At 40.9% G+C, this 144179-nt stretch overlaps 2 protein-coding genes across 4 annotated transcripts; both read right to left on the bottom strand.

Annotated features, from left to right (window-relative positions):
• Window positions 1-31170: 31170 nt before the first annotated feature.
• Window positions 31171-59691, bottom strand: trpv4l.2.L (transient receptor potential cation channel, subfamily V, member 4 like, gene 2 L homeolog). Of its 3 annotated transcripts, XM_041566620.1 has the most exons (18): window positions 59493-59691; window positions 57253-57331; window positions 52025-52251; window positions 50450-50613; window positions 50046-50198; window positions 48098-48238; window positions 47009-47307; window positions 44643-44726; window positions 42966-43127; window positions 41461-41619; window positions 40555-40647; window positions 39249-39322; window positions 38866-39031; window positions 37739-37805; window positions 35602-35918; window positions 35354-35481; window positions 34079-34161; window positions 31171-32171 (listed from the first exon to the last, which is right to left on the bottom strand). In XM_041566620.1, exons 3-18 carry the CDS (start codon window positions 52234-52236, stop codon window positions 32026-32028), a joined length of 2448 nt encoding a protein of 815 aa, XP_041422554.1. In that variant the 5' UTR covers window positions 52237-52251; window positions 57253-57331; window positions 59493-59691; the 3' UTR covers window positions 31171-32025. The 3 variants fall into 3 exon arrangements, with proteins under 3 accessions (XP_041422554.1, XP_018123715.1, XP_041422555.1); XM_018268226.2 differs by lacking the exon at window positions 57253-57331; XM_041566621.1 differs by lacking the exons at window positions 57253-57331; window positions 59493-59691 and adding an exon at window positions 56955-57234.
• An 11218-nt stretch (window positions 59692-70909) lies between these two features.
• Window positions 70910-140875, bottom strand: trpv4l.1.L (transient receptor potential cation channel, subfamily V, member 4 like, gene 1 L homeolog). Its single transcript, XM_018268227.2, has 18 exons — window positions 140711-140875; window positions 111866-112086; window positions 110895-111119; window positions 109998-110216; window positions 104279-104436; window positions 100651-100800; window positions 99344-99484; window positions 96369-96667; window positions 94728-94907; window positions 93430-93588; window positions 92193-92285; window positions 90331-90404; window positions 89932-90097; window positions 88568-88634; window positions 79220-79533; window positions 78973-79100; window positions 76878-76960; window positions 70910-72194 (listed from the first exon to the last, which is right to left on the bottom strand). Exons 2-18 carry the CDS (start codon window positions 112069-112071, stop codon window positions 72094-72096), a joined length of 2763 nt encoding a protein of 920 aa, XP_018123716.2. The 5' UTR covers window positions 112072-112086; window positions 140711-140875; the 3' UTR covers window positions 70910-72093.
• Window positions 140876-144179: the final 3304 nt, after the last annotated feature.

Below are 144179 nucleotides of genomic sequence, written 5' to 3'. Positions count from 1 at the left end.
TTATTCCTCTGCAAATGCCGCCCAACCGCAGGGTAATATCTGTCTCTACGTGGCCCACATTGTATGTATGGGAGTGGGCAGCCTGGTCTAGAGCTGTACCAAATTGAAATCTGACCCTGTATATATACACCCTGTCTGCCATCGGATCTGCAACTGTCAGTTGAGTAAAACTGTCGATCATGGTAAGATACTGACATTGGCACCTGGAGCTGGATCATCCACAGAAGGATAATTCATCAAAAGAATTAAATGTATCATACATAGAAGCATGCGAATATCATACCTCCCAATATTTGGGAAATTTACAGAGGGGCAAAAAAATCTGCCGCATTTCGATATTTTTGATACCACATCCAAAATTTGGCAAGTTATGGAATGTTTGAACACATTTGTGGGGGTTTTAGGGCAATGTTTTCTGTGTTATTCCAGTTTTGCCAATGAAGGTAAATTGCACTTTAAGCAGTGCAATAAGTCTCTGCTTCCCAAAGAGACCTGCGTATTTTATTAGTTACAACTGCATCTAAGTGCAGGTACTGAGTAATCTGGGGACTCTGCCAAAAGCCTCTTATTTAATTAAGTTTCAGAAACATTGCATCTCATCTGGGTCATTTAAATAAGAATCCGGGACTGCAGACTAAGCTGTCAAATTCGACTGTCCTGTGAAAATCAGTTGGGAGGTATGTAATATACTGTAAGGCTATAATTAAATGGAGGCACCGGTTGCTCCAGAGATTAGCTTTACCAATACACTAATTATGTGACTCTTAATGTTCAGGTGCAAATGTTGGAGACAGGGTGTTGTTGAGCTGTACTGTATAATTCAATAAATGGTTGCTAGTGGTTTTTGAACATAAAAGAATAGTTCAGTGTAAAAATAAAAACTGGGTAAATAGATAGTCTGTGCAAAATAAAAAAATGTTTCTAATATAGTTAGTTGGCCATAAGTGTAATGTATAAAGGCTGGAGTGACTGGATGTGTAACATAATAGCCAGAACACTACTTCCTGTTTTGCAGCGCTCTTACTTTCCACTGATTGGTTACCAGCCAGTAGCCAATCAGTGACTTGAAGGGGGCCACATGGGTCATATCTGTTGCTTTTGAATCTGAGCTGAATGCTGAGGATCAATTGCAAACTCACTGAACAGTTATGTCCCATGTGGCCCCCTTATAGTCACTGACTAACTCAGAGTTAGAGAGCTGCAAAGCAGGAAGTTATGTTCTGTTATGTTAGACATCCAGTTACTCCAGCCAGGGCTGCCATCAGGGGGGCACAGGGGGTACTGCAGCCTAAAGGGGGGCCAGGCTGTGCTGCACTTTTCAAAATAGCCGTGCCCCCTTGACAGCGCCGAAGCTGTGCCGCCTCTCCTGAAGTCCCAAACAGCCGAAATACGGAAGTGCTGAATAGCCGAAGTCCTGAAGCGGCAAAAAGACCCGAAGTCAGGAAAACAGCCTAAATTGAAGTCCTGAAGTCACTAAATGAGGCAAAGTTGAAGTCCTGAAGCCACGAGTTCAATTCTACTGAACACCAATGTGTGTTGTTTTATTTTTTTTATCCCCTGGCCACCAATGTATTGTTTTAATAATTTAAAGGCCCCTGCCACCAAAGTTTTTTTAAAAAAATATTCTCTGGGGCCCCATTTTTTTTAACTTGTAAGGGGCTCTGGCACCAATGTTTTCTTTAAAAAAACTTTTATGGGGGGCTCTAGCGCCAAGGTTTTGTTTTTTAACTTATAGGGGGGCCCTGGTCACCAATTATTTTTTTGACTTGTCGAGGGGCCCTGACCACCAATTTGAAAAAAAAACTTTTACAGGGGCCCTGGCGCCACAGTTTTTTTTTTAACTTATAAGGGGGCCTGACCATCAATAGCGTTTGATTACTTGTGTGTGGGGGTGTGTGTGTGGGGGGGTTACCTTGTTTAGTGCTGATGTCCGCGAGGTTGTACGGGGCCCCGTGATTTCTAATGGCGGCCCTGACTCCAGCCTTTATACATTACATTTCTGGCAAACTATATTAGAAACATATTTTATTTTGCACAAACCATCTATTTATCCCGTTTTTATTTTTACACTGAACTGTTCATTTAACAGTAAAGGTTTTATTACTTGGAATTCCATAAGAGTATTTGAGAAATTGAAGCAAGAATCATAGGATACAATTTGTCATCATGTTCTCATGAATATAGCCTCCAGCACTCAGTATTTTGCCCCTCAGGGTCAGACATTGAACAGATTTCATCACAGATGTGTCACCTCCAGCATTTTGGAGTCTGGGGGGTGGGCTGTTAAGTCAAGGAGGTGCAGGAAGAGTTTGGCCCAACCCACCTGTGGCCGAATTCCTTGTGAGTGTGTCGGGCCAAACCCAACCAACACATGGGTATCAGGCCGACCCATCACACATCACTAGTCTAGACTTTAGACTAGAGCCCACTTAGCTGGCCAAAACTTTAGGGGACTGCCTGAATAAAAGGGTAACTAAACCAGTCCCCTAACTCCAAACTAATATTAATAATATTTTGCAATAGTCTTAAGAACTTCCTAACACACCATCGACATATATTACGAATATTTTGTTGATATAAAAATCAGAAGTGAACTAAAAAAAATGAAAAGATGAGGTATGTGGAACTTTAGAAACACTTTGTGCTTTTGAACGGCAGTAATAAAAAAAATGCTATTAATCTCAGTTTTTGAAGGTCTAAGGATGTAACGATCCCATCTCCTCACAGACATAAGTATAAACTGCCCATTGTTTAACCTTACGCCTGGTACAAAGAATTCCTAGAAACCTGTGAAGTGAAACAATGAGTGAAATGTTTGTTCTCAGTCCGTGTGCTCTAGATCAATTGGCTAAACACGGAGAAACAGGCACCCGATTATGGTCTGTTATCAACAAAACAATGTTACTCTAAATGTTGGCTCTACACAGTGGGAAGGGAGAACCTATTTTTCAGGGACTATTGTTTCTCTGGGATAGGAGCAGTGGGAGTAATCACAGTAATCTCACATGGCAAGTGAGGTCCCCAAACACTTGAATCTCATATGTAGAATGGACCACATGTCCTTGTAACTGTAAGTACTGCCATTGATATATAAAGTAAATGTATGCTAGAGCTAGGCCCTCTCACTGACTAAATGGAGCTACATCTCCACTTGTCATCTAACCTGAAATGTTTGCTTTTAGCCTTCAGTAATCTTCTCTTCTCAACCTTCTGCAGCAAACTTTACCACCAACAATTTTGGAACCTCATATGACACCATTATGTATCACAACAACTCAACTGTCTCCCCTCTATTTTTCTCCTCAATCTCCACATCCACATTCTCCAAAACCCCTCTTGGAACTGAGGAGGAGATTATTGCTCTCTTCTATGTCTCTTGATTCACCCTGTCCATTTGTTCCTTTCCTCTTTCACAAAAAACACACTATCATCCTGACATTTCTTGTCTTACATGCCCCATCACAAATGGTAGCCAATTAAAGCCATGTTTCTTAACCTTCTTCTCATGGGACTCATGAATTGTAAGAATAAGCTTTGAGAGTAGATACTGATGTAGAACTAGATAAGAGCCTTGTCTTAATGACTATTTCATATAGGAGGGATCTCAACACCAGATTAAAGATTCCCTTAAAGACTTAAAGAAATGTATGATGTGGATGAAATGTTTAATGAATTTAGGGCTTTCTCCCTAGAAATGAAATATATATGAATATAGACTTAATGGAAACGTGTGTCGTATAAGCTATTCTTCTATGGAATAGTGCAGGGAACAAGAGAACATCAACTGAGGAATGGAGGTTTTTACCAAAGGATTATAGAATTCCTTACCAAAGAGATGGTATTGAATTAATCATTAATACAGTTTAAAATTACCTGGATGCTTTTCAAGCATAAAGGGCATATCTAATTATAATTTGTTAAACAATTAGTAGTAAGTGATCTGGTTGATCTAGCGCAGGAAGCCCAAACTTTTTTTTTTACCTGTGAGCCACATTCAAATGTTGAAGAAAGTAGGAGAGCAACATAAACATGTAAACAGTTCCTGGGGGTACCAATTATGGGCTCAGATTGACTATTGATATCCCCTATGTGGACTGGCAGCCTACAGGAAGCTCTGTGTTGGCCATAAATATGGTTTTTATGCAACCCAAACTTGAATCCATGCCTGGAATTCAAAAATAAGCACCTGCTTTGAGGCCACTTGGAGCAACATCCAAGAGGTTGGGGAGCAACATGTTGCTCACTAGCTACTGGTTGGGGATCTCTGATCTAAAGAATAATATGATCCATTTAGAGGTCTGATGTATTTGACCTGATTTGGTTTTTTTATGGACAGTGTGTAGATGTTTAGGAAAGTGTGAACTCAAGGGAGTTCATCCTTCGTCCAGATGTTCCTTCCTTAACACACTTTTACATAAACAATTGTTCATTCCCTTCCCCATGTTGTTTATCAGCCACTACTCTCTTGTTCATGCTCTTCAATTTCACTGTAGCTTCTGCTCTGAAACCCTCCAAAAATGTCTCTCCTATCAAAACTACTTCTCCAGGCTCAGTAAAAGGATCATTCATCCACACACAACTCCTCACAAGACAGAACTATCAATTTTGTCCACGTTAGTCACATTCCTGCAGAATATTGTATACTAAAATCATATCTACAGTTTTAATGATTAAGCTATATCATTCTGCCCTAGAGCAGGAGCCCCCTACCTTTTTTACCTGTGAGCAACATTCAGATGTAAAAGGAGTTGGGCAGAAACTCAAGCATGAAAAATGTTCCTGGGGTGCCAAATAAGGGCTGTGATCGGCTATTTCACAGCCAATATGTGAATTACCAGCATATAGGAGGGTCCGTTTGGCAGTACACCTGGTTTTTCTGCAACCAAAATTTACCTCCAAGCCTGGAATTTAAAAATAAGCACCTGCTTCGAGACCACTGAGAGCAATGTCCAAGGGGTTAGTGAGCAACATGTTGCTCGCAAGCTACTGGTTGGGGACCACTGCCCTAGAGAGTCAGAGGTCCATATCTTGTCCCAAAACCCCCCTTACTTTCTTCCTAAGACCTTCTGTAAGACATTAGCATGGTTTAGAAGAACTTCACTATAGATTGGCTTCATTTGACTAGTGGGTGAGGTCATGACCCGGCATTAACAGTGGATAGAGTCATTAATGGCAGGGAGGTGGAGTAGATAAAAAAGAGACAACTCCCACAGTAACTGAAAGCAGTGATTTGTATAAATACATAAACAAACAATTACAAATACACTTTGATCACAGTCTGTACAGAGAAAACATGAAATAATGCTTAGCATACATGTCCCCCCAGGCACCGATTAAGGAAAGAGAATGTATAAACTAGTGTGCCTCTGACATACCTTTCATTGGTTACAAATTAAATAGCTGAAATAGCAGGAAATGCTTTTTATTTGCAAGAGCGCTCGTTTCTTTGCTAAAATGAAAGGAATTACTGGCCGCATTGCGGAAAAGTCATTTTCTGCCAGCAGATAACTCACCCATGATGGATTTATTCTGGTACTGGGACGCAGTGCACTGTACTGTTTGTATATATATAGGTCTTGTGCTTAGTGGAAGGTAGGGAGAAAGAAATAGATGTCACATAAGGTGGGTGGGACACTGCAAGAAGTTTAAAGGTGAAGAGGAAAGAGTAAAATTTTTCAGTGTTCTTGTCTTAGTGCAGAATGGATCTACTCCTAAACTGCATAGGTGAGATTCACTTGCAGTTGGCTTTAGTTTGGGTAATACCCATGCTTTAGGCACACTAGACCAGAGCCACCATCAGGTCTTATCAGGGACATGGGCCCAAAGGGTGGGCCAAATTCATGCAGCTTCATGCAGCTGGACTCTGGCAGGGAGCATCACATCATGGGCAATGGAGCATCACCAGATTGGTTTGGGGGTGGTCTATTAAGACAATTACTTTGCAAAATTGGAGTCATTGTATCTAGTATAACCCATGCTCTTTGAGGCGGTGGGATCTGCTCAGGGTAAGACAGACCTACCAGGGTATTGGGGCCAGTCTTAGTTTGGTACCTGAGCCTCAATGTGAGTGTCACGTAGTAGCTGCCCTGATGTCACTGACTTGGGCCTGGGATGCATCCTTCACGTTGTGTGGGCTTACATGAGTATTTGGGCGCCATTGAGTTCAAGATCTCTGGTGGGCCCCAGATGCCCTAGTCTGACACTGACCCTGCCAACTAAATAGTCTCAGGATCATGAGTTCGGACAGCAACCCAATGCAAGGAGTATTGGTTGCTGCACCAAGCACTTATTCCACATGTCTATGGCTCAGGGGTGCAATTATAAAGGAAGCTTAAAATTAATTTGTTGTGGGGCCCAGCAACATCTAGTTACACCACTGCCAGACCTACAAACAGCAAAAGTTGCTTGTGAAGGGATCTAATGGCATAATCCTTAATAAATGAGCCCTATTTCCACTGAGAAAAGAAAGGGGCAATAGGATTCTGGGGCTGCTGTCAGTTGTAGTTTAGAAGAGGGTCACAGGCTAGTTTTCTGCATTGCCGGCCACATGTATTGATACTGATCCCCCGTTGTTTTCTCTAGTCAGAATGGGGCTTTCAGAACGAGCAACATGCTTTCTTGTTAGATTCAGCATTCCAGTGGGGCTGATGTCATCAAATATTTCCTCCGTTTACTAAGCTGTTTCCCCTGGCGCTTTACTCATACTTCCCCTTTCATACACGTTTCATGCCAGGGATAACAAATCCCTTCAAGGAGTTTTTTGTTTCTTTGACTTTTCCACAAATTTCAGTAGGACAGGAAAAAGAAATGTCACTTTAGGGAAGCAGACGGGAGTTAGATTATCCAACAGGCTTGGGTTCTGCAGGATTTCAGATGAACATCTTCCTGGTAATGTCACTTCTCTGCTCCTCGTGCCACAATGCAGACACTGTTATAAAGACATATGTATAAGGTATGGGCCCAATGATGGACCATGCCAACTAATGTTCTCCAGAGAACCTCACATCTAGGGACCTCTATCATATCAAGATGCAGTCAGTCTCAAATATGTTAGGAGCCACATAGACTTATGGTGGAAATAAGGAGGGCTGATAGGAATTTATATTTGGATAGGGCCCATCAGGAGATCCTCTGGTCCTCTGACAGACCAACCCTGCATGCACCAAATTCAATATTTAATTTGCTCAAATTTGAATATGCAAATTAACTGAAGTGGCCAGACATTGCAGCCACCAACCCTGATGTACAACTCTGCCTTTTTCAGTTTAGGTATGAAGGAGAAGGACCATTTTAGGATGCCAGTTTGGTGTGGTTGAGTTGAAGGGTAGAGTCTTATAATTTAAGCAAGGATTTGCCTCTCCTTTTGCTCACAAAACAGAAGCCCTGACATACTTTATGGCTGAGATCCTAGCTGCGTTTCAGAACTCTGCAGAGCTGGACAGATCTGACAAAGAAAATCCCAAATCTTGTCAAGAGAAAAACCCCAAACCTGCTGTTTTACAAGAGATGGACAATAATGAAGACATGTTTGAGATTGTTCAAGTGACTTGAAGACTTGAAGCCTGTGTCATGGCATATACATCAGATTTATGTTACCATAGACCAGTGATCCCCAACCAGTGGCTCGTGAGCAACACATTGGTCACCAACCCCTTGGCTGTTGCTCCCAGTGGCTTCAAAGCAGCGGCTTATTTTTAAATTCCTGGTTTGGAGGCAAGTTTTGCTTGTATAAAATCCAGGAGTACTGCCAAACCGAGTCTCCTGTAGGCTGTGAGTCCACATAGGGGCTACCAAATAACCAATTATTTGGCACCCCTGGAACATTTTGCATGCTTGTGTTGCTCCCCAACTTCTTTAACATTTGAATGAGGTTTATGGTTAGAAAAAGGTTGGTGACCCCAGCTGTAGACCATCGGCCCACTCTCCAAACTATTTTCCTTATCCATCTTAGCCTATTTGTTCCCAATTAGAAGCAAGAGGGCCTGTCAGAACTTTTGCTGGTATTCAGGTGGGCCAGTCTGACACTGCAGGGCACCATATTAACAAACATTAATTAGAGCCCTTCTCACCATTAACTATGGGAATAAGATGTTTTTTCATAAACATGAATTGAAACTACAGTCCCACAATAATGAATGCATTTTGACAGCTGCAGTTATGATTGATACAGCTACTCCATTGTGGTGTCAATATACAATGCCACGCTCTATGGACAACCACACCTCTCATTGTTGAAATTCCCATTGAGTTGCACAATGTGCCCTGGGAAAGCACTGCAAGTGATAACTACCAACGTGTACTTGCCTTTGGCGAATGTAACGGGGAGTAGGAACAAAAACTGGTCATTATGTTCTAGCCTTATGTTGAATATGATAATCATTGTATCACGTACTTGGTCCCTCACAAACTGTGCTTGTTTTCTCATTCTGCACGTCATGAAAAGAATGTATATTTACTTTCACTTGGCGTCCTTATTCCTACGTATGAGCCAGCACAGCTAAATAAATGGCTGTATTGTAATGAAATGACTGTATTATTTAGTGCAGGTCAGATATAATTCAGCTTTTCACCAAAATGTTCTTTTTATTTGAAAAAAATTATTTTAATCAAAAAAAATCACCAAGAATTTACCAAGAATTAATTCGGATATCTTAAAAGAGGGAAACAAGGGGACTTACTACTTTCCCTTTGACAATAAAAATACTAATCATCATCATCATCATAACAGGGAGGATATTACCCCAACTCTGCTGCCTCTGGTGGTTCTATATACATATACTCACTAGTTTCTGTGCAAGACATTAGGTTCCCTCTTTCCAACCACTGGCTCTGCAGCCACTGAAATCTAGTGCCACCTTCCCTGGCATCTACCTTGTCTTCCAAATCTGATTTTTTTGCTATTTTTTTGCTTGTTAGCCCATGGCTTCCATGCTTTGCCATTTATCTGGTTCTGTATTGAGCAGGTTCATAACTTTTGCATCCATGGTGCTCAACCTTAGATTGCTCAAAGTAAGCATCAGCTCCATGCCCCCAGCAGCAGAAAGCCAACGGACCTATGAGGGAAATGTTTCAGTGCTTCATGGCATGGAATGGGGTTAGTTATCATTGGGTTCTAAGGCTTGCCATCTGACCAGTATTTAGAAATAATAAAAATGATGCTTGATACCAATGTTTGAAATAGGAAAGGAAGATAAATAGATATAAAGGCTAGTATTTTTCTCCATAAAAGGTGTCAACCCTATGGATGTTCCACTATGGTCTTCAGGTGTATTTATATACAGAAGTCCATAGAGTCCCTTTCAAAGAAAAGGAATGAGAAAAGGTATGGTCTTTCTCCCCCCAAAGATAATGTTCTTTTTTCACTTAGTTAGGACTGACGCATGGACACTGCCTTGACGGGTTGAGTCAGCTTTATGCATACTTTGTACAAACTTTGTAAATAAAAGTATCTCTTTTTACTAAATGTTACCATTAAGTTGTGCCACAATTAGTTTGTATTATGGCATGGTATGCACAACCGACGTTACTATCCCCATTGGGATCTTTCTCAAGGTACATATACACATCAAATCACCACTTAAATAACCTCCACCCACATTGTTTGTAACGTGCCAGTGACATCACCAAAGTGATTAACTCTTGTATGGCTGGCCTCTAACCAGCATATTTAGAGTAATTTTTCCCATATATCAAATACATTAGGTTATTAAGAAGTATAAATACAATGCTAAAATCTTGGCATAATACAAAAAGTTTTTTTTGCAACGACCCTTGGTGCTGTTTTTAATTTTTTGTACATGTTTTGGTTTTACGTGCAAAGGGCAGCTACGAGGTAGCTATATGGAAGCTGGTGCTGTCTAGTACATATTTTATATATATATATATATTTATATACCTGCAACTTACTAGCTGCTTTCAAAGTAAAACTCCCAAACTTGGCTGCCCTTTTATTAGACACCAGTGGGATCACCTGACTATAGCTGGGAAGGGTGGGAGCTACAACATGGAGCTGGTCACTGCTCCTGTATAACTATAACAAACAAGGGAAATTTGTGCTCACCACTATTTTCCTTTGTTTGTTATAGTTATACAGGAGCAGTGACCAGCTCCATGTTGTAGCTCCCACACTTCTCAGCTATAGTCAGGTGATCTCACTGGTGTCTAATAAAAGGGCAGCCAAGTTTGGGAGTTTTACTTTGAAAGCAGCTAGTAAGTTGCAGGTAAAACTTAGTCCCTTTGTAAAATGTATAATGAAGCAATAGAATTCTTAATGAATCAGATGAAAATTAAGCGTAGGACTGGCCAGATATGGGATGACTGTGACGTAGTTGGCCAGCTTAAATATATTGCAATATATGGACAAACAATCCCTGTGTTGTTTAAAGGGTAAGGCAATTTTTAGTAGCAGTATGCACAAAATGTCTCTGTCTTAAATATATTGATAATGGGTTGAGTGCAGAGGAATCTTGTATTTGACTATATGTATTTTGTGGTCACAGCCTCATTGCACCCCCGCCTAATGGTTTTAAAAAATAGTGGTGAGCACAACTTTCCCTTGTTTGTAGTAAAGAATGTCTTAGTCTTAGCAGCTTTTCATTTGACCTTCATTTTTTTTGTATAATTTTTAAATAATGTTTTCTTCTTATGAGTCTTTCCAACTTTCAAATGGGGGTCACTGACCCAAGCATCCAAAAACGAGTGCGTCAGGAGGCTACAATTTTACTACTTTTGTTACTTTTTTTTTTTTACTTACCTTACTATTCCGGCCCTCTACTTTTCATATTCCCGTCTCTTGTACAAATCACTGCTTGGCTGCTAGGGTATTCTGGACCCTAGCAACCAGATGGACCCTAGCAACCAGATAGCTGATGAAACTCCAAACTGAAGAGCTGCAGAACAAAAAGCTAAATGATTTAAAAAAAACCTCAAAAATAAAAAACAGTTAAAAATTGTCTTATAATATGTATGCCTCATCTCTTTAACATATTTAACAGCCCAGGCGCTGCTGTAGTCACAGAATAAATGTTTGTTCCAATTAAATTTTAATGTTGTAACAGTATATATATATATATGTTTATAATAAAATGAACATATTTCATCCGGTGCTCAGTGCAGAGTATGGCATCCAAGGGGCACACCTTATGTATTTCTACTGCTCATGTTTAACACAGGTGTAAATTGTCCCTGCTTGGTCTGTTGCCATGGAAACACAATAATGCTGTAATGTTTTTAATTTTGCATCCTGTTCTGGCAGATAACTGACCCCGTGGGCTGGACATTTTCCTAATTATATTGCTTTCTGCTGCTCTGTAATCCAAACCACTGATAAAGTGAGCACATTTAAAAGCAAATTCTTTCTACATGAGGACGATTTTCCCCTTGTCTACCGCCGAGTCCAACTCCCTGTAGTCTCCGACTGACGATAACATCATAAAAGGGGAATTTCCAGTAGTCATAGAAATTCAAGAGAGAATTCCAAACAGATTTAGTTGTGTTTCCAACCCAGGGAGTCTGCTCTAATGTCTGTAAAAATATTACAACCCCGACAAGTCAGCTTTGCGCCTCCTGGCAGGTAGGGATGTAGCGAACTGTTCGCCGGCGAACTAGTTCGCGCGAACTTCGACTGTTCGCCAATAGGCGTTCGTGTCAAAATTGTTCGACCATTCAACCATTCGATCGCTAAAATCGAACGATTTTCGTTCGATTCGAACGAAAATCGTTCGATCGAACGAATAAAATCCTTCGATCGTTCGAATCGAACGATTTTCGGATGTTCGAAGTTCGCGAACAGTTCGCGAACTGTTCGCATTTTTTGCCGGGGTTCGCGAACGGCGTTCGCGAACACATACTCGGCGGTTCGCTACATCCCTACTGGCAGGCTCGCTTATTAAACAAACTTCCGGAAAGTGGGATGGCGGATGGAAAAAACATTGGATGTACCTGTGGGAATGAACTTGTATTGTTATGCTTAAAGGAAAACTATACCCCCCAAACAATGTAGGTCTCTATTAAAAGATACTGAGTAAAACAGCTCATGTGTAAAACCCTGCTTCATGTAAATGAACCATTATCATAATAATATAATTTTTTAGTAGTATGTGCTATTGGGTAATCATAAATAGAAAATTGCCATTTTAAAAAATAAGGGCCGCCCCCTGAGATCGTAAGATTCACTGTGCACACATACAAACCACATGTAAGGTCACATGAGCCAATTAACAGACAGAGTTCTGCCTTTTGCTTCCTCACTTCTTCCTGTTACAGTTAGTGTTGTAGTATTTCTGGTCAGGTGATCTCTGAGGCTGCACAGATAGAGTCACGAAATGGTGGTTCAAGGCAAGAGATGTAAAAGGGCAAGATTTATGTAAATATATATTCCAGTTTGGTAAGATTCTTTAATATGTCATTCAATTTGATATAAACTATCTGTTGCTTAAGTGTTCATTTTGGGGGTATAGTTTTCCTTTAAATGATAAAACAACTGTATTTTCCATGGTTCTAAAACCACATGCGGGACATCAGCAGCATTTGGAGGAAACCACTGAGGAGAAGAAAGAATTTGCATAAATTTATAAATGGAAACATATGGAGGAACAATGGGAATGTTTATGTAAGAAATAATATTTAATACTGTTTGACCACACATACTCATATTCCACCAGCTAATGTCATAACTCATATATGGGACAAATTCACTAACAATCGTAGTTTCGCCAGGCGCAACTTCGCCGCGCTTCGCCGCACTTCGCCACACTTCGCCAGGCGTAGTTTCGCCAGCGCTTCGCAAATTCACTAAAATCCGAAGTTGCGCACAGGGGTAGCGTAAGGTTGCGAAGTTGCGCTAGCGTTGATTTGCTAAGTAAAGCGAAGTTACGCTAGCGAAGGCTAATTTGCATACGGCGCGAAATTCAAATTTCAATGGAGGAATACGTATCAGCACTACAAATGGCTAGAAAAGCTTCAAAACATCAAATAAAATTTTTATTTTGCCCTACACATGTGCCCACTGTCTAGGTAAGTTGCCATGAGTCAGGAAATGTAGGGGGGAAGGAGGGGAGCCCCAAAAATTTTTTCGATCTTTTTAAGCCTATCACCCATAATGTAGAAAACACGCCAGCGTTTTTTGGGACTTAGAAAAAATTTTGACCTTTTTTGAAGCAATCCCTATCTACTCTATTGCGCTTCGCCAGGTCTGAGGTGGCGAAGGAAGTCTAGCGTAAAAGGTAGCGTTCAGTACACTGCGCGCGTTAGTGAATTTGCGTAGTTACGTCGCTAGCGAAACTTCGCCAGGCGTAAGGGTACGAAGTAACACTAGCGAAACTACACCAGCGTTCGTTAGTAAATTTGCGCAGTAACGAAAATGACAAACGCTAGCGAAGTAACGCTTAGTGAATTTGCCCCATAGTGCTCAATTAGAAGGGTCATATACAATGTGCTGAGTAGGGTGCAACATACAAAAAATAGGCACAAGTTGTCACAGTTCTTGCAAATTTGCACTCTAACTGCACTTTGCACTTTGCTCCAAGGGCGGAGATCTTAGCAAGAAATAAAAGATTTCATCTTTGAAAACTAAATTAACCTGCTAGCTGGTTGCTATGGGTACTAGACCTGTAGCTAGGGTTGTTTTTTCAATTGGGTGAATCCAGGCAGGGGGTGGAGCTGATGATGTAGTGGGTGGGGCAGATAACATAGTGGGAGGGCTGGTTACATCAAGAGGCGGGCTTCCGATTTCAGGGTGGGGCTGATGACGTCAAGGCGGGACTGATGACGTGGAGATCAATATCTTGTCCAGATTTCCTAATTTGGAAATCCGGACAGGCAGTTTTCACTTGGACAGCCCTTCCAGAAACTTGGCTGTACATAATACAAATACACCTGATCAGGGCAAGGAGCTCTTAAAACAATGGAGTTTTCATGCAAGGCAGAATATCAAGCAGAGTCAGAAACAATAGGGAAAAAGGGTATGGTTCAGTGGCATTTTCTTCGGCAAACTGGCAGTTATGAAGTCACAATGGTTACTTTTATGGCATCTTGCCTGACTACGCTTGACGAGATGTCTTCTATGAAACTTTTCCTATTGGTGTGCCTAAAACAAAATGTTCCCAGTAAAATATGTACTAATATGTACTTTAAATAGACATCTGTTGTCCACTTCTAATTTACAGAGCAGACGCTTTGATGTTGCATGCCAAGAGAGACTATAAACAAAACCCTCTTCGTACAAAACTCCTGGCATATGGTAAAGCAGAGGAGTGATTTGGCAACAATATTTCATCAGTGATCACCAGGTAACAGGTGTGAGATCATTTTTATTTTCTTATATATGTACTGTATATTGCACAGATATACAGTATACACATCGCTGTACATGCTTCATTATTTCCATCAATCCTTGCACCAGTGGAGCACAGGGCTGGAACTAGGGATAGACAGAAGAAACCCATGCTGCAGGTGTAAATGCAGGGAGGGTGTAATTTGAGGGGGATTAAGCTTCTGGGAGTGTTGCAGGGGGGCTGGCAGTTATAGGTATCAGGTAAAGCTTCTGGTGTAAACTATTCCATTTTATATGAATATGAAAAGCAAGACTAAGCCTTGATACTGAAGTCCACCAGAACTAGGCAAGTAGCATTGGTACACAAGACTAAGCCTTGATCCTGAAGTCCACTAGAGCTAGGCCACATAGTATTGACACCCAAAGATCTGGTGGAACATATAATGTAATTTCCCTTCCCTCCAACATAAATGTACAGATCAGGTTCAGATTTGCTGGATTTTACTGAATGCGATATTTAACTGAATCCAAAAACATCCCAAAAAAGGGTTTGGTGGATCTCCTACTAGTCAGTTTGTCCATGAGTAGTTCACCACGGAAGTCCTACTGGAGCACAAGGCCGTCTGTAAGGAATGTGGGATCATGGATGTGTGCAAAGTCCAAAAAGTAGATGCCTAACCCTAAACAAGAGAGACCTAGATTTGTGAAATCTCCCCTGTGAAGATGAAGAAAATAAAAAAGTCAAATTATTAGTCCAATGGGAGGTTGTGGGCATTTATTGTCTCCATTTATTCCCATTTCTGTTTCTTCACAGATCTTCACAGTATCAGGGTGATCGATTGGACAATGGAGTTTAAACTGGTTGCACCTTCTGATTCAACCTTCTTAAACCTTTGATGTTTGGGTAATGAATGGTGACAGCCAATAAGTAACAAACCCTAATGTGTCTCCTGCCTATTCCCAAGATATTAAACATGCATACATGAACTACATCTCACAAGCAAGTCTGCCCATGTTAACCCTGCTTAGATTTTGGCTTATTAAATCTCATCCCAGATTGTGGGGCCCTAGGTTGGGCTAGATTGGTGAATAGGGGACAGATAGGGTAACAGTTGAGAGTAAATGTTTATTTACTATGATGGATATTCTGCAGCTATGGTTTTGACCATGGTTTGATGTATCTGTAACCTTGTTATGAGCTATGGGGATGCACAACCAAATGTTTGACTGAAAAGGGGGCTTCATCCCCAAAAAGGTGTAGTGATTGCAGCGTGTGGTTCTAGATAGCCACATGGAGCAAATATGACTTGCTCTTTGGCTCAAACTAAATCCTGAAGCAAAGGCACTTGAAAATGACACTTGTCACACACTTGTCAAGGGGATTGGATGCCCCCCTCCCGCCCCTTTTGAATAGTTTTTTGCACTTTGCTCTCTGCCCTGCACGCAGTAACTAACCCCTCAATTGGTTGCTCTGGTTTAATAGACCTGGACAAGCTTTATACCTTTACAAACCATTCCCGAGTCTGTCTTGTCTCTCTTGGTGGCAGTTTATTCATGAATGTGCACTAGCTCAATGCCACGCGAGCTTTAGAATGTATTTATTTTGTATTTGGGCTTCAGTTGTTCTTTGAGGAACTTCTATCACTGTATGATGTAATTGGCACGTCAATGGGATCTAATCAAGGGACAGTGGGATCTATACTAAGGACCCCTAATAAACCATTAGAAGTATGAAAGACAAATCTTGCTGTTTAGTTACCCTTCGGTTTCATGACTGACTCTTTATTCTCATGGACACTAGTTCTCTGCATGAAAAGGAAACATGGCCAGAGTAAAGCTGAATCCTCCCCATTTCTGAGGATTCCATGTTTTTGTATTCTAAAGTGTGATTGTAAAATTCTAAATTCCTGTGATTTTGATAAGAAATGGCCTCACAGATACGTGCCATGTGCGTATTTTGCAGGAGGAAAATTTCACAGTCGAGTGCCAACACATATTTCAGTGCAGCCCCGAAGAAAGAAAAAAAAAATTATCCTGAATGTCCCTTTGTTTGAGTTCCTTCATGTTACTCCCTTATCAACACACTGTCATCGACATTACCCCAAATTACGTCTGAACGGTGTGCCCGAAAGCCAACACATCTATATTATAACAAAAGTATAAATGTATTTGCTATTGGAGATCTTCACAGTATCAGGGTGATTGATTGGACAATGGGGTGTAAACTGGTTGCACCTTCTGATTCAACCTTGTCAAACCTTTGCTGTTTGTACGTTGGTTCATGAATGGTGAGAGCCAATAAGTGATAAACCCATATGCGTCTCCTGCTTATTCTCAAGATATTAAACAAGCTACATCTCACAAGCAAGTCTGCCCATGTGAACACTGCTTGGATTTTGGCTTATTAAATCTCATCCCAGATTGTGGAGCCCTTGGTTGGGCTAGAGTGGTGGAAAGTGGACAGAGAGGGTAACAGTTGAGATTAAATGTTTATTTACTATGATGGATATTCTGCAGCTATAGAAGAGGGACTGTTTTGACCATGGTTTGATGTATCTTTAACCTTGTTATGAGCTATGGGGATGCACAACCAAATGTTTGACGGAAAGAAGGGCTTCATCCCCAAAAACATCTGAAGACATCTGCAATAAGATATGCCTGGGTTAAATTGTGTGTGTGTGTGGCATTAGGGTAACAACTGATGCCAATATGATAGTGGTTCCCAGATTAAGTGGCGCTAGGTTGGGCTAGAATGATGAAAAGTGAGTAGATAGGGTAACAGTTGAGCGTAAATGTTTAGTTGGATATACCTGCCGCTATGGAAGAGTGACTGTTTTGACTATGGTTTCATATATCTGTAACCTTATTGTGAGCTATGGTGAGCCACAATCAAATGTTTGACCAAAAAGGGGGGCTTCATACCCAAAAAGGTCTGAAGACATCTGCAGTTGGATATGCCTAGGTTACATTGTTCTAAAAGAGCAAAAGGGTGAAGCTAAGAGGCAATTAAGGAAGGTTATGGTCACAAAAGGTATGAGAGGCAATGGCAACCTCAAAATTTCAAGGTGAGCCAGTAACAACTTCAAAAGGGGGTGGTTTTTAATATACACTGACATCTATTTATTTTCTGTAAACAAATCATAAAAGTATAGTGACACTTAAAACCTGAACTTCAGCCTCTACAACTATGGACAGTATGGTGGCCCAAATGATTCACTCTGCTAGCCAGGGCACTAAAAGGAATTTGGATGTTTTCCCTCTTCACTCCCTCTTCTGTCTATGCAACATGAATTGGCAAACATGGTGCATTGACAGACAAGATTTCCAATCCTGCCAGATTTCCAAATCAATCAATGTCCATAGTATACAGATATAAGTCACAATTGGAGGAGCACTGTACAGTCACCAATAAACTAGGTTTTCAAATGATACAATTAGTATGTTCACTTTAAGAATGGAGATATGCCAATGAGCAGTATAGTTGTAGTAGACAGGATAGTGTATGATTGATCTGAAGGTGTATTTGTTTTGAAGTTGCAGATTTTACATTGAGCATGTACATTGCTAAAATGAGACATCCTGGGTATCAAATATGTAACTGCTTTCCTGCCAAGGCCATGTTCTCCATGAGTTCCTTCTGGGGCCGTTACCGGTTTTGGTTTTGCACCTAAGTACATAAAGGATGTCTGCATGATTTAGGCAGAGCTAATTCTGGCCAATTTGTCTAAATATCTTGACCAGTCTTTGGCCCAGTTGGTGTGTCATTTTCACAAACCCAGCAGCCAGAAAAAATACACAGCACTAAGGAATTCTTCCAGGCACAAGGCTGTACAGTACCCCGCATGTAGAAGAGAACCCAGCTAGGAAATACTGATTACTTAAATAAACATTGATGAATAGGGCCAGGCATCTAAAAATATACATTTACATCCCTGGTATGTGGACCTTTTAGTGAACCAAGGGCTAAATGTGAACTAAGCAGATGACTTCCCCACATTAGAGGAATTCCCGTCAAAAAGGATCATGTAACATGCGTTTAGGTTAGCAAGAGGAACATAGAGTTCCTTACATCATGCCAGACTGTATAAATAGGGCTACTTTTATATAGGAAATCATTGATGTTTCTGAGTTGTGTCAGAGGAGCGATGTACCACCTTCAACTCAGGCTGCCCGCACCTACAACAGAAGCTTTTATTTTCAGATGTTATTTTTTTTTTTTTAGGACCACTATACACCTAGTATTCTTCTGCAGTTTTATGCTGTCATCCCAGCTGCTTCTGCTAATGACCTATGCATTCTTGAGAATTCCATCTTCAGCTGCTTCTGAACTATGTTCCCAACTATGCACCATCAAGTTCAGGACAGCACTCTAAGGAATTATGAAGCTCATTAAAGCTTCAGCTTGTTAATGGGTCAATGTGGACCCGAGACAGTGCTGTGGTGGTCTGTGCCAATAATACAAATAAAGCAATTGTATTTAGAAAATTAAATTCTGTATTTTGTTGATGACACATTTGTGATGTTGAATGGTGAGGACTTCAGTGAATCTTTTGTCAAATATTGCAACATATCTGGGTGGGGACTTTCTTTTGCCTATTTCTTCCCATTCTGGACAAGTTATTAGTCAACGTGCTTGTTTTATTGGGCATTAAATGGATTTATCATAGGCCTGTGCAGTTAATTGAGTAGGTAAGAAGGCCTAAAGCCTGAGGAACACTATGAGCTGAGATGTTGGGAATAGTGATGGGCAAACCTGTGCCGTTTTGCTTCCCAGAAAAAATTGCAAATTTATTGAAAAATTAGCCAATGGGCATCAAAATAATTTTGACGTGTGAAAATTTGGATGCGAGCAACAATTTTTATATGCGTGATTATTTTGTCCAAATGCATTAAAGTCAATGGAATCATTTTGACACAACAATTTTATTGTCATGCCGGATTTTTCGGGGCAGTTTCGTGAATTTATTCGCTGGCGGCAAAACACGGAAATTCATGCGAATTCATGCCTGGCAAATTTATTTGCCCATCACTAGTTGGGAATGATCATAGAACCTCCTATTTGACTACTGTTTTTTTTCCAGATACTAGGATAATTCAGGGCTTTATTGGGTGACACTGGGGTGTTTTGAGACATGTTGGCCCTCTTAATCAATATTTGTGTTCAAAAGATGAAAGAGTATGGGATCTATTGTAGCCCCTAGTTTAAATTGCTAGATATTGTTCTGGGTCAAACATTTTATGCTAATGGTGGGACCAGCTTTATAATTAATTTGGCTGCATGTTTTTGGGGTCTTTACATTGGGTGAGTACAGCATATTACGCATTCTTCTTTTCCTCCACAGTCCTACTTCTAAGCTCTGCACCAGTTTTGTGGTCTGGCCTCAACATCATTGGGGCCACTCTTTATAAAGGAACCTCCACCTCCTCACTTTTTTTCTTGGTGGGGTCTTTATTTGGATCCTCCCTATTGCTATGCAATGTTTACAAGCCATCATTGTCCAACTTGCTCCACCCTTGTGCAACCACAGCCAAGTAACCATGCCATTACCCTATTAGAATCCAGAAAAGAAAGGAAGATGCAGAGACATCACGGAGAGGCAAGTCAGAGTAGGTAATTTTAGTACCTCCTCACTACCATACCTGCCAATTTGAGTGACTTTGTGAACATGTACTTATAAATAGGGCCAATTTTCTCAGGCGAGTATTTTTAACATGACCCCTGCCTTTTACAGGGCACCAAATACATGCACTGCGCAAAAACCACACTCTAATGCTAATATTTATTTGATTGCAGATAAAGCATAATTACGTGATGTTTTGAGCACTGGACAAGTGTTAGATTGTGACCAATGTTTACTGTGAGGCACAGAAGAGCTTTCTTGGAACGGTCAGTACCATTAGGCTTCTCCCAAAGAGTGATAATTGATGTTTTTCCCATTGGCTAGACCTGGCGAAATCTTTTTCCTTTTAGTAACCTTTGGATTCACTCCCAGTACCTCATCATGGCAGGAAAATGTGTCGCAGTGACAGACAGTAAATGGTGAAACACAAAATATCATGTAAAATCTAACAATGAATAGCTTTTAAAGGGCATGTAAAGTCTAAAATAGAATAAGGCTAGAAATGTTGTATTTTGTATACTAAATATATACATGAACTTACTGCACCACAAGCCTATGTCTAGCAGCTGGTTTATATAAACTATAGTAGTGCTTCTGAGGCAAATAAGCAGCTTTTACAGTTTTTACTAGTGCAAGGCAACAGTATATTGTTTTGTAATTACTTTAAAATACTTCAGTTTTTGGTGTTACTCTTTCATTAATGTGTTCACAATCCATTTCTGCATTGATTTTACTGGCATGTCAGGGTTAATATGTTTATTGCTTATTTTTGCAGTGATCATGTTGGCATGTTTTGGGTTAATGTGTTCATAATCCATTTCTGCACTGATTTCGTTGGCAGATCTGGGTTAATATGTTCATTGCCAATTTCTGCAGTGATCTTGCTGACTTTTTTGGAGTTAATGTGCTCGTAATCAATTTCTGTAATGACCTTACAGGCATTTCCATGGTAAATATGCTCATTGGCCATTTTGGCAGTGATCTTGCCAGCATGTCTGGGGTTAATGTGTTTATAATAAACAATTATGATAAGCCATGTCCAACAAATTAGATTTTTTAGTTTTTATGATGAGGTAAGTAAGAAGTGGGGTTGTAGTAGATGAGATCTATTTGGATTTTGCTAAAGTGTTTGATACAGTGAGTTACAAACAGCTGCTTTGTAAACTAAGGTCTGTTGGTCTTAGTAAACTATGTATAAATATATAAGGGGATCATATAATATTCTCTCTAATGCTTTATTTACCAGTAGGTCTTTCCAGCTGACACAAGGTCACCCATTCCAATTAGAAGAAATGTTCCATCTGAATATTCAGAGAGGGGTTTTTTGACAGTGAGAAAAGCTGCGAAATTGTGGAATTCTCTCCCTGAATCAGGCTGGATGTTTTTAGCAGTTGAGAAAATACAGAGATACATATCTCCCAACATTCAAACAATGGAAAGAGGGACAAAAAGTTGTGCCATGCATGGTGATTTCTTGACCATGCCCATTTTATGGCCACACCCCCTAATTAACACATACCTGGGAGTTTTAGTGCAATGTTTTATGTGTTATTACAGTGTGTAATGTGCGAAAGTGAATTGCCCTTTAAGCTGCTAGTCTCAGTCCTCCCAAGAGACCTGCTTATCTTAAATAGTTACAATTGTACCTTTGCTTACCTTAAATTGTTACACAAGTAACCAAGTGCAGCTGCTGAGTATTCTGGGCTCTCTGCCAAAAAAAAGCCTTTTATTTTAATTAAGTTTCAGAAACGTTGTATCTTTTTCTAGCTTCAGTGCAGGAGATCAAAGAGAAAGTTGGGACATTTCAGTAATAAACTTGGGATTGCAGGCTGAGCTGAGAATAGTGACTGTCCTGCAGAAACGGGGCAGTTGGGAGGTATGGATATTGAAAATATTGATAATTAAAATAGTAAAAAGATGATCAAGGCAGTGTTGGACTGGCCCACCGGGTACCAGGAAAAGTCCCTGTGGGCCCAGGTGTCAGTGGGACTCTTGCTTCTAAGCATTTGGCCTATTTCATGGTAATAAAGAGGCTTAATAATGGAAGAATATAGTATAGTATGTAGAGAAAAGAGATTAGGAGAATAAAGATGTTGAGTGAAGAGAGGAGGTATAATAGTTTAGGAAGTGGGCCCTCAGCCTACGGTTTTCTGGTGGGTCCCTGGCATCCCAGTCCGACACTGGATCTAGGGACTGGTCCAATCGTCATCTTAGAGTCAGGAAGGAATTTTTCCCCCTCTGAGGCAAAATAGAGAGGCTTCAAATGTTTTTTTTTACTTGCTCTGGACCACTAGCAGTTAGGAAGGTTTTATAAAGACAAAAAAGATTAAACTTACTATGTTACTATATAAAGGCACCGCTATCAGAGCTGGCCCAAAAAACTTTGCCCTTCTAAAAGTAGGAGCTGCCTCTACAAATTAATGTCTTTTTATTTGCCTGCTGGGGGCACATCGGCTGGGGAAAACTGCCATCTACTTTATATCAGGAGATAATTATACAATAAGTGCATTAATGAACAAATTCTCTCCTCTTCAGATGATGAAAAGATTTCCAAGAACCAGCAAGGAAAGGGTTTATGGTCCAGACATCTCAGCATGTCATTTTACTTTGCACTCCAGTGCCATTTGAATTTGGTGCCATTTCTGACCTACGTGTTAGTCTCTGCACACTGTTAAATGACGGAGGCTGGAAGGCTGAACAGTACAATATGTTGTTGGAGAGAAGCGAGCCATTCACAGGCCGTGCCGCCGGAGAATACGCATTTCCTTTTTTCGCTGTTGGTCGAGAGCTGAGGTGTTTGCATGGAAAGGTCAACTCACACCATGAGAAATGCAACGGAGGAACTTTAATGTAAATAGCAAATTTCACTGTACAGGGCACCCAAGGCTTGTCCTGGGCTGATATGGTGTAAGAGCAGGAGGGGCAGGCGGCAGTTAGTTCCATTGCTGCTGATCCTTGTAGTCCAAATGAATACGTCCTCATTCATCTCAGCCCAGTGGAATTCCTGCAATGTTAATAATCCAGGGAGCACAGATTGAGCTTCTGTGATACAGCGGAATTGGGCAGTGGAGCTGGTTCTCTCTGGATCTCACACTGCTGATATTTAATGGACAAGCTAAAGGCTTTAACTCTCTTCCATTAACCTCATACAGTCTTCTCTTCTACTCTTGTTAAAGGGGGATCTGTCCGCCAAAAGTGTTTATTTTTCTGCATAATGGATGAAAATGTCATTCAATTAACATTCCAGGGTATAGCAGTTGAATCAATGACATCACTAAGCATTGATTATTTGTAGTGTTTGCTTATTATCAATTGATAATGATTTTTTATTTCTTTTCCACCGATACTCTCATCTTTGATTCTGTTAGATCTCAGGCATCTCTGTATTCTTGACCTCCAAGGAACGTTAGTGATATGCAAAAAAAATTTTATTTCTTAAAAAAATGTTTCAGTATAAAAATAAAAACAGGGTAAATAGATAGGCTGTGCAAATTAGAAAAAAAATTCTAATATCGTTAGTTAGGCAAACAAGTAATGTATAAAGGCTGGCGTGACTGGATGTCTAACATAATAGCCAGAACACTACTTCCTGCTTTGCAGCTCTCTTGGTTTCCACTGATTGGTTACCAGGCAGTAACCAATCAGTGACTTGAGGGGGGAGCACATGGGTCATAACTGTTGCTTGGGAATCTGAGCTGAATGCTGAGGATCAATTGCAAACTCACTGAACAGTTATGTCCCATATGGCCCCCCCTTATAGTCACTGACTAACTCAGAGATAGAGAGCTGAAAAGCAGGACGTGTTCTGGCTAGTGATCGGCGAATTTATTCGGCAGGCGCGAATTCGTGGCGAATTTGCGCGATTCACCGCCAGTGAATGAATTCGCGAAACGGGCGCGATAATTCAAAAAAATTTGTCGCTGGCGTCAAAAAAATTTGCCATTGGCGTAAAAAAAATGGACAACGGCGTCAAAAACGAGACGTCGGTGCCGTTTTGCGAATTTTTCGCAAATTCGCCCATCACTATTTCTGGCTATTATGTTACACATCCAGTTACTCCAGCCTTTATAGATTACATTTTTGGCTAACTAACTATATTAGAAACATTTCTTATTTTGCACAGCCTATCTATTTAGCCAGTTTTTATTTTTACAGTACCTTTGATCTACCCCAGCACAAGAGGTGATGTTTGGGGCCTCATCACACACACATCCCTTCTTCGTTCATCAAACGCAAATCCCACAATCCCTCAGCTGGCTGCCTCAGTACCACAGAAGAGGTTTGTGACTAGCACACCCTAAAGTTGCCATCTTCTGCCTACACCAGTGATCCCCAACCAGTGGCTCATGAGCAACATGTTGCTCACCAACCCTTTGGATGTTGCTCCCAGTGACCTTAATCCAGGTGCTTATTTTTGAATTCCAGGCTTGGAGAAGTTTTTGTTGCAAATAAAATAGGTGCACTGCCAAACAGAGTCTCCTGTAGGCTGCCTGTCCACATAGGGCTAACAAATGGCAAATCACAGCCCTTATTTGGCACCAACAGGAACTTTTTCCATGTGTGTGTTGCTCCCCAAATCTTTTAGTATTTGAATGTGGCTCATGAGTAAAAAAGGTTTGGGGACCCCTGCTCCAAACCTTTGGGCTACTCAGGTCACTTTTCAATCTTTCCAGACATTCAGCTTCCTTAGTAGAGAAGGGCACAATGAAACTTTTAGGAAGTGCAATGGACCTAAACATTCCCAACACCTGGTAGTGCTAATACCATTGACTCCTATAGGTGAAATAAAAGCAGATTAACCCTTCCAAAATGTTCCCCTGTCTCTGACCTTTTGTATAATCAGGGGCGCTCCGCCAATGAGGCGAGTTGAGGCACTCGCCTCAGGCGGCAGCGCCCCCTCTGTTTGTCAGGGGCGGCAAAAATGCCGCTCCTGGTAACTAAGAGCCGGATTTCCGTTTTTCAACCCGGAAATTTGGCTCTTCTAGTGCAGAGAGTGCAATTGCGCTCTCTGCACTAGCGACGTGGACCCCCCCCCCGACCCCCGTCCGGCGCTCAAGGTATGTGCCGTGGGGGGCGGCAAAAACAAAAGCCTCCTCGGTCGGCAAATTGGGCAGGATCGCCCCTGTGTATAATGCATGTACTGTATCAAAAGCTAACAAATCCTACTTCTGCAATCTGCAATGGAAATGAAAGCAGAGGAACCAATAATCCTTCCAATATATTACTTTTATGTCTTTCTCTATTTAAAGGGGTTGTTCACCTTTGAGTTAATGTTTAGTATCTTCTGAGACAATTTGCAATAGGTTTTAATTTTTTATTATTGTAGTGTTTGAATTATTTAGCTTTTTATTCAGTAGCTATACAGTTGCTATGGTCCAAATTACCCTCGCAACCATACATTGATTTGAATAAGTGACTGGAATATAAATAGGAGAGGCTTCAATAGAAAGATGAGTAATAAAAAGTAGCAATAACCGTGTAGCCTTACAGAGCACTTGTTTTTTTTTAATTAAAAAATAAAGCTGGAAAGGCAGGCAGAAGAAAAAGGCAGATTCTAAAACTGTAAAAAAATAAATAACGAAGGCCAATTAGAAATTTGCTTAGAATGGGTCAATCTATAACATACTAACTTAAAGGTGAACCACCCCTTTAGGGCAGAGACACACACTGCAATTCGGGGAGATTGGTCGCCTGGCGGAAAATCTCCTCTTCTTCGGGAGATTTGTCACCGGGCGACTAATCTCCCCGAATGCTAATGCCATTACTAACACCACACAGCAAGTGACATTATACTGGAAAAATTGCATCCAGCGCAACTTTTGAGCACTATTTTCACGGTGGCTAAAATGCAGAGCAACTTGTTATTCTGCCAAATCTTTCACAAAGGATTTGGCCCCATCCTAAAATAGTGGATTTGGAGCATCCCTAGTACCAGGGCATTAAAGTGGGTATGTTTGATGTAATACTCTATTCTCTTATGTCAGAATGTCCTACTTTGCACTTGCTTCCATTCTTTTGTCCTTAATCAGTCCTCTTGTGCCCTCTTCAGGTAAATCCAGGAAATACACCGTGGCGCACAGTGGCTGGATTTGTTAGGAGGAGTTAAAACCAGGTTCAAACACCATGAGAAAAACTGCCCAATGCAAACAAAGAAGTCAGAATGACTATGAATCAAGGGATCCTTCTACCTGGTGAGAAGGTTTTTCTGTTACTACCAAACAAGGAACAAACAGTTACAGTATTCGTATATAGGTGCAACCCTAATTTGGTTACTGTCTCTTTAAATCACAATTAACCCATGGCAATCCAAGGGCCCTGAGTCCCTTTTGCATATGAAAAGTACTGAGAACTGGGAATTACAGCGCAGTGACTCCACCTAGTGAACACTGAAGAGCACACATCAGGGAACTACCACTAGGAAAAATAAACGCAAATTAAACAGATATAAACTTTATATAAAACAGTAGTGAAAGAACTTGGGCAATCTGATACACAATGCACTCCTGCACTGGGTACAAATCAGCAACATCCGATGGCACACAGGACTACAGGAATTCTTCCAAAAATTCTTTATTTACGGATTGCAAATGTTTGCAATCCGTAAATAAAGAATTTTTGGAAGAATTCCTGTAGTCCTGTGTGCCATCGGATGTTGCTGATTTGTATCCTGTTGTGAGGTGGCCGAGCCTCTACCCTTGTGCACCAGGCGTCTCTTATCTTCCACAGGGTGTGCGTGGTCCTGCACTGCTTCTAACCTCCTGCACTGGGGACACGTGGGACCTACCTATATTACTATTAGGTACCTGACTGTTTCTCCAACACAGTCCTTTTTGTTATCAACAGTGTCGGACTGGGGCACCTGGGGCCCACCAGAGAACCTGATCTGAAGGGCCCCTCCATATACTGACGAAACCCCACAAGGGATAAAAAGGGAAATGCATACCAAAGTGAACATTTTTAATTGTATACTATTAAATAAGATTTGTGGGAATGTGATTCTGGACCTTAGATTGTAAGCTCCAATGGGACAAGGTGTGATGGGCATGTGATAGGGCCTTCTGATGGTAAGCTTCACTGGGGAAGGGACCAGTAGGAATGTGATAGGATAGGGGCCTTACATTGTAAGTTCACTGAGGCAATAACTGATGTGATGTGAATAAGATAGGGAGTAAGCTCAATGGGCAGGGACTGATCAAAATGTGATAACACCTGGTATGCAAAGTCCATACAACTGAAGATTGAAAGACAGCCCATGTGCAAATAAAGTAGTAAAATTATATTATAAACAAATCTTGTAAACGCCATTTGCTTTATGAATTGCATTACATTTAATCAGCTGGTAATTCATTAATTGATTAAAAATGTGTTATCTACATTAATCAAGTAAAAAATCATTGAGCATTTCATTTATTTTATAATTTTTATAATTTTTTTATAATTTTTATTTCATGTTCAGATTAAAAAAAAAGGTCATTGTCGGTTATGGGTATAATTAAGGCCAACAAAGTTCATACTCCTTGCCCTGCCCCCGCAACCCCCAAGGGTTATTAAGGCCGACATACATAGTCCAAGTCCCCCCAACACCCTGCCTTAAATCATTTGCTCACCAGGCAGCACTGTAGTATAAATTGATATGCTCCAATAAAACTGGACTGGCAGAGGGGAGAAGAGGGACTGAATAGGCACTCGTCACATTCGGACATCATCAGCCCAACCACTTGCCCAGACGTGAAAGTGAATGCAGCCACAGCCAGTATCCACTGCATCAGCAGTACCGATCGCTCTCTGACGTATGGCGCCTCTCTCTTCCCCCCCACGTGAACGCTGTGACGGTGATGTAATCAACAGGTGCGCACTGTCGCACAGGGGAAAGGGAAACATGCGCGCGGCCACATCGAACAGGCAGGCCCAGCAGACCGAGTCAGAGAGCGGAGCAGCCTTGCCACCAGTTTGGTACTAGCCAGGCAACCCCCATATAGTAGCGGCAGCGTTGCGGGACCCATTACGATTAGTTTGGAAGCGCAAATACAGTGCGCAAACCGGAGCCCTGACAATAAATAGATCAGAGAGTGGACTCAGATGGGGCCCACAAGGACTGGGGCCCACCGGGATATTTCCCGGTTTCCCGGCGGGCCAGTCCGACCCTGGTTATCAAAGTCCCAATCCTCTGGAATGGGTTAATAACCACACAGTTCAGTTCAATTGGATTGTACCTTCTGCAAAACTCTTATACCCCAGGTAGCACTACCTCTCCCTTTGGAACTTAGCAGCAGATCCCACGTAGCAGGTAAATGACCTGTCTTCAAGCTGGGGCCCCACGCAGTCACATTTAAGATTACAGGCAGCTCAACAGCAGGATCAATCTCACCAGTGGCACCTTTCTCCACCTGAGTCTCCAGCTTGGTAGGGAACATGATGGGCTCTCTCTGTACTTCCACAGATTCAACAGCTTGGACAGTTTCACAAGAACTGGTTCTGGTTGGATCTTTCAGCATACAACCCCTGTTAAATTCTGTCTGAGACCCTGTGCAAATGGCTTCAAAGTCAGGCACTCCCAGCCAATCGGATGGTTCTCCAGCCTGTAACTGGACTGGATGATGTTACAGACAGAAAAACAGGAGAAGGATTTCTCTGATCCCCTACATAGGCATTTGCTAAGTTCTTGTTGGAGCACTGTTGACATCACCGGGTGAGCTAGTGCCAAGTTCAGAATGAATATGCACCCCAGGTTCCACTCCCAATTATAATTCTTACTAGTCTAAGTTCCTGGGTGCACTATAATTCTTGGTTTTTGACTCTCTGCCTGTTCACAGCTGCTCTGTTTCCTGCGAACCCCAACCAGAGCCCACATTTTGACTCTGAACATTGTTTAATCCTTCTGTTAACTCCCCTTTAGTTTGGAACTAGGTTCCTGCCTCTTCTTTGGTGTCAGCTTCCTCCTACCTCTGACATTCCACAAGGCCCTATGAACCTGCCACCAAAAATGTATCCAAAGGGAATGTGACAAAAGTTAAAGGCAGATACCTCTCTAGACCATGAATACATATAAAAGACCACTTTTGCTACCAGGAAGCTATCTTTTCTCCTCTGTTGTGTATTTAAAGGATACGTAAACCGTAAAAATAAGTGAATATAAAATTAATGAGGGTGCTCTTCTAAGCACTTTTGCAATGTACATTCATTTTTTTTAATTCCAAGATATTAAAGGGTACATGTACTGTAAACATCAATTAATTTTGTTACAACAAACAACAAATTTTGTTACCTGCTGGTCAGTTTTTGACCAGTCTGACCACCAAGTAGTCAAGAAAGTTGTCAGAAAAAAGAATGAGGCTGCTCTGATGTTTTTCTGGTTAGGAAAAATTTGGGAAAGGTTTCTAATTAGCACCCTCGTCAATGTTATACTCACTTATTTTTAAGGTTTACTTATCTTTTAAAGTGCCCTTGCAGCATAGGATACATGGGCCAGACTTCCAGGGAAGAGACTAGGATTCAGGAACATAAAATAAATATTTGAAACTTCAAGGAAGACACCCACACTGACAAACATGTCTCCAGTCTAGACACTTTATTGAATTTAAACATAATCCTATTCAATTGCGGTGGTGTGTCCTGATAGGAGAGGTGATAATAGACTCAAAAGACTACATGGATCAAGAAATGAAATACATCAACTACTGATGTCTTAAACGACACTTGGAGCCTTAAACCGTATCTTTAATTCTAATTATTAATTTTTTACTTTTGCAAACCCTGAATTATGAATATATAACTAGGGATGCACCAAATCCATTATTTTGGATTTGGCTGAACCTCGGAATCCTTCATTAAAGACTCGGCCGAATACTGAACCGAATCCTAATTTGCATATGCAAATTAGGGGTGGGATGGGGAAATTTTTTTTACTTCCTTGTTTTGTGAGAAAAAGTCACACAATTTCCCTCACCGCCCCTAATTTTCATATGCAAGTTGAGCTGGGGAAGGGGGGGGAGATCTTGTTGGCTATAGAGGAAGCAGACCCCGTAGTCCCCCCCTTTTCCTCAGGCCCCCCTGTGACTCTAGGGTCTGCTTCTAGAGTTGCCACCTTTCGTAATGGTGGAGACCGGGCAGGGGGGCGGGGCCGCGATATCACGGGGTGGGACCGTGATGTTGATGGGCGTGTTGGTGACATCAGGGGGCGGGGCTATGACACATAATAGGTGGTAACCCTATCTACTTTCACTATAGTTACACCACTGGTGGACTAATTGGACAACTTGATTATTAAGAGGTGGAGTTGGTTTGTTTAAAAGGTTATTGTGTTTCTGTTGTTGTTACACTTCAAAAAGGGCACCAAGGGGCCCAAACATGTTGTGTCTGACAGTCTCAAATAAACACTAGTCACAGTAGTTAATCTGTTTTTGATTAAATATATGTATTTGTAAGTGGTAGGGTGTATTTAAGTTAGAGCAGGCAGATGCAGAGGCACTAAGCGGCAACAGCTATAAAAGGCTTTAAGGGACATATAAAGGCAAAAAAAATAAAATTCAGCCAAACGAAAATTAGATTTGGAAAACTAGAAAAAAAAACCTTCTCTTAAAGGGCATGTAAAGGCAAAAAAATAAAATCCCATTTTTACTTTCTTTAATGAAAAAGAAACCTATCTCCAATATACTTTAATTACAAAATTCATACCATTTTTTATAAGAAACCTGAAATTCTCCCTTCATTTATTACTGTCGATAGAAATTGTCAGACGGTCCCTAACTGCTGAGCAGGGAAACAATCATACTTATGAACAGCAGGGGGAGCCCCTGCCTTACTTCCCAGCCATGCAGAACTCAAGCAGCTTTGTTTATGACGATCCCTAAGCAGCCCAGACCACACTGAGCATGTGCACAGTCTTAGTCTTGCAAAGATGTTTAACAAAGTTACAAGATGGTGACCCCCTGTAGCCAACTTTGAAAACATATATTATTTGTTTGATTAGGCTTGTGGTGCAGTAAGTTCATGTTTATATTTAGTATACAAAATACAGCATTTCTAGCCTTATTCTATTTTAGACTTTACATGCCCTTTAAAGAGGTTGTTCACCTTTGAGTTAACTCGTATTATGATGTAGATCAGTGATCCCCAACCAGTAGCTCATGAGCAACATGTTGCTCTCCAACCCCTTGGATGTTGTACAGGATGTTGTTCAGTATTAAAAATTCCTTATCCCTTAAACTTACTGCACAATGAACCTTTTACAGGTAAAATCAGTCAAGAACATTACAGACAAAAAAGGCAATACAAATGTAGTTTTAAAAACAATTCAATGAAAATGACTCAATAAATAGATCATTCTTTCACAGTAAAACCTTTGCTCAGGAGAAGTGTGAGCACTGATCAAAGAACTTTTTAGTGCAAAAAACCCTATTAAAGTAAACATTAAAACAATAAAATATAATTAAACGTATACTGTCTGTGTGCAAAAAGTTTGCTCATGGCTGTCCGAAAAACAAAAACCACTGTGAAAAGGTAAAAAGAAAGTAACATTTAGATACTTTTTTTGATTTAAATATATGTATTTTTAGGTGGTCAGATGTTTTTTTTAAGAAAGTAACATTTAGATACTTTTTTTGATTTAAATATATGTATTTTTAGGTGGTCAGATGTTTTTTTTTTTTTAGAGCAGCCAAATCCAAAGGCACTGAGCAGCAGGGGGACCTCACTGGCGAAGGCTCCAATGAATACAATATGCACAGGAGGTGTGAGGCCAATTCTAGGTGGTTAGCGTTAAAGAGGGAATGGTGGTGGCCATCTTTGTTACTTGGGCATTGTTGCCATTGGCAAATGAGATAATTGGATCCAAGGAATCAATATCAATCCAGCTCTTCTCTTTGCCTAAAGGGGTCTTGCATCAAGCACAGGAATTTTATCTGTAAAGTGCCTCTGAACATAGAATCTATGATCTGTTGCACTTGGGTACCTTCATAGAATCTATGATCTGTGGAATTTAAAGAGTTGAGCTATGTAACTTTTTTTTACATTGGTCAGGTTTCCCTGTGTGAAAGAACTCTGATAACACAAATGGTATTGAGAAAAGTTTTTTTAAAAACACCACAATGCTAAAGTCAAGCAGTTAGTAGTGGGGTGCAATACTCTGTGCATTTATTTAGCTTTGTATTTGATAATCCGTCCAGCTCTGAGCATTTTCATTCTTTGGTTATGAGCCTGGGCTTGAGGATTTTTTTCAGGAAGCAACATGGAGTCTGCTGAAGGTTGGACAGATTTAAGCTCCTCCACAGATGGTGGATCTATAAAAAATACAAAAAAAAGAAAAATCAGTTAATATCAATCTACCACCAATTCCTCTTTCAGTTCTTCCTGTCTCATTATTCCTCGTACTATCGTACTATATTTTCCGCACCTACTTCTCTTTTATTTTCTATGGTAGCTTGTTTTTTTAGCTTTTTTTTTTCTGTGATGAAAGTAGTATGTTAAAGCCTAACAAGGAACACTGTACTCTATTTCTACTCAACTACACGTAGCAACTACCTACCTCCTTATAGGACATTAATCATAGTTTATAGAGTTTGTTTGTAGATTTATGGATCCAACACGAGTAGGGAAGTGTTACTTACCCTTTTCTTAAACACATAACTCTGTGACTTTAAGGGGCTTATTTATCAGAAGAGTTTTTTTTAATACCTCAAATGAACTTGAATGTACTCACAACTTGAATGTTATCTTTTTTAAGAAAAAACTTGAATGGCAAAAATCTGATTCTGTGAGTTCGAGTCCCGCAACCTGAAAACTTGAATTAATTCCAATCATTTGAGTTTTTGGGCAAAACCCTCCAAAAAAAAACCTCAATCATCAAACAGACTGTTAATATCTTCAAATGATTGAAGGGACCTCTGCCACTGACTCCTTCATAACCCCGACAGGTTTTTAGGTGGTGTATTTTTGGATTCAAGCTATTTCCAGGTTGGGGGGTATAATAAAAAAAACGTAATCAATTCAAGCTTCTTTTTTTTTGTTAACCCGAAAATGGAAGTTTTGACCACAAAAAGACAACTCGAAAACTTGAATTTTTGTGGAAAAAATAACAAGCCTTAATTAATCTGCCCCTAAATCTGGGACAACCAAAAACATGGCTGCTGCATGTACTGCAGTGAGACTGTTATCAGCCACAGCCTGGCCAATCAGCAAGAGGGATTTGCTTCTGATTTCTGAAGGAGGTTTTGGAACCAAAATTAAAATGAAGAGAAGAAAGGAAGCCTGGACTGCAGAGAACTACTGAAAACCAGCCTGAGATTCCTCCTTCTCTCCTGTGAGTGTTCCTGCTGATCTGTTTGAGTAGGGAGCTAGGGGTGTCAACTGTAGAACATTTACCCATATAGGGAACCCCATAGTCAAAGAGCAATGTGAAGAATCACCTACGCTGCTTCAAATAAAAGTTTGTTTTTTCTATTTGCATTTGTATCATCACCTCAAGATATCAAACATTGACCAGATTTCCATTCCTCTGTAGGATATTGAGCCAGTAAGTAGACATCTAAATCCCATTTGGACCTTTTTTGAAATGTATTAAAAGTTGAGTTAAAGGGCATGTAAAGGCAAAAAAATAAAATCCAATTTTTACTGTCTTTAATGAAAAAGAAACCTCCAATATACTTTAATTTAAAAATGTGTACCGTTTTTATAATAAACCTGACTGTATGCAGTGAAATTCTCCCTTCATTTACTGCTGTGGATAGGAATTGTCAGATGGTCCCTAACTGCTGAGCAGGGAAACAATCATACTTATGAACAGCAGGGGGAGCCCCCGCCTTACTTCCCTGCCATGCAGAACTCAAGCAGCTTTGTTTATGATGATCCCTAAGCAGCCCAGACCACACTGAGCATGTGCACAGTCTTAGTCTTGCAAAGATGTTTAACAAAGTTACAAGATGGTGACCCCCTGTAGCCAACTTTGAAAGCATAAATCATTTGTTTGATTAGGCTTGTGGTGCAGTAAGTTCATGTTTATATTTAGTATACCAAATACAGCATTTTTAGCCTTATTCTATTTTAGACTTTACATGCCCTTTAAGAGCCCTTACTTAATATTATAGTCACGTGTAGATTAGTTGCAGCTGATTATTGCTTTGATGCAATGTTTCTCACAATATCCCAAATATATCTGTAGTTATAGAAGTGTCCAATGTGAATCTCTTACCTCTCTGTAAGTTGTTCCTTCCAGGATCCTCATTAATAATGGCAATATCCTGTTTCCAGTGGGACCAGTTTACCTCATCAACCCTTAAATAAGGAAGTCAACATATCAGACAAGAACTAATTGATCTTGCTTTCAAACAGCCAGGAGAATTGTTTCTAAAATATATTAGCTTGTTAGGTCAGCAACAGTATCCCATGCTTACGACTAAATTCACGAATCTCCTGCGAAAATTCAGCAACAAAATTTGCCGACATCATTTTGGATGCGCATCCGAAAAATCGTTTGCGTCAAAATCACTGCGCGTCAACATTATTCAGATGCCCATTGACTTTACCGTTTGTGTCAAAATTGACATGAGCGACTTTTTGGACGCGCATCCAAAATTCACGTGGGTGTCAATTTTCGCATTTTTTGGGAAATTGGGAAATTATCGATTTTTCCACCGAAACGGAAGATATTCGCCCATCACTAATTATTAATGATAACTATTTTTCTGTGTTATTAATTCAAATAATAAAAAAAAACATTTATTTACTGTAAAGTACTGTAAATGGATTCATAACACCAATATTTTCAGGGGTCCTCGGAATAGTTGTCCCACAATACATAGAATCACCAAAACAAGTTGTATGTAGAGGCCCTAAAATACAAATAGCATGGACTAATTTAGCATTGGTGATTCAAATTTGAGTTGACCAAAACCTGAATATTTAGGAATTATTAAGTGCAAAAAAATCAAAAACTCAAATATAAAACTGGCGAGTTACTGTAGAAGTCAATGGGAGGTGTATTTTCCAAACCCAAGCTATTTTAAAATTTGTGTTTCTTAATTTCTGAACATTGCAGGCTCATTGGAAAAGAAGAGTAGAATGTGTTTTAGTATAACTGAAATTCTAAACAATTTTTTGAGACTTTTGATTTTTGAGTTTGTCATAAATAAACAAGCCATTGAGATTTCCAAGTTTTCTTGAAAAAGGACTTGAAAATTCAAAATGTAAAAATTTGATAGAATGGATAAATATTTGAATACTTTGCCGGCACAAAGGCAGAATTTGTATGTATAGCAGATACATAAAAAGGGAACAAGCACAAAGAACCAAGAAAAATCTGTAAAATATATTCTTATAACATATGCTTAGTGATGTCACTTGTTTCGTATGATTTATTGAATCCATGCCCTGTATAAAAGCACGTGATCTGTATTTTGAAGATGTGGTTGAATGAACACACACTTGCCATACAGAATATTTCTCAGGTACAGTTTGTGTGCCTTACCTAAAACACCAGCGTTCATCTTGGTCCCCATTCAGTTTCTTCCCAACGATTACCATTTCCCCAGAGCGGAAGGCTTTCTTCATGAATCCTGGAAGATATCTCTCTATATCTAGGATTGTGGTAGCCCACTGATATAACAAAAAAATATTTGGCTTCCAAATAGAAAAATGTCTTTAATATCACATATTTAGTAGTATCTGAAGTGGTCCCTATGGGAGTGACAGAGATCTATATATCAGTTTATTTACCTGCAGTTGCCAGATCTGTTTGCTTTCCTTGGACACATCACCAACGGTCTCCCCCATTAAAGCGATTAACATGTTAAGGAGGAGAATGAAGGTGATGATGAGGTACGTCACCAACAGAATGATGAAGACGGCAGGGTACTTGGCATGGCTGATCATCTCGAGGTCTCCCATCCCAATGGCCAGTGTAAAGAGGTCTAGCATTAATTTGCTGAATGTGCTGCTGTGTTGACAGGAAGGATTTTCTGGAACAGTACAATTTTCTTGTCCATCATTGCATATCTCCTCATTGGTGCATGGATTCAGCAAGGATACCAAAGCTGAGGGGATAAAGGAAGACTATTTAATTCAGAATACATTCAAATCCTTGCACTTTTTGTAGGATCTACATTCTGATGAAAACTTTCATGTTTAAAAGACACATGTCTATCAAGTTCAACCTATTTTAACGTGCCTAACTGCTAGTTGATCCAGAGGAAGGCAAAAAAATTTCTTTCCTGACTCCAAGATGCCAATCAGACTAGTCCCTGGATCATCTTGATAACTTGATAAATGATACATTCTATGCATGCCTAACTTTGGCAAATACCCTTGCACATAAAACAGCTCATACCAAACATACTGCTTCATCAAAATAAACAATTTTCATAAAAATACACTTTTTCTAGTAGTATGTGCCACAAGATAATCTTAAATAGAACTGCATTTTAATATTATGGGATGCCTCCGGCTCAAATGATTCACTGAGTTCACACACACGCCAGGAGATTTAATAAATAGCCCCTTATGACTGTAAGTAGGGTTGATATCGGTGTTTTGCTGACCTGGCCGGTAAAAATGTTGCTTGATCCCAATGTTATTAATAGGAAAAAACAGCAAGAATATAGGAAGACCGGTATTTTTTTCCAGAAAAGGTGGCAACCCTAACTGTAAGCCAGAAAGCCTAATTTTCAGATAATAAACTAACAAAAGAATGTAGCCAAGTCGAAAGTTTTCTGTCTCTTCACAACTGTTTTTACCAACGAAAAAAAATTATTTATCTTAAAATTAACAGTACTGTGTTTTGAAACTTAACATATATTTATGTCTTACTGAACATTACTTAAAGGACATGTAGGGGCACATTTACCTAGGGTCGAATATCGAGGATTAATTAACCCTCGATATTCGACCGTCAAAGTAAAATCCTTCAACTTTGAATATCGAAGTTGAAGGATTTTGCACTATTCCTACAATCGAACGATCGAAGGAATAAACGATTAAATCCTTCTAATCGAACGATTCGAAGGATTTTAATCCATCGATGAAAGGATTTTCGATCAGGAAATTGTCAGGAATCCTATGGGGACCTTAGGCCTCGGTAGGTTTTAGGTGGCGAACTAGGGGGTCGAAGAAAGCGACAGTACTTCGACTATCGAATGGTCGAATAGTCAAACAATTTTTAGTTCGATTCGTTCAATTCGAAGGTCGTAGTCGAAGGTCGAAGAAGCCCATTCGATGGTCGAAGTAGCCATATTCGACCATTCGAAATTCGAACTATTTTTCCTCTATTCCTTCACTCGAAGTAAATGGGCCCCGTAAGGTAATATTCACTGCTTAACAGGGCTGGACTGGTCTGGTGGGAAACCAGGAAAAAACCCTGGCCATCGTGGCCCAGATCGGCTCCCACCTGCCAGACCTGTCTGCTGATTTCTCCCCTCCACGTCCGATAGAAGAAAATTGCAGGTACGCACCGGTCAGAGCAAGGTGGAGACGGGTTGCGGGTGGCTGCCGAAGGGTGAAGGTGCCTGAAGTTGGCAGAGGGGAGTCGGGAGCCTGGAGAGGGTGGGTGCAAGCCACTGATAAGGCAGCCCCGGTGGGCCCTAAACCCCCTCCCCCCCAGTCTGACGCTGCTGTATAATATGCATTGTCTTAGGCACCGCTTAGTGAATAATAAACTTAAACTGATGGCAGAAACTGTTGTTTATGACAGAGCTTTGTACACTGCTGCTTTGGTACTAACAGGAAATATGGTTTGTAACATCTATGCATTTATCAATGGGAATTATATGAAAAATGCTAGACTTTACTACAGGAGTTTACTGGGTACCCCAGAAATGTTGCTTGTGGGATGATAGTCACTAGATGGAGCTGCCCTTACCTGATGCGAATCCGACCATAAAGAGCAAGTATACCAGCAGAAAACGAAACAAATCTTTAAACAGGATCTGAAATGTACAACAGGCCACATCAGACAGGATTGTATGTTGTTAAATCAGTGGCGTTTGGGACATAAGGAACAGTTAGAATGCAGCCTCTTTTTAACTGAAAAAAACCCCACTGTATAATGATAGAGCTTTAGCAATAATAAAACTGAGAACATATTTTGTAAGAACGAGGGTAGGTGCGCTATTTAGAATGTCAGCATAGCGCACCTACCCCCGTTCTTACGATTTATCTGTATGTGGATACGTGCTTTTGATTGGTGCAGCTTGAATCCTCAGTTACCCAGCAAGCGTGGACTTTTACCCTTCCACTCTATTAGTTCTTTTAGAACATACCAGAAAGCATTTACATTTAATGGTCCACATTGCTTCTCCCTATGTACAGTTTCAATTATGGATCCGCACACACCAATTTTCTGCAGTTTTCTTTTATTTGTGTTCACCACCAATTGGTGGTGAACACAAATAAAAGAAAACTGCAGAAAATTGGTGTGTGCGGATCCATAATTGAAACTGCTGCCATTGGAAGGCCACGTCAGGCCGAAGGATAACCAGCACCACTAAAGCAGAAAAAGTGAGTAAAATTCCAGGTGTGCGGTGTAACCATTACAATACTATTGACTTTCTCCCTATGTACAGCACATGGTCCTGCTGATGTCAGTGGGCAGCATAATGCAGGTAAACTATACCCCTGAATATAACTGGCCTCTATACGTATAAAACATCCCATATTGTAAACACTGTTTCAGACAATTTCATTAAAAATACATTTTCAAATAGTATGTGCCATTATATACTCTACTTTGTAGACTTTGTGCTTATCTGGAGCCCATCAATGTAATTTTAAATGTTCAATATCCTGTGTCATACACATACAGTGCAAAACTCTGCACTACCTTTTAGGATAGGTACAATATCTGTTAAGTCACATGCTGCAGATAGTGACGGGCGTATAAATTTGGCAGGTGCAAATTTGCTGTGAATTTCCGTATTTCGCAGCTTGTGTCCTGCTATAGACATGAGTCCCCCCTTCTTCACTTATAACAGGGAATGGGGCTCTGACCTTCTGAAGCATAATGCTGTACATCCCAGTGAGCTTCAAGCCTCTTGTAAAATATAAAGCATTTATCCACCCCAGGACCAGGGCAATCACCATAACGGCCAGGTAAGCTTCAACACCAGCAAGGTACAGAGCCGCTGTGATAATGACCAGCACAGAGTAGATGAAGCTGGGGACAAGAAGTAAAAATAACGTTTAAATGCAGAAATATAACGTTTATTTTGCAGTATTTCCAAATAATTTACCCATCCTCAGTAACATCTAGCTGGGGACATGGATATTGGGATGGGGCAACATAGTTTCATCAGAAAAGTCAGTTTAGTGTGAGTTGCACCTACTGAACAGAACCAACACATTCTTCTTTTGATTAAATACTGGGTACTTACTAAAGCAGCTGGAACCATCCGTCAGTAACTAGAGAATTTACTCCTGAGTACTTCTTCATAAATATGTCTTTCATCTGGACAAATAATATCAGAAGACTTCAATGACATACAGATTTGAATACTGTTTCTGAATGTTTCATGCATTCTAGAAGAAATGTTGAGTTCCTGATTTTGAACAAAATAATATCGAAATGCAACAGCTCATGTTGTATTACTTTAACATGTATTATAACTAGGGATGGGTGAATTTGGGGCGTTTCGCGGAAAAATGCGTGAATTTCCATCAAAATTTGCGAAACGCGGAGGTTTTGCGAATTTATTCGCCGGAGGTGAATCGCAGGAATTCGTCATGAATCACGGGAATTCGCCGCGAATTCGTGCCTGGCGAATAAATTCGCCCATCACTATTTATAACACAGCACTGCAAGAGAGTCATTAACTAGAAAGGAAATCATACTGAAGACTGTACCTTCAACTTTGGTAAAATCAACCATCAAACATGGTGTTTGAACTAATGTTTATTACAACAGAGTATTTGTAATGACATCAATGTTTCAGAAACTTCTACCTCAATGTACTGTGTATAGCTTTGGGATTTAAAATTCTATGAGAATAAATCAGAATGCCTATTTCATGTAGTGGAAGTTCATTAAAGGATAAGTAAACCTTAAAAACAAGTTAATGTAAAATGATGAGGGTGCTATTCTAAGCACTTTTGCAATTCACACGCATTATTTTTTTATTCCAAGATATTAAAGGCTACATCTACTGTTAACATCAATGAATTTGTTACAACATCCCCACCTGCTGGTCATTTTCTGACCAGTCTGACCACCAAGTAGTCAAGGAAGTTATCAGGAGAAAGAAAGAGGCTGCTCTGATGTTTTTCTGGTTAGGAAAAAAAATAGAAACCTTTCTCAAACCTTTCCTAACCAGAAGAACATCAGAGCAGCCTCTTTCTTTCTCCTGACAACTTCCTTGACTATTTGTTGGTCAGACTGGTCAGAAAATGACCAGCAGGTGGCGTGCTGTAACATAATTTACAGTACATGTACATGTGCCCGAATTGGACGCCGAACGGGGGAGGGGGTCGGTGTCCAATTTGGGCACGCCACATTAATTGTCCCCTAGGCTCAGTGGCCCAGTTCAAGACTGTCCGCGGCTCGGTACTGGCCCGAGGCCCAGCGGTTGGGGACCCCTGCAGTAAGACACTGAATATAAGAGAACAGAAAACAAAGTGCAAATAGTGTTTCATACATGAAAAGAACAGGGGATGGTCAGTGATTGAGCATCTGACTGAACTTACGTTCGTAATGAAGAAGACTATCCCAGTCAGCAGAATAATGATCTCTCCTACAAGCCTCAAGTGATCCGTCGTGGCTGTGTAAGGGTAAGGGGGCTGTAAGAACAAGAAAGAGCTGATTGCAATTTTATTTAGAAAGTTGTTTCATTCCAGGGTCATAAAAATGACTTTCATATTAAAATAAAGACATCTTCTTCATGATTCTACTGAGGCTAATGGCACACAAAGTGTTTTCACAAAGCTTTTTTTTTTTTTTTTTGCTCAAGTGATTTAGAAGTTAAAGCAATTTTTTTACTCGTCACAAAAAATCTTGAGGCCAGGATATGTAGCAGCTGTGATGCATTGGGCTCCATAATACTTGTAGTAGTCATTTAGTCACTCATATAGGGTTGCCACCTTCCAGCGGCTTTCTGGGCAGGTTGGTGGGCAGTGACATCAGGGAGTGAGACACTGACATCATGGGGTTGGAACTGGTGATGCTGGGGTGAAAACGTGATGTCATGGGGCAGCACTATGATGTGCCAAATGCCCTGTCAATTAGGGGGGAGTCCTGTCTGGATTTCCTTTCCTACAAGAACTGGGCTGTCTGGGTCAAAGCTAGACAGGTGACAACCCTAGGCCCAAAGGGTCTTGTTTAAACTGACAATTGACTCGGACAAGAACTTTCAGGTGAATATAAATGTAGCCAATGGGAATGTTGATATGGGCCAATTTGGTGCCCCCCTGGAGCTACACAAAAATTGCTGTCACCAAAGGGTTTGAAATGAGCTTGAAGTTTCAACAGTCCACAAATGAATCCAATGCCAGTCCTTGAATATTATTACATTCTTTTAATTTTCCAGTGGCCCCTTATTTTTTTCTACTCCGAACCAGTTGAGTGGAAAACCAGTGAATGAAACCAGCACTTACCTTGCCTTCCATGGGTCGGTAATATGAAATTAATGTGAAGACGATCATGTTAATGAGGTAGGCAATAAAACTGAGGTAGAAAAAAACAGCTCCAAACTTTTTCCACTTGTCTTCTAATAGTTTATTTATGGGCTCCACTGCCAGCATCTCATGGCGGTTCTGCAACGGAAGCATGAACACGAGAGAGTTGGGACATTACTATGAAGCAACCTGCTCTTGGGTTTTGTTACAGAATGTGAATTTCAACATTCACAGTTATAAACATCACATTTTTTTTTCAGCAACAAACTAGAAAGCATTTGTGAAATTATCTTTTTAAATAGCAAGGGATGGTTAAAGGGATGGTTAAATGACAATATAAACATCTCAATCAATATTGGCAATTAAGGCAGGGGCGCTCCGCCAATGAGGCGAGTTGAGGCACTCGCCTCAGGCGGCAGCGCCCCCCCTGGTTGCCAGGGGCAGCAAAAATGCCGCTCCTGGTAACAAAGAGCCGAATTTCTGGTTTTAAACCTGGAAATTCTCTTCTAGTGCAGAGAGCACAATTGCGCTCTCTGCACTAGCGACTTGGACCCCCCCATGACCCCTATCTGGCGCTGAAGCTGAGTGCCGTGGGGAGGTGGGGGGCGGCAAAACTGAAGGCCGCCTTGGGTGGCAAATTGGGTAGGATCGCCCCTGAATTAAGGCTTAAGGAAGCAGTGGCCTACCATATACAGTGCAGTTTCTGGCAAGAGCCTAATTAAAGGGGAACTATCATGAACATGAAAATATAATATACGCTTTATCATACTGACATAAGAAATGTGCTAAATACAATGAATTAAATACTCTGCATTGTTTCTGAAATAATGCAGTTTATGTTCACTATCCCTCTCTCAGCATCTGTTTCTCTGGGATGGTCAATACTGTCCTAAGGCCTAAGGGCCAAAACATCAGATCAGACTCATGTCGGTTCATAATGAGCAGCGGAAGACTCTTGATAGTTATCTTCAAATACAGTTGCTATACCAAGCTTTACTAAGCAATTTATTCGCTTCTTTTGTTATGAGGGGAAACCCTTCTTCAATTATATTGACAAAGATAGACTTTTCCCCCTGAAATAGTATGTTGTGGCTATTATTTTACGCAGTCTCGTTAGTTTTATACTGTGAAGAGGACACTGTCATATGTCCAGACACTGGGCACCACTGTCTATTGTGTTACATGAAAGAAATCTATTGTCGAATCCAACAAAAACACAGAGTTGGAGAATCTTCATAGAGTCTCTGAATTCAAAGCAAGTGCAATGTCTGTGTGCAGCATTTGGAAGTGTCCCCGCAGGTAATCCAGTATTATACAAATTGGCTTTTGTGTTCAGTACTTGTGCTGCAGGTCTCTGGGGACACCCTTTTTTACTTGGCAGCTAAATTCCTTTTTGAAATGGCAATCTGTTATCCTTTCCTTACCACATCCTTGCTGATAAATATGCCTTTAAATCTAATTTAAAAAAATACATGCGTTCTGACCTTAGCTGTACTCTTATAAACCAAGATTTCCAATACAGAATCCAACATAGACAAGTCATAAAGTGAAGAATAAACAGGGCCATAATTCCAATCCCGGAACTTCCGTGAGAGATGCCGAGCTTCTTCATCTTTCATTTCAAGTTGGAGGATATGCTGGAATATCTAAGAAACAGAGACAACACCAATTATTTTCCTGCAGAGATATGAGTTTCTGAAGAAAGGAGTATAGAGGATATTAGAAAGCAAAGTCTAAGCCAAAGCTACAGTATAGCATTCAAAGTTGGTATTTACCAAATGGATCTCTATTAAAATCATATTGTCCCACACAAAGAAGTAAAAAAAAAATGGTTGGCTGTTCCAAAATAGTTGCCCTCGGCTACACCTGTTCACAGAGGTGACTTGCATGCACACAGACATTTTCTGCATATTCTGTCTTGGACAAATAGGGGTTTTTATATTCTTAGCCTAGAAAAAAAGGTCCAGCTGAGGGTGTTGTACTGAGCAAAGGTAGAACATTTCAGAAAATATAGTCTGTGTTCCTACTGGCCTCTAATTTTTATGATGGACAGATCTATCAATTACTATTAAAAACTAAGTTTTAAATAGGCCTTTCCCATATGCCATACCTCTAGTCTCCAATTAAACCCTTCAATTCCTTATCCTTCTATGATGGGACCCCTGTAAGTGGTGCATCATATGCTTTTTTTTATAATTCATCTCATTTGGGATAGATGAACAATTCTCCACATGTTTGGTCCTTGCAAGTTAGATAATCAGATTAACAATATATAACCGTCTCATTTTATCATTTGTTGTGGCTGGTTAGTTAGCAGGAGTACATTATACATGCAATAATCTAGCGCTGGTAATCTGGTAACATCTAGAGAGTTTCAGTTCAGACAACTCTGACACATACATGTAACCCTTTCTTGGCCCAAAACTGTGCTTTAGCTAATTTTAAAGTAGAGTACATTTACTCCGGGCCATCACAATGTTGTATAATGTTGTTGACCTACACCAAAGGTACTGCAAAATCAGGAATATTGGAAACCAGTGGATTAAATAAAGGTGTAATTGACAAACAGAAATTATACTCAAGCAGTACACTGTAGCAATTGAGGAAAACAAGTTGTTGAGACAATCATTAGAGCAAATATACACTGGCTCCACTGTGGATTTGAGACTTGATGGTTTAAGATCACCTTCTAGAGATCTCGTGGAGTAGATACTAGCCTGAGTCCATTTCCATTTGTGGTCCCTTTACTGACAATCAATGTAACACTACCAATCTATAAATTCTTGTTGGAGCTCAGGGCTGCACTTTCTAACTTACCTATCTGCTAGTTCAGGTTTTACTTTTGACACTCTCAAAATAAGTTGTTCACAGGGCCCCTGTTCCACAACTTTCACAAGGGATTTGTTTGCTTAGGACAGGACACTTTTTTTACTGGGGCCTTGTGTGCAAGGCTACTCAGCAGCTCCCTGTAGAACAGGTGCAAACTCCCTGCATTTTTACTAAACATTGCTGGGCTAATGGGGAAAAAACATCCCACCCAGGGCATAGGTTATAGATACTGGGACTTCCTTCCCCAAGGGTGGAATTAGTGGAAACTAGGGGATTGAACCATATGGACTCCTACACACATTATACTAATAAAAGCATACATCATTACTTACCCCTATTTTTCCTAGTTTGGCTGCCATCATGAGGGGTGACATGTTTTCTTTATTGAGGACGGCTTCCAAGCACAGGGCTTCCTGCTTTATATAAAAACAGCTCATGAGTTAGACTCAGTACAACCACAAGTAGCTATAATGATTTTGTAAAACACTTCTTTTATCCCAACAGATATTTTATAAAGTACCAGTAGTTGTCATTAGAAGATAAAGGTATAAAATGAGTGCCATCTGCTGGAAAAAATTGACAGAAACATTTTGCAAATTAATAAAAAAAATGGGTTGAAGCGCACTCTGAGCACAATTTTTTAATGTTTGCCTATCCTTTAAATACCTGGTGAAAACTGAACAAATATTTCCATGTGTAGGGGACCGATAAATGTACAGTATTCCCCATCTATATTGCATTCTCTCTTAAGTTAGGCCACAGAAGGGCCCCTTAGATATATAGGAGCTAGGCTCCACTTCCTGGGTCAAAGACTGACCCCTAGCTTTCCCCAGTTTAGCCACTAAATGGCAGTGTTTAATAATATATAAGCTGAGCATACATATGCTCAGGGTCCATTTTGCCAGTTCCCTTTCCTGAGCAGGCAGGAAGGGTTTACCTAGATAAGGTCAGGTCTAACAAGTGGTCTAACAAGTGAAATGCTATTCACTTTAATAGGTATTAAAGGATAGATAGTTAGGGCTATTTATGCGAGCAGTACAGGCTCCACCGAGGAGTGCTGAGTGGGACTAGGATCTCGGGTACTAATCGCCCAGAGTAAGGACTAGGGGCAGATTTATCAAAATGTGAGTTTAGTGCTCATCAAAAAAAATTCACTTACTTTCTATTCATTCCTATGGGATTTTTAGAATTGTATACATCAAATGGTCAACTCTAAAGCTCACCCATTTTGATTCTAAAAATCCCATAGGATTAAATAGAAAGTTTTTCTGTGGTTAGCTCGATACTTTGATAAATCTGCCCCTTAGTGTCAGAGCAGGATCTAGAGGGAAACCCTTGGAGCTCCACTTAGGGAAAGGGCTGAAAACTGGGATTACTCCTGTGTAAACTTTGTATTCTCTCTATCAACCTGAGGGACATTATACTGACAACTGGTATGTGAGTATATATATACCTATTCACTGATGTTCTATGTCCCTGCTTATCTCTCATTGAACTCCTATGCGGATTAAGATTTGTTCTAATAAATCAGTTATATGGTTAAGTTCAAAGAACCACTGGCACTCCATTCTTCTAAAAAACTACTGATAAAGGTGTATTACACCCTGTCTCCACACCGTTGCAAGAGCTCATTCCATTAGAATCAGCAGTCTCATCAGGAGCAAATATTGGGTTAAAGCTCATAGTTAAAGTAACGGTGTAGCTCATTTTATTATAGCCTTACACATGCATCCCTTAAAACCCCCTCTCGCTAAGTTATTAGTATTAGGCCTGTCCAGCAAAATATTATTAAAATACTGGTTAAAATAGTGCCTCCCCTATATTTTATACTCAAAAAAGCATTGTCAAAGTGGTAATTATGTTAGGGTATCCGCCCCATTGTCCCTCTTTTAGTGGCAGAATAAACACCACTTAATACACACTTGGACCAGGCAAAAAAAAGGGGAAGTCACCAATTATTTTGTTCAGCCTACACTTCCCCCTTTCACTTCAACTGCAAACAGCTCCAATCCAGGTGCAAGAACAATAGACTTCCTTTCAAAATAATGCGGAATGCTTTGGCATGAAGATGAAAGGAAATCCTAAATAAAGAAATAAGAATAATTTTCATTTAACTGATCCAGTGTCTAGAGCACTGCTTTCAAACTCTAGGATTGTCCCACTAGGGAGCCAAGAACTGAAAATAGCCATCTGGTAACCAATATTTGGGATGAGCCTAGATATCAGCAGTTGATGTGTGGGCAAAGCAAATTATGCTTCTTGTTTAAAGTATGGACTATATAGTATCTGTGACCCAGTGAGGATGAAAGGATGCTATTGAAGCAATACTGCACTCTATTAAAAAATAATCTTACATAGCTCCTCCAGCTGATTAAAATTAATGTTTTAACTACGTGTCTTCTTTTTTTGACCTTCAAGTCTATCTAATGACCAGCAGAGAAGATTGACTGCTCAGTGCTCCCCACTAAGATAACACAGATAGCACAGGCCAACAATTAAAAGACTTACACATTCCCATCTGGCTACAGCTAATGATTTGGGCTTGCCTGATCCAGTTGGCAGCCTGTTGGGCCATGCCTTGTTATTCCTTATCAGACATATACTGGAAGTTGCAGTTCCTCAGTACCTGCAGAGCTGAAGTTTAAATAATTCTGAAACATGCACAATGTACTTCTATAAATCATACAAGATAACTTACTTCTGTTTTTCCTGGTTTGGTTGCCATATTAAGAGGTGACATGCTGGCGTTGTGGAGGATGGCCTCTAAGCTACGTTTAGTACACAACTTTGCATATTTAATGACCAAATGATCATACATCTCGGTGACAAATTTGGTGTTTTCCTGTGAATTGTCCGCAATAGCGACCAAGGCGTGGAGAACTGTATTACCCCGTGAATCCTGACGACATAAGTCTGCCTTATTATGGGCATTCTCTATTAAATATTTCACAATATCAGGTTGGTTGGTACAAGCGGCAAGGGACAGGGGAAGTTCACCTAGAACAATAAACACAAAGATTTATGTACAATGTAGCTGAATGAAAATGTATTCTATCTTCCTAACGTTGTCCAGATGAAACATTCTCTCCGACTGTACAGTTACAATTATAGAGATTCTATTCCATTTTGCCTTTTTTATAAAGGCACAAATGATTAAAAAGATCATCCTGATTTATTTTTAGCAAACCTTTAAAATTGATTTTAGTAGCACTGGGGCTGAGATGTACACCACGTTGATGCAGTTCTCGCCAAGTCAACAATCAGATCTTCTTAATTTGTCCTCACCAATAGGTATATGGGCAGTTTTAGTTAGTCTCTCAGTCTGTGTTGTGCTCATTAGGTGGACAGATCCCATTTGTTTTACACTATTAGATGCCCAATGCATTTTCCTCTTTTCTGTATAAAAGGTATTACTGTTGAAAAAACTGTATATTTCATAGAAAACCGCTGCCAGCTTCTTCCAATGTTGTTAGACACCAAGACACAACAGGTTCCATAATAGAATAAGGGCTCTCCTGAGCCCCAACAGTAGCAGTTCCCATTGATTCCAATGGATGGCACTGGCCAGCGGGATATCAGGGGGATACAAGAAGGTGTTGTGATTGTTTCTTTGCAACCGTACTTTCCAAGACAAGGTTAAGATATACAAGAAAACCTTTTACCTACTCAGAATGATCTAAGTTTCAATAAATAAGATGCATTCTCATGGTTATGACATAACACTAACAGTAAGATCCTGGTGAGAACAAGAAAGAAGAGATTTAGATACAAGATGGACCTGTCTTACCAAAGTAGAAGTATCCCCCTTCATCCTTGGGTTGAAAGAAAAGTCCACAGGCCTGAGCATGAACATCAGCTCCCTTCTCTACCAGCAACTCAACATAATGTTTACAGCGCCTTTCAATTGCTATGTGAAGAGCAGTTTGGCCTGAAACACAATAACATTATAGACTGACCGACTGTTTAAAAAAGAAAAGAAAAACATTAAATACAGTATGTTCTATCGCTTTTCATGTTATATTAAACAAAGACTTCCCCCTATAGTGCTTCCTTACAAAATTATTTTCCACTAGTAGCAAGAAAATATTTCACCATTTGTCATGGCAATTTAAATACAACCTGTGACAGCACAGATGAGTCAGTTGCAAAACTCATTTACCAAACTCAATTGTGGCAAACTTTCCTGGCTATGTAATAGGAAACCAAAAGGAGATAAGCCTTACAGGGGTTATATTAATTTTTAACAATATTCATTCAAACTTCATATCATTTTGTGCCTCATTGTAGGGAAATACAAGTTTAGGTACAGTAAGTTAAAAAACAAGCAACACAATGTACATTCTTTCATACAATTGATTCTGAAGCTGGGTTCACATGGGAAGATGCAATTTGCCCAGTCTTTGAGTAAGACACATTAAGTCAACATTTGAAAAGAAGTAAGTGGGATGTAATGAAATTATGACCACCCCTACCTTTTATCCACCCACATCACAAATACCACAACCATGGCCAATGAGCACTCAATTAAACCCAAATGTGCCACTAAGAACGGTGCAGAAATGGCCAATGAGCACTCCATTAAACCCAGATATTCCAGGAAGATCAATGCAGAATGGCTAATGAGTACTCATTAAAACCCAGACATGCCAGTAGGATCACTGCAGAAATGGTCAATGAGCACTCCATTAAACCCAGACAGTCCAGTAAGATCAGTGCAGAAATAGCCAATGAGCACTCCATTAAACCCAGATATTTCAGTAAGATCACTGCAGAAATGGCCAATGAGCCCTCCATTAAACCCAGACATTCCAGTAACATCAGTGCAGAAATGGCCAATGAATACCCATTTAAACCTAGACATGCCAGTAAGATCAGTGCAGAAATAGCCAATGTGCACTCCATTAAACCCAGCCATTCCAGTAAGATCAGTGGCCAATGAACACTCTATTAAACATAGATATGCCAGTAAAATCACTGAAGAAATGGATAGTTAGAAAGCATTACCTACACTAACACAAGCAGAATACCACACACTTGTTTTTAATTCTCAATTCACCATGCTGCTTGTCTCTCTCTATCTCCCACTGCTTAGCTAAAATGCCTTTAGAAAGAACAGTGCAGAAATGGCCAATGAGCACTCCATTACACCCAGACATACCAGTAAGATCACTGCAGAAATGGCCAATTAACACTCCATTAATCCTAGATATGCCAGTAAAATCACTGAAGAAATAGATAGATTGAAAGCATTACCTACACTAACACAAGCAGAATACCACACGTTTGTTTTTATTTCCCAATTCTCCATGCTGCTCGTCTCTTTCTGTCTCCCACTGCCTAGCTAAAATGCCTTAAAATAAATTAAAGACTGGTCTACAGTGGAACGATATTTTTGATTTTCCTCATCTCACAGCAAGTTGCAAGCGGCTGGCTAAGAGTGGCTGGATACGGGTAGCGGGACTGCAGGTTCTGCAATAAAATTGGCCTGCAGAAATCAGGACAGTTGAATGGTATGCATTTTGGTAAATCCATTTGGCTCATGATCTTGCCAGTGTGTATTTCTGCACTGATGTTGCTGGAAGGAAATAGGGTTTTTTTGCTTGCAGATTGCAACCCCTTCCAGGGACAATTATTATTATTATTATTATTGAAAGTGGTTTATCTGCCTTAAAGTAAACTACAGCAGCACTGTGTTCCCATGAATAAGCACTTGGCTTGTCTGGACAGGTACATACCATAATAATACTTATCTTTGAATGGCAAGTTAATAAATTGCTGCAGATTGCAAGTTTTTTCAGCAATGTCGATTATCATTGGGATGGTGTCATTTTTGCCATCTTTCAGGTTCATTAAAGCTTTGGACAAACACGTCTTCCCAGAACACACCTCTGCATGGGAGACATATATTAATAAAAACAGTAAGTTTATGTTGGAATTTGTGCATCCCTGTGTGAGGAATATACTGATTGTGTATACATTTAAATTTGGTTATTGAGGATAGCTTGACTTGACTGAGAATAAGGTTTGATTTGCCCTGCTATGTTTATTGTTAGACACTACAATTCCTCCAGGCTAAACTCTGTAGGGAGTTTATTAATGAACAAAGCAGAACAGCCAAGCTGCCAATTCTGCCTCTTACCTAAAAATTCTTCATCTGTCAGCTGCTTCTTCTTATGCAACAAGAAAGGCAGGAGTCCCTCCATTTCTGCCGTGCAGCCTCTTGAGACAATATTAAAAAGGAGTTTCCTATCAAACTTTTTTATATCAGGGGGTAGGTCAGGACTTGCAGGGTCGGTCCTAGAACTTGAAAGAGAACAAACAAGGAAAAAAGTGATGTTCTTCTGTTTAAATCTTTCCTAAGCAGAAAAACATCAGAGCAGCCTCTTTCTTTCTCCTGACCACTTTCTTGACTACTTGGTGGTCAGACTGGTCAGAAAATGACCAGCAGGTGGCGCTGCTGTAAAATCATTGATATCAACAGTACATGTATACCTTAATATCTTGGAATAAAAAGAAAATAAATAATGAATGTAAATGACAAAAGTGCTTAGAATAGCACCCTCATCAATTTTAAATTAAATTTTAAAGGTTTACTTATTCTTTTAATGAGGCTTTCCATACCCTTTATTAGCATAATATGGCAATTAGCACAATCTGCTAGTTAGCTGCCTAAAACGTCAGTTTGTCTAGATCCTGCTGCAAGGATGCTATTAAGAATGGTGGTTCACCTAAAAAACAGCTCTGTAAGCCTCATCTTTCTGTTCAGGCCCTTTCCTATTCATATTCCAGTATCTTATTCAAAGGTGAACAACCCCTTTAATTCACTCAGAACTAGAGAGCACCCTTTTTATGATAAATATATTGCTTTAATAAAATACCAATATAAAGTTAAAATCATGCATCTGCTACCTAGGTGGCAATAAGGATATCTAAGTTTCTATTAAAAAATACCAGTGGCTCACTTCAGCCTTTTAATATTAATATAATATTTCAAATATTTTGGAGCTTTCTTGTTAACGTGTATCTGGATAACAGATCTCATACCTCTCAACTTGCCTCATTGCAGGAGTCTGCAGCGTTGAAATGTGGACTTAACTGAAGTGGTGTAACTAGAGAGCGCCCCCCCATTAAAAAAAATATTCAGAGGGGCCCAATGCCAACCTCCCGCCCACTTCCCGCCGTCTCCACCCACGCAGCGCTGGATTTCTTCTCCGGCCGCCCCTAGGCCGCGCAGTACGACCAGGCGGCCACGCGGTCCTAGCGCCCGCCTTCCCAGCGCGCCGGCGAAAAAACGCCGGCGCAGCTGGTGTAGTTGAACGGGGACGCGAACGTCCAGATAATGTGGCTGGGCGGCATGCCGCCTCTATTTTTTGCCGCCCTAGGCCCGGGCCTATGCGGCCTTATTGCAAATCCGGGCCTGCACCCACGCACTGCCTGACTCTGCCCATGTCTTGCCCCAACTCCCCCCATGTCCCGCCTCAACTTGCCTCCCCCATCCTCGCAAGTAAGAGAGCGGCTGGGGAGGAGGGGTTTTCTTATTAGCTGTAGAGGAAGCAGACCCCACAGTATATATATATATATATATATATATATATATATATATATATATATATATAACATTTCAATAGAACAGTAATGTGTAGATTCGATGCTGTTATAACATATCAATAAAAAATGACCAAGAAAGACAATAGACACTAAAATCACTACTTACCCATTTATGTTTTCCATAGAACGTTTTGTTTCTTCCTGATAGATGGTGTCCATGGGTATTGCACAGTTACACATGGGCATGGGGGGGGGCCCACTGAACCCCGTACCTCTTACATTTTCATTCAGGCTTTCATTCATTGTCGAGCCTTGGGAATCATCAATGCCTTTGTTCATAGAGGCATTAGATTCAAGGAGGTGCAAGGGTTCTGCCATATTTTAGATCTGATACTTTTATATGGAAAAAAAGGAAATGTTACAAATATTATATGTGCCATCATCCAACACAAAACATGAGTATGTAATAGGAATTATTCATTAAAGGAGAAGGAAAGTCTGTTTGCACTTGGGGGTGCCAAATGTTAGTGATTGTATTGACTTACCTGAAACCCCAGGCTGGTGTTCCTATCAGCAGAAAACTGCACGGGGCCGGGGTTTTTCTAGTAAGCACCACGGAGAGATCCTCTTCCGACTTCTTCTTGCTTCAAATTACCCTGAGCAAACGCATACGCAGTAGAACGAAATAGCCAACCATTTAGTTAAAGTTCTGTTTTTTGCTCTACTGCACATGCGTAAACGCGAGAAGAAAGAGAAAGCAGGAATAAGATCGATCTGTGGTGCGCACTGGTATAACCCTGGGCTGGTGCAGTTTTTGCTGATAGGAACACCAGCCTGGTAAGTCAACACAATCACTTGGGGTGCCTAATATTTGGCACCCCCAAGTGCAAACAGACTTTCCTTCTCCTTTAATATTATAATGATGTAAATGTATAATACTGATCAGTCATCATTGTTCCTTTTCATTCCATACCCTTGCGGCCTATCACCTTCCGGCTATTGAATTTTCTCTCCCAAAACCAGTGAATAACATATTAACCAGCTCAACTGAAATTCCAGCCCTTTGGCTACACACTAATTGGGCATCAGAAGACTCAGTGTTCAGCTTGTGGCCCTCTGATCCCCCTATATATTTTTATACAGTTATCTTATCTCCCCTAAAGGACCTCTAGTGTAACCAGTCCCAACTTGGCCAGCCTTTCCATATAAATGAGACCTTCCATACCCTCCATCCATCTATTATCTGTTGGCTTAGTTGCTCTTCTTTGGACTTCTTTATTTCTCTACTTCAGGAGTGGCAACTATTTATAATGAAAAGCATAAAGCATGCTAAAAGAGAATTACTTTAAATGTTCTGAATGAAAATATAACAATTAGGGATGGGCGAATTTTTTCTCCTTGTTTCACAGGAAAAATGACGCCCATAGACGTGTATGGCGGCGTGCGTCAAAAAAATTTCGCCGTGCGTCAAAAAAATTCCGCTGCGCGACAAAATGTTTTTGACGCGCATAGACTTTAATAGGCGTCTGCGACATTTCGCCGGCGGCGAATTTTTTGGAGAAACAAAACAGGTTAAATTCGCCCATCCCTAATAATCATCATACGTAGCCGATCAATTAATTTGACCAAAAATATATCGGAAATATTTTTCTTGAGCCACAATTTTGTGATATTCTGTGCGTCACTCACTATCACCTGACAGGAAGTAATCAGGTTCTAACATCAGATGAAGGAAGACACAACTCAATTCCATTCAATGGTTGATATAACCTAGCATGTGTGTCTGTCTTTGGTTTGTGTGTGTGCGAGCAGTGCCTCAAACGAGCAGGAAGGACAGACTTAAGCACTAAAAATGGCAGTGGTAGTGTTTCAATAAGGCATAGCCCAATGTTACATAAATTATACATATATTTGTCATAAAGGACTTTTGTATAAGAAATTGTGTTTTATACATGGACTCTTAGATTTTATGTGATATAAATTTTGAGAGACCTGCAATGTTCAGGGGTTATAGCTTCTCTTGAAATACTTCCCTCCTTACAGCACAATGTTGGTATTATACTTCTTTATAAATGCATTTTATTCTGCAATCCGTCTCTATACATATGTAACGTATAATATTTTTTTTTAGTTTTATAATGCAGTAACTTTGAAATGGTCCACAGTTAGGAGGGTGAGGGAAACATTCAAAGCTCTAAAGGATCATTGGAGAACAAAAATAAATGCTTGTAGGCCCTGCAAAAACAACAGCTATTTGTTTCACCTGTGGTTTCATATACTGAAAATAGGTAATAATAACTAATGAAGTAAACAAGGATCCAGGACCTGATGGTATTCATCCCAGAGTACTCAAAGAGCTCAGATCTGTGATGGCCAAAATACATTTTAAACGCTATCATTCCTGTTTCAACCGGAAATAGGCCTGTTAGTTCAACAATACTATAAGTTTATGTCAGTACACTTTTAGGTGGAATAGATCTTACCAGATAAATGTAAACTTCCTCCTATGGGAAAGTGAGCAGAAGCCTAGACCCTGGGATAGCAGTGTATGTGATCTACTTAGTCTATGCTAAAGCAGTGGTACCACACAGAAGATTACTGGTTGAATTAAAAAATATTGACCTGGAACATAATATTTGTACTGGGACAGAGAACTGTCTGAATGATAGATTACAAAGTGTTGGTAAATTGAACAATTTTCTAGTTGGACAAGTGTTGTTATTGAAGTACCACAGGTATCTGTTCTTGGCCATTTGCTTGTTACTTTGTTTATTAAGAACCTTGCGGTTGGCATTGTAAGCCCTGTCATTACATATAGTTCTATGCAGGATAAGTTCCATGCAGGATGCAAGAGATATTTAACTAAACTGGAAAACTGGGCTGCATTTTGGCTTCTGGGGTTCAGTTTTGACAAGTGCTCAGTTATTCCCTTTGATAGAAATAATATACATGTGAATTATACACTACATGGTTATGTGTTGGGTTTATCCTTAGCTGAGACAGATCTGGGGATTTCTGTGGACAACAAACTGTGTAACTCTAGGTAGTAACATTCAGTGGCTACTAAAGCAAATAATGCACCGTCTTGCCTTAAAACCAGCATTAACTCATGGGATTAAAACTTAATTTGTCTTATTTATAGATTCCTGGTAAGGCCTCACCTTTGTAGGCTGTGCATTTTTGGGCCCTAGTCCTTAAGAAGGACATTAATAAGCTGGAAAAAAAATGCAGGGTACATGCAACTAATGTAGGTGAAAGGAATGAAACAAATAAACTATTATAATTATAAACATCAATTTATAAAGCACCAACATATTAAACAACACTGTATATACACTGAACAAACAGATGGTATTCAAAAACTAACATAAAAAGGGGGACATTGTGATGGCATGTTCTATTGATGCCTTTTAAGAGTGCTAAAGCCCTGTATAAAGTGGAATAAAAATGTCTAAGATTCAGTTCTGGAAATCTGGATCAATGAATTTTCTGGGAGAGCAGCATCAGGCCTTGGGTATTGGCTCTTATCAGAAACTGAAGACAAGGCAGTAGAATAAAGAAGGTCCAGATAAGGGGAGTTATTCCCTTTCTTTTGGGTGTTAAGCTTTTGAAGAAATAATATTTAAACTTAAAATACATCACTATCATATCTAAGAAGCATTAGTGAAGGATTGTGCAACCAAAAAACAGGAACTGGTTTTACATTTATTAGTATGAAGTACCTTGGAATATTCAGCAGACTTTGTAAATGAAGCTGTGGTTTAAGGCTTTTGTGCCTGCACTTGGAACCACTGTACAGGGTACAGGGACACGGAGTGGATTTTGGTGACAAATCCCCTTCATGTGGCACAGTCGTTGCTGGTGCAGGCACAGAAGAGCATAGGGCTCCATCTGTGTTTATCCATAGGCTGGAAATCAGCCCATTGTCGCCGTAGCTTTAGGGAAAATATGGAGCCAGTGGTGTAACTTCAGATTCCAGGGCCCCCCTGCAAAAAAAATTTCAGGGCCCCCTCTGCACAAAATAGTGGGAGAATTTCATGTATAATATCCCCAGAACTCATAGAAGGATGCATTACATTGAAAGCAAAGTTCAAGTCCAATTCCTTACCAGTTATCTCCCTATGCTGAGACGGAAGGAGGGGGGGTCACTGAGCCACCAATTTGCCTTTTAGCAAGTCCATAGCCCAGCTTACAGAGCCAGTGCGGACGGGAAATTCAAATCATGAGTCTGTCACCGCTTGGCTCTTCTACTGCTCCTTTTATAAGAGGAGGTGGGGAAATGTAGCCTGCAATCGGCCTGAGCAGGGTATCTGAGGACATCCCGCATTGTCAGGGAACAGCAGTTTTTCTGCCCAAAACCTGACACACTTATGGGTACCAGAACCAATGCAGGACTCTAGTATGAGGTCCAGCATAATTTCTTCACTCCCCACCCACCAACTGCAGCCAGCTATAGAACTGATCCCTGTATCAATATGAATGTTCAAATTAGGTAAATTATTAAATTATGTAGCTGCTATTAGCAGCTCCACGTGCCTTCACCAGGTCACTGGATTGGAGTAATGTTTGCTGACCTTAACAGAACAAACCTACTTGATTTTTTCTGCCTGACCAACAGTATTACCCCCACAAAACAGGTGAGCATATTCCTTCTGGACTTACGCCCTGCCACTGACTTGAATAGAGAAAAAACAACTTATTGCAAGTTGACACCTCATAAATCTATTATGATGTAGCAGTACATCTTTTCTGTATGGCTCATTCTAGAGCAGCAATGTGATGAATACCATGACTGTGTGTATATCCATTCGATACACGCACAAACGCACACTAGGCACAGAAATGTGCTTTCTGGGTCTTTTATTTTTTTACCTCATCTGTTTATCCTTATATACCTGTCAAAACAATGAGCAGAACTGCACACCAAAATTTTTTGTCAATATTGACGTCACAGGCAGCGAAGTGACATCCCGGCACATGCGCATTTGGTCGCCTGAAGTCTCTGAATGGTCACCTGGCATGCTCTGATGAGGTCATTGAATCTCACAGAGCATCTGAATAATGTTATAGGCTACTAAAGTGTAGGTGGATCTCACCATTTACAACTGGTTGTTGCGCCTGTGGATTGAAGTGTCGATTGAAGTGGACGATTGACAAGAAAAAATCTAGAAAAATAGTAGGGCTGGGCAGAAACGCTTATCAAATACAGTATAAACCTGTGACCAATTAGATACACGCATTGTAAAACACACACTTTCTCCCCCCCCCCAGGAAGTTCAAAAGCAGGAGACTCTGGCTCTGTCTCTGGATGAAGATCCGATCCATGCCAGACCTGCATCATCAATCACAGTGTGCGCTCTTTAAAAAAAAATTTTGTGCGGTACAAAATGTTACCTCAACTCACACGCTGCCGCAGGTCTGGCATGGATGGGATCTTCAGCCAGAGACAGTTTGACTCCTGCTTCTGAACTTCCTGTGTGGGGGAGGAAGTAGAAAAATTACTCACAGCTTGTCCTGGCCTTCATGGTGTGGGGTACAGGCTCAATTGGATGAAATTAGCCTAAGGCCGGCACTTCCCTCAGAGGTCCCGATTGGCCGCATCATGTTCTAAATTGCTCCCTGAAGGTTGCGCATACTACAGAGGAAGCAGGCCCGCCGGGCCCCCTGAACCCCCGGGCCCCCCTGCGACTGCAGGGTCTGCTTCCTCTGTAGTTACGCCACTCTATGGAGCACTTTTTAGTTCAGGGTCAAGTCAGGGTTTTTTTAATGAATAAATGTAAATGGTGATTGGAATAATAAATGACTGCAGAGAACTGCATCCAGAAAGAGCCTTTAGATAAAACTATTTAAAGGCATTGTTCACCTTTGAATTAACTTTTAGTATGATTTGGAAAGTGATATTCTAAAGACAATTTGAATTGGTTTTACATTTTTATAATTTGAGTTTGTTTTAGTTTAGCTTTTCATTCAGCAGCTCTCCAGTTTGCTATTTCAGCTGTCTGGTTGCTAGGGTCCAAATTAAGAGACTCAAATATGAAGAGGAGAGGGTCTGAATAGATGAGTAATAAAAAGTCACAACTAGAATATATTTGTAGCCTTACAGAACATTTGTTTTTTTAGATGGGATCAGGAAAGAAATCTGGAAAGAGCCAGAAGAAGAAGGCAAATAATTCAAATACTATAAAAAATAAATAATGAAGACCAAATGAAAAGTTGATTATAATTCACTAAGTCACTCTATAAAAAACTAAAAGCCAAAATTCATTTCACTGTGGCAAATCATCACTTGTGGAAAGTGAGAAATTATAAACCTTAGGGTGAACATTCCTAATTTGAAGGGCTGCAACAAGGTTAGCAAGCCATGGAACGCTGCTTTGTGACCAATGATAATCTGTACTTAGTGATGCCATTTCTATCACAACTTACATATTATAATAAATTATGAGGCATAATAAAAGTCACCCATAAAGTTCCATGACCTGTATTAAAACACTTGGACTTCAGCCTTTATAGGGTCGTGGAACCCCCTCGGTGACTCGTAATATCAGGGGTACATTATTCACTACTAATACTAATTACTAATAAAAGAGCCACGACTATGCTGTAAATGATAGTAATGTCATCAGTTGTAATTGGTACTTAGTGATGTAATATGTGTCACATGACTGACTTAAACTGGTATGTTCTGGTATGTACTGGTATCTCAAAGCTCCATGAACCGTATAAAAGCACTCGACCTTCTACCTTGTACTTGTATGTGGTCATGGAACTCAATGACTACTAATAACCTTATCATACACATATCTTGTAAAGTATATCCTTATAAACAGTGACTAGTGATGTCATCAGTTATAAACGGTGACTAGTGATGTCATTGCTATCACATGACTCACTGAAACTTGTGTATTATAATAAATAAAGTACCCCCTGTTGCAAAATATGAGGATATTAGAAGTTACCTCCGAGTTCCATGACCTGTATAAAAATACTCAGCCTTATGTTTTTCTATGGTCATGAAACTCCTCAGTAATTTATAATATCCTTATAATTTACTTTATTCACTATATATTTAAAACAACACTTAGGGGCAAATTTATCAAGGGTTGAATTTCGAGGTGATGGGAGTTTTTTTAAACTCCCATGACCTCAAAATTCGAATAAAAAAGACCAATCGAAATTTATTAAAAAAACCAACGTTTTTAACTTCGGGTGAATAGGCTATATTCGAATCGAAGTTTTACCACATTCGATCAAATTCGAATCGAAGGATTTGCCCCATAAAAACATCGATTTATCCACCAAATGACTCCAAATGTTTTCTAGGAGGTCCCCCATAGGCTAAAACAGCAATTCGGCAGGTTTTAGATGGTGAATGGACGAAGTCAACATTTTAAAGAGAAAGTACATGTAAATTTCAATATTCAAATAGTCTAATTTTTTAAAATCCAAGTCGAATTTTGGATTATTCGATAGTCAAATTACACTAAAAATAGCTAGAAATTTTAATTTTTAAATTAGAATTTTCACTTCGACCCCTGATAAATCTTCCCCTAATTGCTCTACTTTATCTGATGAACACTTCTGTAATTGAAAATGTACACCTTTCCACTACAGACTTTCCCCTTTGGGCTTACCTGCATTCAAGCAGAGAGCAAGGTCCACTGAATTGTCAGCTTCAGGGCAGGTAATAAGCAGATGGATCCTCAACCCCTTGTTGTGCTTCTGACTGCAGCCTCCTGCAACTCTCAGCTCAGATCTCTTTAGGACTTTCAAAAATGTGTGAAACACTATTTATTGGTCTAGTTTTCAGTTCTCCAAAATCTTTATGAAGCAACAGGAACTGAACTCAATCACATATGTCTGATGTTGGCACACGTACTTAATCTGTAGGCGTGTGTGTGAGCAATTCTTTGAGTGCACAGTATGTGGACATGTCAGTCTCTACTGGAACCAGTATAACCAGTATTTGTTGTTTATTCTCCAAATATCAGGTGTAGGTTAAATGATTTCACTTGAAGGGGCTGATTTCCAATTGGACCACTTGTTTGGATATTATGCACAGTTGTGTGTACTGGTTTTGTTCTCAGTGTGCAGGGCTCTGTTGGGGTGGGGGCACTTTGGTATCCATGCCTCGGATCTAGAGATATATGGACATCTTTGGACTAACTGTGTATGGGACCTATTTGTCTGATCAACGAGCAGCTGCATGTAAAAAATGCCTGTATCTTTTTACATTGTAGTTTGGGGATTCACTGTTTCCGGGGTCCCCCCTGTCCCAGTCATGGCCCTTCTCTCACCAGTTGCAGGCCCCCCATCCCAGTCATGGCCCTCCTTGTCCCAGTCACAGGCCCCCCACCCCAGTCATGGCCCTCCTCGCCCCTGTTGCAGTCATGGCCCTCCTCACCCCAGTTGCAGGCCCCCCAGTCATGGCCCTCCTCACCCCAGTTGCAGGCCCCCCAGTAATTGTAATGTTTCTGATTGTTAGGTTCCTTCTGTATACACCACCATCATCAGTTTCCACCAGGTATGATCTTGGAGTTTGTAACTTAAAAGTCACATATCCTGGTTGCCATTTTCCTCCAGGCTTTTGCATCATGACCCGATCTCCCTCCTGCAGGACAGATAATGGCCTAGCACCTCTGTTCTGCAGTTTTGGGCTCACAAGAGCTGATGGTTTATATGTGGTAGTAATTGATTGTGTGTCATGGGTAGTGTGGAGCGCATACGGCGGCTCATTAGGAGTTGAGCTGGTGACCCAATTCCATCAATTGGTGTGTTTCTGTATTCCAGTATGGCAACGTAGGGATCTCCACCACTTTGTTTTGCCTTTGAGAGCAGATGCTTAACAGTCTGAACTGGTTTCACAATCTGTCCATTTGATTGTGGATAGTTTGGACTAGAAGTTGTGTGCTGAAAGTCATAGGCTTTAGTGAATCGTGCAAACTCTGCTGATGCAAACTGGGGGCCATTATCTGACACAAACTCATCTGGAATTCCATGTCTGGCAAATATTGCTTTTAGTTTTTCTATGACATTAGAAGTAGAAGTGTTTTTTAAACATTCTAGTTCAAAGAATCGACTGTAATAATCCACTGCAAGAATCTAGTTTGCATTGTCTAACACAAATAGATCTGAAGCCACTTTTTGCCATGGTCTTGATGGCACACCATGCGGAATCATTGGTTCTTTGCTGTTTGCTGCACGATGTTGTAAACAAAGTGGACACGTTAGTACAATATTTTCTATTTGTGCATTCATACCTGGCTAGTAGAATATATCTCATGCTCTGGTTTTACATTTTTCAGCTCCCATGTGTCCTTGATGTATTTGTTTAATCAGTTCTTTACTCATGGATTTTGGTACTACCAGCCTGTCACCTTTGCAGATGATGTTGTCCAAAAGAACCAGTTCGAGGAAATTCCAAAACTCTGCTGCTGCTGCTGCTGGAGGACAGGCATGTTTTGACCTTGGCCATCCATTTAATATGACTTTCCTCACTGCTGCTAGTTGAGGGTCCTCCACAGTTGCACTTCTGAGCTGTTTCATTTTCTGGTCTGAAATGGGAAGACTTGACATAACTAAATGTACTTGTGTTTCAAAAACCTCTTCTGTAGAACTTTTTTCATGAAGGGGTAATCTGCTTAGGGTATCTGCAACAGGAATCATGTTTCCTGGTTTGTATATCACCTGAATGTTATACTTTTGCAGACGCAACATCATCCTTTCTAGACTGGCTGGGGCAGATGCAAGGCTCTTTTCCATGATTATTTCCAAAGGCTTGTGATCTGATTCCACAGTCACTTTCCGACCATAGATATACTGATGAAAACGTTCATATCCAAATACAATTGCATACATCTCCTTTTCTATTTGGGCATAATTCACTTCTGTGTCTGTGAGTGACTTGGATGCAAAGACAACAGGTTTCCCTTCCTGCAGCAGTACTGCTCCAAGGCCTTGTTTGGATGCATCCACTTGAACTGTTACCTCCTTCTTAGTGTCATAATATTTTAAAGTTCCAGCATTGGATATGACCTGTTTCATTTTGTTAAAGGAACAGTAACACCAAAAACTGAAAGTGTTTTAAAGTAATGAAAATATCATGGAGTGTTGCCCGGCACTAGTAAAACTGATCTGTTCACTTCAGAAACACTACTATAGTTCATATAAACAAGCTTTTGAGTAGCAATGGCCGAAATTGAAAAACGGCTATATGGCACAGGATAAGTAATGGATAACAGATAACACCATTATGTTCTACAGAAATTATCTGCTGTGTAACTTGAGCCTTTTCTCCTTTGAATGACTGCCCCCATTGCTACACAGCAGCTTGTTTATATAAACAATAGTAGTGTTTCTGAAGCAAACACAGCAGTTTTACTAGTGCAGGGCAACACTGCATTATATTTTTATTACTTTAAAACAATTACATTTTTTGATGTTACTGGTCCTTTAAATGCCTCATTCTGCTGAGATCCCCATTGAAAATCAGTGTGTTTCTTTAAAAGTTCTCTTAGAGGTGACGGAACATCAGCAAGATGTGGAGTGAATTTTGCCAGGTAATTGGCAAGTCCTAAAACCGTTTCAAGTTCTGACCGACTGTCAGGTGGTCTCATATTAGCTATTGCTGCAATTTTGTTTGGATCAGGCTTTAGGCCTTCCACTGACAGGATATTGTTACTCAGAGTACATTTGTCCACATTGAATTTAACTCCTTTTTCCCTGGACCTCTGAAGCATGGCTTTTAAGTTGGAATCATGTTCTTCCAGAGTTTTACCATGAAACCGGAAGGTCATCCACATAAGCAGCAACAACCTTAAGATCTGCATATGTTTCATCGTAAAGCGGTACCTTCCTTGTGGTGTGTTAAATGTTGTTAACATAGAATTTTCCTGGTCTAATTTTATTTGCCAGTACCCTGACCTGGCATCTAGGACACTAAAATACTTTGCTCCTGCTGGTCTGCTAGTAATGTCTTCTAGGGTAGGCTCTCGATTCGCTGCTTTGTTTAGGTCCCTGGATCTAGACAAATCCTTAGTTCTCCCGTGCGAGGTTTTTCTACTATGACCATTGAATTTTCCCATTCAGTGGGCTCATCAACTTTAACAATGACACCCAGTTTTTGCATTCCCTCAATCTCTTTGGAAAGTCTTTCCTTAAGGGCCACTGGGACTCTGCGAGGAGCATGTACAGTTTGACTGATTGTTTTATCCACCTGAATTTTGTACTCCCCAGAAAAATGTCCAAGTCTATGGAAGACATCTTTGTATTCGTTAAGAATATCACAACAATTTTTATCAGGTGTCCTTTATTCTGTGAATCTACCACAGACAGTACCAACTGAATTAGCTTTAAATCCAGACAGGCCCTGAGCCCCAAAACAGGATTAGCCATAGTCTTGACAACATAAAATTGCAGCTTCTGTTTATTATCTTTATAGTTACAATCCAAAGTGCAAATACCTTTCACATCTAGTTGTTCTCTACCATATCCATACAGCTTGTGTTTTTCTGAGTGGTTCTGAAAACCTTTTCTGTTGAAATATATTTAAAGGTATCACATTTACTTGTGCACCTGTATCCAGTTTGAATCTTACCAGTGAATGTTTGCTTCCTACTCCTATTTCAGTGAAAACCTGGTCAGGACGATCTTTTGCAATTGCATTTATGGATACAGATCGGCTAGTTGTAGTTACCATTTCTATGGATAAGTCAGCAAAAGACTATTTAATAGCTTCTTTCCAAGAGCTGTCAGACTAACTGCAATTGAGTCCTACGGATAAGAAAGAAGAAACCTTCAAGAATCACCTACGCCAACTAACTAAATGGTCTAATTTGCACTCCCTGCACTTTACATTTACTTTTTATTAATCTGATACTCTGTATTTCCCTATCCCACATACATTGTAAACATTAATATATTGTAAAATCAATATGTGTCTCACTGCACTGTGCTGCAAAAGAAATTCCTAGGAACTCCTGGTACAAAAGGCAATAAATAACTACTTGACTTGACTTGACACGAATCATCATTTGAAACTAAATCATATCCAGCAAACCTGTGTTTTACACATTCTAGCAAAGTGATTGTTCTTTTTACATTTGTGGCATGTCTGGCCTTTTGCAGGACAATTTTGCACTGTGTGTGATCTCCCACATCTGCTGCATTTATTTTGTGAGTTTTTTTTCTGCATTTTTATTTGTATGTGGCTGTTTGTAGGGATTGGAAGTTTTGCTCACATGATGTACTTTATCTGAGGCTGCCATTACTTTTAGTTGTGCTGAGCTGCTTCATAAGATCTTGCAATATCACTTGTGTTGCTTAGATTAAGATCAGCACCTTGATTTATTAATTTCTCTTGTACTTTTGGAGAATTTGTGCCAAATACAATCCTGTCACGAATCATTTCATCAGCATCAGTGAATGCACAGTCCCTGGTTAGCAATTTCAGATCTGTGACAAATTGCCCCACAGGTTCATTTGCATCTTGGGCCTTTTATAGAATTAATATCTTGCAAAGATTGGGTTTGCTTTTGGGGTTACATAATCACTGTATTTTTTTATAATAAGCGCTGAGCTGTTTGCTCTCCTCTGCAGACATGTCTCCCCATGAGTTGTATATGTCCCTTCCTTTCTCTCCAACCCACAATAACAGCATTTGTCTTCCTCTTCTTTTGCCTTAATAGGACCCTTAAAGATTAGTTCTGCATGTTGTTTAGACCTTTTCCATTCCTCTGAGAGATTAATGCTGTCCCAGTCCATGCTGAGTTGCTGCATACCTGCAAACTCCATGCTTTTCCTTATTGCAGTCTTCTCTCTGCTGTGTGTTCAGTGCTGTGGTCTGTAAAATCACCAGCTTCTGACACAATGTAATGTTTCTGATTGTGAGGTTTAAACTGTTCATAAAGACACAGGAGATATTCTTGTAAGGGATCTGTATTTCTATCAGTCCAGCAAAACTTGGCTGCATGACCTCCCACATCAACAAGTTACACACTGTTTTGTATAAAGAATTATCATGTTATAGTGACACCTAGTGTACGCCACATTATATTACAGTAATGGCCCTCCTCACCCCAGTTGCAGGCCCCCCAGTAATGGCCCTCCTTGCCCCTGTTGCAGACCCCCTCACCTCAATCAAGCGCCCATGCCCCAGTTGTGAGCTCCACAACAGCCCAACTTCATTCCTTTTTACTTTTTGCAGCCACAACAAGAGAAACAAAGTGAGCATCCACAGTCCCTGGTGGGGATCAAGCCTGGGTTGGTGGAGCACACTGGGTTTTTGCCCGTTGGCCCAGTTCAACCTTTCCCAAGTACATGATTTTTTTTTATGTGTCTTCTGTTCTTTACTATATGAGTAATTGGCTATATGAGTATATGTTGGGTTTATGGAATAAATATTAATTAATTTGATTCGATGTTCAGTTGTTACAGGACCTTAACTTTTAACTTTTAGTATCTTATAGAATGGCCACTACAAAGCATATTTTCAATTGGTTTTCATTATTTTTTTTTTTATATAGTTTTTGAATTGCCTTTTTCTTCTGAATCTTTCCAGTAGAGATGCACCAAATCCAGGATTCGGTTCGGGATTCAGCCTTTTTCAGCAGGATTCGACCGAATCCTTCTACCCGGCCGAACTGAATCCGAACCCTAAATGCGAAGGGGCGGGAGGGAAATCACGTGACTTTTTGTCACAAAACAAGGAAGTAAAAAATGTTTTACCCTTCCCACCCCTTATTTGCATATTCAAATTAGGAATCGGATTCGGTTCAGTATTTGGCCAAATCTTTCGCAAAGGATTCAGGAGTTCAGCCGAATCCAAAATTGCGTATTCTGTGCATCCTTACTTTCCAGCTTTCAAATGTGGGGTCACTGACCCCATCTAAAAACAAATGCTCTGTAAGGCTACAAATGTATTGTTATTGCTACTTTTTATTACTCATCTTTCTATTCAGGCCTCTCCTATTCATGTTCCAGTCTCTTATTAAATATCTCAAAAACCAATCATAATAAAAAATTAAAACCGACCGCAAATTGTCTTATAATATCACTCTCTACATCATACTAAAAGTTAACTCAAAGGTGAACTACCCCTTTAAACTTAAAATACCAGTTGTTCCAGTATTAACATCTATATGGTACATTCACATAGTTAAAGGTTCCCAAAGCCTGACTATGTGTTATTACACTGCTCCAAATGTGAGAGATGTGTGTACTTGCTGGTTAGGCACTTTCTATTACATTAATAGGAAGTGGCTTGGGTGGTTGGAGGTGCTTCTCCCCAGCTAAAATATGCTGCGGAAAAACCGTCTTGTATTCTTTAGACTGTGGTTGCTGGGGTCCAAATTACCCTACTAACCTTGAATTGATTTGAATAGGAGAGGCCTGAATAGAAAGATGAGTAATAAAAAGTACTAACAATACATTTGCAGCCATAAAGAGCATTTGTTTTTAGATGGGGTCAGTGACCCCCCCACTGGAAAGTTGGAAAGGGTCAGAAGAAGGCAGATAACTCAGAAACGATAAAAAAAAAAAAAAATTAAGGTCAGTTGAAAATTTGCTTAGAATTGGCCATTCTATAACATATAAACTTATAAACTTATAAACACTGGGCAAATTTGCACCTGGGCAGTAACCAAAAGCAACCAATCAGTGACTGTCTTTTAACAGCCAGCTGCAGGTTGAACAATGAAAGCAATCATTTGATTGGGCTACATATATTCTTTTTTACATGCACATACAGTATAAAAATCTATTTTCTTTATTTCACAAGCCCAAACATAACCAGAAAGAGAGTTGTGTAATCCACATGCAAAAGCAGAACAACTGAAAACAGAAGTACAGTGACTTCCACGAATATGGGGTAAGTACTACTAAGAAAAGACTTAGAAGCTATTAACAGGAATGCTTGGGACCTGATGTTTTCCAGATAAGGGGTTTTTCTGTAATTAGAATCATACTTTAAGTCTACTAGAAAAAAAATAAACATTAAATAAACCCAATAGGCTGGTTTTGCTTCCAATAAGGATTAATTATATCTTAGTTGGGATCAGGTACAAGTTACTGTTTTATTATTACAGAGAAAAAGGGGAAAAAAATGACTATGGGAGATGGCTTTCCCAGAATGGGTTTCTGGATAAAAGACCCCATAGCTGTAATACAAGTATGGGACCTGACACCCTGAATGCTCGGAACCTGGGGTTTGGCGGATAACAGATCTTTCCATAATTTGAAACTTCATACCTTAAGTCTACTAGAAAATCATTTAAACATGAAATAAACCCAATAGGCTGTTTTTACTTCCAATAAGGATTAATTATATCTTAGTTGGGATCAAGTACAAGCTACTGTTTTATTATTACAGAGAAATAGGAAATTATTTTTCAAAATTTGGATAACATGGAGTCTATGGGAAACGGTCATCCAGTAATTTGGAGCTTTCTGGATAACGGGTTTCCGGATAACAGGTCCCATACCTGTAGTAATTATTATGGCTCACCCAAGGAGATATAATTTACCATCCTGAATTGAAATCTGACACTTCTCTCTTTAAAACTATCCCCCCCACCACATCCACCATTCTTTTATTTTTAGGGGCAGATTTATCAAAGGTCAAGATGAATTTTCGAATGAAAAAAATTCAAATTTTGAGCTATTTTTTGTGCACTTCGACTAGGGAATAGTCCAAATTCGAAAATTCGAATATCGAAATGTATTATGTGCTGTCTCTTTAAAGATTCGACTTCAACCATTCGCCATCTAAAACCTGCCAAATTGCTGTTTTAGCCTATGGGGGACCTCCTAGAACCCATTTGGAGTCAATTGGTGGACTTTGAAAAATCAAAGTTTTTTGGGGGGAAAACTTCGAATTGAATTCGATCGAATGCGATATTCCTTTGATTTGTACGATTCGCATTCAGCCAAAAACAGATCTATTCAACTAAAAAAACTTTGACTTAATTTCCGTTGGTCTTTTTGAATTTGAATTTCGACGTTTTTTCAATTCCAAATTCGACCCTTGATAAATATGCCCCTTAATGTACTCAGATTTTTACCTCTATCGTGAGTGATAATGAGGCTTCACACAACAAGTTTCTTTTCCATTACAAATTATTTATTTATTTTGTATATAAAGGCATTGCTTGCATTTGTAAAAAAAAAAACAAAAAAAAAAACATTAAGAATATTAAAATAAATGTTGTATTCCCATTTACCCAACCCAACCCCATTCCAGTCCCAGTTACGATGTATTTTTACCAAAGGTAAAGTGATTTTCAGACGGATAAAAAGCTTTATGCTATTTTCCAAAGTCTCAAAAACATTTAGTGGTGCTTTGATCCAACTCTGAGTCACCAGTAGATCAAATGGACATACTCAGAACTGGAATCACTAAACTCTTTGAGCTGAAATTCAGTTAAAACTTAACAGCCTATAATAAAGGAGAAACAAACATGAGTGGTAGAAACAGGTTCAGGTGCTCCAGCCCATGACCCTCAGCTGGAAGGAGCAGACTAACCGCATAAAACAGGCCATCAAAAGAGTGATAAAAAAGTTAAAAAAATCTTCTTTTATACCATCCAAAACCTCTTTTGCGCTATAATATATTTGAGCCAGTATTCCAAATATACACAGTGGGGCTCATTTATAAACTTCGCTCAGGGCTGCATTGTTATATTTATAAAGCTGTGCAATGTGCAAACAGAATTGTGATTTTATTTTTTTACACTTTAATATGGCAAAAATCGCAAATTGCCAAAATTATGTGCACGCTCTGCGTTTGAATTACGCCACAACTGTGCTGGCGAAGAAAATATTTTCAAAACAGTTTCGAATTTAAGTTACTGTCAACGCTATTTTCGTGCACAACAACCTCCCACAGTGGGCGCACTCACGCAAACACCCGTCTCATTTGCGAAAATGTATTCTCAACGCGAATTCGCAGTGCAATATACTAGCGTGCAGGAATACAACCATTTGGGAATATATATGAGCTGCAAGAACTTTATAAATGACCCCTAGTGTTACCAAAAGCCAGTAATCAAGCAAAGTCAGGAGTCAGTCAGAATATCCACTTAAACACAGGCCAGAAGCAAGAAAAAAACCTCAATAAATCTTACTAACTAAACCAACAAAGCAAGGACATCCTGGCATTGATCAGTGACAATTTAAAGGAAATGTAAAGCCTACATTTCCTACCATGTATATAAGTTGGGCACATCTCCCCCACCCAAATGGCATTATTTGTACTGCATATACCCCCTCCATTTGCCAGCGTCATTACATTTCCCTAAAACAAATAGCAGCTTTCAACCTTTCAATCTATCTCTTCATTGGCTGTTAGACTGGTGGGTGTGTTTAGTAATCTGAGCTGAGAAGAACTGAGCATGCTCACAAGTCAACAGCCAAAGCAAAATCCCGAGCTGAGTGGGTGAGAGGAGCAGAATGAATCCGACGTGATTAAGGGATGCTGCAGCCTTACTGTTAACCTTTGAACAACTAGGGGCCCCATTTACTTAGTTTGAGTGAAGGAATAGAGGAAAGAAAGTTCGAATTTCAAATGGTCGAATATGGCTACTTCGACCATCGAATGGGCTACTTCGACCTTCGACTACGACCTTTTCGAACTAAAAATCTTTGACTGTTTGATCATTCGATAGTCGAAATACTGTCTCTTTAAAAAATTCTTCGACCCCCTAGTTCGCCACCTAAAACCTACCGAGGCCAATGTTAGCCTATGCGGAAGGTCGCCATAGGCTTCCTAACAATTTCCTGATCGAAGGAATATCCTTCGATCGATGGATTAAAATCCTTCGTTTCGAAGGATTTAATCGCTCGATCGAACGATTATTCCTTAGATCGTTCGATCGTAAGAATATCGGAAAATCCTTCGATATTCGAAGTCGAAGAATTTTACTTCGATGGTAGAATATTGAGGGTTAATTAACCCTTGATATTCGACCCTAGGTAAATGTGCCCCCTAGAGTGACAGTTATTTAGAGATTTCAAAGAGGCTCTCCAGTGATTACATTTTGTGTTGGGGGTTTACATGTCCTTTAACAAAACTGCCAGAATAAAAAAACATGAAAATCCATGGTCCTATCAGTAATTCAGGCAAACAATTTGTATATATTCTACATTTACCCAAAAGCTTACAATTTGGTAGAAAGCAAAAGATAATTTCACCTTAATGCCACCATTATACCCTGATTACAATGTAATTATCCTACCGCACACCTGTAGTTCGCCAATCCTGCAAGCTGGTGGTGCGTTCCTTCCGTTGACCCGGCCGGGTCCCTTAGCAACCAATGTGTAAAAGAAACGGATCCGCACACACACCGATTAGTGCAGTCGGGGATTATCCCCTTTTATTCAGCCACCAAACATCAACGTTTCGGGGGGGAACACCCACCCTTCATCAGGAAGGTGTTTGGTGGCTGAATAAAAGGGGATAATCCCCGACTGCACTAATCGGTGTGTGTGCGGATCCGTTTCTTTTACACCATTATACCCTGAGTCACTGGCGTAATTACCAGGGGGAGGTGGGTGTGATCACACCCAGGCCTGAGCCACCTCAGGGCCCACCAGAAAAACCAGAGTGTCAGGGAGCCGGTAGCTCCCTCCAGGGAGGTAGTCAGGATCTAGGAGGAAGCCCTCTTGAGGGAGCAAGGTCGCGTTATCCAAAGGGTTAAGCAAGCGGATAGTCAGGCAAGAGTTCAGTGGCAGGCAGATCAGGATCAATAAGCAAGAGGCCAGGCAAAGGTCAATAACACAGGCTGGAGCAGGGATCAAGGCTGGAGCAGGGATCAAGGCTGGAGCAGGGATCAAGGCTGGAGCAGGGATCAGGAAACACAAACAGAAACCCAGGATCTATGGCAGCAAATCCTATTCTTGGGCGCCATTCTGGCGTCCTGGGCCCCTTTTTATATTTGAATTTGGCGCCAAAGCCAGCATGGCACCATTTTGGGAGCGACGCTGGAAGGATCGGGTGCGCCGACCGGAGCTCCTGGGACTGCTCGGGCGGCAATCGTGACAGAGAGTTCAAGTGCACATAGCACAAGTCTGGCGTGGGGTGGGCCAGGGTGCATATCCTAGGCTAGATTAGTTACGCCACTGACCTGGGCCTTTCTGGAACAAGCAAGTCAATCGCATTGAAAATCCATTATGATCACTGCAATTCTATAAAACTACTCAAAGCTAAAAAATTTAAAAAATAAGAATTCCTGATTCACTGTTCTCATGTGCAATTAAACTGTTTTAGACTATGGCAGGACTACAAATACAGTCAAATAACTGCAATTCTATAAAATCACTCAAAGCAATAAAACAAAATGTATTGCAAAATCCCTAAAGAATTTGCTTTTATGGATGGAAACAAATAATAAAGACCAACGCAATACTAAAAAAAATAAAATAAAATCAATCGAAGCCATAAAAGCAATGACAAAATGAATAATGCACTCGGCACACTGCACAAATGACCCCTTTACGGGTGAAATTAACAAAGAACAGTGCAGACCAAAAATTCTATACAAACACAATCATTACAAATTCAGTAATGTCACAATAAGAAAAACATTATTCCGTTGTAAAACCCGGAAACTCATTCAGAATCACAAACCCACCAGTGTAGAGCAGATATCAGAGGACATTTTAGAGCACAAAAACCCTCAATAAGGCAAACATTAAAAAAAAAAAAAAATACATAAATTAAATTGTCTGTCTGTAAACAAAAACACTGTAAAAAGTAAGAGAAATGAAATTCAGGTAATTTTAGTGAAATATATGTATTATAGGTGGTAGGGATGCTGTTTTTTTAGTTCATTTAGTGGGGGAGGGATCAAAATTTAACAGTAGTCAATATTGTTACACGGGCACTACTGTCATTGGTTCATGAGAGAACAGCGTCCCAGGAACCAATATCAAAACTGAAGGGTTCTGCATGGAGCACAAGCACTTTCCTTCTGTAAATCTGAAAGTGCCAGAGAATGTAGAATTTATTCTCTATGCAATTTGGTACTTTTATCTACAGACTGTAGGCGATACGACTATGGCATTTAAAGGGCCATCTTCAGGTCAAGTTCCTCTTTATGAAATAATTCTGATAATACCAAATTGAGAAGATTTGAAAAATACAATATGTCACAATACTAGTGGAGCGGTTATTGCTGGAGTGCTCTACTCTGTGCCACATCAGGGACCTCTTCTCTCTGCCACATTCATTTAGATTTGCGTTCAGTAATCCTTCTTGTTCTTCTCATCAGTCTGGGATTGTGGCAATTTTTCAAGAAGCACCATAACATCTTCTGAATGTTGGCCAGCTTTATGCTTCCCCACTAATGGAAGAGAAAAGAAAAAGCATGATCAGTCTGATGCGGCAGCGCATGTGGCCAATGATTCCACCTGTAATTAAAGTGCAGCATTTTGCTTTATGCATCAATGAATGGAGCAGCCCCATACAGCTGTTATCAGACTAAATCATTAATGGGAGAGAACTAAAACACTTAATGCTCATTGTTTTCCTGCTAAATTTGAATACAGGGCCACAGGTTTTATTCAGCAGTCAGGATAAGCCCATCCCCCACTGGGTTTATAATCGCTCACTCTTTTTTAGAGGAGAACTAAACCCCCCATTGTTAAAAGTCCTCACTGGCCTCCTCCACTGACCCCCTTCCCTGCTTCCCCCCTGCACAGTCTTAACCCTGAATTCTTTAAAAATAGCGACCGCACATGCAGAGTGAGCGCAGCAGAGCTCATGGGCACCATCTTCTTCTCTTTGGTAATCTTCACGTTTTCTTCTACCCCTTCAGCAATTTCCGTCTCTTTCGGCACATGATCAGTTTTTGCGAACTGTAAGATTGCTCCAACTGCGCATGTGCCAATATGTCGCTCACTTCACGAAGATTACTGAAGAGAAGATGATGGCACCTGTGAGCTCCGCTGCGCTCACTCTGTATGTGTGGTCCATGGGGGGTTTAGTTCTCCTTTAAAGCACAAGTAACAGTAAACATGAAGTACTGACTGTCATGAAACATTAGTTGTCAACACTCTAAACGCCTTTCTCATGCCTTTTAATACATGAGGCTGTCCTATTCACTTGCTTCAGGTGGGGTCACATCAGCCCTCACTCCCAATGTTGCATGTAAGGAGGACAGTCGGCTCTTAAAGGGACAGTAATGTTGCACATGAACCCTTCCGTTACCTTGATAGAACCACACTCCAGGAAGCGACAAATATGTGGACTCCTTATGCTTTTCGCAAGGTTTATAAACTCTTGAGCACACCAGAGGCATACAATGCAACAATCAGTCACAACACACAGTCCATTTCAATATACAATCCAATATCCTGTTCTCAGGCCAGTACTTCATCTAGACCAGGGCTGTCCAACTGGCAGCCTGTGATCCCCCCCCCTGTGTGGCCCCTACATGAAAGTCTGTCTGCTGTGTCTGCTTACCATGTGTAAACTTTAAAATATATCATTACTGAGATTAACTGCCCCCTGCATTGTTTAAACCTCAAATTCAGACAGTAATCCCCTGTATTGTTCACACATGTAATCCCCCTGCATTGTTCACACTAGTAACACCTCTATTGTTCGCACCCCGAAAACCCAGATTGAATCTGACCACATTGTTTACATGTTTACACTTATAGAAACTGCTGGAGGGGCACCAGCACTGTGTCACTGTATGTAGTACAGTTTAGAGTGATCCAGATAGGTTTCCCTGTTTCCTGCTCTTTTCTGCCTTCCTTATGCTCCCTGTGTGTGTCATACTCTGCCTGCCCTATGCTCCTCACGTGTGCTATACCCTGTGCCGTATGCTTCTTGTGTGTGCCATACCCTGTGCCCGATGCTCCTTGTGTGTGCCATACCCTGTGCCCTATGCTCCCTGTGTGTGCCATACTCTGCCTTCCCTATGCTCCCTGTGTGTACCATACTCTGTGCCCTATGCTCCCTGTGTGCCATACTCTGCCTGCCCTATGCTCCCTGTGTGTGCCATACTCTGCCTGCCCTATGCTCTCTGTGTGTGCCATACTCTTCCTGCCCTATTCTCCCTGTTTGTGTCATGTTCTGCCTGCCCTATGCTCCCTGTGTGTGCCATACACTTCCTGCCCTATGCTCACAGTCTGTGTGCCATGCTCTGCCTGCCTTATGCTCCCAGTGTGTGTGCCAGACTCTGCTTGCCCCATGCTCCTCGTGTGTGCATACTATGTGCCCTATGTTCCCTGTCTGTGCTATACTCTGCCTGCCCTGTTCTCCCTGTGTGTGCCATGCTCTGCCTGCCTTATGCTCACAGTGTGTGGGCCATACTCTGCCCACCCTCTGCTCCCTGTGTGTGCCATACTCTGTGCCCTATGCTCCCTGTGTGCATCATACTCTTTGCCCTATGCTTCCTATTTGTGCCAGACTCGGTCTGCCCTATGCTCCCTGTGTGTGCCATATTCTGTGCCCTATTCTCCCTGTGTGCCAAACTCTGCCTGCCCTATGCTGCCTGTGTGTGCCATAATCTGCCTGCCCTATTCTCCCTGTGTGTGCCATGCTCTGCCTGCCTTATGCTCCCAGTGTGTGGGCCATACTCTGTCCACCCTCTGCTCCCTGTGTGTGTGCCATACTCTGTCTGCCCTATGCTCCTTGTGTGTGCCATACTCTGTGCCCTATGGTCCCTGTGTGTGCCATACTCTGTGCCCTATGCTTCCTATTTGTGCCATACTCTGTCTTCCCTATGCTCCCTGTGTGTGCCATACTCTGTGCCCTATGCTCCCTGTGTGTGCCATACTCTGTGCCCTATGCTCCCTGTGGGTGCCATTCTCTGTGCCCTATGCTCCCTGTGTGTGCCATTCTCTGTGCCCTATGCTCCCTGTGTGTGCTATACTCTGCCTGCCCTATGCTCCCTGCGTGTGCCATACTCTTCCTGCCCTATGCTCACAGTGTGTGCCATACTCTGCCTACCCTATGCTCCCTGTGTGTGCCATACTCTGCCTGCCCTATTCTCCCTGTGTGTCCCATACTCTTCCCACCCTATTCTCCCTGTGTGTGTCATACTCTGCCTGCGCTATGCTCCCTGGGTGTTCCATATTATGCCTGCCTTATTATTAAGCCAGGTATGTCTTAATATGACTTTTTTCACATATGAGTGATAAGTGATATCGCTGAAGTGAGCACTAACCATTTGGTTTTTTGGTGTGCTACCACTGTTAATATGGACATGGTCTTGTGGTAATTTGGGTGTGGTTTAAAATAGGTGTGGTTAAAAACAGGGAGTGGTCAACGCTAGCTTCCATTATTGGCCCTCCGCCAAGTAGGCCAGAAAAATTGGCCCTCTGTACCACAGAAGTTGGACAGCATTGATCTAGGCAATTACTCTCCCTTCTTTCTGTTTCCGTTGCCAAAAGACTGTATCCTCACCAGCCCGCTCTCTAGTGGTCCTGAATTTCACACCCGTATCCCCCCACTCTTTGCTACCACTACCAGGTCATAACTCCTAACCCCTGAAGACTGATGTTAACTTGGCCACCCCCTCCGACAAGACCTTGAAACCTAGTTGTGTCCTTTTTATACCTTCTGCACCGCACTACCCTCTGGTGGTTGGGGTAAGAACTACACTTACAAAAATTATTTACAAACTCTATTACCCCCTAGTGGTGAATCACACACATAACACCCTTACGGCATCTATTTTCTCACACACTCAAATAATCCGACTAAAACGCTCACACCCACTTTAATTCAGTTCATACCAACTCTTTCACCTTCTTAAATCCAGTCACTGTTAAGTGAGCACAAAGGGGCATGTTGTTGCATTACACTTGTACCCCCAGGAAAAGTAACTATGTTACTATGTATTTGTTCTTGATTTACAAATATATTCATCATTTCTTTTAAATCGATCCCAAAGATTATAATCTTACAGTAGAACCCCGCTTTTACATCTCCCAAGGGTCAGAATGAAACAAACATAAAATTCTGGAAACCATAAAATCCAGGAAGAAACTAATAGAGTGTACAAGTAGGAGACCATAAATAATTGGCAAATAATCTGGGAAAGCATAAAATCTGGTAATATAAAACCGGGTTCTACTGCATATTGACACTGTAATTATGAAATTGACATGTAAATCATTCCTTATACTGTATGTCCCTTTGTCTCATTATGCATCTGGAACCAATGATGCACTACCATAAATTACACCATAGGCTTAGTGTGACTAGCTGATTACTTTCTGTGATGAAAGTAGTGTATTACAGCCCAACCAGAAACACTGAACTGTACTCTACAAGTAGCAACTATTCAGGGCTGGATTTACATAGTGGTCCCCCCTAGGCCCACTGCCATTCGGCGCCCCTGTCCCCTCCCCTTTATTCGTGCAAATTTTCATCATCTGGACAAGAGCAATGGAGATTAGCGCATGGGAAATTTAAAAATGATTGTATCTCCAGGGTATGCACAGTGTTGCCTTTTAAACAAATCCGGGCCTGCATCTATTTTGATATTTCTAGGACACTAGTCTTACATGTAGAGTCATGGGCCCAATTTGCAGTTGTTTCACTATCGGGTCTCATCATCACTTCACTTGATTCTTAAGACAAGTTCAACCTAGCCCAGTCCTAGCCAGCACATGTGCTGCTGCTGCACCTTACTTCTGGTTTGCAAGACTGGAAGTGACATCACTGTTCGATGCCAAAAAACGTTCAGGAAGCCTACACTAGAGCCTATTCAAGCCAGGACCAAAAGCAAGAACACACGGGTCTGCTCAGTGCATGGTGCCCAATCACCCATTTTTTAAATCTGCACATGTAGCTGTTGCCAAATTAACTGAAAAAGTAAAGTATTCCTAGTGTTACTGTACCTTTAAGAACCTCTACTATTATATGTAAAACTCTGCCCTAGTGCAGTAACCACCTAGCTTTTGTAAGTTTACCTGGACAAAACATATGACAGTGGTTTTTTGATTGGTTGCAGATGGTTATCCCACTATATCTGGGGTTAAAAAAGTGTCCAATGGGAATATCTTACCGATCTGTAAGTTGCTCCTTCCAGGATCCTCATTAATAATGGCAATATCCTGTTTCCAGTGGGACCAGTTCACCTCGTCAACCCTTAAATAATGAAGGCAACATATCAGACAAGGACTTGAAAAATCAAGATTTCTTCTGTGTTTTGTGTAGGATAAAAGCCCAAAGTACAGCCCAGGAGACCATATATTTTAGAATGTACACAGTGTTCCACATATTTAGATCTACTCCAAAGTAGTGATGGGCGAATCTCTCCCATTTCGGTTTGCCGAAAAATTAGCGAAAAAGGTGAAAAATTTGCGAAAAAACGTGAAATCAGAAAGTTCACAAAAAATCTCGAAATTCGTCCCTTTTCATGAAAAAATCACGAAATTCGCCCGTTTTCACGAGCAATTCGAACCTTTTTACTAAAAAATCTAGCAATTCGAACCTATTCATGAAAAAAATGTGAAAATCGGAAATTAAAGCGGGAATTCGGCGCAAATTTGTGCCAGGCAAATTTTATTCGCCCATCACTACTCCAAAGTACCAAACTGGCTGCTAAACATGGAAGTTTTTGAATTTTTCTAATTTTCAACCAATTTCTAGCATCTTATTTCCGACATGTCAGTAAACACTAAGATAAAAACATGTAAATATGAAAACCAGGAGTCTACAGTTTAATGCCCAATGTGCCTAGGATTATCAAAGTATGGGGCATGTAGAAAAGAATGCATGCAAATGGCGGTGACTTCTGCTACTGCAAAAAAATAACAAATAGACTCATAAAAACTACAAAAAAATAACTTCACAACAACAAAAAAAACATACATTTTAGAAAGTACAAATTCATCTGAATCCAAAATGGTTAAAGGGGTCTTTCTACTCAAAAACTAATAAACTGCAAAGTTAGCAGATTTTATGAAATTTCTGAAAATCATCCCAAAGCTTGAATTTAACATCACCTTATCCCCACATGTCAATAGGTACCAAGATAAAATATTCTAAATATGAATACCAGGGGTCCACCTAACTGTTTGAAGACCAATATGCATAGTATTTTCAAAGTGTCATGAAGAGACACATGGCTGCCACATGACTGCAGAATAAGTAACCAGCATCTGTTTTATGGGTCAGAAGAATAAGGGGACCCCAGAAAAATATATACACTGTATTTTTGGAATGTACACATTCTGCCAAATCCAAAATTGGTAAATGTGTCTTTCTTCTTCACACTATCAAAATGGTGTTTATGAAATTTACCTCCAATCCAAAACGGTAAAATGTCTGAACTAAGCATTTTTTAACAACTTCTTAAAATTACCCCAAAGCTTGCAATTTACAGAATCATAACTTATTCTTATGTATTAAGATTAAGTTTTTTTTGTGTTTCAGACTGCTAATATAATGAATTTTATAACTACAAATCGCCAGTATAGAAGTTGACATTTGAGATTCAGAGCAGCAGATTACAAACGAATGAGTAAAATGACTAAGGGGGTTATTTATCAAGGTCCGAATTTATCTCAATATCGGCTGCCACAAACTCTGATCTAACCTGCTCTAAAATTTGCTTTGCGGGAAAAGCTCAGATTTTCACGATTTTTTCGTGAATTTTCCCTGAAATCTCAGAATTTTTCGGAGTTTTCACTCTAAAAACATGGTGAAATTGCCCGAAACCCCCGACACAACCAAAAATCAATGGGACTGTTCCCATTGACTTTTATGCAACCTCGACAGGTTTGAGATGCCGTGTTTTTATATTCTGGCTTTTTATCCCTCGGGGTTTAATAAACTCCGAAAAATTCATGATTTTTTTAAAAGTCAGATTTTATAAAAAAAAAAAATCAAGAATTTTTCGGATTTCCGGGGGAATTTAGGGTATTCGGAGCTTAGTAAATAACCCCCTAAATGAAAACAACAGGCTCATTTTCACTGAGCAACATTTAGCTTTAACTGAATGGTGGAAGTGGATCGTGCCCTCAGTTATGAATATTATAAAATGATGTTTTCCAATTATATAATATATATTCAAAGTAAATTTGGTATTTTGAGGATGTAGTTGAATGAGCAAATACTTGTAATGTGCAATACTTGTCAGGTACTGTGGGAATTACCTAAAACACCAGCGTTCATGTGGGTCCCCATTCACTTTCTTTCCAACAGTTACCATTTCTCCAGAGCGGAAGGCTTTCTTCATAAAGGCTGGAAGATATCTCTCTATATCTAGGATTGTGGTGGCCCACTGATATAACAAAAAAGAATTAGGATGCTGCAGAAAAATATGTCTTTAATTTCACATATGATAGTGGGGGAGAAGGATGTTTATGTCAAATAATTTTAAGTCTGTTTCAGTTTATTTACCTGCAGTTGCCAGATCTGTTTGCTTTCCTTGGACACATCACCAACAGTCTCCCCCATTAAAGCAATTAACATGTTAAGGAGGAGAACAAAGGTGATGATAATGTATGATGCCATTAGAATGATGAAGACGGCAGGGTATTTGGCATGGTTGATCATCTCAAGGTCTCCCATCCCAATGGTCAATGTGAAGAGGTTAAGCATTAATTTGCTGAATGTGATGCTGTGTTGACAGGAAGGATTTTCTGAAACAGTACAATTTTCTTGACTATTGCATATCTCCTCATTGGTGCAGGGATTCAGCAAAGATACCAAAGCTGAGTGGGGAAAATATTGCATACATTAGGGTCATTTTAAGACAACTCACTTTTTAGAAAGATTTCCTAAGGAAGAAGGCAATAGTCCCTCTTTACAAAGCACTGGTAAGGCCGTAGCTAGAATATGCAGCACAGTTTTGGCCTCTAATCCTTGCAAAGGATATTTATAAAACAGGTAACATGCAACAGCAAAAGAAAAGTGACTTTTGTTATGAAAGGTCTTTGTTATGAGGAAAGGCTAGCTAATTTGGAGAAGAGACAATTAAGGGAGAATATGATTACTTTGTACACATATAAAAGGGGGGCATACAATAAACTCTCGAATGCGTTGTACAATGCAGAAAAAGTAAAATTATTTTTTTTAAAAAGCTATATAAAAAGTAAAAATGAAGATCGAAAGAAAAAGTTTGCCAAAAATAGATCATACTATCACAAATTAAAGTCAACTTAAAGGTTCAATTTGAAGTTCTGAGCGAGGCCATAGTAAAAAATAAGATAATTATGAAATAATTGTGATGAAACAACTTTACTAATCTAAAGGGAAATATTGTTTTAGTGCTTAAAATGCTTCAATATCCCAACCTGAACTGTTGCACCAAATGGTATACAAGTGATAACTTTTGTTCTGTGTGTTTTCTATTATGTAGCCAGCTGAATTCCTGTCCTCCCCAGGTGACCCCTACTGTGAGGGCAAACAAAGCCAAGACCATCTGTAATTTAATACACATAGTTGGCCCCAAGTAGGGATGTAGCGAACGTCGGAAAAAAAGTTCGCGAACATATTCGCGAACTTGCGCAAAAACGCGAGCGGTTCGCGAACGGTTCGCGAACCCCATAGACTTCAATGGGAAGGCGAACTTTAACATCTAGAAAAGACATTTCTGGCCAGAAAAATGATTTTAAAGTTGTTTAAAGGGTGCAACGACCTGGACAGTGGCATGCCAGAGGGGGATCAAGGGCAAAAATGTATCTGAAAAATCTGCCTGTGTGTGCTTGGAAGAGATAGTGTAGGGGGAGAGCTGTTAGTGATTTCAGGGACAGATGATAGTAAGTTTGCTGGCTAGTAATCTGCTTGATACTGCTCTGTATTGGAGGGACAGAAGTCTGCAGGGATTTGAGGGACATTTTAGCTTAGGTAGCTTTGCTGGCTAGTAATCTGCTGTTCTCTTTAAACAACTGCCATACGTTGACCTTGTAGGCATTGTTTGCCCAGTTTTTTTGGACGCAGCCACTGAAGCACAGTTGCCAGAAAAAATATGCCATATAAATGCTGAAAATAGTCATTTTTCGCCATACGTTGACCTTGTAGACATTGTTTGCCCAGTTTTTTTGGACGCAGCCACTGAAGCACAGTTGCCATAAAAATTATGCCATATAAATGCTGAAAATATAAATTTTTTTGGTTGCAGCCACTGAAGCACAGAGGCCAGAAAAATTATGCCATATAAATGCAGAAAATATGCATTTTTTTGGTCGCAGCCACTGAAGCACAGTTGACAGAAAAATTATGCCATATAAATGCTGAAAATATAAACTTTTTTGGTTGCAGCCACTGAAGCACAGAGGCCAGAAAAATTATGCCATATAAATGCAGAAAACATGCATTTTTTTGGTCGCAGCCACTGAAGCACAGTTGACAGAAAAATTATGCCATATAAATGCTGAAAATATAAATTTTTTTGGTTGCAGCCACTGAAGCACAGAGGCCAGAAAAATTATGCCATATAAATGCAGAAAATATGCATTTTTTTGGTCGCAGCCACTGAAGCACAGTTGCCAGAAAAAATATGCCATATAAATGCTGAAAATAGTCATTTTTTGCCATATACGTTGAGTCAACGTATGGCAAAAAATGACTATTTTCAGCATTTATATGGCATATTTTTTCTGGCCTCTGTGCTTCAGTGGCTGCGGCCAAAAAAACTGGGCAAACAATGCCTACAAGGTCAACGTCGTTGACCTTGTAGGCATTGTTTGCCCAGTTTTTTTGGCCGCAGCCACTGAAGCACAGAGGCCAGAAAAAATATGCCATATAAATGCTGAAAATAGTCATTTTTTTGGTCGCAGCCACTGAAGCACAGTTGCCAGAAAAATTATGCCATATAAATGCTGAAAATATAAATTTTTTTGGTTGCAGCCACTGAAGCACAGAGGCCAGAAAAATTATGCCATATAAATGCAGAAAATATGCATTTTTTTGGTTGCAGCCACTGAAGCACAGAGGCCAGAAAAATTATGCCATATAAATGCAGAAAATATGCATTTTTTTGGATGCAGCCACTGAAGCACAGTTGCCAGAAAAAATATGCCATATAAATGCTGAAAATAGTCATTTTTTGCCATACGTTGACCTTGTAGACATTGTTTGCCCAGTTTTTTTGGTTGCAGCCACTGAAGCACAGAGGCCAGAAAAAATTAAACCAGTAGGGTTTGCACCCTAGTTTGTAACGGTGGCGGAGGGAGGAGGAGGACGCTAAAGGACAGCTGTGTGTGGAGTCATGAGGCTTGAAGAGAAGGACAGCTGCATAGAAGTCAGAACAAGTCTTCCGGCGTGCAGTAACCCTCCGAGATCCACCCCTCATTCATTTTAATAAAGGTCAGGTAATCGACACTTTTGTGACCTAGGCGAGTTCTCTTCTCAGTTACAATCCCTCCTGCTGCACTGAAGGTCCTTTCTGAGAGCACACTTGAGGCTGGGCAAGACAAGAGGTTCATGGCAAATTGTGACAGCTCTGGCCACAGATCAAGCCTGCGCACCCAGTAGTCCAGGGGTTCATCGCTCCTCAGAGTGTCGATATCTGCAGTTAATGCCAGGTAGTCCGCTACCTGCCGGTCGAGGCGTTCTTTGAGGGTGGATCCAGAAGGGTTGTGGCGCTGCCTTGGACAGAAAAACATTTGCATGTCTGACGTTACAGACTGGCCAAAGGGCTTTGTCCTTGCAGGTGTGCTCGTGGCAGGATTACTGGCACCTCTGCCCCTGGAATGTTGATGAGTTCCTGAAGTGACATCACCCTTAAAAGCATTGTACAACATGTTTTGCAGGCTGGTTTGTAAATGCCGCATCTTTTCGGACTTGTGGTATGTTGGTAACATTTCTGACACTTTATGCTTGTACCGAGGGTCTAGTAGCGTTGCGACCCAGTACAGGTCCTTCTCCTTAAGCCTCTTGATACGGGGGTCCTTCAACAGGCATGACAGCATGAAAGACCCCATTCTCACAAGGTTGGATGCAGAGCTATCCATCTCCGCTTCCTCATTATCAAGGACTGCATCATCCACGGTCTCCTCCCCCCAGCCACGTACAAGACCAGGGGTCCCCAAAAGGTCACCACTAGCCCCCTGGGAAGCCTGCTCCTGTTGGTCCTCCTCCTCCTCCTCCACAAAGCCACCTTCCTCCTCTGACTCCACTTCTGGCACCTCTCCCTGCGTTGCAGCAGGTGCCTGGGTTCGTTCTGGTGATTCCGACCAGAAATCGTGCGCTTCCAGCTCCTCGTCACGCTGGTCTACAGCCTCATCTGTCACTCGTCGCACGGCACGCTCCAGGAAGAAAGCGAAGGGTATTAGGTCGCTGATGGTGCCTTCGGTGCGACTGACCATATTTGTCACCTCTTCAAAAGGTCGCATGAGCCTGCAGGCATCGCGCATAAGCACCCAGTAACGGGGGAAAAAAATCCCCAGCTGTGCAGATCCAGTCCTACCACCCAGTTCAAAAAGGTACTCGTTGACGGCCCTTTGTTGTTGCAGCAGACGTTCCAACATAAGGAGCGTTGAATTCCAGCGAGTCTGGCTGTCAGAAATCAAACGCCTGACTGGCATGTTGTAGCGCTGCTGAATGTCAGCAAGGCGTGCCATGGCTGTGTAGGAACGTCTGAAATGGGCCGACACCTTTCTGGACTGGGTGAGAACGTCCTGGAATCCTGGGTACTTGGAGACAAAACGTTGGACTATTAAATTTAAACACATGTGCCATGCAGGGCACATGTGTTAAATTGCCTAGTCTCAACGCTGCCAACAGATTGCTTCCATTGTCACACACCACTTTTCCGATCTGCAGTTGGTGTGGGGTCAGCCACCGATCGGCCTGTGACTGCAGAGATGACAGGAGTACAGATCCGGTATGGTTTTTGCTTTCCAGGCACGTCATCCCCAAGACAGCGTGACAACGGCGTACCTGGCACGTCGAATAGCCTAGGGGGAGCTGGGGGTGCACAGGTGTGGAGGAGGAGAAGGAGGACCCAGCAGCAGAGTAAGAAGAAGAAGAAGACGAGGTAGAGAGCGATGGAGGAGTAGAGGTGGTGGCAGAACCGCGTGCAATCCGTGGCGGTGACACCAACTCCACTGTTGTTGTTGAGCTACCCATTCCCTGCTTCCCAGCCATTACCAAGTTCACCCAGTGGGCAGTGTAGGTGACATACCTGCCCTGACCATGCTTGGAGGACCATGCGTCAGTAGTCATATGGACCTTTGGCCCAACACTAAGTGACAGAGATGCGGTAACTTGGCTCTGCACATGTTGGTACAGGTGTGGTATTCCCTTTTTAGAAAAAAAATTGCGGCTGGGTACCTTCCACTGCGGTGTCCCAATTGCTACAAATTTGCGGAAGGCCTCAGAGTCCACCAGCTGGTATGGTAAAAGCTGGCGGGCTAAGAGTGCAGACAAGCCAGCTGTCAGACGCCGGGCAAGGGGTGACAGTCAGACATTGGCTTCTTACGCTCAAACATGGCCTTCACAGAAACTTGGCTGGTGGCAGATGACTGGGAATGGGAACAGGTGGTCAAGGTGGAAGGCGGAGTGGAGGGTGGTTCAGACGGGTCAAGGAGAGCAGAGGTAGAGCAGTAAGATGCTGGACCAGAAGGAGTGTGGCTTTTAGTTTGCCTGTTGCCTTTGAGGTGTTGCTCCCAAAGTGCTTTGTGCTTGCCGCTCATGTGCCTTCGCATAGAAGTTGTACCTATGTGGCTGTTGGGCTTACCAAGGCTCAGTTTCTGACTGCACTCATTGCAAATTACAATGCTTTTGTCAGAGGCACACACATTAAAAAAATCCCACACTGCTGACTTTTTGGAAGTGTGCGATCTGGCGGTAACAGTAGAAGTTGGCGGAGTTGGCGGTATTGGCGGCAATGGCGGGTGCGTTGGCCGGCTGAACACAGGTGCCGATACATGTTGTTGCCCTGCTGATCCCTGCGGGCTGTCCTCCCTGCTTCTTCTAAGTCTTATTCTCCTACTGCCTCTCTGACTCTCCGTCTCTCCATCTGAACTACCCTCCTCTTGCTCTCTTCTACTAGGCACCCACAAAACATCAATCTCCTCATCATCATTCTCCTCAGATGCATCAATTTCTTCTGACACATCACAGAAGGAAGCAGCAGCGGGGACCTCCTCCTCATCACTCATTATGTCCATCTCTATCGTGTTCTCTGCCAGAATTAAATCTGGTGTAAGGTCCTCATCTCCTTCATCTTCTTCTGGCAATAATGGTTGCGCATTACTCAGTTCAAGAAACTCATTGGAAAATAACTCCTCTGACCCCAGTGAAGAAGGGCACCGGTGGTGGAGGAAGTGTTACGTGGGTGGCCATAGCAGTGGAGGATGAGGAGGATGTTGTGGTAAAGTTAGAAACGGTAGAGGATGGGGTGTGCTGTGTAAGCCAGTCAACTACCTCTTCAGCATTTTGGGAGTTCAGGGTCATTGGCTTTTTAAAACTGGGCAATTTGCTAGGGCCACAGGATTGCATAGCAGCACGGCCCCTAGCACGGCCTCTGCGTGGCGGCCTGCCTTTGCCTGGCATTATTTTTAAAAAAACAACAACAACAACAAAAACTCAGTTGGTTTTTCTGGAAACGATAATACACACAGCTAGATGGCGGGTTGAAGAAAACACTGTGCAAATAATGCCTACAAAGTCAACGTATACACTACTACAGCGGTGGATACGGATTACGTAAAATATATGAATGCTGCTTGAAAAAAAGTAACTCAAGTGGTTTTTCTAGAGACGATAATATTATCAATATTTAGACAAAATGTGAACAAGGTCACACAGCTCGATGGCGGGTTGAAGAAAACAGTGTGCAAATAATGCCTACAAGGTCAACGTATACACTACTACAGCGGTGGATACGGATTACGTAAAATATATGAATGCTGCTTGAAAAAAAGTAACTCAAGTGGTTTTTCTAGAGACGATAATATTATCAATATTTAGACAAAATGTGAACAAGGTCACACAGCTCGATGGCGGGTTGAAGAAAACAGTGTGCAAATAATGCCTACAAGGTCAACGTATACACTACTACAGCGGTGGATACGGATTACGTAAAATATATGAATGCTGCTTGAAAAAAAGTAACTCAAGTGGTTTTTCTAGAGACGATAATATTATCAATATTTAGACAAAATGTGAACAAGGTCACACAGCTCGATGGCGGGTTGAAGAAAACAGTGTGCAAATAATGCCTACAAGGTCAACGTATACACTACTACAGCGGTGGATACGGATTACGTAAAATATATGAATGCTGCTTGAAAAAAAGTAACTCAAGTGGTTTTTCTAGAGACGATAATATTATCAATATTTAGACAAAATGTGAACAAGGTCACACAGCTCGATGGCGGGTTGAAGAAAACAGTGTGCAAATAATGCCTACAAGGTCAACGTATACACTACTACAGCGGTGGATACGGATTACGTAAAATATATGAATGCTGCTTGAAAAAAGTGACTCCGGTGTTTTTTCTGGAGACGGTAATATTATGGATATTTAGACAGAATGGAACAAGGTCACACAGCTCGATGGCGGGTTGAAGAAAACAGTGTGCAAATAATGCCTACAAGGCCAACGTATACACTACTACAGCGGTGGATACGGATTACGTAAAATATATGAATGCTGCTTGAAAAAAGTGACTCCGGTGTTTTTTCTGGAGACGGTAATATTATGGATATTTAGACAGAATGGGAACAAGGTCACACAGCTCGATGGCGGGTTGAAGAAAACAGTGTGCAAATAATGCCTACAAGGCCAACGTATACACTACTACAGCGGTGGATACGGATTACGTAAAATATATGAATGCTGCTTGAAAAAAGTGACTCCGGTGTTTTTTCTGGAGACGGTAATATTATGGATATTTAGACAGAATGGAACAAGGTCACACAGCTCGATGGCGGGTTGAAGAAAACAGTGTGCAAATAATGCCTACAAGGCCAACGTATACACTACTACAGCGGTGGATACGGATTACGTAAAATATATGAATGCTGCTTGAAAAAAGTGACTCCGGTGTTTTTTCTGGAGACGGTAATATTATGGATATTTAGACAGAATGGGAACAAGGTCACACAGCTCGATGGCGGGTTGAAGAAAACAGTGTGCAAATAATGCCTACAAGGCCAACGTATACACTACTACAGCGGTGGATACGGATTACGTAAAATATATGAATGCTGCTTGAAAAAAGTGACTCCGGTGTTTTTTCTGGAGACGGTAATATTATGGATATTTAGACAGAATGGGAACAAGGTCACACAGCTCGATGGCGGGTTGAAGAAAACAGTGTGCAAATAATGCCTACAAGGCCAACGTATACACTACTACAGCGGTGGATACGGATTACGTAAAATATATGAATGCTGCTTGAAAAAAGTGACTCCGGTGTTTTTTCTGGAGACGGTAATATTATGGATATTTAGACAGAATGGGAACAAGGTCACACAGCTCGATGGCGGGTTGAAGAAAACAGTGTGCAAATAATGCCTACAGGGCAAATAATGCCTAAAAGGTCAACTTATACACTACTACAGCGGTAGTAAAATAAAAAAAAGTAAAATAAAAAAAAAATGAATATTAAAAAAAAAAATTAAAGTTGGTGCTGCTGAACTACTAGGAGCAGCAGATTAGCACACCAGTCCCACTCCCCAACACTGCTAGACTAATAGCACTGGGCTCTTATAGTAGTAGTAGTAGTAGTAGTAGTAAAACAACAAAAAAATAAATAAAAGCAGTCCTTACAAGGACTACTGTTATTGCAGCAGTCAGCAGATGAGATCAGAAGCAGGACAGCTGCCCACTGCAGCTACATACAGAGCACTGCAGTAGAAGGTAGATTACTAGCCAGCAAAGCTACCTAAGCTAAAATGTCCCTCAAACCCCTGCAGACTTCTGTCCCTCCAATAACAGAGCAGTATCAAAACGATTACTAGCCAGCAAACTTTCAACTGTCCCTGAAATCACTAACAGGCAGCAGCTCTCTCCCTACACTATCTCTTCAGCACACACAGGCAGAGTGAAAAAACGCTGCAGGGCTTCGGTTTTTATAGGGAAGGGGAGTGGTCCAGGGGAGAGCTTCCTGATTGGCTGCCATGTACCTGCTGGTCTGGGGTGAGAGGGCAAAAAAAAAGCGCCAACAATGGCGAACCCAAAATGGCGAACGTCGCGCGACGTTCGCGAACTTCCGGCGAGCGCGAACACCCGATGTTCGCGCGAACAAGTTCGCCGGCGAACAGTTCGCGACATCTCTAGCCCCAAGTCCCCTGTAAGAGCTGTGCCCTGTCTGGATTCTACACGCAGACTAAACTGGGCACCCCATTGGCCCAGCAGTATTAGCAGTGATTGGCATAATTCAGGGCGGGATTGGTCCCTATTATTGCCCACCTGAGATGTCATGTGATTGGCCCCCCTCTGGAAGCTGCCTTTGTGGTTGGCAGAAAAAAAATCAAACCCTGTTCTATAATTACGACAAGAGCTGATCCCTTTCCGTCTTACAAAGGTGGCTGTTAAGAATCCCAAATTGTTAGTCTTTTATATATACATGGAAGATCACAAAGACTACAGGGAATATTGTTTATAACAATCTATGCATTTAGCAATGAGGACTATCAAAAAAATGCTTCATCCTGAAATCATGTTCACATACAGGAGTTGAACAGGTACCCAAAAAAGCCTGCTGCTTGTGGGATTATAATCCCCTGAACCTAGACATAAATAAGTACTAACTACTGTTGCTAAGGATCACCTTATGGAGCTGCCCTTACCTGATGCATATCCAATGAGAAACAGCAGGTACACCAACAGAAAGCGAAGCAAATCTTTTAACAGGATCTGAAATGTACAACAGACTGTGTCAGACAGGATTGTATGTTTTGTCAGCTGCCTATTTAGTTGGGTTTGGGGAATAATGTTTCCTTTTAATAAAGAAAACATAGTATAATGAAAAAGGTTTAGCAAAAAGAAAACATACAACATATTTATTGAACAACATGCATTCCCCATGCTTTTAGCTGCTTTCTTTGCTTGTAACTGTCAGTTTTGTACAGCACATGGCCTTTCTTTCCAGAATCATTTACAATTTTACTGTCTTTACCTGAGTATTTAATATGAACACAAGTGCTCCTCTTAGTCCTAAAATGTATATTGACAAGCTTCCTGTTTAATATTTTCATGGTCGGTCATATGCAAAAAACCAGTGAGTTGTTAGAGAATGAGCAATCACTTTAGGAGAGAGAGAGAGAGAGAGAGAGAGAGAGAGAGAGAGAGACAGAGAGACAGAGAGAGACAGAGAGAGATAGAGAGAGTAACAAATTATGGGCATGACTACGTTCATTGAAGATAACATGGTACAGCTAACAAGATAGATCTACTGTAAAAAAGGTTATTTTTGGCCTTTCATGCTGTTTTAGGCCATCTGAGAGTGCCCAAAAATTTTATTTTTAAAGGAGAAGGAAAGCTACGGCGGCATTTTATTGCTAATAGATTAGCTGCATTAGTGCAAGCTATAATACTTTATTTATTCTGTAGAATGATTTACCATACCTGAGTGAAAAGCTCTAGAAGTTCTATGTTTGTTTAGGATAGCAACTGCCATATTAGCTTGCTGTGACATCACTTCCTGACTGAATCTCTCCCTGCTCACTCATAGCTCTGAGCTCAGATTACAGCAGAGAAGGGAGGGGGGGAAGAGGAGCAAACTGAGCATGCTCACACCCAGGGCAAGGAGGTTTATTCTAAAAACAGGAAGTCTGATACGGAAGCCCATGTGTACTCAAAAGAAGGAAAGAAATGTTGTGTTTCTTTTGACAGGGGACTCAGAGCAGCATTACTTTGAGGGTTTACTGGTATATTTAAGTGGACCTTTCTGATAAGGCTTACTTAGTTTTAACCTTTCCTTCTCCTTTAATGTACAAAATCTATCGTTATGCGCATACAGGATATCACTTGCTAACCTGTAAGTAAAAGCCTCTGTACTTCTTTTACCATTGGAAAGTACAATTTTGCCAAGCACTAAATAACTTACTATACATGGCTTGGTCTGTGTATGGTCATCTTCAGTAAAGTCAAAAAACTCAGTTAAAAATATAGTCTTATAGTAAGGACTTATAACAAGGAAAAGGGCTCTGACCTTCTGAAGCATAACACTGTACATCCCAGTGAGCTTCAAGCCTCTTGTAAAATATAAAGCATTTATCCACCCCAGGACCAGGGCAATCACCATAACGGCCAGGTAAGCTTCAACACCAGCAAGGTACAGAGCCGCTGTGATAATGACCAGCACAGAGTAGATGAAGCTGGGGACAAGAATTGAAAAAAGAGAAAATTTAAATACACAAAGAAAGCAGAATCCATCTAAATTCACAGTTCTCCCTCATCATATAACCACCACCCTCCATACCATCTAGCTAGTGACATGATTGCTGGTTTGGTGGTAAGATGGTTTAATGAGGAAGGTCAAATCAGCTTGGGATGTGATTACTGAACTGAACCACCATATCCTTCCTATGATTACATGCTGGGTACTCACATAAGTAGCTGGAAGCATCCATCTGTAAATAGAAATTTCAGTCCAGGGTATTTCTTCACATAAATCTCTCTCATCTAAACAAATAAAATCAGAACACTTGAATGACCTACAGATTTGCATACTGTTTCAGCATGTTTCATGCAATATAGGGGAAATATTGCACAGAAAGTTGAACAAAATTAATATAAATATGATGTGTGCAACAGCTTATGTCATATTCCTTTACCATGCTTTATAATGCAGCACTGCATGGGGGTCACTAAAGAGAAATGAAACTGAGGACTGCACCGACAAGCAAAACACTTTTAGGAATTGTTCAGTGCAAAAAAATAAAAACTGGGCAAATAAATAGCTTGTGCAAAATAAAAAATGTTTCTAATAAAGTTAGTTAGCCAAAAATATAATGTATAAAGTCTGGAGTGACTGGATGTTCAATATGATAGTCGGAACACTACTTCAGGTTTCCACTTCCAGGCAGTAACCAATCAGTGACTTGAGGGGAGGCACATGGGTCATATCTGTTGCTTTTGAATCTGAGCTGAATGCTGAGGATCAATTGCAAACTCATTGAACAGTTATGTCCCATGTGGCCCCCCCTTACAGTCACTGACTAACTCTGAGTTTTTATTTTTACACTGAACTATATGGACTCATTAATATACCGTATATACTCGAGTATAAGCCGAGTTTTTCAGCCCCCCAAATATGCTGAAAAACTCTACCTCGGCTTATACTCGGGTCAAGCGCAAAAACGGTAGAGCGCCCAAGAATAGTCGCCGGCGCCCAAGAATAGTTGCCGGCGCCCAAGAATATTCGCCGGCATCCAAAAACGAGAGGCCGGCACCTCCAATGGGAACAGAAACCCTCAATTTTTTGATTAAAACTTACCAGAAGCGGCTGCATTTCTCACCCTAGGCTTATACTCGAGTCAATAAACTTTCCCAGTTTTTGGAGGTAAAATTAGGTACCTCGGCTTATACTCCGGACGGCTTATACTCGAGTATATACGGTAGGTATAACAATACTCAATAGTTATAACAATACTTAATAATATAGGTTTAGTGCAAATTTTGTATATTGACTTAGCAGGTCTTTTGTTGACTAGTAATTACTGAGATTTCTGAAACTTCTATCTCATACGAAAATATATGTTTGGAAAGCTAAAAGCCTCCAAGATATTTAGAGTGGAAGTCTCTTAAATGGCTGATTTTCAAAGCATGCAGGTAGATGAGAATATAGTCTGTCAAGATGGAAATGAAATTGACAAAATAAGTTGGAAATGTGATTAGAAAATAACCATCTAAATTTGAATAGGGTTAACAGCAACAAAGTATTTGAAGAGCGGATAACATTTTTGCAAAATAAAACAAATAAATATCTGATGGTATGGTCTATCTGGGAGCTCAGAGGCCTATCTACTTAAACATTGCAACGACCTACAGTATATGTTTTAAGGCAAAGTTTAAAAATCATAGGCAAGCAGACAAAGGCACTGCAGGACTTTAATGTCATTGAGATCTAAGGCTGGTACACAGTTTATATCATTTATTGTTTTTGTTTTCTTCTAACTATAACCGCTATGCCAAAATGATTCTGTAAACATACCATGCTGATGGTCATTTATATGTTTACTTAAAATGTTTCTCAATAAAAATTATAAGTTACAAAAAAACAGAATATAACCATCTAAAGTAATGCAAGATTCAGTTGGAAAAATGAGCTGGGGGTTTCAAGACCTGCTAAGTCATAGGGTCAACTCCCCTGTCTCTGGTCCTGTAAGACTAGTAAATATAGCAACAGAAACACAGTGCAAATAGTGTTACATATACTAAAAGAATAGATGAACATCTGACTGAACTTACATTAGCAATGAGAAAGACTATCCCAGTCAGCAGAATAATGATCTCTCCCACAAGCCGCATGTTGTCCATTGTAGTTGTGTATGGGTAAGGGGGCTGTAAGACCAACAAAGTGCAGATTTATAATTTTATTTAGAAAGTTGTTTCAGTTCAGGTTGCACAGCATCAACTTCTTGTTACAACAATGTAGTAATCATGCAAAGTATAAACTCAGTCTGGTTTGGTGCCATTTGCCCTAATAAGCAAAGGTTCCTGCATGCGGATGTGACCTTCATTTTCATATGATGATTGGGGTAATAATCTTCATTTGTATATGGAAACCCAAACCCTGATGGTAATGTGAATATTTAGGGCAATGACACACAGGGCCATTCCCAATTTTTGTCACCCCTGAGATTTCTACTGAGCAGGTGGAATGTAGACCAGGAATCTGCTTCTCCATTGATTAGGATGATACTTGCCTGGACACTGCCAGTGAACTCATATATTAGATTTATTACTGCTCAGAAACACTTATTTCTGCATTTTCGAGTGATAATTACATGACCCACAAATACAAGAGCGGGGTCCTGGTGATTGCTATTCTAGTCAATGGAGGGGCAAATTACCAGTATTTTGCTGCTCCCCCTAGTTGAAAATCACTAGGAACTGTGCTACTTGCCATTGCCTTTAGGGCTGGCTCATAAACATTTAGCAGTATTTTACAGTATTTTTCAGCTGGTGGAAAAGCCTCTTATTAGTTTGAACAGTGTCAGACTGGTTGATCCAGGGCCCACCCGATCTGAACTACAAGGGACCTAATGGAGTCATGAACTCCCCCACCTCAGTAACCTGCCCCACTGTGTTCCTACTGCTGGCCTGCCCCAAAGTCATACCTTCAGCTTACTCTATAATTATTGGGTTGGGGCCCTGCAGAGCCTGAGAAGGCAGCTGTCTTGGGTGTGTGTGGCCCATAAGGCTCAGGGCTTTTTCTCCTGTTGCCGTGAAGGCCTAGTCTGACCCTGGTTTTCAAAGAAACCACATCCTTTCGGCGCTCATTTGACATTTTCTGTACTGAAATTTGCTTTTCTATTAAAATTAACGATAGGCTTTTAGCTTGTTGTATCATCAGCCCACAATTCAATAATGGTCCTTGATGGTAGTTAGCTTGAGTAGTAAAATAGTTTTTCCCATGTTTCCCTTCATTTTTCATGTTCTAAACCAGTTGAGTGGAAAACCAGAGAATGAAACCAGCACTTACCGTGCCTTCCATGGGTCGGTAATATGAAATTAATGTGAAGATGATCATGGTAATAATGTAGGCAATAAAACTGAGGTAGAAAGAAACAGCACCAAACTTCTTCCACTTTTCTTTTAATAGTTCATTTATGGGCTCCACCGCCAGCATCTCATGGCGGTTCTGCAATGGGAGCATAAACGTAATAAGTTAAAAAATGTATTTGAATAAAGCAGCTTGCCAATGGATTTGAAACGGTACAGCCTGCCAATGGATTTGAGACAAGATAGCATATAAACTTAGACTTAGTAACATGGAAACTTACAGTTTCCAGTTATAAAAATAAGGATAACAAAGCAGCATATTAAAGGAGAAGAAAAGTGTCAATCACTTGGCTTACCTGGTACCTGTAGTTTTTAAAGGACAACTAAAGTCTTAAATAGAATAATGTTAGAAATGCTGCCTTTTGTATACTGAATATAAACATGAACTTACTGCACCAGCAGCCTAATAAGACAAATTATTTATGCTTTCAAAGTTGGCGCAGGGGGCTGTCATCTTGTAACTTTGTTAGACATTTCTGCAATATCAAGACTCGCACATGCTCAGTGTGGTCTGGGCTTCAGTTGGGCGGTTAAGCTTAGGGATCGTCATAAATTATCAAAACAGCACAAGTCAAATAATATCTGCCATAGAAGCCAATACAGTAAGACTGATTAATAATCAGAATATAAAGACTGCACTGAGTCTCTGGATACAAATCTCTACAGGGAATCCAACAATGCTGCTCGAGTTCTGGGAAGTAAGGTGGGGGGGGCTCCCCCTGCCATTTGAAAGTATGATCGTTTACCTGCACAGCAGTTGGGGACCGTCCTATCCACAGCAGTAAAAGAAGGGAGAATTTCACTGCTTACAGTAAGATTTATTATAAAAACAGTAGACATTTTTTAATTAAAGTATATTGGAGATAGATTTCTTTTTCATTAAAGACAGTAAAAATGGGATTTATATCTTTGCCTTTACATCCCCTTTAAGAGGAGCACTGAATCAGGGTATGAGATAAGTGATTACAATCATTGAGGGTACCTAATATTTGGCCAAAGAAATAGCCCTTCTACTTTGCATGAAAAGGTCAGTACATGGAGTACTCTGTCTTTCTTGATACAACACTATATTAATAAGGAGCAAGTGGGGGAAAGGCACATATGCACCCTCCTCCTGCACCCTGCACCCTTCACCCATTTCTGTTTATGCACTTGTGTCTGGGGTCTCTGTGAGCTTCCCATTATAACTTTTTCTAAGCAAATATTACACACTCTAACCTCAGCTGTACTCTTATAAGCCAGTATTTCAAGCACGGAAACCTCTTCGCCATAGGTATCCAACCTAGTCAAGTCATAAAGTGAAGAATAAACAGGGCCATATGTCCAATCCCGGAACTTCCGTGAGAGATGTCGAGCTTCTTCATCTTTTATTTCAAGCTGGATTATATGTTGGAATATCTAAGAAAGATGGACAGTGTTCATGTTTTACTGCAGTACTACAAGTTTCTCAAGAAATGAGTACATAGGATACTAGTAAAATAAAAGTTCAAGCTTCAGTACATCATTAAATTCATGGTTAGTACTTAATAGGATCTTTATCATACTCATTTATAGCCTTCTTTATGTCCCACGCATAGAAACGACATGGAAATAGGAATTAATACATCAAATATGAGCTTTCTCTAGCAAAGGCTGAAACACTGCTAATTGACCTAATATTTCAGATATTCATATAGCCTTAAAAAGTGAATGACCATCTGAAAAAAACACGGTGATCCATGGTTCAAGCCTTTCTACACCTCCTGCAAAAAGCAAGTATAAGACAATGTATGTTCACAGAATCGCAGTAAGGTCATAACTGTTTAGAATTTAGTTTGTCAAGACCATCTATGTATTGTTCAGCTTATCTTCCTAAACCAACTATATGGAATTGGCTGCTGCTTTAGGTCTGTGATGGTTCTCATTCATCCAGGGCATGGTGTATCAATGTCAAATCATCTGGATTTGCTGTATTTTTTTTCTCTTGAAGTCGTTTCACTAGTCCTTCCTCCAACAGTGAAGTGAGGACCCACCTGAGAGAGAAGAGTCACATGTAGCACATGCCCTGTAGGGAGTTGCAGAGAGTTGCTACTGCCCTGAAGCCATTCATTATTGGTGATTACTAGTGATGGGCGAATCTGTCCCGTTCCGCCGAATAATTCAAGAAACAGCAGAAAATTTCGCGAAACGCATTGAAGTCAATGGGTGTCAAAATAACAATTTTTATACGCGCGACTATTTTGTCCAAATGCATTAAGTCAATGGCTTGCGAATAATTTTGAAAAACAGAAAGAGGCTGCTCTGATGTTTTTCTGGTTAGAAAAAAATGTAGAAACCTTTCTCAAATCCAGAAAAACATTAGAGCAGCCTCTTTCTTTCTCCTGACAACTTCCTTGACTACTTGGTGGTCAGACTGATCAGAAAATGACCAGCAGGTGGCGATGTTGTAACACAATTCATTTATGTTAACAGTACATGTATGCTTTAATATCTTGGAATTAAAAAAAAAATAAATAATGAATGTACATTGCAAAAGTGCTTAGAATAGCACCCTCATCAATTTTACATTCACTTATTATTAAGATTTACTTATCCTTGGCCAGCGGGAGATCAGTTTGGGGTTAGGCTTGGACCAAGTCTTTATGTGCACCCTCAATATTAAGAAGGTGAATGTATGATGTGGGATAAGGCAAAAGGTCTCTTTATCTCAAACATTCTCAGCTGTGTATATGAACTAAAGGCCTTGCTTTATGCATTTGGGAGACTGTTATCCCATGTTTTGCAACTGTATTTCATGTATGACATGTTGGGAATTGCAGTACCACAACACCTGAATAGCCACAGTTTAGACCCTGACACACTCACAAATTGCACACTTACCTCTGTTTTTCCCAGTTTGGCTGCCATCATGAGAGGTGACATTTTATCATTGTTGAGGATGTCCTCCAAGCTACGGCCATTGTACAGCTTTGCACATTTAATGACCAAAAGATCGTACATCTCAGTGACAAATTTGGTGTTTTCTGGTGTATTGTCTGCTATAGCGACCAAAGCGTGCAGAACTGTATTACCCCGTGAATCCTGATGACATAAATCTGCCTTATTATGACAATTCTGTGTTAAATAGTCCACGATATCAGTTTGGTTGGTGCAAGCGGCAAGGGAGAGGGGAAGTTCACCTAGAAAAGCAAACACAAAGATCTATGTACAGTGTAGCTGAATGAAAATCTTCCTATGTCCAGAAACATTCTCTTCTCATGTTGGTAACTGGTGCAGAACACAATATCATAAGTGTAGTACACATACTTGTTAAAGGGCATGTAAAGTCAAAAAATAAGATCCCATTTTTACTTTCTTTAATGAAAAAGAAACCTATCTCCAATATACTTTAATTAAAAAATGTGTACCATTTTTATAAGAAACCTGACTGTATGCAGTGAAATTCTCCCTTCATTTATTGCTGTGGATAGGAATTGTCAGACGGTCCCTAACTGCTCTGCAGGGAAACAATCATACTTATGAACAGCAGGGGGAGCCCCCGCCTTACTTCCCAGCCATGCAGAACTCAAGCAGCTTTGTTTATGACGATCCCTAAGCAGCCCAGACCACACTGAGCATGTGCACAGTCTTAATGTGGCCATACACGGGCCGATAAAAGCTGCAGACAGACCGAGTCGGCAGCTTATTGGCCCGTGTATGGGGCCCCCCGACGGGCTTCACCGATCGAGATCTGGCCGAAAGTTGGGCAGATCTCGATCGGATGGGACGAAAAATCCCGTCGGATCGCGGCCACATCTGTTCGTTGATGCGGTCCCGCGATCCGACCCCCGTTTCCCATGCGTTAGGATCCGATCGTTGGGCCCTAGGGCCCACGATTGGATCAGCCCGATATTGCCCACCTCAAGGTGGGCATATCGGGGAGGGATCCGCTCAATGACAACATCGTCAAACGAGCGGATCTCTCAGTGTATGGCCACCTTTAGTCTTGCAAAGATGTATAACAAAGTTACAAGATGGTGACCCCCTGTAGCCAACTTTGAAAGTATAAATCATTTGTTTGATTAGGCTTGTGGTGCAGTAAGTTCATGTTTATATTTAGTATACAAAATACAGCAATTTTAGCCTTATTCTATTTTAGACTTTACATGCCCTTTAATTAGAGGAACAGGAAATCAATTTAAAGATTTGGTTGAAGTAGAACAAAGGGCACATATGCTGGCACTCATCTGGACCACAAAGTAAAATCTAGAAGCAGCTAGCCTGTCAAGTTTATTTTGCATCTTTAATACAATTGTAAAAATAGCCTTATGCATTTTGTGCCACCTAGGGGCACTTAATCATAGGTTAACCTTGAACACAGTAGGGAGGGGTGACGCTGGGTTTTCATTTGGAGGGGTTGAACTTGATGGACTTTGTCTTTTTTCAACCCAATTTAACTATGTAACTGTATACAAACTATATCAAGAAAGAAAGGCCAATCACATTACAAGATGGAACATCCAATGATGTCCAAATGAACACATATGAAGGACAAATACCTCAAATATATGATTGTATAGAAAGGAAATTTAAATTAATATCACAATGTATTTATATTATAGACATATGCATTTGTGGCATTTAAATTAAATATTTTGCTTTATCCATAGCAGGATATTTCAGATTTCAGAAGTTAAGACCCTATGGGTGCCTGGTACCTAATAAAAGATCCACCTAATCTCTTCTTTCATTGTGTAGGAGATTCGGTGGATCTTTATTTATTTGATGTATTTGTCTTTGTATATGTGGGAGATAAGGGAGAAGACTGTGATAATAGAGAAGGTAGCAAATGCTTATGTGGATAGATGACACTTATTTACCTGAAATGTATGAATATGGTCATTAGGTAAACTTGGGTATCAATTGGGGAGAATCAATATTAATATTTCTTAAAGGGATACTGTCATGGGAAATTTTTTTTTTTCAAAATGAATCAGTTAATAGTGCTGCTCCAGCAGAATTCTGCACTGAAATCCATTTCTCAAAAGAGCATATTGTCAATTTCCCAGCTGCCCCAAGTCATATGACTTGTGCTCTGATAAACTTCAATCACTCTTTACTGCTGTACTGCAAGTTGGAGTGATATCACCCCTCCCCCCCCCAGCAGCCAAACAAAAGAACAATTGGAAGGTAACCAGATAGCAGCTCCCTAACACAAGATAACAGCTGCCTGGTAGATCTAAGAACAACACTCAATAGTAAAAACCCATGTCCCACTGAGACACATTCAGTTACATTGAGAAGGAAAAACAGCAGCCTGCCAGAAAGCATTTCTCTCCTAAAGTGCAGGCACAAGTCACATGACTGGGAGCAGCTAGGAAATTGACAAAATGTCTAGCCCCATGTCAGATTTCAAAATTGAATATAAAAAAATCTGTTTGCTCTTTTGAGAAATGGATTTCAGTGCAGAATTCTGCTGGAGAAGCACTATTAACTGATGTATATTGAAAAAAACATGTTTTCCGATGACAGTATCCCTTTAAGATGGTGTTATTATTTTATTGCAATTACTTTGTAAGTAGTGATTCGCGAAACGCATTGATGTCAATGGGTGTCAAAAAATTTTTTGTTCCAAATACATTAAGTCAATGGGTGTCTTTTCTAATGTCGACTTTTTTGTCCAAATGCATTAAAGTCAATAGGCACTTTTTCTTATGGCGCCTTTTTTTGCTGCAGCAAATTTTTGCTGCAGTTTTGTGAAATTAAATTCAGATGGCGAAATGTGGAATTTCGCCACTAATCCATCGCTGGCAAAAAAATTGCTCATCACTATTTGTAACAGCATTGAACAATGTTAACAAGCAAGAAGAGCTTACCAAAGTAGAAGTATCCTCCTTCATCCTTGGGTTGAAAGAAAAGTCCACAGGCCTGAGCATGAACATTAGCTCCCTTCTCTACCAGCAACTCAACATAATGTATACAGCGCCTCTCAATGGCTATGTGAAGAGCAGTTTGGCCTAAAATACAATAAAATTATATACTGACAAACTTAATATAACATAAAAAAACATTAAATGCATCCTATAAACTATGGTGGTTACATTCAAAACTATTGCTCAGTAACGATTTGGTGATTTGGCTACTGGGCTTCTCCGTTTCATTATAGACTACAAATAAGATTTCTTATATTCACAGAACCACTGGGCATTCTGTGATATGAATCTAAAACTAGTTTCTCATGGGCACATAAGAAAAGGCAATTCGGACAATTTTCGAGCAACATAGCCAACACCTTCTGGAATTTGTGGATCTAAGCCACTTGAAAGCCAATTGGGATTGTAAAGTTGAGAAACATTTGATATATTCATCTGATTACCATGTTAATTAACGAATGGCCCCTTTAACTTATTCAGTCATCCAGTTGTCTGCCAGACACATTCGATCAGGACTTGTATTAACCAATCTGGCGGCCAGTGTTTGAGTGTGTGTGAGTGCATGAGTGTGTGAGTGTGTGTGAGTGTGTGTGTGTGAGTGTGTGAGTGAGTGTGTGAGTGAGTGTGTGAGTGAGTGAGTGTGTGCGTGAGTGTGTGAGTGAGTGTGTGAGTGTGTGTGTGAGTGTGTGTGTGTGAGTGTGTGTGAGAGTGTGTGAGAGTGTGTGTGTGAGTGTGTGTGTGTGAGAGTGTGTGAGTGTGTGTGTGTGTGAGTGTGTGTGAGAGTGTGTGAGTGTGTGTGTGAGTGTGTTAGTGAGTGTGTGAGTGAGTGTATGAGTGTGTGTGTGAGTGTGTGAGTGAGTGTGTGTGTGTGAGTGAGTGAGTGTGTGTGTGAGTGTGTGTGTGAGTGTGTGAGTGAGTGTGTGTGTGAGTGTGTGTGTAGCCAAATTTGCTAATGATCTACCCATCAGATTGGCAGGATGAACAGGCATATCTGCCCATATTCCTGCAGCTTTACAGACTACTTGTATTATACACTGATGTTCCTTGAAGGGCAGTTGAAGGGCAATTATTCACTCATTAAGGGACATAGGATTTTGTTGCAGCTTTTGCAGTTTTTGATTCCTGCTAGGGGCCGATACAGTTGCAACTTGCAAGTAGTTAATAATAGTAATATATTTATATTGTACGTAAACTACAGCAGCATCATGTTCCCATAAACAAACACTTGGCTTCTCTAGACAGGTACCCACCATCGTAATAATCATTGAAGGGTGAGTCAATAAATTCCTGCAGATTTCCAGTTATTTCTGCAATGTCGATAAGCACTGGGATTGTGTAATTTTTGTCTTTGTTGAGATTCATTAGAGCTTTGGATAAACAAGTCTTTTTTGTCTTTTCATCTGTAAGGTAGAAAAAAAGATGAATTTGCATAATATATACAGGTACCAAAACTTAATAAAATTATATAAAGTTGTTATAATACCCTACACATGTGTCCACAGTATAGTTTAGGTTCCATATGTAGGGGGGGAAGGAGGGTACCCCAAAAAAAATGTACAATCTTTTTCAGTCTATCACCCTTTAAATAGGAAAAAACGCCAGCGTTTTTTCGAGGAACTCCTATCTACTCTATTGCACTTCGCCTGGTCTGAGGTGACGAAGGCAAGTCTGCAGCAAGAGGTAATATTCAGTAAAATAAAAAATGTCGTGAATTTGCGTAGAAACGCTCTTTCACCAGACCGAAAATTTACCTGGTGTTAGAGTGTGAATTTGCGCTAGAGTCTATCTCCTTGGTGAAATTACGCCAGCTATCGTTAGTAAATTGGCGAAGTGCCGAAATGACGACACGCTGGCGATTTTTCGCCAACGTTAGCCCTTTAGTAAATTTCCCCCTTAGTTGCCTGATGCAACTCTGTAGTTTGAGCTAATAAGATGCATGATGCATATACATGCATACCTCCCAACATTTTGGAAATAGAGAGAGGGAGAAAACTATTTGCCACACCCATTTTTGTGGCTACACCCCCTAATTACCATATTCATTTTACAAAATTTGGCATGTTATGGAAGTTTGAACGCATTCCTGTTGTTTTTATGTGTTATTTCAGCTGCATGTCACAGTTTCCCCAAGAGATGTGCTTATCTTAAAGTGTTACAATGGTTTCTTTGCTTATCTTAAATTGTTACAAAACTATCTAAGTGTACCTGCCATGTATTCTAGGCTCTCTGGCAAAAGCCAATAAAAAGCGATACTGAAATAGGTCACGTTGATAATTTTTTAGGGCTGCTTTTGTTAGTAAGTATTACTTAAAGTTACTAAACCTGACTGTTCCTTCTCAGCCTGTCGGTTACAGTTTCTAATGCTAACAGACTACTGCTGCACAATCTGGCTGCCTCCTCATAGAGAAAAATGAGGGATAACAGATGGGTAATATAAACACATAGAACACATACTTTTATGGCAAAATTATAAATAGCATGGAAAGAAAATGTTATAGATTTGATTTGGATTGATTTCTTTTGTCAGTATCTCTTTAAGTTTTAGAAACTTCTATCTTTTTCTGGCTGTTCAGTGCAGGAGATCAAAGAGAAAGTTGGAACATTTCAGTAACAATCCAAAACTGCAACTGTCAAAATCAGAACTGTCCCGCGAAAAACGGGACAGTTGGGAGGTATGTACATGTCCATGGGCAGGTTTTAGGTGGGCAAACCCCTGGATGGCAGATGAGCCTATGGAACACTGATTGCTTGAATAACTGCAACTTTGCTTGTGTGTTTTTTTTCATGTAGGCCCATCGTGGGAAATGTAGACACTTAGGGGGTTATTTACTAAACTCCGAAAGCAAAAATCATTAAAAATTCGTGATTTTTTTATAGGGATGCACCGAATCCGGTTCGGGATTCGGCCTTTTTTTTAGCAGGATTCGGCCGAATCCTTCTGCCCAGCCGATCCGAATCCGAATCCTAATTAGCATAGGCAAATTAGGGGCGGGAGGGAAATCGCATGACTTATTGTCACAAAACAAGGAAATAAAAAATGTTTTCCCCATCCCACCCCTAATTTGCATATGCAAATTAGGATTCAATTCAGTATTGCGCCGAATCTTTAGTGAAGGACTCGGGGGTTCGTCCGAATCCAAAATAGTGGATTCGGTGCATCGCTACTTTTTTTTTTTTATAAAATCTGACTTTTGAAAAATCACTAATTTTACGGAATTTATTAAATCCCAAGAATGGAAAAGTCAGAATCACAAAATCCGACATCTCAGACCTGTCGAGGTTGCATATAAGTCAATGGGAGAAGTCCCAATGATTTTTTGATGTGCGATGAGTTTCATGCAATACTCATGCAGTTTTCTGAGTTTTCAGTGGAAATCCCGAAAAAAAATCATGAAAATTGGATGAAAAATCGGTAAAAAATTGGGAAAATCAGATGAAAAATCCGAAAAAATTATGAAAATCTGATTTTTTTCTGCAAAGCAAACTTTCTGTAAAATGTAATAATAAATAAGCATAAAAAACCCGAATGGATTTGATCGGAGCTTGTAGCAGAAAATATTGAGATAAATTCGGACTTTGATAAATAACCCCCTTACTGTATATAGCACAATGTGCGAAACTTATCCTGACTAAAATCCTAGAACTATTTTTACATATTAAAACAGAATTACTATTATCGTTTACATAACAAAAATGCAATATGTGTCTCATACAGTTGCACAGGGGAGATAGAGCTGTATGTTGAGCTCCAGAGCAGTGTCTGTGAATGTGATCTTGTGCTGTCTTGGTTTCTGAATGAAGTTCTGAAAGTCAGTTGTTCCCTTCTTTTGAGTAACAAAAAAGGGTGCAGAAGATCAGAAGGCAACACGTGGCAAAGAGTAACGAGGAGGACATCTTATTCTAAGGGCAGGGGCACACGGGCAAATTCAGGGAGATTTAGTCACCTGGCGACTAATCGACTCTTCTGCGGGGGGACAATCTCCCTAAACTGCCTTCCTCCTGCTATAATGAGAAAACGCCAGTGCAATGGCACTCGTGGCACTTTCATTTCCGAAGTTGCATCACGAGGAAACTTCAGATGAGTTTGGAAATCGAAGCGCGCAAGTGCATTGGCGCAGGTGATTTTTCATTTTAGCAGTCGGAAAGGCAGGGGTAGTTTGTCGCCCCGAAGAAGAGGTGATTAAACGTCCACAAATCTGCCCGTACACTGAATAAAAATCCACAGTAGATCCAGTAGCTGATTTTACAGCAGGGCTTATGATGTCACTAATGCTAATAAGCACCAGGAGAACATGTGCTTCTGACTTGGGGGTGATTGAGAGAAGGCAAACATAGAAGAGACACTTAGGGACCCAAGATAAACAGGAGACTGCTTTCCTCAACTTGCCATCAGTGGAAACCGGCCCATTAGCTAATACATTCAAGGCAATGTGGTATGTTAAATGGTTTCGTAAAGGGTTTTGTTAAAGCGTTATTGACACTTCAAGGCATGCTGGGAGCTGTAGTGCAGCAACATCAGGTTAGTATTCTTAAAGCAATATTGCACAATAAAACCCAGCTTTCCACAAATGACAGCTGCATTAAAATGCAGTGATCCCACGTCATCTGTGTAAATCTGGCTCCATATTCTTTGTTCCTGCAGCTGGAGTTAGAAGAAATAAACCAGCCCTGAACAAATATGTCTTTACAGTGTTCTTACAGTGAAATATAATTAAGCGAAAATGACATAATAATCGCTGTATATGTGATATCTTGCACTTATAATACAGTTATCGGTCAGTAGAATTCTCATTGGTGAATGTTTTGGCATGTGTAATTGGGAAGCGGAGATGTTAATGTACAAAGCAGGTGACCCAAACTGTCAATTCTGTCTCTGACCTAGAAATTCTTCATCTGTCAGTTTCTTGTTCTCATGTAACAAGAAAGGCAGGAGTGCCTCCAGTTCTGCCGTGCAACCTCTTGAGACAATATTAAAAAGGATTTTCCTATCAAACTTTTGAACGACAGGCAGATGGCCAGGATGTGGGCTGTTAGGCCTAGAACACAAAAAGTAATGTTAAACGTTAACCTTCAAGTTAACTTTTAATATGTTGTCCAATTCTTAGCATCTTTTCAATTGGTTTTTATCTTTTCATTTTTTTTATTGTTATTGCTACTTTTTATTACTCATCTTTCTATTCAGGCCTCTCCTATTCATATTCCAGTCTCATTTTCAAATCAGTGCATGGTTGCTAGGGTAATTCTGACCCTAGCAACCAGATGGCTGAAACTGCAGACGGGAGGGAGAGCTGCTGAATAAAAAGCTAAATAATTAAAAAAACACAAATAATAAAAAATGAAAACCAATTGCACCAGTTAAACCAGTTCTCAGAATATCACTCTCTACATCATACAATAAGTGAAAAACCCTATAAAGGATAAGTAAACCTTAAAAATAAGTGAATGTAAAATTGATGAGGGTGCTATTCTAAGTTGCAAGTAAGTTGCAGGTAAAAACTTCCCTTTGTAAAATGTATAATGAAGCAATAGAATTCTTAATGAATCAGATGAAAATTAAGTGTAGGACTGGCCAGATATGGGATGACTTTGACGTAGTTGGCAGCTTAAATATATTGCAATATATGGACAAACAATCCTGTGTTGTTTAAAGGGTAAGGCATTTTTCAGTAGCAGTATGCACAAAATGTCTCTGTCTTAAATATATTGATAATGGGTTGAGTGCAGAGGACCTCTTGTAGTTGACTATATATATATATATATATATATATATATATATATATATATATATATATATATATATATATATATATATATATATATATATATATATATATCGGAAGAGAGGCGAGCACACACAGGTCTTAGCAGAAAAACAAAAAGTGTTTATTGAACAAAAAAACAGTTTTTTGTTCAATAAACACTTTTTGTTTTTCTGCTAAGACCTGTGTGTGCTCGCCTCTCTTCCGATATCCACTATTGTCTTGCTGTTAGCACCCAGGCAACAAACACCTTTATACGAGTTGTGCTGGCTTTTTCTTCCTTTATATATATATATAGATATATATATAAAACCTTGTATTCAAGAAACTGGCACTGCCATGTAAAAATTCTCAATTATTTATTCCGTTGTACCATTATCCAATGTTTCGGTCCTTGTTAGGGCCTTTCTCAAGGATGATACAAAAACACATTCAAATTCTCCAATCAGTGCTTGTTATCCAAACCTGTTAATTAAGTGATTTAACCCTTGTGACCATCTTCACATGAGTGACATAAAAATATTTTTTACCCAGATAGTGTTATCATCATGAACACTCATCGCATATACATCATAAATACCATAAATATCATAAATTAGTGCATAAAAACAATTCCAAAACATTTCGTGATATTAAACAGTGTATAAATTATGTGTACTTGTAAAATTAATTTTGTCCACAAGATATCACCGGTGTGTTTCATAAGCTCATGTTACAGTGCTCAATTAAAATCCATATGTTACAAAAGTATCCTAAAAGGAAAAACGAAACAAAATTGTAACTAATTTTCTATCCATAATTTATAAAACATTTCCTTTCACTGTAAAAACCACAGAATAACTTATTCTGTGGTTTTTACAGTGAAAGGAAATGTTTTATAAACTATGGATAAAATTTAGTTACAATTTTGTTACAGGTTTGGATAACAAGCACTGATTGGAGAATTTGAATGTGTAAAGACCGAGTCGGCAGCTTATTGGCCCGTGTATGGGGGCCCCCGACGGGCTTCCCCGATCAAGATCTGGCCGAAAGTCGTTGATGCGGTCCCGCAATCCGACTGTACGTTCACGTTCGATAGTATCCGATATTGCCCACCATCGCCAAACAAGCAGATCTCTCCGTATATGGCCACCTTTAGACTATTTAAGATTGGTCAAAATATGTTTGTATCATCCTTGAGAAAGGTACTAACAAGGACCGAAAGAGAGAGAGCGAAAACCGGGCTGTCTGGGTCAAAATTGGACAGGTGGTAACCCTAACAGTAATTGCAACTCTGATTGCAGGAAAAGGTTTTGGGGCAAGGGTAAAAAAAACACAGTTCTATTCATTCATTGGCTAATGTAACCTAGCATGTATGTGTGCCCTTGGTTTGTCTGAACACACACAAGCCAGTGGGGTGGAAGTTTAGTACTTATTACAATGGCTGTTTGTTTTATTTCTGGTTTATCCAGTCACACTGATTTTTTTTCTCATCATGGTTAAAAGGCACATTCTGTGCCAAAATAATATCTTTAGGTGAAGACCATGTAGCCTGTAGTTAAACTGATTTCTTTTCTACACATACATCACTATAATATTGCTCATATAATAATATATACTTGAAGAATCCACTAGAGAGCAAAGTAGTGAAAATAGTTTTTGGGTTTATTTGAGATGCATAGCAGCACTACATGTTTCAGACCACACAGGTCCGAGTACTGATTGTGATACCCCTTAAATCCACATGCCTCAATCAATCCTGCTTCAAATGCGTAAGACACTGTCTCATCTACCTTCTTTTTCATAGCCCAAGTGGGATTGTGATCTAAGTGTTGATAGTGCCCTGGGGGTGTTTAACTGCTGTAGGTCCTCAGACATGTAATCAACCTTATTAAAGGAACAGTAACACTAAAAAATGCTGTGTGACAAATCCACTCTAAACTGCTTCAATAACATCTCTATTGTGCATAAAGTTTATTACATTCAATGCTTTGTCCAAAAAACATATTAAATCTCAGCTTCCGGATGTACACTGTAGAATGGCGAAAGGGCAATTCTGCAGAATCCAAGGTGCGGCGCTCCACATCTCTGCCTAGACTGCTGAACCGGAAGCTACTTCTTGCTGCTGTACTGAGGATTTTACAGACCTCTGCAGGACTTACTTCTGTGCTGCAAGCAGGGAAGGAATGGCCGCAGCGTAATTTACTTCTGTGAGTGGTGCGAGTGGAGAAGGAATGATCGCAGCGGTTATTTACTGGGTCCTGTGTGTTAGATTTATGGCTGATCTGTGTGCTACCTTTACCGTTCGCAGCACTGAAGGAGCTAAAGCAAGTTTAGGAATAACCGCTGCGGACATTCCTTCTCCACTCGCAGCATTCACAGAAGTAAATTACGCTGCGGCCATTCCTTCCCTGCTTGCAGTCATTCAAATGAGAAAGTCTCCTAATGAATTTAAAAAAGTCCACCTTCCACTCAATCAGTGAACTTTTTAAATTTATTAAAAAAAAATATTTTCAGATGGACTGAAACAAAATTTGGGCTTATCTACTCTTACTATGGACTTTGTTACTACTGGACTGTTACAAGAAGTATGGAAAGACCCTTTGGTGAACTTATGATTTACATATTACATATGCAGGGGTGCTTCATCAATGAGGCGAACTGAGAATCTCGCCTCAGGCGGCATTGCCCCACTAGGTACCAGGGGCGGCAAAAATGCTGCTCTTTATACTTTAGGAGCCGCATTTCAGGTTTTCAAACTGGAAATTCAGCTCTTCTAACACAGAGAGAGCAATTATACTCTCTGTGCTAGCCTCCTGGCCGTTTCTGCCGCCCTCGTAGACCCCCTCCTGCACAAAAAAGTGAGCTCACGGGGGAGGGGGAGGGGGAGCGGCAGCAACTGCAAGCTGCCTCAGGAGGCGGAGAGAGGCCAGGATCGCCCCTGTACATATGTGCTCATCAGCGCCGGATTTCTTTGTGGGCCGCCCCTTGGCCGTGCGGTCCGAACAGGCAGCTGCGCGGTCCTAGCGCCTGCCTACACATCCCCTTCCCAGCGTGCCGGTGAAAAAACGCTGGCGCAGCTGGTGTAATTGAATAGGGACGCACACGTCCCCATAATGCGGCTGGGCGGCATGCCGCCCCTATATTTTGCCGCCCTAGGCCTGGTCCTATGCGGCCTTGCCACAAATCCGGGCCTGGTGCTCATGAATCTGATGCCATCTGTTTCTTATGGGTAGATCTGTTTATGGATAATGCCCTTGGAATTTTGATACATGGCCACTAGTAGGAGCTGGTGTTGCAGGTCACATTATGTGGTGTGGGGGATATGTGGATGTCACTACACCTTGAGAAGACATGGACATAGGGCAAGACTCACACAACACAACTCCTTTAGGGAATGCAGCTCTTTATTGTAGCATGGCAATGTCAATATCACAGGTTTAGATGGTAACCAGCCTGCATTCAGTGATTCTGCTTGAGGATGATTCCAGGGTTGAGCACTGCTATTGTTGGTTACTGGAGCATGTAGGTACAGCTGTGATGGTTCACAGCTGGGTAGTCTCTGTGGTCCTCCATGTATGTATAAAGACTAACAAATTGGAATTCTTAACAGCCAACTTTGTAAGCCAGAAAGGGAACAGCCCCTGTTGTAAATGCTGAACAGGGTTTGATTCCTTCTGCCAACCACAAAGACAGCTTCCACAAGGGCCAATCACATGATAGGCCAAGTGAGACATTGAAGGGACCAATCTGGCCATGAATTATAATGGTGCCAATCACAGCTAATACTGTTTGGCCAATGGGGTGCCATTTGGAGAGCATGCCCAGTTTAGTCTGAATGTAGGATCCAGACAGTACACAGGCTCTGGTTTGTTTGTCCTCATGGTAGGGGTCACTTACCAAGGAATGCAGGTCTGGCTATCCAACACCATTGACCCCCTTTCAGTAGCAGGATTGGGGACTCATTAACAGATTTATGGGGATTGGCAGCCTGTTGTCAGGATACAAGCTCCATTGTCTCTCTAAAGGTGCCTCACTGGCAACAACTAAAACAAAAAAATATATATATTCCACCATTTTATATATAAAAGTAGCTTATTGTGAAGATAAAATAGGTGAAAAACGTGTTTTGAATTAAGTTTTTGGTTACTTAATGAGGCTATATTAGTATTTTGAGTGAATACATGTATACATGCAAAGGGGAAGCAAAGTCTCCTTTTCGCACCAGAACACAGCCCCTTTATAGCAATAGAATGTGCTAGATTTAGCCACTAGAGGTCTCACCTATAACAGTTGTACATTATGTTTTGTGCTTCTGTACCAGCCCAAGGCAACCACAGACCTTTAGCAGTAAAGATCTGTGTCTCCAAAGATGCCCCAGTAGCTCCCCATCTTCTTTTCTGCTGATTCACTGCACATGCTCTCTGCTGCTGTCACTTACTGAGCTTAGGGACCCACTCACAATATACAGTACACATAGAATAGAAATGTCACAATATAAGGCTGATTAGTAATTAATACAGATAATTACTACATGGCAGCACCGAAACCAGTGCAATTAGCATCCCAAAAACTTTGTATCATAACTATCTTTTTGGTTTAAAGTTCATCCAGCTTTTTTGTTGAAAGTTTAATAATAGAATTATCCTGCCTTGATTTAAGATCAACATCTGTTTGGCAATTTCTGGTGGTAATTGCAACTTGGATAAAGGAACATATAAGTGCTATGCTGTTATATTATGCTGTTATATTAATAACAAATATTAAAATAACAAATGTTATATTAATAACAAATATAAAAGGAAGAAATGAGTTTTAATGAGCGGTATAAAAAAAAATCATTAAAAGTCACTACTTACAGGGTAAGGTTTTCATACTTGGTGTCCATTTCAACTAAACATTTACATTCCATCTCATAACTGGGGTCTGTATCTTCCTCATTTTCAAACACAATTGTGGGAGATGATGGCAACACATTGTTGATAGGATCAGGGACACCATTCCCTTGAAAATCATCATTTTGGATCATTTTGGAATTGAATCTGGTCCAAAGTGTTTTTCCTGGAGCATTAACATATCTGCAAGTATAGATCTACAATAAATAAAAGCTTTACAACATTTTCTAGGGGGATGGAAACCTTGTGTATTATGAGTAAGTCATCTTGGAGAAATAGATGTGATTAGGCTGCATTAGCATTGAAATACCTGGAAAGTATATTATAGCAGCACCTTGAATCAAAGATTATGTTTTGTGCTTCTGTACCAGCCCAAGGCAACCACAGCCCTTTAGCAGTAAAGATCTGTGTCTCCAAAGATGCCCCAGTAGCTCCCCATCTTCTTTTCTGCTGATTCACTGCACATGCTCTTTGCTGCTGTCCCTTACTGAGCTTAGGGACCCACTCACAATATACAGTACACATAGAATAGACAATGTCACAATATAAGGCTGATTAGTAATTAATACAGATAATTACTACATGGCAGCACAGAAACCAGTGCAATTAGCATCCCAAAAACTTTGTATCGTAACTAATCTTTTTGGTTTAAGGTTCATCCAGCTTTTTTGTTGAAAGTTTAATAATAGAATAATCCTTCCTTAATTTAAGATCAACATGTGTTTGGCAATTTCTGGTGGTAATTCCAACTTGGATAAAGAAACATGTAAATTCTATGCTGTTATATTAATAACAAATGAAAAAGTAAGAAACGAGTTTTAATGAGCGATGTAAAAAAAATCATTAAAAGTCACTACTTACTGGGTAACGTTTTCATACTTGGTGTCCATTTCAGCTAAATATTCACTGAGGCCAAATTCTGACTCATAAATGTCTGTATCTTCCTCATTTCCAAACACAATTGTGGGAGATGATGGCAACACATTGTTGATAGGATCAGGGACACCATTCCCTTGAAAATCATCATTTTGGATCATTTTGGAATTGAATCTGGTCCAAAGTTTTTTTCCTGGAGCATTAACATATCTGCAAGTATAGATCTACAATAAATAAAAGCTTTACAACATTTTGTAGGTGGGTGGAAACCTTGTGTATTATGAGTAAGTCATCTTGGAGAAATAGATGTGATTAGGCTGCATTAGCATTGAAATACCTGGAAAGTATATTATAGCAGCACCTTGAATCAAAGACGATGTGCAATAACAGTTGTACATTATGTTTTGTGCTTCTGTACCAGCCCAAGACAACCACAACCCTTTAGCAGTAAAGATCTGTGTTTCCAAAGATGCCCCAGTAGCTCCCCATCTTCTTTTCTGCTGATTCACTGCACATGCTCTGTGCTGCTGTCACTTACTGAGCTTAGGGACCCACTCACAATATACAGTACACATAGAATAGAAATGTCACAATATAAGGCTGATTAGTAATTAATACAGACAATTACTACATGGCAGGACAGAAACCAGTGCAGCTAGCATCCCAAAAACTTTGTATCGTAACTTATCTTTTTGGTTTAAAGTTCATCCAGCTTTTTTGTTGAAAGTTTAATAATAGAATTATCCTGCCTTGATTTAAGATCAACATCTGTTTGGCAATTTCTGGTGGTAATTCCAACTTGGATAAAGGAACATATAAGTGCTATGCTGTTATATTATGCTGTTATATTAATAACAAATATTAAAATAACAAATGTTATATTAATAACAAATATAAAAGTAAGAAACGAGTTTTAATGAGCGGTATAAAAAAAATCATTAAAAGTCACTACTTACTGGTTAAGGTTTTCATACTTGGTGTCCATTTCAACTAAACATTTACATTGTATCTTATAACTGGGTTTTGCACCTTCCTCATTGGCAAACACAATTGTGGGAGATGATAGCAAAACATTGTTGATAGGATCAGGGACATCATTCCCTTGGAAATCATCAGTGTCCACAAATGGATCAGAGTTTAAGAAGTCCAGAGGTCTTGCCATGTTTTACACCTGGTGCTTTTGGAGAAAAGGGGAAATATTACAAATATTATATGTGGCATTGTTTAAAGGAAACACGAGGACTTGTTTGTATTAAATATTATTAATTCACATTGTGATGATATAAAATCTAATGTTAAGCAGGAAATCATCATTGTGCTTTTTCATTCTCTACTGTATCACCTTTCCAACATGTTGTTTTCTCTCCCGAACTAAGCATATGTCTTTTTTCTCTTTCAGAACAGTGACATCTATGTAGAAGGGACAGATCTGACATACCACAAGTCTAAGGGGCAAATTCACTAAGGCGCGAAGCGCCGAACGCTAGCGTTAATTCGCTAGCGTTTGGCATTTTCGCTACTGCGCAAATTCACTAACGAACGCTGGCGTAGTTTCGCTAGTGTTACTTCGCACCCTTACGCCAGGCGAATTTTCGCTAGCGACGAAACTACGCAAATTCACTAACTTGGCGAAGCGCAATAGACTAAGTCCCAAAAAACGCTGGCGTGTTTTCTACATGATGGCTGAAAAAGATCGAAAATTTTTTGGGGCTCCCCTTCCTCCCCCCTACATTTCCTGACTCATGGCAACTTACCTAGACAGTGGGCACATGTGTAGGGCAAAATAAAATTTTTATTTGATGTTTTGAAGGTTTTCTAGGCATTTGTAGTGCTGATACGTATTCCTCCATTGAAATTTGAATTTCGCGCCGTATGTAAATGAACCATCGCTAGCGAAACTTCGCTTCGCTTGGCGAATTAACGGTAGCGCAACTTCGCAAACTTACGCTACCCCTGTGCGCAACTTCGGATTTAAGTGAATTTGCGGAGCGCTGGCGAAAATACGCCTGGCGAAGTGCGGCGAAGTGCGGCGAAGTTGCGCCTGGCGCAACTTCGCATCTTAGTGAATTTGCCCCTAAATGATTAAGTTGTGCAAAGAAGCATACTGAGCTTCTGGTAGGCACAAGGGAAATACAACTCCCAGGTAGGGCTGCTTTAAACCACCCCCTCTGCGGCAAAAATATATCAACTAAATGTTACAAAATTGTAACAGTTTAGAGTCTGCACCTGAATTACTGAGCTGCCAGAATCAAAAAACCAAAAGACATTTAAACTTTAAACTGAGATTTTGAAAAAAACGGTAAAAAATAAATAATGGAAGGTAATTGAAAAAAGTCTTTATTTCTGGGGAACAATCTGAAAACAATTGAACTGAAAAAAGTGTTTGGAAGGTGAACAATCCATTTAAGTGTGAATTATTTCTGTGTAACGTGTTTCCCAAGGTCCTGGTCTCGGCTAAGGTTTCTGCCTCTAACAACCGCCTTTCACTTCGGGAGGAGCCCTCTGCTACTCTGTGAAAGGACCAAGGCGGAAGTTCTGAACAGGCCAGGGAACTGTAACATTTACAGGAGGAACAGGGAACAGAAAGTTTAGTTGTGGAAAGCTGGGTGAGACCAACCAGACAGTGTAGTACAGGATCAGGAACCAGGAGTGTAGTCAGGATAAACAGGCCAAGGTCAAAGCCAAACAGTAACGTGGTACAAAGTCAGGATCCAGAAGAGTGATCAAACAGAAAAGGGTCAGTTCAGGCAGCGATACAGCAAGGTCAAAAACAGGCAAAGGTCAGGAACAGAAAATCAGACAAGAATCAAACCCATGAACAATCAGTAAATAGCCCTACATTGGGCAATAAGTCAGTGCAGTGTAGGGGGTTTTATAGGCAGCTTAATGGCTTACACAGATCACCTGTGGTCAGATTGGCAACAGGTGAAACAAGCCAAGCCTACTTGCAATTATATGGAAAGCAATAGGAGTGATCGAGGGCCATAGCTGTCTGCTCACATAGCACAGCAGTAATTTACACAGCAAATAAAAAAAAAACAGGTCCCTGGTTCAACTCCAAGCAGGTTATTACAGTCTGGGTTCAGAGCCGTGGGTTAGAGTTGGGTGCAGGTCAACAATTTGTCACTTATACATATCCTCAAATGTCCCTCTGGCCTATTATATAATGGGTAGACCTCCAGACACTTTATCATCACACTGAATAAATCAACATAAAAGCGTAATAAGACATTTTAATCCAGGAAAGATCCTGCTAAAGAAGAAACTAAAACAGATTTTTACTCACTATTTTGAATACAGATGTACAAATTACGTGGTTGAGCCTAGACATCATTTACTAAAGGGAAGACATTTGTATGAAAAAATTACAGTAACAAAAAAGGCACATTGCATCTGAATATAAAACAAATGGATTAAACATACACACTTTGGTAATTTTTGTTTTCAATTTGCCTTTGACATAATATATATTTTACATCTGTAAGGAAATACATTTAAAATTAGAAGAAAAGTACTTTTTTATTGTCATCTCTGCTGATTTGCATCTCTCTAACTCTGAGTTAGTCAGTGACTATAAGGGGGGCCACATGGGACATAATAACTATTCAGTGAGTTTGCAATTGATCCTCAGCATTCAGCTCAGATTCAAAAGCAACAGTTATGTACCATGTGCCCCCCCCTCAAGTCACTGATTGGTTACTGCCTGGTAACCAATCAGTGGAAAGCAAGAGAGCTGAAAAGCAGGAAGTAGTGTTCTGGCTATTATGTTACACATCCAGTCACTCCAGCCTTTATACATTATATTTTTCACTAACTAACTATATTAGAAACATTTTATATTTTGCACAGCCTATCGATTTACCCAGTTTTTATTTTGATTCTGAACAATTCCTTTAAACCCCTTTTTATTCATCTAGACTAAAAGGGCCAGGGTTAAAAGAAAATATTATAACTTGAAGCTCTATAAAAGCCTATAATTTACATGAAAAAAAAAATGTCAAAATGACAATCCAAATACCGTTGTCGCCACAAGATTAAAAGAGTACTTGTTCATTCAAGAATCTCACAGCACAAGGTATAAAACTATTACAGAACCTAGCTGTGTAGTAGTAGTAACCTTGCTAGACTTTTTTAAAAACATCTTCAATCGATGGTAAAATCTCACCGATAATCGTACCCGCTGTTTTCACAATTTTTTGCAACCTTCTGGCACCAATACACTTTTAGAGAGATTTACTTTCTTCAGACATCTTAAAGGGCACCTGTTGGGTTAAAATGTTATCCCCTACCAAAGGTGCGGGCTAATAGAGCCTGCATTCAGCTTGGGGATAACAGTAGTTTTTAAAAAAAAAAAATAAAAAAAAAACACCCGCCAGCTCTACGCTACCCGCACCGGGAGCTTCCTCCCGGTGCGAGCAGCCATGTACTGTCACTCGCATGCACATAATGAAAAACTGCCCCAAATGTCTCATTATGCACATGCGTGTGATGTCACATGTGCATTATGCGCATGCGAGTGACTGGACATGGGTGCTCGCACTGGGACTGTTATCCCTAACTGGAATGCCGGCTCTATTAGTCCGCACCTTTGGTTGGAGATAACATTTTTACCCAACAGGTGCACTTTAAGAAGAAAAGCCGTTGTTGTGCCTTACTAACCAAAACAGAGGAGTTAAGACTCCGTGTAAGAACGTCTGAAATATGGACCACTAAAAATGTAGTGTTCCTGACATTCTCTACAATGGAGCCATTTATGTAAAGTGCCTTGTGGACTGGACATGCTTTCCTAAAATCGACAATCGATTCTTTTTCCACATTAAGAGACAGATTGTTTTCAGCACACAAAATCGTCTGCTAATCAACCTCTCTGTTTTCTGCTTCATTATTTTCTCTGATAAGAACTATTACAGTTGCATCATCAGAAAATTTGATGATGTGGTTAGAATGATGTGGACGCAATCAAGTGTCATTAAAGTAAAAAACAGGGGGGACAATACCAGTGCCAGGTCAAGCCGACCAGGTGCCCTAAGCAACTCAGCCGGCAAGCCTGTTCCCCCCTTCACAAGACTAAACGCGAGCAAACCAGACCGCAACCTGCGCGCGAATGCGCATTTGCAGAGGGGAATGAGGGAAGAGCGTCTGATGGGAGGGGAGCTTCTGATGGGAGGGGAACTAAAGACGGGAGGGGAGCATCTGAGGGGAACGGAGCTACTGATGGGAGGGGAGCGTCTGATGGGAGGGGAGCGTCTGATGGGAGGGGACTACTGATGGGAGGGGAGCTACTGATGGGAGGGGAACAGAGCTACTAATGGGAGGGGAACTAAAGACGGGAGGGGAGCATCTGAGGGGAACGGAGCTACTGATGGGAGGGGAGCGTCTGATGGGAGGGGAGCGTCTGATGGGAGGGGACTACTGATGGGAGGGGAGCTACTGATGGGAGGGGAACAGAGCTACTAATGGGAGGGGAACTAAAGACAGGAGGGGAGCGTCTGATGGGAGGGGAGCTACTGATGGGAGGGGAGCTACTGATGGGAGGGGAACAGAGCTACTGATGGGAGGGGAGTGTCTGATGGGAGGGGAGCATCTGATGGGAGGGGACTGCTGATGGGATCTATGGATGGGGGGGAGCTATTGATGGGAGGGGAGCATCTGATGGGAGGGGAGCTACTGATGGGAGGGGAGTGTCTGATGGGAGGGGAGCTTCTGATCGGAGGGGAACGTCTGATGGGAGGGGACTACTGATGGGAGGGGAGCTACTGATGGGAGGGGAACGGAGCTACTAATGGGAGGGGAACTAAAGACGGGAAGGAAACGTCTGATGGGAGGGGAGCTTCTGATGGGAGGGGAGCGTCTGATGGGAGGGGAGCGTCTGATGGGAGGGGAGGGGAGCTACTGATGGGAGGGGAGCTACTGATGGGAGGGGAGCGTCTGATGGGAGGGGAGCGTCTGATGGGAGGCGTCTGATGGGAGGGGAACATCTGATGGGAGGGGAGTGTCTGATGGGAGGAGAGCTACTGACGGGAGGATAACGTCTGATGGGAGGGGAGTGTCTGATGGGAGGGGAGCAACTGATGGGAGGGGAGAGTCTGATGGGAGCGTCTGATCAGAGGGGAGCATCTGATGGTAGGGGACTACTGATGGGAGAGGAGCGTCTGATGGGAGGGGACTACTGATTGGAGGGGATCGTCTGATGGGAGGGGAGCTTCTAATGGGTGGGGAGCATCTGATGAGAGGGGACTACTGATGAGAGGGGAGCTTCTGATGGGATGGGAGCGTCTGATGGGAGGGGAGCATCTGATGGGAGCGTCTGATGGGAGTGGAGCTACTAATTGGGAGGGGAGCTTCTGATGGGAGGGGAGCTACTGATTGGGAGGGGAGCATCTGATGGGAGGGGATCGTCTTATGGGAGGGGAGCGTCTTATGGAAGGGGAGCTATTGATGGGAGCATCTGATGGGAGCTACTGATGGGAGAGGTGCTTCTGATGGGAGGGGAGCTACTGATGGGAGGAGAATGTCTGATGGAAGGGGAGCTACTGATGAGAGGGGAGCATCTGATGGGGGGGGAGCTACTGATTGGAGGGGAGCATATGATGGGAGGGGAGCATCTGATGGGAGCTACTGATGGGAGAGGAGCTTCTGATGGGAGGGGAATGTCTGATGGGAGTGGAGCAACGAATGGGAGGGGAGCTACTGAGGGGAGTTTCTGATGGGAGGGGAGCTACTGATGGGAGGGGAGCGTCGGATGAGAGCTACCGATGGGAGGGGAGCTACCGATGGGAGGGGAGCTTCTAATGTGTGGGGAGCATCTGATGGGAGGGGAACGGAGCTACTAATGGGAGGGGAACTAAAGACGGGAGGGGAGCGTCTGATGGGAGGGGAGTGTCTCATGGCAGGGGAGCTTCTGATGGGAGGGGAGCATCTGATGGGAGGGGAGCTACTGATGGGAGGGGAGCTACTGATGGGAGGGGAGCTACTGAAGGGAGGGGAGCGTCTGATTGGAGGGGAGCTTCTGATGGGAGGCGAGCATCTGATGGGAGGGGAGCTACTGATGGGAGGGGAGCTACTGATGGGAGGGGAGCTACTGATGGGAGGGGAGCGTCTGATTGGAGGGGAGCTTCTGATGGGAGGCATCTGATGGGAGGGGAACATCTGATGGGAGGGGAGTGTCTGATGGGAAGAGAGCTACTGACGGGAGGAGAACGTCTGATGGGAGGGGAGCGTCTGATGGGAGGGGAGCAACTGATGGGAGGGGAGCGTCTGATGGGAGCGTCTGATCAGAGGGGAGCATCTGATGGTAGGGGACTACTGATGGGAGAGGAGCGTCTGATGGGAGGGGACTACTGATTGGAGGGGAACGTCTGATGGGAGGGGAGCTTCTAATGGGTGGGGAGCATCTGATGGGAGGGGAGCTACCGATGGGAGGGGAACTACCGATGGGAGGGGAGCTTCTAATGTGTGGGGTGCATCTGATGGGAGGGGACTACTGATGGGAGGGGATTACTGATGGGATGAGAGCATCTGATGGGATGGGAGCTACGGATAGGGGGGAGCTACTGATGGGAGGGGAGCTACTGATGGAGCCTCTGATGGGAGGGAAGCGTCTGATGGGAGGGGAGCGTCTGATGGGAGCGTCTGATCAGAGGGGAGCATCTAATGGGAGGGGACTACTGATGGGGGAGGAGCGTCTGATGGGAAGGGACTACTGATGGGAGGGGAGCATCTGGTGGGAGGGGAGCTTCCGATCAGAGGAGGAGCATCTGATGGGAGGGGACTACTGATGGGAGGGGAGCTACTATTGGGAGGGGAACTACTGATGGGAGGGGATTATTTGGATAAAATGGAGTCAATGGGAGAAGGACTTTGCGTAATTTGGAGCTTTCTGGATAACGGGTTTCCGGATAATGGATCCCATACCTGTAGTAATTCTGAAGGGCAGACTGTGCACATATTCTAGCAGCAATAAATCAATGTAACAATCAGCGCAACAACAATGAAAACGAGTGTAACATTCCCAAACTTTAAGTGCTGCAAAGACCATAATGAATATATCTTATGAGACAACAGAAAGCAGTGTCCTGCTGAATGCTTATAAGCTCACTTTCCAAACATTGAATAGTAAAAGTGCTAGTTAAACATCTAAGTATGCCCAAGATCTCTTAAGGGCCCACTTATACTCATTAGTATGAATATTTGAATATGTAAGAGCCAAAAAATTGTCACTGAATTCCTCTGCCTTGCGGTTAAATCGAGACTGATGATGAGCCTTCTCTGTGCATTTATATAATCACACATCTAATAGGCATTCATAATCTATATCAGTTCTTTGATGGAAAAAGTCAGTCTTACCAAAGGGGTGATACTGGCAAGCGTAGTTATGGCTTCTTCTTTGCTCCTGCTAGCTTTCAGAACCAGGTTCCCGTATGTTAGGTAGATAAAGTGCAATCTCTGCTGCCAAGATGCTAAAACTGAGTCCAAATGTCAGATCAGAGAAGTATTCTTTATTCACTTCACTGAGTAGCATATAATAGCAGACTGATTATGTTTTGACTTCTATAACATTTTATAAATCTGGAAATGGATTACATTATTCTTACAATGAACCTAATTGGTTAAATTTATTTACTTCCTGATGTTCTGGTCCTGGCACTATATGATAAAGATAAAGTCACCCAGTGCCTTTATTTTATGCAGTTTTATCTACCTTTATTGACTTTGTGAGTCAGACAGTTTATACACGCATAAACATGTTATTTCTCATGTAGATATGGCTAAAACACCACTAGTCTACAGAACGTTTTATGCAATTTTCCTTAACTCTTTCAGCTTTCACAGCTCATTGTCATTTGGGAAGGGACACAAGAGGAACTTTTGGAGTTCCATGGCTATATAAAACAGTCATCTAGTTCTAGTAACCTATATTGAGTTTCAAAAAGAAATATCTGAATACAGGTAGGATCAACCATAGGTCCTCATAGGGAACTCGGGTCCATGGCTGAGGGACCAATAAATAAATAAAAAAAGTAAACAATAACAAAAATAAAACACCAATTTAAAAAAAAAAATATATATACTGTGTATATATATATATATATATATATATATATATATATATATATATATATATATATATATATATATGTCTATGCCCTAATTGGTTAATTGGTAAAGCAACCCCATTGGCAACGACACTTAATAAAGGGAAGGGAGATGGTTAAAACCCCAGCTAGCAGAGCAGCCTTGTAGTTTTGAGAAAAAGCTATTGAAGTTATCTTTAGAATGTCCTCAGAATTGGAGCAATTATTGGAAGAAGTAAGGAGGCAGCAGAAAGGAATGGAGGAGATTGGTTGTGGAAAATATTACAAATGCAGCCGATCGCAGAGCAAGGAACAGCCGGCGAATCCATTAGGGGCAGGAGAAGCAGGAGAGTGTGGCCCCCGGAACGACATAGCGTTAGTCCTGTGAGAACTGGCAAGCGCATGAGAAGATCGCAGGGAGATCAGAGACATTCCCCTTCACCCAACAGGCCGCAAACACGTTCCAGAGGCAGACAGCGGCAGGAGCACCACGCAGGGAATGGAGCACTGGAGCAGAGGCAGGCACGCATCCAGAAGGAGCAGCATCAGCGTTATCCCTGACTTCAGTGTCAGGAGTGTAGCGTCCACTTCTAGAATCCAGGAGACGGGCAGCCATGGCGCTAGTTGCAATATGGGTGCATTTCAGCAAGAAGGGAATTAGGATTTGCAGGCAAATAACCCTTCGCATCATCAGCAGCAAAGTCCATTAAGGTGCTCTCCAGGCATGGGTGAGTATCGGCCTGAAAGGGCATGGCAGTCTGAACAATTATCGGGTGAGAATTATGATGATATGAGTATGCTACACTAGATTATGGATAGACTACAACCTCAGTCAGTTGTGCCATCACAACATAATAGATCAGAAGGTCATATGACTACAGTTGGCAGTAGTTAGTCACCCCATAAGGAAAGGTCACCTAGTGTTGGCTGGTCTGGCGCTTTTCCTAATGATTTACATCAATTAAGTGAATCTTAGTATTACACTTGGATAAGGCAATGAAGTCCAAGATATGGGAAGGTTGGTTTGTTGATGTATTTAAGCCTATAGAACATATGGGGGTGGTTGTTGGCTTAAATATGAGGAGCAATTCCTACAATGAATGGCTGCTAGAGCTTATATGCGTTGGGACTGTCGGGATATGAATTTATGGCTTTTAATCATGACACCTAACAGGCCAGTGACTAATTTGCAACCTGGACCCGGGGCATCTGCAGGTACTTCAATGACAGGAAATAGGAGAGGCCAATGTTGGTTATACAATGAAAGCCATTGCAGATGGTACTCGTCTTGTCGTTTTAGACATGAATGTTCTTTCTGTGGAGGGGCTCGCCCAGCCATTAGGTGCTTTAAGAAGGCTAGACAAGCAGCTGCCAAGGTGCCCATTGCTTCCAAGGATCTTGGAAAGGATGTTGCCTTGGCTAAGCAGCTACCCCAATGAACGTGAGGCCCTGATATTACAGTATGGATTTTCAGTAGGGTTCTGGATACCTTTTCAGGATAATTACCTTTATACAGACTCTTGTGAATTTGAAGTCTGCAAGAGAACATGAGGAGTCAGTTTGTCAAAAACTCTTAAAAGCGGTTGAATTAGGTAGAATGGCAGGGCCTTTTCTGCAGTCTTTCATAGGCCCGAAAGGATACAGATATTTGTTTTACTCTTCTCAAGGATTTTAGAAATACATTATCATTTTTTGGTGTTCCAATAGCAGAAGAAAAAACAAGTAATAAGATAAATGTTTCTAGGCATTGAAATTGATTCTTGTGAAAGGATATTCTATCTTCCTCAAGAAAAGTTACAGGCGGTTGGTATTTTAGTGGATAGAACCATATCTGCTAAAAAGGTTACACTTAAACATATGCAGTCCCTACTTGGCCATTTGGTTTTTGCTTGTCCGATAATGCCAATGGGCAGGGTTTTTAGTCGCAGGCTTTCTTTGAAAAACAAAAGGGGTAAAGTAAGCACATCGCTATATTAGATTAGCAAATCAATTGAGGGAAGAATTAGGATATGGCAAACATTTTTGGCTTATTACAATGGCAAAACATATTGGCAGAACACGGAGATGAGTAATGAGGAGTTACAACTTTATACAGATGCATCAGGAAGTATTGGCATGGGAGCATTTTTTTAAGGGTCTATGGTGGGAGGTTCGGTTGGTCCCTGTACACTTATGGAACCTCGTTTCAGACATCTAATCTGCATTATGGTCAAATCATTTACCAGTGCCACTCGGTCTTGATATTTGAAGGTTTGGAAGGTTTGGTTAGCGGTTGCGGACAAGGGTATTAAGGACCATAGTTCCAGGGTTTATTCAACATTGTCCTATTTATCGGTACATTTATAATTAGGTTCTGCTGGTTCCGCTATAGAAAAGAGTTTAGCGGTCCTGTCATTTTTGTTTCAGCTATTCCAATGGCAGGATATTACTAAAGAACTTTATATATGAAAAATGCTAAAGGAAAAAAGGTACCAAAAAACAATTTTGTTTAAAATTTTGATGGAAGTAATAAACATTTTACCAGCTTTTCACAATTTGAGGTCAGGTTATTCAGTTTGGCTTTTTCTTTAGCCGTCTTTGGGGCCTTTCGAATAGGGGAATTAGTATCCCCATCAAAGAGGAGGTTTATGTTTTCAGGATACTAGGGTGACAGATAAGACTTAAAATTAGGCATTTCAAGACAGATCCCATGAGCAAAGGAAATTGGTAACTCTACAATCAATTGGGGGTCAAGTTTGTCCTGTACAACTTGTATTAGAATATATGGATATCCAGCCAAAAACGAATGGCCCATTATTAATTCATGAGGATGGCTCTTTTTTTAACCAGATACCAATTTTTACGCATATTCCGTTCCTGCCTGGATCTTTCATTACCGGGTGATGAATTTGCAACTCATTCATTTAGAATTGGAGCAGCTACGGGAACTTTCAGGTTAGAACTAGCTGAAGAAACAATAAAACTAATAGGTAGTTATGTACGCCCACATCTCATTTTGTAACTTATGTTCCATCCTTCTTCCTCATCTTTTCATGTAGGTTTTCCCCCAGCTACAGTATAATTATTGGGCCATTCATATGTTTATTGGGCAGCAAAGAGAGCCAGGAAGCGCACATATGGTAGAAATTTGGGTTTGGATGCATCAATAGTAAGTATAAGGTGGCGTGGTATCAGGGGTCTCTGATAGTCACAAATATTACCGGAGGTAATACAGTTAAAAGGGATATCGAGGGGACCTAAAATATTACTCATACATGCAGGGGGCAATGGACGTAAAAAAAAAAAACTTTAAAAAATTAATTTATTCCATGAAACAGGATTTAACCCGTTGTGGTCATATGATAGGAGGCATAAAAATTATTTGGTCTGAGGTCATGTCCAGATTAAATTGGAGGGGTGCTGGGACACCAGTGCAATTAAGAAGTGCCGCAGAAAATTGAACAAAACAGTTTCCACATTTGTGAGACGAATAGGGGGTATAGCATTGAGGCATAAGGAGTTAGAAAAGGATTATAAAGCATTACTCAGAAAAGATGGAGTCCATTTAAACAGAATGGGTTTGGACATTTTGAACATGGATTTTCAGACAGGAATAGAAAAAGCTTTGGCTTTGCTGGGGCGTCAGTCTTGCGGGAGTGCGCAGACCGACGGTGGCGGAGTTATGCAAATGCCATGATAAAGGAAATGGTGGGATATGCAGTTAAGGATCTGTAGCTTACGACTTAGATCCACATCAGGCTGCTGGAGACCCCTCTGGGATCGATTGTTAATTCGCGCCTGCAGTCATCACTTGCTGCAGCAGGCGTATGTTGTTTCATGTATCAATAAAGCTGTGGCCAATATAATTGTAATCAAAATATGTGTATGTGTTATTATTAAAGGTGGTGGGCCCCAGCTACACATTCTATCTGTTTATAATTTAAAATTTTTTCTCTTAGCTGCCATGGTACCTGTTATCCAGAATTCTTGGGACCAGGGGTTTTCTGGGTAATGGGTCTTTCTGTAATTTGGATCTTCATACCTTAAGTCTATTAGAAAATCATGTAAACATTATGTAAACCCAAGAAGCTGGTTTTGCTTCCAATAAGGATTAATTGTATTTTATTTTGGATCAAGTACAAGACACTGTTTTATTATTACAGCGAAAAAGGAAATCATTTTTTAAATATCTGGTTGGATACAATGGAGTCTATGGGAGAAGGCTTTTCCGCAATTCAGAGCTTTTCGATTGATGCTCACAAACCCAACTTAATTGGATTATCGCTGCAAAAACTATTTCTAGGATAAATGGAAATGTGTAATGGAGAAATATATTAGTGATGCACTAGAACATTTCCAGAGTCCCTGTCCAGGGGTTTATAGATGTGCGGGATGTGTGAGAGCCTCATTTTAGGCACGCATTTCATGCACCTGCACATAGGGAAAAAAAGTATAAAATAAAACAGAGAATGACGTGCGCAACAGCTATGGTAGTACATATTAATTATAAAAAATTAATTATTATAAATAATTAATTATTATAAAAAAGTATGTATTTTTTGTATGTATATATGAATGAAAACAAAGTTTTTTGAACAGATAAAAAAACAGGGGAAACTACATCCCCCATGATCCCCTCTGATCACTATTTTTGCATATTTTTACATGTTGTTAGAAATATATATATATTCTTTTGAGGAGCTGGGTTGTTGTATTGTGGCCTGGTGGGGTATTAAGCCAGAGGAGCGATGAAAAGAAGACACGGGAGAGAAATATACTAGCCTACATTACAATACACAGAAGATCGAGAGTTATATGCGCTAAACCGGAAGTGAAGACGCTGGAACGCACAAGCTGGAACGCATAAACCGGAAGTGAAAGCGGAAATCAAACGAACACGCTGGAATGGGCTTTAAAAGGAAGGATACAAACAAAGATGGTAGAGACGCCTCTGAGGAAGCTGGTAGCATCCAGCGAAACGCGTTAGGCATAGTTTGGGGGACGCAACAACCTGGACCAAGGCACCTGGAGCGAGCAGAAAAGATTTTTGGAGCAAGCTGGCAGGACTGCCTCTGGGGACCCCAGAAAAACTGTTTGTTGGACTCAATGCGCAAAAACCCGCAAGGGAAATGTGAGTGTAAATTTTAATTGCTTTTAACTATGTTTTAAATAAACGGTGTTACACTATCATCGGTTTGTATTCCTACTTTGGGAACCTGGAAGGAGTCGAACACTGGAGGAGAAACCTGAGAGAGCTTCATATTAAACGCATTATACCACGCCAGTGGTTTGTAAGTAGGCATTTTATATAGAAGGTGGAGGCACCTGCATCCTTGGAACATATTCCATTTTCACAGGAAAAGCACTCTTCCGCCCCTCTGTTCACTTGAATTGCCACTTTCATTCACTAATAGCCACCTGAAGGAAAAGGGGAAAACACATCCACTTAACATCCAGTGCAAGCACGGGGTGATATTCTACATTGCAAACGTATTGCGCTATTTTTGTTTTTTGTTTTTTATTTCTGTTGCCACAGGCGCTGATCGCTCCCTATACATATTCCCTCTTTTGGGGGTTTATATATATTCGATTTTGGATTCATGTACAGTTGAGAGACTGTGAAGGGGTCGGCAAGAAATAATCTAAGAGACTGACATTTTTTCATTGGGCTGCATTTTGTAAGCTTTATTGTTTTTACATATTAAAGGGGACCCGTCACCCAAAAAAAAATATTCAAAATCCTATTTTATCACATTAGTCAAGCAAAATGAACTTTAATTACACTATATAAATTATTTGAATCTTGTTTCCTTTAGTCTGGGAATTCATAATTATGGCAAGCAGGTAGGAGCCATTTTGTGGACACTGTTATTAAGGCAAGCCTTGTATCAGCTCAGAATCTTGTTTTTGCACCAGAATGGGGACCTGATGTCCATCCCCATTCCCTGGTTACACAATTAAATGGTAAAGAGAACAGGGGAATATGTAGAGAGCAGTGACATCTAGGAAGTGCTGAATGGAAAGTGAAAGTAATTGTCTGCCCCGCCTCTATGCCACGGGCATAGAGGAGGGGCAGACAATATTTGATTGACAGCTGAGATTTTTAAATGAGCTTACAACAGCTATGAATGCTTTAATAAAAAATAGAAATTGGATTTCATGTTTAATTTGAAAAGGACTTTTATTATACAGATTTTGGTGTCTGGGTGACAGGTCCACTTTAAGTGCCCATGTGGATTAGTTTACTAAGTGTACTGTGGCAAAACCATATGGCAATTTAAAGAAAGAATCAGTAATTGGGATTGTATCCCACACCCGCTGACAACACCATCAAAGGTAACATCAGACTTGCAGATATAATGGTACTAACTACAGTTAAGACCATCTTGGAATATTGGACTAACGCGCAACCACCTCCAAAACAACTTTGGGAACGCAAATTACTGTACACAATGCAACTCCAATGGGTCTTGGCATTACAAGACAAGGAACTCAAAGGCTCACTTTTCTTTGATATTTGGAGCAAATACCTAGACACATTGGAAGGACAAAAACAACAAAAATTACTAGCCCCTTTCAGATGTACTAAATGGTGGGCAGAAAACTCTCTCAGTGGAGAACTTAGCTAGCACCTCCAGAGCAAGAAGGCGAAAAGGGAAAAAAAAAAAGATACTCACTCCCTCCTCCTTCTCTCTCCCCAACTCATATATCTGCGTCAATGGCTGCTACCTCCTAACTGTCGGAAATGACATGATAAAGAAGCTCTCTCTACCCCCTCCTTTCCCCCTCTCCAATGTTTCTTACTCTTTCCCCTTCCCATCTTTCTTTCTATTCTGTCTCCTACCCCAACTGTCTATTTTCAAATTTTATTGTGTTATACAGATATCAAGACACCTTGTTAAAAGTGATTGTTGCTGATCAACAAACTCATGGAATAATGGTATTTGTATACCCATTTTTTCATAACGAACATACAATAATATGTACAGTTTCTCTGCTTAACTTATGCTATTTACCTTTGAAAATACAATAAAAATGTTTATACAAAAAAAGAAAGAATCAGTATGCACAGGGCTAGTAGAGACCCAGAGAGAAAAACAAAAATGAAGGAGAGTAACAAGAAGCAGGATATAGTGCAGCAACCTGCAGCCAAACACTGGGCCGAGGCCAGGCATGATGCATTGGCTTTTAGATACATGCCGATTGATCAAGTTAAGCCTCGGCTCAGGGGAGGAGACATTGAGAATGAATTGTTGCGGAAAGAAGCATTTTGGACACATGAGTTAAATTGTACAGCTCCCAAGGGACTTAATGGACAGGTGGCAATGAACTGCTTTTTAATTGAGGAACAGTGATATACTTGAGAGGTAACTTTGTTTCTAAATAGCATCATAGTTACAATATATTATCCACTTCAATTTAAGTAAAAGAATCTAGTTAAGTAATAAATACAACAGATACATTGTATAGAGAGAAACTTTGTTAGATTGTAACAACAGATTTTTACTATGTTTTGCAGGATTAAATACATGTGGAACTTTAAGAATGTGTTTAAAGATGATTTAGGATGGTTGAAGGGACACACCAGGTGGTGATATTGGTATAATGTACTATGTATTTATATTTATATTTAAAATTTAAATTATTAATTATTTATTGCAGCACCATGTATTATGTATATTACTTCACTACAGAACAGTGTGTCCTGATCCTTCGTAAGAATATATATATATATATACGCGTGTGCCTACATACTGCCAGGGCCTAGAATCTCTGTAAACATTCTAAATTCAAGATTTAAGTTGAATGTTCGTGTCTCTGGTGTTTCAGTCTGGCAGCTCAGTGTTCCAGGGGCAGATTTTGTTACAATTTGCTCCTTTAGTTGATACATTTCTCAGTAGGATGTGTGAGGAATATAAGCAACTATTGTAACAATTCTAACAGCTGCCTTTAAAGGATAAGTAAACCTTAAAAATAAGTAAATGGGTGAGGGTGCTATTCTAAGAACTTTATTTCTCCTTACAACTTCCTTGACTACTTGGTGGTCAGACTGGGCAGAAAATGACCAGCAGGTGGCTCTTTTGTAACAAAATTAATTCATGTTAACAGTACATGTAACCTTAAAAAAAAAAAAATTATGAATGTACATTGTAAAAGTGCTTAGGATAGCACCCTCATCAATTTTACATTCACTTATTTTTAAGGTTTACTTATCCTTTAATGAAACTCAGGGATTCTGCTCAGCAGGGACATAAGAAATGTATCGACTAATTTAATGTATCAATATAGAACAGTTACAGAGTCAGTGATCCCCCCCCCTCCAAGAGTTGCTTCAGAAAGAAGGTAAAAAAATAAATTTACACTTCAATATTAGCTAAACAGTCACAAATCGAAAATAGAAAGTCATTTTAAAAACTCGTTATTTCTGGTGAACTGAAAACAACTGAACTGAAAAAAAAGTGTTTTAAGGTGAACAAGCCCTAAAGCATTTTGTTATAATTCAAATTGGCTTTTGAATTCCCAGTGGCTGAAACCATAGCCAAGAAGCAGGCAGTTCTCAAGAAAGGGTTACTAGTTATAAGGTGCAGAAATGAGAGGGAAAGAGATTCGAGTCAATACAAACAATATATTACCAACAATATATTACCAACATGAAAAAAAACCTTGGGCACAAGCCCAGAGCAATTAGCCAGTAAATAGGTAACTGATATGAACATAATATGCACAGGAGGGTCAGTCATAGGATAACTGAACAACACTTACAGGAATGCAATTTCTAAATACCTATAAAGCAGAGAATAAGTCAGGGTTCAGCTATAATGGAGATTCTGTTAAGATTTTATTGGTCAGATTTATGTGACCTACAAAATCTTAGTCATGCAACAGCACAATATGTTGTATGATGATACAAATGATCCCCCCCCACTCAGGGCCGGCCTTAGGCCTATTGGACCAATTGGGCACCACAGATAATATTTCCCTCAGCACATGATGCTGCCTGGCCTGCCCCCCAACTTTGCCCAGCCCATCCCCAAATCCATAGGTCCAGCCCACACCCAACTCTGATAAGCCAGCCTATCCCCCAACTCCATAGGTCTAGCCTGCCCCCAACTCTCATAGGCCCAGCTTTCCTCCAACCTTGATAGGCCCTGCCTGCCCCCAATCCCACCAAGCCTGCTCCCAAGCTGAATCGGCCCAGCCTGCCCCAAACTAATTGGCCCAGTCCACTTTCCTATTTCCTCCCTCTCTCTCTAACCCTGTGTGCCCCTATAATGTGCTCCTATTTCATCCCTCTCACTCTCTTACCTTGTCTGCCCCTTTCCTTTCTATTTTGTGCCTGTATGCCCTTATTTTCCTAAATACTTGGTGTGTCAGTAGCCAGCAACACTTTGTCTAGGGGCCCCGCCAACATGGTCCCAATTGGGCCCCACATTTGATAGGATCAGCCCTGCTTACTGGTGACATTTGAATCTGATCACATAAAGTTGCATGAAAATAAAGCTGGCCATACACAGGGAGATGCGCTCATTTGGCGGATCTCTCCCAGATATACACACAATGTGGTGGGCTGATCCGGTCGTGGGCCATACCTGTATCTTTTTTTGCCCCAAATAACCAAACCAAACTAGCACTGCTACAGATAAGGGTCTAATGACATTTCTGATAATCACTTCAATGCTTGCACTTTAAAGCATGTTATCTCCCACATGACAATACAAAAATAAAATATTCTAAATATGAATTCTGGGATATATTGGTGACATGTGTGAATGAGTCTGTTGGTCTGTATCTGGCTGTATCCCCGTTGTGATGTGATCATTTGGCCCAAGGTTTGGCCTATCGGGGCATATCAGGAAAGATCCCCCAAACAAGCTGATCTTTTGATCTATGACCACCTCAACACACAGCAAGGAAACCTGTGGCAAGGAACTGAATGGGGAGGGTCTATAAAAAGCTTTCTATGGGCACTGAGGGGAGGAGACCAGTAATTAACCCCTACCATTGCTGAACCAGATTTTGCCACTACCAAAGGTACCCTCTTGTTGCCCTAGGGACAGGTTTATAAGGATGTGGAGTGCAGCGGCGATCCTTGCCTTTATGCAGCCTACAGCGGCCTTCTGTTGCCACCCCCACCCCTCCTCATGTTGCTCACCTTTTCAGCGCTGGAGGGGGTCAGGGGCGGTGCATGTCACTAGTGCAGAGAACGCAATTGCGCTCTCTGCACTAGAAGAGCCGAATTTCCGGGTTGAAAACAGGAAATTCGGCTCTTAGTTACCAGGAGCGGCATTTTTGCCGCCCCTGGCAACCAGGGGGGTGCTGCCGCCTGAGGCAAGTGGCTCAACTCGCCTAATTGGTGGAGCACCCCTGGTCGAGTGTAAGAATACGGAAAAGTTCAATACAGACACACACCCTGGTCCTCTAATCACGAAGCCCCGGTGCACGGTGAGATAGGTATCGGCCACCTATCAAATGTATACGGCAAAGGATTCACTGGCACATGGGTAGTGCTGGCAGGGTGATACCCTTGCTTTAAATCTATTTAATGCAGCATGCAACGTTTTGGGGATGTCCCCCTTTATCAAGCAACATGCTTGATAAAGGCGGACATCCCCGAAACATTGAGTGTAAGAATACAGCAGCCAAATGGTCAGCATTAACATTGCTAGCAGGTTCCCAGTATTTCTCTTCAGGGCCAAATCCCGTATAAAAGGTTAATTTACAAAGCGTGGAGGTGCAAGTACAAGAGTGCTAAGAGCACACCTATGTGCCTTCACACACACCCTTCACAGTGGTGGAACTACCGGGGGAGCAGGAGGTGCGAGCGGACCAGGGCCCGCACCCCCTCAGGGCCCCCCGGCAGCCCGCTCGCCACTGGAATCCGCCGTGTATGGAGGGGGGCGGGGGCCTGGCTGTGCGTCACGCACCAGGGCCCGCCCCCCTCTAGTTACGGCACTGACCCTTCACTAATACAACCCTGACTAAAGCAGTCAGCACTGTACTAGAGAAGCGAGCTGCAGGTCTCTGCTCTCTGAAATGGAGCACAGATGCCTGTGGCTATGCAAAATGTTCTTTTCAGTGTGCAAAGTGCAAAAAGATTTCCAACTATGTAAACAAAACATCTTCAACAGAAACTGGACAGAATGTGGGGCTGAGCTGTGTCCATTAAATGGTGAAAATGAAAAATGTACAATTTAAATATTCCCAGTTAACCCCTTCCTGAAAATGAATCTCTGAGCTGCCTCATTCCAGGTGGTATCAGACCCCCACAGTCTAAATGTCACCGCATACAGATAATCAGAAAATGTCTAAGATAGATTCCATAAAGCAACCTCAGCAGTAACACATCTACTGGAGTCATCAAATAAAGTACACGTTGCCGGCAAAACCTGAAAATATCTTCCCGAGCTCTAGCAAAAAAGCAGGCAATTCCCAGAAAGATTAAGAAAGAGGAAGAGAGAATTGAGTCACTAATTAATACTGACACAATATTACTAACATAGAAAAGGGCTTTGGCACAAGAACAGAGGCGTTGACAACAAACCACATGATTTATGACAAATTGATTTATGATCAATCAAGATTCATTGAATATGCTTCTCTAAACAGGTGGGGTAATTATTAAGGACCTTGAATGTATTAGTGTTAGTAATTTAAGTTATGATTCAAGAGGAAATTTGGAGCCAAAAAAGGCATATGTATTGGGGAGCGGCTGTTGTGAAACAATGATAAAATGATAGATAAATTACTATAGCAGCAGTGTTTAGAACAGAGTTGTAAAAGGCCTACATCTTTCTGTGGCCCTGACATGAACCCCTTAATACTTTATGGGAGGTGAAGTGTATTGGGTTATATACGGATACTAATAAAAACAAAATCATTTTTAAATACTTGAGTGTTTTATGAATTAGGAGTGTGACACTAAATATATTCTTTACTAGGCCACACACAGTTTGGGTCATAAACAGAGTTGGTTTAACAAACAAGAGTACCAGGGGTTCAGAACAAAGTTTGGAGCCGAGTTACACATGGAATTAAACTAATTAAACAAATTAAAATGCAGTTTCGGGAATTAAGCAAAAGAGTCATAAAGGTATCTGTGGTTTTCTGAATTAATTTAGTTTTTGGGGCGTGTAAAACATGTATAATTGAGGCAATAGGTTGATTCTACACTATTTTAATAGTACATACTTTGGTAATCCTATACATGTTGGGCATGAAACTGTTAAAATACAACCAGGCATTCATATTTAGGATATTTTAGTTTTGTATTGTAACGTGGGAGGTAAAATGGTTTGGTGCAAGCATTGAAGTGATTATCAGAAATGTCATAAATCCCTTATCTGTAGCAGTGCTCAGAAGTTTGGTAATTTGGGGCAAAAAAAGATTTAGATTCATTCTGAGATCAACCCACTGTTGGGGTGTCTTATGACATATAAAACACAACGAGAGTGCTTTGTTTGCACAAGCTAAAATGCCAGCCAATAAAATTAATATGCAATATTTTTGGGAGGTCTCTCCCTGCAACACACTTTGGCAACCCTATCTATATAAAGATTTCATAAATTTAGCTTTGCAGTGTGGTATTTTGGAGTATAAATCTATATTTACTAATTTTTCATTTGAAAGAAAGTGTTTTTTGGGGGATAAACATACTGTTGGTGGCTTTTTTTTTTACCTCTACATGATTTAATGGCTCAATAGCCCCACCTACAGCTCTTCCCAAAACATTAAAGAAGTACAGTACAGCACAAGGAGCAGAGAGGCCAGGGAGCAGCAGCGCAACGGCATTGGTAGTGCAGAGAGCACGGCGTTCCATGCCACCAGTCAGGCTCAGTCCTTCACCACCGCGCAGGGGATACAGACGAGCAGCAAGTAGAAGTCCGCAGCCAACGCAGAGCAGGTTCCGGGGAAGAGCCAACACAGAGGAATCAGCAGCAGGTGAGGACATGGTGAGGCGAGAGGTAGGCAAGGGGACAGAAAGCAGTGCTGGAGGGGAGGAGGCAAAAGGCAGCGGAGAGGGAGGAGAGCCGAAGCGGCTCAAAAAGGGAAAAATCAGGCAGCGGAGAGAGCTGGGAAGGCACAGCGAGGGTCAAGAACGTCGACACGCTTGGGAGGTGTACATGCAGCAGAGGAGGCAGTATGGTCATGACCCGCTCACATATCGAAGGCCAATGGGGCCATGTAGATTGGAAAAATTCCGGCCCTCGGTACCATGGAAGTTGGAGTTAGAGTAACAGTGCTATTCAATTTACTATAGCCTTACACAGTACATGTACATGCAATTTGGTGTAAATGCTTGAACATATTTGGTATAAAGTGCCACACCTGCTGATATCTCATCCCCCAGTATGACAATCCCTGAACTGTGGAAGTCCACAAAAAGTAACATTTCAGGAAGCCATACAATTCCACCTGATAAGTACAACTGTTATCTTTTATTTTTCCTAAGGGTTAGTTCACACGAGGAGATTCGGGGAGATTTTGTCGCCTGGCGACTAATAGCCTCGTCTTCTGAGCGACAATCTCCCAGAGAAGAACTAACCCTAAGTAGAATATTAAATTGCACTGTTTGCACTAGTTGGTGATTAGATATCAAAAGACAAAGGGGCAGATTCACTAAGATCCGAAGTTGCGCCGACGGTAGCTTCGCCACACTCCGACAGACGTAGTTTCGCCAGCTCTACGCAAATTCACTAAAATACGAAGTTGTGCTCAGGGAGGCGAACGGTAGCGAAGTTGCGCTAGCGTCAATTCGTCAAGCAAAGTGAAGTTACGCTAGCGATGCCTAATTTGCATACGGTGTCATGTTAAAGTACAATGGACATATATGTAGCAGCAAATACATTACACTACACAAGCCTGGGAAAGCTTCATAAAATAAAATAGAATTGTTATTTTGCCCTATACATGTGCCCACTGTATAGTTTAGGTGCCATATGTTAGGAAATGTAGAGGGGAAGGAGGGTACCCCCAAAAAAATTTACAATCTTTTTCAGCCTATCACCCTTAAAAAAGGAAAAGATGCCAGCATTTTTTGGGACTGAAAAAATGTCAACTTTTTTCAACAGGCAAGTCTGGCGCAAGAGTTAACGTTCATGAAAATCCGCTAGTTAGTGAATTAGCGTAGTTATGTTCCTTCGCCATAGCGCAACTTCGCCTGGCGTAAGGGTGCGAAGTAGCGCTAGAGTAGGTCCACTTCGCTAGCGAATTTACGCCAGCGCCCGTTAGTAAATCGGCGAAGTAACGAAATGATGTCACACTGGTGAATTTACGCTAGCGTTAGCCACTTCGCACTTTAGTGAATTTGCCCCAAAGTGACTGTGTTAGGTTATACCTTTATTTGTCCATGCTGTGATATTTTAGATATTAGATGTTAGATATTTATTGGACAGGATACACCCCTGGTGTTGATTTACAGTAATAAAATGAATTATTGGGTTTCCACCATTTCTGGAAAAAAATACCAGAATTTTTATATTTTTAGCTTTTTTCCCTATTAATAACATTGGCATCAAGGATCATTTTTATCAGCCAGGTGGTAACTCTATGCACACATTATATGCTTTGCTGTTGTTGTGGAACTGCAACAACCAGAGACCACTTGAGGTTCTTCCTCAAGGTGAAGGTAGTACTACCAAGTAGGGATGTAGCGAACTGTTCGCCGGCGAACTAGTTCGCGCGAACTTCGACTGTTCGCGTCCGCCGCAAGTTCGCGAACGTCGCGCGACGTTCGCCAATAGGCGTTCGCGTCAAAATCGGTCGCCCATTCGACCATTCGATCGCTAAAATCGAACGATTTTCGTTCGATTCGAACGAAAATCGTTCGATCGAACGATTAAAATCCTTCGATCGTTCGAATCGAACGATTTTCGGATGATCGAAGTTCGCGAACAGTTCGCGAACAGTTCGCAAATTTTGCCGGTGTTCGCGAACGGCGTTCGCGAACACATCGGCGGCGGTTCGCTACATCCCTACTACCAAGGCTAGGGGGGCTCCCGGGGGGAATCTGCATACACAGAATTTTATGCTCTCTCACTATTATCAGTCATTTATTTGCTAATATGTTGTCAAGCTAACATTGCCATATACTGGAATATTCTGATCCTGGAAACAATATTTTTTACTAAAGGAGAACTCCAAGCATTTGGCAGTGACTGAAAGAGAAGATATCTAGGGCATTGCCCATCTTTAGAAAACTTTTACAATTCCAGCAGCAACGTTGCATTTAAGTTACAAATGCAATGTTACATTGTCTATAGACTAGCCTGCAGCGCCTTCTACTGGAATAATTTAAAATGAGATTACAAAGTCACATCATATTGATACTAATACTGATACATCAGTTAAGACATTATGTATTTAATGCTTTTCAGTGTCCTTAGATGGCCCCTGATTTACTGAACAAAGTGTAAAAAGTAAATTTGGAGACAAAATGAATACAGGTATGGGAACTGTTATCCGGAAACTCGTTATCCAGAAAGTTGCGAATTACTAAAAGGCCGTCTCCCATAGACTCAATTATAATAAATTAATCCAAATTTTTAAAAAATGATTTCCTTTTCTCTGTAATAATAAAACTGTAGATTGTACTTGATCCCAACTAAGATATAATTAATCCTTATTGGAAGCAAAACCAGGCTATTGAGTTTATTTAATGTTTACATAATCTAGTAGATTTAAGGTATGAAGATCCAAATTATGGAAAGATCCATTATCAGGAAAACACCAGGTCCTGAGCATTCTGGATAACAGGTCCCATACCTGTAATAGATTCCAATTCATGCTCTTCTTAATTCATAATCCTTGTCTCCCACTTTATAAGACGTCTTTGGGGGTATTTAAAAAGCTTTTACCTCTAAAATACCATTTTTTATTTTATTATATTATTATTTATTATTATTTCTCAATGTTTCCATATAGTTCTTGTTATATTGGGACTCGTCATGTTGTAACAAATGCAATGTGTTTTTTATTTGGGTTACCATATCCCGTCTTCGTCCCTGTAACATGGATGTGGGATGACCACATTGTTCAAATTTATGTTCCATTTTATTTAGTCTTATCTAAATTAATCCTCCTGGCATATTATTCGTTTTACCTGCACAAAATAAAATTTAGATAAGATTTCAACCAGAAATGGGTGAAAAGATTCGAAGCACAAAACAATGTGCAATAGGGACAAGCGGTAACTCCCAACTCGTCATTGTTGTGCATTGCTTTACCAGCCAGTGAGGCTGCTTCAGTTAGAGAAAGGGAAGATTATATCATACTTACCCAGGGGCGATCCTGGCCCCTCCGCCCTCTGAGGCAGCACCAGTTGGTGCCGCCCCCCCTCCCCCATGCGCTTACCTTTTTGCACCTGAGGGGATCCAGGAGGCCGTCAGAGAGGGCCAGTTCACTACCGCAGAGAACCTAACTGCGCTCTCTGTGCTACAAGAGCTGAATTTCCGGTTTGAGAACTGGAAATTTGGCTCTTAAAGTACCAGGAGCTGCATTTTTGCTGCCCCTGGTACCTAGTGGGGTGCTGCCGCCTGATGCAACAGCCTCAACTCGCCTCATTGGCAAAGCGCCCCTGTACTTACCGTGATCTTCCTTTCATGGATAACTCCATGTCATACTTACCGGGATAGCCCTGCCCCAGTGCTCCCATCAGAAGTACCCTCCCCAAAGCTTTAAAAGCCCAACCCCCAGTCCGGTGTCTCATAATTAAAGGGATACTATCATGGAAAATTTTTTTTTTCAAAATGAATCCGTTAATAGTGCTGCTCCAGCAGAATTCTGCACTGAAATCCGTTTCTCAAAAGAACAAACTGATTTTTTATATTCACTTTTGAAATCTGACATGGGGCTAGACATATTGTCAATTTCGCAGCTGCCCCAAGTCATTGTGCTCTGATAAACTTCAGTCACTCTTTACTGCTGTACTGCAAGTTGAAGTGATATCACCCCCTCCCTTTTCCCCCCCAGCAGCCAAACAAAAGAACAATGGGAAGGTAACCAGATAACAGCTCCCTAACACAAGATAACAGCTGTCTGGTAGATCTAAGAACAACACTCAATAGTAAAAACCCATGTCCCACTGAGACACATTCAGTTACATTGAGAAGGAAAAACAGCAGCCTGCAAGAAAGCATTTCTCTCCTAAAGTGCAGGCACAAGTCACATGACCAGGGGCAGCTGGGAAATTGACAAAATGTCTTGCCCCATGTCAGATTTCAAAATTGAATATAAAAAAAACCTGTTTGCTCTTTTGAGAAATGGATTTCAGTGCAGAATTCTGCTGGAGTAGCACTATTAACTGATGCGTTTTGAAAAAAACATGTTTTCCGATGACAGGATCCCTTTAAGCTTCTAGAAACTACCGAAAAAGGGATGGGAACTATGGAGTTGTCCATGAAAGGAAGATCACGGTAAGTATGATATAATCTTCCCTTTACACTGGACAACTCCATGTCATACTTACCGGGACTTAGCAAGCTAATATCCCAATGGGAAGGAATTTGTTCCACATAAGGAAGTATAATCTATACCAGATAAAACTCAGAAGAATGAAACCCCCACAGGTGGACCTAAATCACTTTGAGGAAAATCTGAGAACTCTGTATATTCAGAGGAAATGGACTGTCAGAGAAAGAAAAGGAAATAGTACTGAATTTAGTACTCACCGCACCAGAACACAAGGTACATGTTTCCTCCTCAGCTGCTCCCGGGGTAAGTTCAGCCACTTTTCCACGGTTGGAAAGCTATAGCTAATATTTTCAACGCAAGTGACATATCTAAACGTTTGTGAGTATAAAATTTGCAACCACAGACAGTGCAATTATCTAAAAGCTGATAAAAGGTTAAAGGGTAAATTAACCCCACAGGTGAAGGAAAAAAGACACTTTACCTAAGATCAATCTTAACTGCGCAAAGGGTGCTTTATGTGTTAAAGAAATACTACACTATATATTACTTTTTTGTCTCTTATTTATCCCGAGCTATTAGCGCTGGTTTACCTATACATACTCTATTGTTACCTATCCGAGGGAGAACGGATTTTTTCTTAACCGGCTAAGGGAGTGAACTACAGAACCTGGGAACCCTTCTCTGCCTTTCCCATCTACATTCAGTTTGGTGTAATATCAAGCAGTGCCCTAGAACCACTAAAACGTTTCCACATATACAGTCAGTTTGGTTACCACATTATGCAGTGACAGGCCCATAAATGTATAACATATGCATTTATATTTGGTTATTCAAGCCAGCTCTAGAATCACTGAAATGGTTCAACATATACAGTCAGTTTGGTTGAAATATTAAGCAGTGTCAGGACTACGAATTGCTACATTATGCAGACTGAGAGCACTCTGCCGTAGAGTAAAAAGGCCAGTCTCTCTGGCTGCCAATAGGGATGTAGCGAACGTCGGAAAAAAAGTTCGCGAACATATTCGCGAACTTGCGCAAAAACGCGAGCGGTTCGCGAACGGTTCGCGAACCCCATAGACTTCAATGGGAAGGCGAACTTTAACATCTAGAAAAGACATTTCTGGCCAGAAAAATGATTTTAAAGTTGTTTAAAGGGTGCAACGACCTGGACAGTGGCATGCCAGAGGGGGATCAAGGGCAAAAATGTATCTGAAAAATCTGCCTGTGTGTGCTTGGAAGAGATAGTGTAGGGGGAGAGCTGTTAGTGATTTCAGGGACAGATGATAGTAAGTTTGCTGGCTAGTAATCTGCTTGATACTGCTCTGTATTGGAGGGACAGAAGTCTGCAGGGATTTGAGGGACATTTTAGCTTAGGTAGCTTTGCTGGCTAGTAATCTACTGTTCTCTTTAAACAACTGCCATACGTTGACCTTGTAGGCATTGTTTGCCCAGTTTTTTTGGACGCAGCCACTGAAGCACAGTTGCCATAAAAAATATGCCATATAAATGCTGAAAATAGTCATTTTTCGCCATACGTTGACCTTGTAGACATTGTTTGCCCAGTTTTTTTGGTTGCAGCCACTGAAGCACAGTTGCCAGAAAAAATATGCCATATAAATGCTGAAAATAGTCATTTTTTGCCATACGTTGACCTTGTAGGCATTGTTTGCCCAGTTTTTTTGGTCGCAGCCACTGAAGCACAGTTGCCAGAAAAAATATGCCATATAAATGCTGAAAATAGTAATTTTTTGCCATATACGTTGAGTCAACGTATGGCAAAAAATGACTATTTTCAGCATTTATATGGCATATTTTTTCTGGCCTCTGTGCTTCAGTGGCTGCGGCCAAAAAAACTGGGCAAACAATGCCTACAAGGTCAACGTATACACTACTACAGCGGTGGATACGGATTACATAAAATATATTATGGCTGCTTGAAAAAAGTCACTCCGGTGTTTTTCTGGAGACGGTAATATTATGGATATTTAGACAGAATGTGAACAAGGTCACACAGCTAGATGGCAGTTGGTTGAATAACACACTGGGCAAAAAATGCCTACAGGGCAAATAATGCCTAAAAGGTCAACTTATACACTACTACAGCGGTAGTAAAATAAAAAAAAGTAAAATAAAAAAAAAATGAATATTAAAAAAAAAAAATTAAAGTTGGTGCTGCTGAACTACTAGGAGCAGCAGATTAGCACACCAGTCCCACTCCCCAACACTGCTAGACTAATAGCACTGGGCTCTTATAGTAGTAGTAGTAGTAGTAGTAAAACAACAAAAAATAAATAAAAGCAGTCCTTACAAGGACTACTGTTATTGCAGCAGTCAGCAGATGAGATCAGAAGCAGGACAGCTGCCCACTGCAGCTACATACAGAGCACTGCAGTAGAAGGTAGATTATTAGCCAGCAAAGCTACCTAAGCTTAAATGTCCCTCAAACCCCTGCAGACTTCTGTCCCTCCAATAACAGAGCAGTATCAAAACGATTACTAGCCAGCAAACTTTCAACTGTCCCTGAAATCACTAACAGGCAGCAGCTCTCTCCCTACACTATCTCTTCAGCACACACAGGCAGAGTGAAAAAACGCTGCAGGGCTTCGGTTTTTATAGGGAAGGGGAGTGGTCCAGGGGAGAGCTTCCTGATTGGCTGCCATGTACCTGCTGGTCTGGGGTGAGAGGGCAAAAAAAAGCGCCAACAATGGCGAACCCAAAATGGCGAACGTCGCGCGATGTTCGCGAACTTCCGGCGAGCGCGAACACCCGATGTTCGCGCGAACAAGTTCGCCGGCGAACAGTTCGCGACATCTCTAGCTGCCAATCCCAGCTAGCCACTATCCACATCCACATACAAACACATTTATACTGGCTGAACAGTTTTCTTACTCCCTTGCAGCACTGTCCTAGCTTCTAAGCTAGCTAACATCAGATAGCAGTGTAGAAGTACATGTTAGTTTAGTTCACAAACCTATACTATAAAAGGAAGAGTTGTACACAGGGAAGCAGCTGGCTCTGAAACCTAAATTCCTCCAGAAGAAAAATATAATACCCCTGTATAGGGGAAAAAAGAGAAGGAGGGCATAAGGCTCAGGCCGCTAACTAAGTATTGTTATCAGATTAATGTAACTAACTGCCACCTCCCTCTCCCATCCATAAAAATCATAAGGGTATAAGGGCCATATTCCCCAATGCCGCTGGACGCTTTTTAGACATGCCCAGGTAGGCATACGGATGGGGAGACATAGCACTTGCCACAGCTCTGGATACAATCAGGCTGGAGGGCACATGGATCAAGGAAAAAACCAATGATATTAGCCACAGTAAAACTGCGCCTACCTGATCCAGAAGATTAAACAGTGAAGACTCCAAACATGAGGTAATGTGCTTAGGGGTAAAAAGATCACCAGGACCAACCCCGAGTCCCTAGGATGCTTTCTGGCAAGCCCTAATGCTTCCCCAAGGTTAAAAAGAAAACCTGTTTCTAACAGGAGCAAAAATAAACTGAAGCAGAAGGAAAAAAAAGACACCGGACTGGAGGGTGGGGTTGGCCTTTTAAAGCTTTGGGGATGGTCCTTCTGATGGGAGCACTGGGGCGGGGCTATCCCGGTAAGTATGACATGGAGTTGTCCAATGTAAAGTCAAACTGGTGGTAGGCAGAAAAGATATAAGTCTGGTGCCCTCCCCTTGGCATGTGCCTCTTCTGTCTACCCCTAGTTCCAGCCCCAGCAAACAGGTCTTTTTATACTTAGGGGGTTATTTACTAAAACTCAAATTTTTCTCATATTTTTATTAAACCAAGCTTGACCAAACTCCCATCCATGATTTTATCTTATTTATCAATAGAATGACTCAAAAAAGTCTGGTCGGGAAAAAACTCGATAAAATTCGCTAATTTATTAACCCATCACTAGTTATCACCTGAAAACCCAGAATTTTTGGATTATTAGATGAAACCCAGAGAAGATCCCGTTATCTTCAGATTGTAAAAGGAACATCTGCCATTGACTTCTACATGACCTCAAACACGAGTTAATTGTAGGCTGGCACAAAATCTGGACTTCACTCCACCCTTTGAGATGTTCCTTTTTGTGGAATAAATCTTCTTTTATTTGCATATTTTGAAGTGAAGTCCAGATTTTGGGCCAGCCTACAATTGAATCGTGCTTGTTTGTTATTACTTCCCTAAGATGAAGGTCTGGGGCATGAGCACCTGGACCCCCTGTGTAGTAAAAACAACTTGCCCTGGTGGTCCAGTGGTGTGGCGGGGACGCCACCCACACCGATTGTCTTCGGGTCGCCTTCTTGGATCCTTAGGACGTGTGCGCCTCTTCGCAATTTAAAGGCACAGGGGCGCTGGCGTGAAACTTGAATGCTATAAAAAGCTCAATTGTGCTCCTAGACCTTGCCCAGAATTGGCCTTAGCCAATCCATTTGGACAAGATATATGCCTACATAAGTTACCACATTTACTGTTTCTGTAACCCATATACTGATTGGGGCATACTTACCAGGGCACAGACCCCTAAGCCATTATGGACTGCTGTATATAAGGGTATAATACTTATCTGCAACACAGCTAATGCACTTAATTAAGTTCATAATACCTATATCTGACTTGGCTGCTGCCTTTAAGTCAGTCTTGGCTGCTGTTATAAGCAAGCATACAATACCCAATTTGCAAGAGTACTCCATGCTTATAACCTACATCAATGTTATTTGAAACCAACCTGACCCAGTGTTACTGGAGCCTTGACTTGTGTTACCATGTTTACATACAAACATGGAGGCTATATAGGCACCCTCTGGAAATGCCTAAAAACCTTACCACACCAATCACTCAGTAGTATAACATTTACCTTCAGTTTGGTTGTGTAGGGATGTGAAAATTTAGACACCCTTACCCTTTATTGACAGGCACATCCTTAGTGATATGGATGTCTAAGTGGGTCTGTATGGGGGCTTTGTGCTTGTGTAATTCCTGCAGTTCTCACAGTGGATGCTAGATGGCACTGTGGCATAGTATAAAAGTCTTGCAAACCATGAGGTCAGGTCCATTACTGCTGAACCTTTCCTCTGTTATGCAGCAGAGGTTAGGGGTGGTGGAACTCAGTCTGAGTCTAGTGAAGTGATAGTTATATCCTTTAATAGATCACTCTAGGAGTGATAGATAGGGTATGTAGTTAAGCAGCTCAAAACTCTGACAAGGATATTAGAGGGATTAAGATCCCGGGTATTAGTGACCCCATAGTAGGGCTTAAGACTCAGAGTACGTAGTCTTCTGAGTTCCACCTAAGGTAATCCTGAAGATTGGGGAAATACCTTCTCACAAGCTGCCTAATTCTCTACCGTGTACTCTCTACTTTGCAAAGAGTCATTCTATGTTTGGTACAGTGAGTATATCTTGTTATATTGGTTGATCTATGTGTTATTCTATGTTCCATACTCTATTGTGAACTCTGGTTTTAGTTAATAAACTCAGTTTATGGTTTAAGCAAAATAAAACTACTGGCACCCAATCTCTTGTGCATTGCACACAATTACAGTTGCACTACACCCTGCCTCCACCCCGCTGTGAGGGCTTACCCCTGAGAAAAGAGTCTTATGGTGGTATTAACCCACCAGGGAAAGTAGCTAGAACAGACTTCTATAAAGTCAGTTTATTATAGCACTATAGTTGTTATATTGATTGGTGTCCAAACCAGAGAAATGTATAGCATGTACATTTATTTTTGGTTTTAACCTTAGTAAGCCCCAAAGCCACTGAAATGTTTAAGCATATACTGTACATACAGTAAGGTTATAGTAGTAACCAGTGGCCGGACCAAATATTATATGACATATGCATTGATATGTGGTTATTATACTTAGCCCCCAAACCACTGATGTTACCCCATCTACATTCAGTTTGGTGTAATATTAAGCAGTGCCCAGACCAAAAATGTACAACATGTACATTCATATTTGGTTATTAAAGCCAACTCTAGAACCACTGAAATGTTTCCACATATACAGTCAGTTTGGTTACCGCCTTATGCAGTGACAAGCCCATAAATGTATAACATATGCATTTATATTTGGTTATTCAAGCCAGCTCTAGAATCACTGAAATGGTTCAATGGTTGACCTCCGGAATAATTCATACCTCCCAACATTTTGGAAGTAAAAAGAGGGAAATAAATTTTTTCACACGTAGAACAGCGAAAATTTTTGAGCACGCCCCTTTCTGTGGCCACACCCCCAAATTACCATATTCATTTTACAAAATTTGGCAGGTTATGAAAGTTTGAAAATATTTCTCCTTATCTAAACAGTTTTTTTGTGTCTCAAAATTGTTACAAAATATCTTATTTGCACCTGTTAGCTGTTCTGTGCTCTCTGCTAAAAGCCAATTAAGTTAGAAACTTTGTTTCTTTTTCTGACTGTTTAGTGCAGAGAAAATAGGGACTTTCCAGTACAAATGAGGGACTGCAGGTTGAGCTGTCAAAAGAGGGACTGTCCCTCTGAAAAAGGGACAGTTGGGAGGTATGATAATTATCTAATTACCTACAGCCAGGGGTGCTTCGCCAATGGGCGAGTTGAGGCTGTCGTCTCAGGTGGCAGCACCCCACTAGATACCAGGGGCAGCAAAAATGCTGCTCCTGGTACTTTAAGAGCGAATTTCCGGGGGAGGGGGGGCAGCAGCAATTGCTGCTGCCTCAGGCGGCGGATGGGCCAGGATCGCCCCTGCCAACAGCTGCTACTCACAGAACCTGCAGACCAACATAGTATTCTCATTGCTCAAATAAGTAGGCTAACATTGTATTAG

The sequence above is a fragment of the Xenopus laevis genome, chromosome 6L, assembly GCF_017654675.1.
Source record: "Xenopus laevis strain J_2021 chromosome 6L, Xenopus_laevis_v10.1, whole genome shotgun sequence".
NCBI classification, from domain to species: domain Eukaryota; kingdom Metazoa; phylum Chordata; class Amphibia; order Anura; family Pipidae; genus Xenopus; species Xenopus laevis.
The sequence above is the reverse complement of the archived record's forward strand: the minus strand, read 5'-3'. Positions and strand labels throughout refer to the sequence as shown.

What these genes read in the sequence shown, in the direction of transcription:
- trpv4l.2.L (XM_041566620.1), bottom strand. Translation starts at nt 52,236, where the DNA reads ATGGCAGAACCCTTGCACCTCCTTGAATCTAATGCCTCTATGAACAAA. An exon ending in TCTATGGAAAACATAAATGG is followed by an intron (nt 50,614 to 52,024) that starts GTAAGTAGTGAT and finishes TTCTCTTTCAAG; the next exon opens with TTCTAGGACCGACCCTGCAA. An exon ending in CAAAGATAAGTATTATTATG is followed by an intron (nt 48,239 to 50,045) that starts GTATGTACCTGT and finishes ATTGTGTTTCAG; the next exon opens with GCCAAACTGCTCTTCACATA.
- trpv4l.1.L (XM_018268227.2), bottom strand. Translation starts at nt 112,071, where the DNA reads ATGGCAAGACCTCTGGACTTCTTAAACTCTGATCCATTTGTGGACACT. An exon ending in AAGTATGAAAACGTTACCCA is followed by an intron (nt 110,217 to 110,894) that starts GTAAGTAGTGAC and finishes CTATACTTGCAG; the next exon opens with ATATGTTAATGCTCCAGGAA. An exon ending in GGATGCTTCCAGCTACTTAT is followed by an intron (nt 90,098 to 90,330) that starts GTGAGTACCCAG and finishes TCTTGTCCCCAG; the next exon opens with CTTCATCTACTCTGTGCTGG.